This window comes from Dunckerocampus dactyliophorus, chromosome 15, assembly GCF_027744805.1.
Source record: "Dunckerocampus dactyliophorus isolate RoL2022-P2 chromosome 15, RoL_Ddac_1.1, whole genome shotgun sequence".
NCBI classification, from domain to species: Eukaryota; Metazoa; Chordata; class Actinopteri; order Syngnathiformes; family Syngnathidae; genus Dunckerocampus; species Dunckerocampus dactyliophorus.
In genome coordinates this window covers 16,547,117-16,669,012 of record NC_072833.1, presented here as the reverse complement: position 1 = coordinate 16,669,012, position 121,896 = coordinate 16,547,117, and the positions used below count along the sequence as shown (strand labels likewise).

Genomic DNA, 121,896 nt, shown 5'->3' with positions numbered 1-121,896 from the left:
TCAAAAGTTTAAGACCGTTGCTCAAAAAATAGCAAAAAATTCTCCAAACCAGAACAAAAAATGTTCTCAGTAGGACTCAGTAATGAGTAGCTCCACCGTTCTTGTTAATCACTTCAAAAATTGTTCTGGGCATGCTTGATGCGAGTGTTTCCAGGAGGCTAGTGGGAACATTGCTCCAAGTGGTGAAGATGGCTTCACGAAGGGCATCAACTGTCTGGAACTGATGGCCATTTTTATAAACTTCCCTTGCCATCCATCCCCAAATGTTCTGCCGTTTGACGACCCTGCACCACCTGAAGCTCCAGTGTTCCACTGAATGAAAAAGCACCCCAGATCATGATGGACCCCCCTCCACTGTGCCGGGTAGAAAACATCTCAGGTGGGATCTCCTTGTCATGCCAGTAACGTTGGAAGCCATCTGGACCGTCAAGGTTACATTTTTTCTCATCAGAGAATAAAACTTTTTTCCACCTTTCAATGTCCCATGTTTGATGCTCCCTGGCAAAGTCTAAACGGGCAGTTTTGTGGCGTTGAAGGAGACGAGGTCTTTGAGTTTGTTTTTTTAAACCCTTTTCCTGCAGATGCCGTCTGATGCTTATTGCGCTGCAGTCGGCACCAGTAAGGGCCTTAATGTGGGTGGAAGACCGCCCTGTGTCTTGATCGACAGCCAATCGGATCCCTCGGCTCAGCCCAGGTTGGATTTTTTGTCCACCTCAGACAAAACAAGCAGTGGAACGATCTCATCCAATGAACGATCTGAATCTTGCAGGAAACACTTAGTGTATCATTTCATTTTCTATTTTTTTCTTTTTTTAACCATTTATTTTGTTAATTATGTATACTTTTATCTCCTTATTTCCTTTCTGCCTGTTCTGGCACTAATTCATCCTGGAAATGTACTTGAAAGTGATGCCACATTTGCTGTACGTTTACTTTGATCTAAATAAAAAACGTCAAAAATCCCAACAGAAGAAAACAACCACCGGCATCATTTGGGCAAACTCGCCGTAACATTCGGCCATGAAGTCCGACCATCAAAATAAAAGCATGCCTCAGTACTACATCCCATTATTAATTATATTATTAGTTATTTTATGTTTAATTACTTTTTTAAATGATAGATTAGAAAACTTTTTAAAAAAGTAATCCATCAGCTGCTTTTATATTTGACTTTGCCCCCCCCAAAAACAAACATTTTTTTAAACATTTATTGGCCTATATAATATGGATATAGTATTTGGATTTTTTTTAATTAATCTAATTCAATTTTAGATTTAAACAAATGAGAAAATGCATTGGGCTCTATTTTGTGTGTAGCCAACTATATTTAATGACTTTGTATATCTTGATCAACATTTGATTGGTTTTAGTGTGTTTTTATATAAACACTAATGTGAAGACTATCAAGCCCTTTTTACGTACGTGGGCCTCGGTGGAAATAGTTTGGACACCCCTGGAATAAGTCCTGGTGTGTCCCATGAGATTTTTCTCATATCATATAAACACTGGCGGATTCACTGTCATTACGTTGAAAAGCTGCACAAACACACCGAATTGCATGTCTGCTGCCCCCTAGTGGTTAAACATGTGTTGAATTCAATATAAAAAAAATGCAAACACATCAAGTTCACCATTTAATGTCTATAGTCACATGCATACTTGCTTACAGCAGTTTCTTTTTTGAAATTGTCTAACAATGTACATGAATGACCCCAAAAAGACAAGTGTTTACAGGATCCCTTTTCGAAATCGGCCTGTACAGTCACGTCAAGACACCAGCGCAAGGCGGTCACCATAAAAACACAGCGTCCAATAGTTCAGCGCCAAAAGTCCGTCAAGGAGGGAAGTGTCCGGTTCTTACAGCTTCCACATTCGTTGACTATAAGCCCAGGAGCATTCAATCTTTCCAATTTAGGAATGCTCTAAATAAAATTTGACCCATTTCCACATCCTATTGAACTCAAACAGTAGCAGCCAGAAATGCATATCTCTCCGTCCTTATTTACAACGAGACATTTACAGGAGAAAATAAGCCTTGCTGGTGAATTTTTGAATTACTGGACAAACATAAGCTCCTGTTTTGAAAGATATGTATTAGGGCTGCATGATCCTGGGAGAAAAACAGCTTACAATTGAGATCACATTTTTCTCTGGGATGATTTCTGTCCAGAAATACACTCCTCACAAAAAGGGACATTCAGGTAAAATTTCAGAATGAACCTAAAATGCACTCCAGTGTAACCTTTACAACTTAAGTTGACCTTTTCTGAACTTTTTGAATCCACACATCCAGTTGTTCAATGTTTCACTACTTTTTGCACAACTTCCTGTTCTCTGACAAGGAGCTCCATCCATCAATCTTCTGTGGCGCTTATCCTCACTAGGGTGCCTGAGGACTGTTTAAATACCAATTCTAATTGCAGCAGGAAATGTGTTTGTCCATTCACGGATCACACTTGTGAATTTTTGTGAGTAGTGTACAGTGGACCAGCATTGGTGACCAAACACAGTCGTACATTTTTTATCAAAATACTTGTTCACTCATGGGAAGTACTGCCTTGATGTGCTTTTAATCTCTATAATTAGGATGTTTTTGGTCAAAAACCCATCTGATTTACCCTAAACTGGTGGTTATTTACAAATATGTGGTAATGAATTACATGTCAGCCTCATGAGTTTAACATTTACAGTTATTCACACATGACAAACCAACAAGAGATTATACACATGGATACTAATACGCTCCAAGGTATGCTGTGGAAGTGTGCGCGTGGGCTTCCCAGCATGCCTTGCGGGTTGTAAATACTAGTACTCTTTTGCATTTATTTGTGTGAATGCGTTCATTTCTATGCCAGCAGAGTCCATTGCTTCTTTCCACGTGTGACTTGGCATTTGGGTCGATGTTTGTTGGCTTTGTTCGTGTTGTAACGGTGCAGATGTCAAACTCAAGCAAATTGATGTTGTATACAGAAGGGCCTAGACATAACAGCATAAGCCAAGTTTAATAAGAGTGTCAAAAATAGACACTTTTATGGGCACCTCACTTACTCAGGTTTTTTTTGCCATTCGTGGATGATCTCGGAAATTAACCCGCACAAAAAGCAGGGATCTAATGTATCAGTAAAACTTCTTTCTGCACGAGTTATGGAAATGTCAAGCTGTACAATATGTTGGGTTCAGTGGCCACCATGAATTTCAATATACTTTCTTTTTAAAGATACAGCTCCATGTTCAGGGCCATGTGCTTACATTTTAAAGCCCTCCTTGGCTCCAAATTACACTTTTTTTCACCCTAAAAATATAACACCACCACCAGCTAGCATATGCTACCAATAGTGGTTTCAGAAAACATGTCGATATTCTTCACAAGTACGAGTTAAACTGAATGACATTTGTTGTTCGGCTGAAAAGGGGGAGTGGCATGAATGGCTGTCACACACTCACGGCTCGTGCACAGGCACATGCACGTAGTGTGTGCGCACATGCACATACAAGCGGTCTCAAAGAGGGCGGGATATAGTAAATTCCAGCTAGTGCCCCCATTGCAATACCGAACCATGACAGACAGCACCTAGAAAAAAAACAATGTTCTTTCTCCCCTTCTTCATGCGAGGACAGGGGACGGGGGAAAAGACTGAAAATAATACACCATGGCACGCTCACCGAGATTGAAATTGTGTGTGTAGCCCCGATATGTGTAAACTAACTGACCATGTAGTCGTTTTCCAAGTTTTGTTGGAAGATTCAACAATGATTCACCACAATTGCTGTTAAAATGACATTTTTTTGCAAACCTTTTGGCATACGACTCAATTAAAAATGCATTTTATGTAACAGCCTTAAATAAATACGGTAAATCAAAACCAACGGCTCACTGCAACGCTTTTTTTTTTTTTAAATGAAAGACGACCACATTATAAAAAGTGTTCTTACCCTGTGGACAGCCAAGCCGAAGCAGACGAGATAATGCTGTTTATTCACTGTTGTAGGTTGCTTACGCAGATGTATTTATAGCAGTCCAGACACAAAGCCTCCGCAGTGCTGATCCAGGGTCAGGGTCGTGTGACCTTTGACCCTGGCTCATGGTGGCATATGTTGTAATTTTATAGACGAGCAGTACCACAGCACACAGTCACTGGCTTTGAAGAGAGTAAATGTCACCTGAATATCGGCCTACGCTTGCTCGCAAGGAAGCCGATGATGATTGATTAATACGTTGGGATAATAAGGAACGCTTTAAATTAATGGGAGTGCCCTTTGATCACATTAACAGCTGGTATATTGAAACATGCATCCATACATTTTCTATTCCTCTTACCCTCATTACGGTCGTGGGTGAGCTGGAGTCTATCCCAGCTGAATTTTAGGGGCGAGAGGTGAGGTACACTATGGAATGGTCTCCAAACGATCACATACAGACAACCATTCACTCTAGCATTCACACATATGGAAAATTTAGGGCAGGGATGTCCAAAGTGCGGCCCGCGGGGTCATTTGCGGCCTGTGGCCGTTTTATTGGCCCACGGCACATTCTAAAAAAAAAAAAAAAAATCTGACAGTAAAACTTTAACAAAATAAAAAAAAACAGCAAAAATGGAAAAATCAGCAGTAATTTTACAAGAATAAAGTCAAAATACGAGAAAAAAAGTTGTAATCTAATAACAAAAAGGCGTAATTTCCCGAGAATAACGTCATAATATTGTGAGGGAAAATAATGTCATTTCAGTAGCATAAAGTTGAAATATTAAAAAAATTATTGTTTGTAAGTCGTAATAGGAAAAACAAACAAAATAACAAATGAAATGAAATGTCTCCAGACCGTGAGGCCACCACCGTGCAGCCCCATATTATAATAAATAATATAATAATCACCAAACATACTGTACAATTATTCATGTCAAGTGATTTTTTTCATGACTGATGCAGAGAGCAACACTCCCACGTGTGTTGTTTCTCAGAGGAGGGAAGAAGGAAGGAAGGAGGGAAGGAGAGAAGGAAGGCTAAGTGTATTTTTCTAAAGGCCAAGTAGTGCTAAAGATGAGCGAAAGATGGATGAGAAGTTGAGAGCGTACGTGAGCAGCATCAAAATGGACAGGAATATTGACAAAGTGCAGCAAATCATTAAAATGTGTAAATATTAATGAGTGAGTTTTTGGCTAGCCAAACGTTGAGGCAGTAAAGCCTGCTTCTAGTTCATAGTGCACCTATATACTGTGCTTTATGGTAAAACATACAATAACCAAAAAGATGCAAAAGAATCCGCAACCAGCTTAGCAATAAATGTAATCATAAGACTGCCTTAATTGTCGGATTTGTCTTTCTATATTAATGATAAAGCAACTATCCATTTGGAGTTCCAATCTTCACGGGTGTATCCCGCCTTTTGTTCGAAGTCAGCTGCAATAGGGTCCAGCTCAGCCGTAAAGCGCACGAGGAAGAGCGATATAGAAATTGGATGGATTAAGTGTACATTTGGTGCGGTGCTGAAACGCGACACCCCACACCGGCTAAGCTAAACCTCCATCCCGACCTCTTTTTCAACATTCATATCTTACCAAAATTGTTAATACAAATAAAGAGGTTTAACTTAGCTCAATTTAAGACAGCCAGCAGCCGGTTAGTCGTGGGTAAGCTAATGGATCCAAATCGACACCAAAGGCAGTATCAGTATCGGTTCGATACTAGCATGTCGGGTTCAATATTTATTAGTTCCACAAGTATTAGTTTCCACAAATAACTGATTTTTTTGTTGTGTTGTTAAAATAGATTGCATAGTTACATTGTTCAAAAACTCCATGGAAACGGGGCAAAAAAAAAAATTGAATGACAGCCAATAGTAGTTTTTGATTTGTTTACCTATTTTGTACTATTGCCGTTATTTTGCTCGCACAATTGTGTGTAATAAAAGGGAATAATTGTATTATCAATCAATCATTCAGTGATCTTGAAATGACACTTGGCAGTATCACCTACCCCAACTGGTTAGCTTCCTCTGCTACTACGCAAGTTAGCATTAATGTGGCCAAGGGGCGAAACTCCCACAAGTGTAGTTTAATCCACGGAAGGTCCACTTGTTGAGCACTCAGAGGAGCTACTGTTCCTTCTCTTGTCTTTGTCTTTTATAAACCTAACATTTGGCAAGTACAAATACATTAGAATAGCACAATAATTAGCAACTGTTGTTGCTGTGCCATATGTTTAGTCAACACAACACCTCCTCACTCAACAGGGGCTCTGTGCAGCAAGAGACCTGGACTATTGCTATCAATCATGGTGTAAGGGGGAGGAATTGGTGCATTTGTTTTGTTCAAATTGTGTGTCATGTGCCAAACTCCGTTGGTTGTTTAGACACATCTCAAGAGGAGGCGTTGAAATGACTAAGTTGTTGCAAAATGTTCAGATGTGTGACAAGTGTCACTTGCGCCGAAATGAATTTGAAAATGCGCCCCCTCCAAAGCCATCACCGGTCCTAATTATTCCCAAAACCTCTTTAGTCGGACCACTCATTCTCATCGAGCTCGGAGTCATCGTCAGACTCGCTGTACTCCACGGCGATGCGGCGCGACAAGATGGTGGCCACGTCGTTGCCGACGGGCTCCCGCTTGGCCTCCTGCTCCCTCTGCTCCTGCACCTTCCTCAGCTGGATGCCTGTGGAGAAGCAGACAGAGCGTCTGATATCTAGGAAGAGGTTTATCGTCACGCTCTGCTTTTCAAACCTACCCCTACGTATGGCAGCCAGTAGGTCGGAGCGTGCGTCGCTCATGGGGATCATCCCCAGCATGGTGGCCTTCCTTGTAGGGGGCGCGGCCTCCACCCCTGCCTGCCCGACGACGGCGTGTGTAGGGGAGGCGTGAGCCTGGTGACCCACGGGGCCCCCAGGTGGGGGAGGTGGCGGGGCGGCCGGCGGCACCCCAGAAGGTGGGTGGGCGGGTGAGGGGACGTAGTTGACGGGAGGAGGAGGAGGCGAGGGGGAGTAAGGACGGGATAGGGCGGAGGAGGTGGGTGGCACGGCGGAGGGTGGGCCCGGGGTGTGATCGAAGGCCGTCTGGGCCGAGGGGATGCTTGGTGGAGGAGGGGGAGGTGCAGGAGGGATATAGTACTCTGGAATGGTGGTAGGCTGGCCACTGCAGAAACACATTTTAATAAGATACTTGACATTGTATTGCTGTATCTGTGATGCACAGAGAGTTGTAGTATCGTATTTCTGACATTTCAAACATTTAGTCAGAGCTGCTGCAGTATGAACATCTCTGTGATTATTCCACATTACAATTTCTATCAAGTGTTCTACATACCCATGGCCGGCCCGGTAATCCTTAATTGACTGCTGCCTCGGCCCGTTGACAGTCAGATCCCCCGCGGCCTGGTTAGCGTGACCTGATGGGGTCCTTCCCAAGGAGGCTACATGGCGCCCACCAGCGGCAGCCCCTCCCGCTCCCTGAGGCTGGTTGGCCGGCCTGAGGCCGCGATCCAGCGACTGGGTCTGAGTGGCTGCGCCCAGGTGATCCCTGGTGTGGTGGTCGATGGGGTGGCCCATGTTGGCGGTCTGGGTAGCGGGGTGGTTGGGACTGGTGAGGTAAGAGTAGGACGCCTATTAGTTAACATTTACTTGGCTTTTAGATTCTAAACAGCTCTTTTTACAGACCAGAGTTAGCTAGTTTTTTCATACCTGACAGTTTCGACTGCTAAATTGCAGTCTTCCTCAGAGTGAGCAAGTCAGTAGTCAAAACTGTCAGGTACAAAAAACTAGCTAACTCTGGTCTGTAAAAAGAGCTGTTTAGCATGTATGAATGTTAAACCAAATGAACCTCACTGGAGTAAGGACTTATGGATATTGGATTTCACAGCGCCAACATTTTTATACCGCTCTTCGACTCCTGAGCTCTCCAGAGTACCATAGTCTATACACCACCCAGCGAGGCAGAAGTGCTCTCACGTTGACAATGTAAACATAGATTAGGAAGGCATGGAAGAATACAAGCTAAGCTCAAGCTAACACCGCACACTCTCCTTACTGAGAATTTTCTTCGCTAATGTGCGGTCTTTACTGAATAAAATGGACGGGTTACGTTTTCCCATAATGCATTCCAATGTGTTGACAAGCTCGTTTTGAGTGCACTGATAGCTGGTGATTTGCTCCTGCCAAAGAAAGAGCTACCGTTTCCTCACTGACTTGCGAGTGGCACAGTATTGAAATGATTAGTAGAAGTTCTGAAGTAAAGGAGATGCCATAAGAACATAGCCACATACTAGCCGCACCGCTGTATAAGCCACAGGGTTCAAAATTTAAGAAAAAAGTAGCATCTTATACACAGGAAAGTAATCTCCATTCAAATTGACTCTACATTATGATTTATTAAGTTATGATAATCATGTGAAGATGTTGAAGACGAACTTATATAACGTTATCTACTTAGACATTTGCTAGATACAGGTAGCTGCATAGCCAGGTGACTCCAACACTGAGGTAATTTATCACTCAGACAACTCGCACTATGGGATGCACAGCTCGACAGAACACCGACAATCCCTGGTAGAAGTTACGTAATGCTTGAAGTTACTAGCAGAAATCTTTCCCTTCAAGCGCCAAAACTGCGACAAGCAACATTGCTGAATTGAACAAGCCTCAGAGACAAATATGATGCCTCATGTAGTTTCTATTTTACACAAAGAGATGGCGGACATATGTAACTTCAATCTGAGCGTCATTTGTGGGCTTGTTTCTATGCAAAGTTCAGGAGTGAATTTGAACTTGTGTGCTGGTGGCAGCGAGTCCGCTCGCCATGACAGTCCAAAAGCGGCACATTTTGGAGCAGATGCTTTGCTTCATCATGTTCGGGGTGGCAGGAGGGGAAGCCTCAGTGGAAACTGCTCAAAGCTTGCTCTTCTACAGCTCAGAAGACGAATGTGAGATTCTCAGCTCAGCCTCATTTCAGTTTCTATTTTGTCTAAAAATGTTTCTCAAGGAGAAATAGGTGAGACATGCGGTGCGTCAAAACACCGCAAATGAGGATGGGGGGTAGCAGGAATGTTATAAAACTGCCGAAATAGCAGCAATCGCGATAGAATCTGCGGCAGAAAATACACTAATAGTAGAGGAGGCAGCAGTGGTGTTCAAGATTGGATTAAGTCGGCTAAGTCCCCACTGAAGGCTCTGTGTGGTGATAAAACAACAAAACATCCAAACTTTGCACACATTTGTGTGCAAATACAGCATATTGTGTTAGATTTGTTGAAATCCTGAGCTTTCGGTGGTTACGTTTACAAATAACACTTACAATAAACATGGATTATAAATTCCTAAACTCACATGATCCAATGTTGTTGAAAAAATAAGCCTCAAACCATTGCAACTTTTGCAGCATCTTTTTGAAAAACCTGCCGCGAAATCAAGGCATTTTATGCCAAAACATTCACCAAAAAAGCCTGTGATCCTGAGGGACCTCTGGCACTAATTTAAAATTGGTGAAAAATAGTGGACCTTGCAGGAATCAATGGAGAGGGCAGCATATTAGCAACTTACCTGCTGTCAGGTGACAAGGAGCCCTCAGGAGACATGCCGTGGTAAGGTGAGGGAGTGAGCCTGGCATCGGGTCTGAACTCCTTGTCGTAGGCCAGCACGTTCCACTCCTGACGCCGGTTACGAGCCTTACGCACCTTCAAGAAGCAAGATAGAGATGATGTGCGGTTTTCATGATAACGCCTCGACATTAGCTTTCACGCTGAGTCACTAACCTTCTTGACCTCTCGGCCCGGGTCCTCCACCTGCTTCTGCTGCTCCTAGTGGACAATGAGAGAATGACAACAGTAAAGTCCATTATTAGTGATCCTTTTTGTGGTGTGGGAGGATAACAGGACCATCTCACCAGGTCCTGAGACACATAGAGCCAACTACACACACACAACTATCTACACACTTTTCAACTCTGAATAACACACACAGGCTAGCAAGCAACACAAAACACAAGCATGACGCGTGTGTGCACGTTCTACTCGTGACAGTGTGTATGTGTATGTGGGGTGAGGGATTAGGGGGAGAGTTCAGGGGTCGGGGTTGTCTTACAGAGATGGACAGGGGGCTCCTGGGTGGGGCCTGTCTGGAGTGGGGTCTGTCGGGATGGGCCGGACAGCCCTATGGACACATGGGAGAGAGACAAGCTGGTGTGTTAGACCAAGAAGAGGTGGGAAGAAGGAAGGAAAGATGGAAGGAAAGAAGGAAGGGTAAATGTATTTTTTGAAAGGCCAAGTGGTACTAAAGATGAGCGAAAGATTAATGAGGAGTTGAGAGAGAAAGGGCATGTGAGCAGCATCAAAATGAACAGAAATATTGACAAAGCGCAGCAAACAGCAGAAGTTGGTCAAGACTCTTTTTTTTAACCTATGAATTATCATTAAAATGTGTCAATAGTAATCAGTGACAGGTTTTGACAAGTATCGCCATCAAAAGGTTGAGGCAGTCAAGTCCAGTTCTATTTCATAGTGCACCATTATACTGTGCTTTATGGTAAAACATATAATAAAGAAAAAGATGCAAAAGAAGCACTACATGAATTCCTATCATGTGATCAATCCAAACTGCATACATTGCATCATCATACATTACATTATGTATAGTTTAAATTAAGTGTTGCACTTTGCTGCCATGGATGGTTGTTTCCTTCCTTATGGTTTTGTGGTGTGTTCAAGTCCATCAAGCTACCTTGTTGATGCCTGACCGACCACTGCTGTAATCAAACGGCACATGAGCGCAGTCCAATAAACAGGCAGGAAATTAAAACAGCAACCAAAATACAGCTTCAGTATTTTCATAACAAATATCCAGTTGTTTCGCAAACACACACCCACACTCCAAATGTGACCAGCAGGAATCTGGACGCACCTTCTGGCGCCTCTTCTCCTTACGCTTGTCCTCCGTCGCCTGCAACATTTTCTCCTTCCACAGGTTGAAGAAGTAGGACGGGTCCGTGTAGAACTTGAGGGCGTCCTTCTTGTCATCCCTGGAGAGAGAGATGGATGGATGGATGGATGAATGGAGGCACGCTCGAAAGAGTCTTATTTATAAGAATTCAAGTAGTGACCTATAGGGGCTGAGTATGTTGAGCGGAGGAGGTTTGTCGCAGCGATGGTACATCTCCACCACAGGGTTGGGCACCGACGTCCTGGACACCACCTGCTGGTCCTGGATAGTACTGCTCTTGAAGGCCTTCCTCATGTTAATGTCCTGCAGGGAGACTGCAGGAGACACCAATCACATACAAAAACGTAGCATTAAGGAGTCAGAAAGGAAAACTGTCTCGTGATAATAAATAAATTAATCACACGATAAAATCAAATTAACTCGATAATTTTGCCGGCCCCCCATATATTGCCATGTGCATGGATGTCTGTTTTCCTCCTGTCATGCCTCCAATCAGGCAGGAGGAAGGGTTCACTCTGTGTATTGGTTCAGCACCTACACGCTTCATAGAATAATGGACTGACACCTCTTGTCATACAGTTGTATTATCTTGTCATACTTTATCTGTGTGCGTGGTTGGAGGGGGGGGGGGGGGGGGCGCTAGCGTACACACAGTAAAAGAGTGGAGCCTTGTGAGGAACAATGCAAGGTAACGTAATAGAAATTAGGAGGGGAAAAAATAATATCCAAATGCCACAACCCCCGTATGGGACTATTAATGAGCAAGGTGAGACCATCAACATGGATGGGCCAGGATGCCGAATTTATTCGAAAGCGGTAGCAACATAAATGGCAACAAAACGAACTTGCCCACCTTTCCCCATTTGGGAAAAAAACTACACATCGAGATGCAGAGCCTCCCTTCTATCAACACTGTCTGAGTCAACACTCACTGAGACGCTTGGTCGGTAAAGTATACAAACGTTTTAAAAGTAGATACAAAGTAGATACAAACGGAACACTGCAAAACTGTGTGCGTTTGCAGAAAGTGTTTGCAAAATAAATGCTACCCTTTAAAACAGTTGAAACGTCAGCATTTCAAGAAATGCTGCAAACGTTTGACAGGCAGAACCAATTGCCTGTGAGATACATGTCACAAACACCAATTCCGCAACTTTACAGTGTGAAAGATGACATATTAAAGAAAATATTATTATGATATATTATTATGTATAGTATCATCACAGTGGTTTATATGGTCTCAAAAAAAATTCAAATAATATCATTAAGCGTTAATTTGTGGGACAATAAACATTTCCAAACGCACCTGCATTGTTTTGTGACTCACTTAAATAAAAAAGTTTTTTTCGCAGTCATATATTTTCCTTGTACCCCGCCTCTCTCCCAAAGTCAGCTGGGATAGGCTCCAGCATACCCGCGACCCTAGTGAGGATAAGCGGCATAGAAGATGGATGGGTGGATGGATATTTTCCTTGTACGATTCTAAAAATTAACATTAAAATCTCAATTGGTCTCGTTCTTGTGGACCTTATATCTCATGCATCGTCTCCTTGTGAGAGACGGGTGTCTTGTGACACCACAACTGATAAATGATCAAACTTACAGCTCCCACATAGCTGACAAGTGAGGAAGACAACATGTTTCCACGTTTGATGCTCATAACACTTTTGCATAATAGGGACCTCTAAAGTCATGCTTCCTGCCCAGCATAAGCTGTACAGGTGTATGGAATCTGATGCTGAAAGCCACTCTGGGAATCTGCAAGTGTATGGGTGTGTGTGTGTGTGTGTGTGTGTGTGTGTGTGAGGGCGGATATGTGTGTCAAATCCTTTGACTATAAAGGAGATTTCACACTTGTGCAACACTGTCCAGGCACGACCAGATGGCCACACTCACACACACACGACAATAAGGTTAAACCCTGCCCGTGTAACATATGCTCCCACCACTGTGGTGTGTGTGCATGTGTGTCTGTGTGTGTGATGTTGTGGAGACATTAATCTGTTCATTAGCAGGCAAAACCAATCTGGATGTTTAAATTTAGCAATGAAGGGAAGTCATGTGGTGTGCTCTTTGATCATGTCTTCCTTAGCCTCCCTGCCGGCAGCCACACGAACACTCCTCTACGTAAAGTGATGCAGCTTTCATTCAGACACATCTTCAAAAAGACCCCTGTTAGATGCACACACACGCACACCCCACACACACGCACACACACCTTCCTCCACGGTGGAGTCAAGCTGTGTGACCTTGACCGCCAGCTGGTCCACACGCTCCTGCAGACTGCTCATCCTCAGGTAGAAGCTGTTGGCTTCGTTGAACAGCTCTCCAAAAATATCCTCAGCATGGCGGCCTGCACAAATAAACACACAAACACACACATTTGGAAGGGGTCCATCCTGTCTTACATAAGTGTCTCGCTGCATGGTGAACACCAAAAATCTTGCTTTCCTGAGTCCACAAGAGGGAGCTTGTCACTAAATGCTTAGAAACATTACGTTCACTATAACATTGTGTGTATTGAAGGAGTTTTACCTCTACCAAAGTTTATGGGATTGGATCCAGATTAGGCAGCAATGTAAGTGTAACCGGAAGAAGTCTTCAATTCCATGTTGGTACTCACTCAGGCCGCCCAGCTGTTTGATGATGGCTGCCAGTGTGCTGTTGGTGACGCACTCCAGCTCGCTGGTTACGCCATCTGGCAGCGCCCCGCGACACAGGTGCCGGGGCTCAATGTTCCTCTTCACCAGCGGCATGATGCTCCTGGAGTCACATGACCACACACATACACCAATGTGTGTGAAGCAAACACGTGAGATGAAACCACTGGGCTTCTCTCAATGTGGGAGCCAGTTGTTGTTTTCGGGCATCCATTCAGTCACACGTGCGCCTTTATGAGGTGCAATTATGAAACAACTTCGCGTGTTTGTGAATGTGTGTGCGAAACATTGCTCTAGCTGTGTTAAATCTAGAAATAATCCAACACATCAGCCGTGATATCAAAGAAAAAATATCACTTAGCGTTTAATTTCTCACATATTTCTTCTACCTGCATTCATTTATAATAAGTCAGACCAGTGATACGTGTGACATGATGAAAACACACACAGACACACACACATTGTTACTGATAACAATGGCATATAGTCGTTGCACACACACATCTTCAGGTCACATGCAGGACAAAGTGAACCTACACAGTTTGCAATTAGCATTTACAGTAAATGAATAGTTTTTGTATCAAATGTGCTCCACACGAGTACATGTCCAAGTACAGAGTCATGGTACACACATACATATCTTAACATACATACATGCATGGCATACACACACATCTCCTAGTACAGATTTATGGTACACATACACACGTCAATTAGGCATTTAAGGCACATATACTGAACATGTCCAAGTGTACATCGATGGCACACACACGTCCATATACAAATCCATAGTACAAACACATACGTGTCCAAGTATACGTTCATGGTACACACATACATGTCCACGTATTAATCCATAGGATACACACACATACTGTACATATCCTAGTAAAGATTCATGGTACACACACACACACTCATGCACATATGCACAAACACACATATAACTTAACATACAGTCATAGTACATGTTACACACATACTACACATTCACACGTCATCTATAGCCCTTTCCACCGCATGGAACCTTTGTATTGTCATCATCTTTCACTCTGTTGTAAAGTTTTGAAATTGCCATTAGTGACATGTATTTTCTTGCAGGCAATTTGTACTGTCTGTCAAACTTTTGCAGCATTTCTCGAAATGCTGGCTTTTAAACTTTATTAGAGGGTGGTATTTCTTTACGATGTGCCGTTTGTTTTGTCAGCCAAATGTCTCACTGAGTGTTGACTATCGGGACAAAGGCTCGTTGCATCTCGCGGTGCAGTTTTTATCCCCTCATACGCGCTGCCGGACCAAGCTCTTCAGCTGCTTTACAACTACAGAAATCCCCCACAACAACCAAGGCAGTAATTTTGTGGCCAGGATCTTTGCTACCCTGTGTGAACGACTTGACATGTAAAAGACACGCACAACGCAGCAGAAGCTCGCCATCCTAAACACAAACCACCAGCACAACTGAGAAGGCACATTCCGCTGGGGCTGATGGCCTACGGTTCAGGATTGCTGGAGGCCAAGGTCAAGCTCAGTTAGAGAAAGCTGGTATGAGGCAGAAGAGGAACTATTATTCATGGCGGAAGAGGCCGGACTTGGGTGTACACGATATAACAGAAGAAGGGACTAAATTAAGTTTAATAAAGCACTCAAAAGCGATTGAAAGAGCATCGGGGGCTGTGTCTCTCCTTGACCACAAGCGCGGCATTACAGTATTTACAGAGGAATATATTCAGTGGGACTTTGAGGCGTCGACTCAAAACAAATGAGTCTGTAGCTCTGCTTCTTCAAACTCCTTCCAGACATATTCAATTGTTACACTGTAAATATGTGATGTACGCTAATGTAACGTATGCATTTTCAAAATTAACCAAAATATTACCATTACTAGGGATCCAGACTGCGACTAAATGGTCACATTTGCCACTAAAATTTTAGGTATTGCGAGTAAACTTATCTACTTGCGCATGTGCGACCAATTAAATTGTTTGTTTTTTAAAAAAGGTTAACATATCTACACTATGCAGATGTAAACTAGTTCCCTCTTTTGCATGTGTGTACTACAGGAGTGGAGTACTCGTTCTGCACACATGCCAGTCTCCACGCCGGAGTGTAAACTGGAATTAATAGTGACCAAGTGGGTCATGATTGTGTAAAAATTGCTAAATGTTCGCTGTATGCACATTGCTAGTAGCTGTTCAAGCTAATTTGTGTCCATGTTCAGTGGTTGTTGCCTTTAGCTGTTCAATTTAATGCGTCCATGTTCAGTGGTAACTTGAGCTACAATCTAAATTGTTGACAACTATGTCTAATATTAGTGGCTATTTAAGACATAAAGTTCAGTACATATGAATTGAGTAAGCCGAACAGTTGTACTTTGTGATGTAAAAAAGTAGCCATCACACTGCGGCAACCCGTATTGTTTCTGTGTAAACTGCTAGCCATTAAGGTCAAGATGCTTGTCTTAAATTGAATAGAGGGCAACAGTTGTGTCTGGCAGTTAATTGTTTTGCGTAATCACTTCAACTGAGACGTAGTTGATAGCACAATGTGGCTCGCTAATGCATATTTGCTGGTGAGACACTGAGACATGTTGCCAGGTTTAGCAAAAGAAACATGCAACTAGCTCTCTGAAAACAAGGCCAAAACAACACGGAACTTGGGAATTTGCAAGCATCTTTACAAAACAACAAGGCCAAAGTTGCTTCTAAAAAGCAAATCTGGCAACGCTGGTGCTTTGTTTATACAGTATATGATGTAACGGGTCAACTGGAAAAGCCAAACATTTACCAGCACTGAAAGAATAAGCACCATCTAGCGTTTTGGGAGGCACAAAGCATGTGACCAATAATCGCAGTGGAGATCACTGTGAGGCGTGAAAAATGGCGCATGGAAAGGTACTGACTGCACTGCAAATTCTGCTGTCGCCAATATACACTATGCGGGGAAAACAAAACTTGCTGATAATCCTGGCACGACACAATTAAACTTTGAGCAAACACAGTGCCAGTCTGAAACATAAAATTTGCCATGCCCTGTGTAAATATACATACTACTACTACTACTACGAAATATACTACTACTATGTCTACCGTAGGCCAAGTTCTACAGCCAGTAAGCTGTTTATTATGTTTTGTCAAGAATAAAGTAATTGTGGAAATGTAAAATGTGAATTGAAAACATGACAGTTTCGGCAATTACCATAAATTCCGGCGTATAACCTGCACTGCTGTATAAGTCACACCCAATAAATTTAGAGAAAAAAAACAGATTTATACATACATAAGCTGCACCGGTATATAAGTGTCCACGTCATAAAATGGCATATTGTGGTGCGCACAAGTCCATGAGGACCAGTCAGCCAATCAAGAGCTGTGAAAAAACTCACAACGAGCTTGTCAAACCATTGAAAATTGCAGAAGGTCATCACTCACGGTTTCATCATGCAAACAACATTAAACTCATCACACAGCAACTTAACACTCAAACTCAAATGTACCTCAGAAATATACAAACATGTGCCAGTATGAGTTAAAAAAAACCAAACACATTTTTAAGTTTTCCCATAATGCAGCACATTTCAGAAAACAATACTGCCTCTGTCCACTAGAGGGAGCCATAAGACCAAGCCCAAAGCCCAGAGGGAGGCTGACATCATTGCAGCGCCCCAATGAATGCATTGCTCAGACATAATGCCTTATGGGAAACATATTTTTTTTAAATTGTAAACTCATATTGGTACATGTTTGTATATTGTCAGGTGCACCTTTTGGGGGAAACAGCAAAAGTGGCCGCTATAGGCAGGTGGCTGTTATGGACAGGTTGGCGGCCATTTTGAATTTGTGCACGCACATGTTAACATGTCTGTGATTAGAAGCTTGTTGTTTGCAGATACATATAATTATACTGTTGCATGTTGACCAGTAGAGGGCAATGTGGGACTGTGGATAAAAGTTGTAAAGAACTACTAGGTTAATAAACCGCTGTTAATAAAGCAATTAAAGTGTGGATCTTGTGAATGATTGTGACTGAGCTAGGACTCAGTAATTAAAGTCTACACACGACAGCTTCATGGCTTTTTCGTGCATGAAGCTTCTGCTTGAGTCTGCATTTTGGCCGCTATACGTGGTCAGATATTGACCAAGGGATACAAAATGGGTGCCCGCTGGCCGCGTTAGACAGGTGACCGCTATACACAGGGTCTATAACACGTACATTTTCTGCGGGGGAATTTGTCAGTGGCCGTTATAGGCAGGTGGCCGTTCTATACAGGTGGTCGCTAAGACAGGTTTGACTGTATACTACTTTTCAAAAGTAAACAATCTTTTGTGAAGGTTGAAAATAACCCTGTAAGAAATTCATAGTAAAAAAAAAGTGACAAAAAGTTCATATCATTAAACAATTCATTGAGAAGGTCAGACATTTCATCCAAAAAGAATTCTGGTTAGCGCCCTCATTTAAACCATGCAAACTTTAATGACCCTGCCTTTTAAAAATATCGAAATCGAGAATCGTTAGGAAGCGGAATTGAAACGAGGAATCACAATCGGAACCGGAATCGTTCAAATTCAAACAATGCCTAATCATGATAAGCACACAAATACTTGTCCAGGCATAAATTCATGGCATACAGACCTACATGTTCAAGTATGTTGATACCATCATGGTAGACGCACAACTTATCCATGTCCAAGTATACACATGCAGTATGTCCAAGTACACATTCATTTCCATGTACACCTAAGGTCTTTGCTACACTACACACAATATACATGCACTATATCCTAGGTCCTCAATATGCAGCCTGCAGGCCACATCTGGCCCATCAAAGCATTTTATTCAGCCCACCAAAGATCACCCGAATTATGTAAACCATTCAGTCTAACATGAGAGCTGCTTGTTTATGCAGTACTTCTTCTGCCCTGCAGGGGGCAAAAGCAAGGCGTACGCATTATGACTCACATTTAAACAAATACACTATCAATTCTAAAGAGAACACACACACCCCTTTAAGCAGGAAAACATATGTAAAGTTATTATTATTATTTTTGTTTTGTTTTCATGTCCAGATACAGGTAAGTGTCAAATGCAATTACTGATCGCGGGGGTTTTGGGAATGTTGGGCTTTTATGTGGGGCTTAGGGATGGAGCAGGACGCGCTGTGGCCGCCGCGGGTGGGCTTAGCCTTCTCTGGGTTCTGGATGGGCAAGTCTGGCTGTTCTCTGTCAGGAGGCTGAGATTCCAACAGCCTGCTGGTGGCACTCTGGGCTTGCGGCTGCTTCATTCTGGGGCCTTTGTGAATCATGCATATTGAATACAGGGAGTGAACAAATACCTTACTTATTGCTGTGATATGGAAAGGAGATATAATTATATCAGCTCTGCTTCTTCCTTGTCCCTTTTCAGGCATGCTGAATTGTGAAACTGTAAATATAAGATGTAATTGAATGTAACCTTTTATGCATGTTTGAAATAAACCAACTAAACTCAAATAAACCAAAAGTAGACTGGACTTTTAACAGCGACTAGACTGAAAAATATGTATTTACCGAAAATAAATTGGACTTAACAGCGACTACACTAAAAAATATGTATTTACTGAAAATGCAGTGGAAAAGCTGATGTATTTTCTTTGAAATAAACGTTGTTTCAAAGGAATAAAACCTGCGGAGGCACTTTCAGAAGAAATAACAAAACTTCGATGTAGTCCATCCCCTCGGTTTGGATACACGCACAGAGAAATCAAAAACTTTGAAAGACAACTACGAGCGAAGCCAGACCATTCACCAATGCAGAGATGAATTTGAAAAACTAAAGCAATTTATCTGATGCACTTTTATTGTTATTTGAAATCCTACTGTGTTGCAGCTTATTTATGTTTGCACTTTTAATTTACTTTAAATACTGCTGTGATGCTACTTATTTTTATTTGAGACACGTTTGTTTTCGTTCTTCCCTATATCATGGAGATATGTCAACAAAATGAGTGGGATTGAAGCACAGAAGGAAGGAATGCACGGACAAGGAAGGAGCATGGCAGGGTTGTCATGGCAACACACTGACAGGTCCCCAGGAGAAGTGAAACTGTGAAAATAGAACGACGCAGACGGCTAAGAGGAGGATGGCCAGACAAATGGATGGATGGATAGATAGGAGGAGAAATGGGCAGATGGCTTGACGAACATGTGGATGAATGGATGGATGGCTGATGAATGCATGAATAAATTCAGGGATGCACGGATTGCTGGACGGACGGATGGATGGATGATGGTAGTGAACTTTAAACTGGAACTCATCATCGTAATCATGATGATCAGAGTGTTGTGCAGACAAGCCACATAGCAGACGTGGACGGGCTGGCTAATGCTAATGCTCTTAATGTGCCGTCTGCTCTGCCCTTACCCTCCTTTTCGTCCTCTCTTGCTATAGCAATCCGTGAAAATTAGCTCTACACGTTGCTAATGGGAGCAACAAGCCCTGCAGATTCTTGATGACATAATTAGATAATAAACTGTCGATTTTCTTCTTTAAAGTGGCACTCTGGAACAATAGCTCACATCATCAAATCAAGCAAGATTTGTGTTTGTCCAAACTTTGAACAGTGGCATTAGCGTCCATGCTGGGGCTGACACAACATTGGACCCATCTAGGTTGGTTGTGTCACAGTCTTTTATATTTTGGTTTTTATTTTGTTTTGTCCCCCTTGTGCTCCTTGTGTCTTACCCTGACCTTTGTGTCTCCGCCACTCATCTCTCTCCTTACTCTCGTGTCGAGTCCAGATGTGTCATGTTGTATAATTAGTATTTAGTTACTTGTTTTGCTGTCTAGTATTTGTCTCGCTGCTGTGCATCTTGTGGTGGCAAATCTGCTCCATGCTAGCTGTAGTGTCCTAGCTCCTTGCATGACCTTTGTGTTTTGGACATTGCAAACTTTAATTGTGCATTTTGGATCCTGGGTTTCCCCAGTGCTTTTAGATTGCACTTTTTTTTGTATTACATTCTACTGTTGTCTCTCCCCGCTTCTCTTCATTTGGGTCCATCTCGCCTTGCCACCATACCTCAACAAGGTCCAATCATATGATGGACGACTAGAGGAGGCCAGCCCCTGCTAGTCTGGAATTGCTAGTGTAGCACCAATATAATATTCAAACCTATTACTTGCAGAATTTCTTTTTTTTTTTTTTTACAACAACAAATGATTGCTTATGGTTGCTTTAAAGCAGTGGTTCTCAATTATTTTTTGTCATGTCCCCCACTGGGGGACAGAAATGTTTTCGCGCCCCTCAACTTGTAATATCTATTTATTTGTACTGAACAGACTGAACAAGAAACGGAAACCAGTGAAATGCAACAAAATGGAGAGCCGTGCAGCATACAAGCGTATTCAACAATCAAATTGCATACTGAGTGTGATAAATTCATGCATATTCATATGAGTCCTCTCTGCCTCTCCCGCCCCTCCGACAGTTCACCGCGACCCCCCAGGGGTGCCTGCCCCGCTATTTGAGAAGCTCTGCTTTAAAGTCACATAAATCGAGCTTGTGCTTTTTTTTTTATTATTATTAAATATATAATTCTGCCATGGCATCAAAACGGAGCAAGATCATTCCAAAACCCAACCCCCACAGCATTATCACCTCCTTCTGGCCTTCTTTGTCATCTCTACCTCCCCCCTTCGTGATTCTCTTTCATGCTGCTGAAAATGATCCCAATTACAATTAGCAGGCACCCCCAAACACATCAAAAAACACTAATAACTAATTATGCAGTTCACTTCAGCATATGTCTTACCACTGTGCTAATTCCACTGACCCACTCCACACAAAGTAAAAGTGAATTAATACACGGGAAACAACCACCTAGCTAACTATTCAAACGTAACTTTATTTTTTTCAGTGTCTCTGCTGATGTTCAGTAAACAGGATGAATGCAGTTTGTGTGTGTCCCCTCCCCTCGGCCCACTGCAACCCTGTCCCTCACAATTAAATGTGTTGGCCTCAGCGGGACTGCAACAAGTCATCCGTGACCGCGCTCGGGGGGCCAAACTGGGTCTACTGGTGTGGCCGGAGGGTGGAGGCATGAGGGACTGGGATGCCTTGTGTCCCAGTTTGCCATGTCCCCTGTCTGAAGTGGGTTGGCAGAGAATGAGGCAAGACAAGCGGGCAGGAGCTAGAATGTTATCTGGAAAAAGGCTAGTGGCTGGAGCAAACAGCAGGATAATAAATGGCTACAAAATGATGAGTATCATTTCAAGTGCTTGTAGGACACATTTGTCTACATTCAGTGCTCTCCAAAAGTACTGGAACATTGGGGTCAATTGCTTTACTTTTGCTGTAAACTGGGTTTGACATCAAACATTGAATATGAGACCAGGGAGCAACATTTCAGCTTGTATGCCAGGTATTTATGTCTGGATCAGATCTACAACTTAGACAATAGCCACTTTTGTCTGAACCCACTAATTTTTCATGGGAGCAAAAGTATTGGAACATGTGACTGACGGGTGTGTTTTGATGCCCATGTGTGTCCTAACCCATTACTTATTCAATCAATGAATAGTACGAGTGTCACAAGGGTTTAGAGAAGAGGACAGCCAGAAAGGATGTGTGAACTATGGCATTGCTACTGTGAATGATAATACTCGTAATATGGACGTGGCAGTGCACAAGTCAGGATTGGAACCACACATTAAGTGCTTTACGTAAACCTTACTGTACAGTCCTACCTGCACTTGGCATTCCCAGCGTCACTCACTCCTGACATGTGACCGTTTTTTTCATCAGAGTTGCCGCCGTGTTAATGTCCAAGCAGAAGCTGTAGTAATGCTACATTTGATCAAAATTACTTAAGATTTGCCCGATTAAAACACGATCGCTGCATAAGACTTATATCAAAACATGTGATAGTAAAGGCTAATACGGACCACCTTCCTGGTATGACACTGTAATTATGGAAACTGTAGTTCTTTGAGCGTAAACACAAAGCTAATTACTGCAATCTGCAATCTATTTTACATGTTACATCAACCTAAATCAGGAGTAGCAGCTACAACTGCTGTCATCATTTTAAATGTTATACATTTTTGTTTCTGTTACAATTTGTGGAAAGAAGTTCAACAGTTCAATGTGTCTTACTTTGGTCATGCATGCAAAGTTGTAAACTATTTAAAAAAGTACTTACATTGTTGTGTGATTCGGTTAAATAAAAAAAGTCTGTTTTACCAATTCTACATTTTATCATTGTAGTTCTCTTAAAAGTAATGGTAAATGTTAAAATATCGTGTCGCCTTGTTCTTGTGAACCCAATATCGTGTATTGTCTCGTGAGTTTAGTGTATCTTGACACCCCTAATAAATAGCACTGAATGGCTACGTTCAGTTTCAGATTGGGTCGGATAGGTTTTGCCTGTGCAGACTCCAAAAACAACAATTGTAAATGTGAGAGAAGATGAAAATGAATCAGAACCACTGCATAAACATTGGTCATTGCCAGTACAACCACTTAGAACAGGGTTCGGAAACCCCTGGCTCCGGTGCCACAAAGTGCTGTGCAGCCTCCTTGTTGCGGATCCCTTCGCTGAGCGCGGTTGATTTTTTTTTTTTACTCCGAAGTAGGGGAAATGTGAAAATGTGAAAATCGCCACGTTGGCAACATTGGGCTGCACATGAAATTGGAAGGAAGGGGAAGCCATTCACAGATGGAGAATACATGAACAAATCTTTCATATAGAAATATCAGGCCATCTATTCTCCAAATTAAAAAATAAACAGGAAATTCTTCAGAAAATGAAAGAATGCCTCGCTCTGCAAAGACAGTATAGGACAGGACCAATATAATGGTCAACACTGATATGCAGATATGTGAACTCTAATGAGCTTTTTTATGTTCAAGTTGGCTATATTTTGTTTTAATTTTACATATACAGTCCTGATCAAAATCTTAAGACCAGTTGAAAAATTGCTAGAATTTGCATTTTGCACATTTGGATCTTAATGAGGTTTTAAGTAGAGCTACAATATGCAAAAACAAGAAGAGGGAGTGAGACAAAAAGCACTTTGAAAAAGTAATTTATTGAAAACAACAATTAAACTGAAATAGGCTGTTTAAGACCACAGGCTATAAAAGCCAAAATCTGCTCAAAATGTTCATTTTCTGTCAGGCATTCACACTGAAGCTTTCTCTTTCTCTTTTTGAACGTGGTCGAGCTGCATAAGCAAGGCCTCTCGCAGCGTGCCATTGCTGCTGAGGTTGGGTGCAATTAAATCAGTCATTCTACATTTTTTGAAAGATCCTGAGCATTATGGAACAAAAAAGTGAAGCGGTAGACACAAACAAAAAATGAATTCAAAGACCTCGTCTCCTTCAACGCCACAAAACTGCCCGTTTAGACTTTGCCGTTTAGACTTTGCCATCAAACATGGGACATTGAAAGGTGGAAAAAAGTTTTATTCTCTGATGAGAAAAAATTTTACCTTCCAACGTTACTGGCATGACAAGGAGATCCCACCTGAGATGTTTTCTTCACAGTGGAGGGGGTCCATCATGATCTGGGGTGCTTTTTCATTCAGTGGAACACTGGAGCTTCAGGTGGTGCAGGGTCGTCAAACGGCGGAGGCTTATGTGCAGATGTTGCAGCGGGCATCCCTCATGACTGAGGGCCCTCGTCTGTGTGGTAACAGCTGGGTTTTTCAACAGGACAACGCTGCAGTTCACAATGCTCGCTTGACCAAGGACTTCTTCAGGGAGAATAACATCACTCTTTTGCACCATCCTGCATGTTCCCCTCATTTAAATCCCATACAGAACATTTGGGGATGGATGGCAAGGGAAGTTTATAAAAATGTCCATCAGTTCCAGACAGTTGATGCCCTTCGTGAAGCCATCTTCACCACTTGGAGCAATGTTCCCACTAGCCTCCTGGAAACACTCACATCAAGCATGCCCAGAACAATTTTTTAAGTGATTAACAAGAACGGTGGAGCTACTCTTTGCTGAGTCCTACTGAGAACATTTTTTGTTCTGGTTTTGTTATTTTCTGAGCAATGGTCTTTTGATCAGCTAATAAACAGCCTATTTCAGTTTGTTGTTTTCAATAAATGAATTTCTCCAAGTGCTTTTTGTCTCACTCCCCCTTCTTGCTTTTGCATATTGTAGCTCTACTTAAAACCTCATTAAGATCCAAATGTGCAAAATACAAATTCGAGCAATTTTTCAACTGGTCTTAAGATTTTGATCAGGAGTGTATATGGGAAGCATTCAAAAAGGCTTGTACAGTTAAGTGTTTAACTTATTTCAGAGTAGGCCTACACATGCACACCACACTTCTAGTTTGTTGAATTTTTGTTGTTGTAACAGGTAACATCTAAAAAAAGATTAAAATTTTTACAAGTTTATAAGCTGTGTAATGTTTTCCGGCCTCCAGACAATTTTTTTTTACTGGCAGAGGAGGCAAAATGACTCTTTTGATGGTAAAGGTTGCCGACCCCAGACTTAGAATGTCCTGAGGAAGAAAGAAACCATTCGAACAGGTAGACCAAGGAAAATATCAGCAGGTGATGACAGAAACATTGTGAGAGCTGTAAAGAAAGACCCTAAAACAACGGCTACTGACATCAGCAACAACCTGCAGAGGACAGGAGTGAAGTTATCACTATCAACTGATCATAGAAGACTTCATGAACAAAAGTACAATGGCTAGCCCAGAAGATGCAAACCACTCATTAACAAGAACAATAGGAAGGTCAGACTGGAATTTGCCAAAAAAGTACAGAGATGAGCCTCAAAAATAATGATGAAAAACCGACCAAATGGTTTTAGTCAATAGCAAAGATAAAGGAATTGGGCTCACTCTTCCAATACTTCTGGATGGCACTGTAAACGCTTTAAGCACACAGCGTGAGATGTAGAAGAATTTACAGCATCACACAGCACATTGGAACCCCAAATAGCTCAAAAGAAATTCACTCAGACTGAATAGATGGCTGGCAGGGAAGGACAAAATGTCAAAAATTACATTTTTTAAATGGAGCAGCTGTGCTTCAAAGGTTATCTTTACCTCAGTGATGAAAATATACAGATCCTCCAAGCTGGTCACTTTGTGTTAAGCACAGCTGTGTTTCAGTACACACACTTCCACAGCATTTAGTGGGCATATGTGTGTTCCAATGAGAAGTACCACAAAATGCAGAGCGCCGTCATTGCCTGGATATCGCACTCAACATGCAAATGGCGAGTGTGCAAATCTTTGCCAAATTGGCCACGCAGCAGAAGAGGAGGGACTAACTCAAATGGTCGGAATTCACAATCAAAAAGCAGAGAATACGAAGAAGAGGAAGCTTACGAATTTTGTGATGAGGGGGGTCACTACCTACAATCGCAGTGCTAACACAAAACGACAGCACAACATGTAACAGGTAAGCATCACACAGATGCCGTCCTAGACATTTACAGTATGTTCCACTGTATTTGAGACTTTCCAAAGTACTGCCTGCAAACTTTAGTTATGACCACCAGTGGGGAATATTGCTGTGTTCATTACTCAATCTCCAAATAAAAAATAAAATAAACATTAGGTCCATATAAAGCACTGAAGTTAATACATTCTAAAACAGATTAGTGGGTGAACAATCCAACGCTTGGTGAATCCAACGCTTGGTGAATTCTGTAAAGGACTCAAAGAATCTACGATTAGTTGACTATGGCCAAAATCTAACATATCGGATTTGATATGAAAATCCTTAGTTGAAGACAGCCCTAGATAATAATAATAATATATATTACATTGCCATTTACCCAGATTGGGATTTAAGCTACAGTCCCCTGTGCCAAGTGCCAACGTCATTACCCACTACACAAATCAGTCGTTTAAAAAAAAAACAACTCTTACATTATACATAAGTGCCAAATAGTGTATGTAAGTTCCTTACTGGCTGAAGTGCAAGCATAGTTCCAGCTTGTAGCTTTGTTTTACTTACTTGTCTTTGTGTATTTATTTTGGGCTGTCCAGGGAAGCCCCTTTTCAATTTATTGAAAAAGTCTAAAAAAAAGTTATATAAAAGGACAAATCTTTGTGTTTATATTAGCTATTAGTATCGACATTTTAGTTTTTTCTAGTTACGTTATGCCTTTTTGCTGTATTTTCCACTTAGGTTTTTGTTTACTGCATTTTTGCAATGGGCCACCGGCCTATGGAAGGCGAGCCACGGTCCAAAAATGGCCCCTGGGCCACAGAGCTGTAGCCAGGGAGTGCTCCAAGCGCTGCTTTCCTGGCTTTGTCACTGGAAAGGGGTTGCATGCTTGTAGAGGGTTTTACAGCTTTGACACCTTCATTGCACGGCACTGCTGCTGCACACTCAGAGGTGGATCTCCACTCCCGCTCGCTAGCGTGGCGGCTACTTCACCTTTATTGACCGCTTGTATTTAATTACTGAATAAATGCATGACGCAAGAAACACTTCCTGTCTTTCACTTCAATTACGCACCCCTGCTCGCTAAATATAGCGACAAAGTCGCTTAATTGTCAACACGGATCTTCTCTACACATGAGGTGTGTTATGAAGCGGCGCTACGGTGACCACAATACCATTATTAATGAAGCAAGACAACCACTCAACCCTTTACTTCCAAATACATTGTCATTGATATGCCTGACTTTCATTTCTGCAGGCAACTTCGAGCATTAGTGACTAACTTCCACTGGTGATTGCCAGTGCTTGTGAAGTTGGCGCCAGCTAAATGTAACAAGCATGAACAAAAAAGGTTTAAGTCACGTTAACGTGCAAATCACCCATCTCCACCCATTGCTAATAGTGCGTGTGTGACAGGGCCAGCACTCCTGATTCTGAAGGTCCTGGGCATATTACATAGATATGGCAACACATACAAATCGGATTAGACTAAAAAAAATCTAACATAGACATACACTCCTGGAAGCAGTGCAGCCAAGACACATGCTACTAAATGAAGGTAAGACACTGTTAGGAATAACTTAATAAAATTTCATGGAACAAATACTAGAATTTAAGATTTAAATGTAGGTCAGAGCTTTTTGAATTGGACCGTCCTCATCTGTTATCACAGGAGCATAAGAGTTTTCAGGAGGAAACAAGCGTTGACCCCTGCCGTCTTTCCTACACACACACACACATAGTTACCATGGCAACCGCAGACTAGAACATTCAAGGACTAGAGAGAAAGCACACACTGAATGGTGCACACACTTCCACGTACATGGTATATACACACGCCGAAGCATATATTCATGGTATATATATATATATATATATATATATATATATATATACACACACCCACACATACATGTCCAAGTACATATTCATGGTATACACACATGCATGTCCTCACATATATTCATGGTAGATACAGATTCCTTGTATACACACACACACACACATACTGTACATATCAAGGTATACAATCTAGGTAGACACTGACATGTCCAAGTAGACATCCAAGGTACACACACACACACGTCCAAGTATACATTCATGACATAAACACATCCATGTCCATGTATACATTGTACATTGTACACACTCACTCACACACACACACACACACGTACAGTCTTGCTGGGCCCAGCTAGACTGTACAGTCATGGTACACGCACACACGTTCACGGATAAAAACATTATACACACATGAACGTACGCGTAAATGTCTAAGTATATACAGTATTCAGGGTACAGACAAGCATATTAATGTATACATGATATTATTGGCAAACACACGCACACGTCCACGTCCACATGTCCAGGTATACACTGAATCATTATGTGCACTATTAGGGATCAAATGTGTGCGCGTGCTGCGGTGTTGACACGCGCGGTGGATCCCTGCCACGCACGCGCATTTGCTTTCCTTCGCAGCAAGCTCCTTTACCTGTCAATCACTGTGAGGAGTGCACGCTCGTGGGGACATTCGACGACGATCACGATCAGAGCCAAGTGTTTGCTAGGATGAATGAGGTGTGTGTGTATGTGTGCGTGTTGGGCGCGCAGTCACGTGCAGCTCGTTAAAGCGCTTTACCTGGCTTGTTGTGCTTCTTCACTCGTTCAGAAGCTTCCAGATGTCCTTTCTCCTTCTTCGCGGCTCATTTCACATGCTCCATATTTTGGAGGTTAGGTGGAAGGATGGATGGATGCGGAGGAGGAAGAGGAGGAGCCTTCTAAGAGAACAAATCGGTCTCCTTGCGTGGATTGAGTGGATGTGTGTCGTTTCCACGGCAGCCTCCGTCGACCTCACAAGCATCAAGTGCAACTTCAACAACACATTTCCGGTGTAAATTTCAGAACAAAGCACCAGTAGGGCAACAGTGTCGATTCGTTATGATACACAAACATCGTCCTCAGTGACATTGTTCTACAAACTATTACGACATTAGATACTGAACTATATACATGAAAGAAAATCGTCTTATTGTCTCATGACGTAGGTTTACGTAGCTTTATTTTGAAGGCGAATGTTCTCGAGGGCACCCATGTCTGCTCGGACTCACCTCTCGCTTCACGCAGGCTATGGAACCGCAGGCAAGTGTTGCCAAGGAGCATGCGCATGGCGAAGAGTTCCGGGACTTGCCGAGGTTAGCCGGGACCACCGCCCACCCGGCAAAACAGCGAGCAAGCCCTCCACTGAGCGTCGCTGTTTCTTTAAAAATACAGTACCTGTCCATGGTGCTGATTTCATTGTAATGACAGCTGTTGATCTTCTGAGACAAATGGTAACGGTAATGGGTTAATTTATTTCGAACATGCATACAGGTTACACTGGAACACTTCACGTTACAATTCACAATTCCACGTGTCCGATCATTTGTTGTCGGGTTTAATGTTATTGTTTTATTGTTCCTCTGTGTAATAAAATAATATTGGGGAAAATATATATTTTTTCTTTAGTGGTTGCTGTTGTCAAGATCTTTATCATTCTTCAATCCAATCTTTTGTGGTCTGGGTAGCAAAAGGTTTCCACTTTCAGGTCGTCCTGTCCTGCAATATTTCGTGTTGTATTTTGAATGTCATTGAAAAAGCCTCACAAAAAGAACACATTGGAATCATATTTTTAATAAATAAATTGCAGCATCCCACTTCAAAGAAACAGAAAGACATACATTGCTTGGGTGATTATCGTATAAACGCAAGAAGATATGTTCATTCACAATAAAAATGTTATATATATTAAAAAAAAAAGTAAAATGAGTCCAATTCTGACTTCTTCCTGGATGTTTATTGGCAGAGTTGAATGGAGTTTAAAAGATATATTGCTGTGCTTTTTGTTATTTTTTTGTTGCAGGGGGAGGGGCCTCAGGTAAAACATTGTGAGCAGCACCTTGAAAGAAAGATGGGGCAATGCAGCTTTTATCTTGTTGCCTGGCAACCAAAAGTCTGTTGTAACTTCCCGCTTAAGGACGCCGCATCCTTTTCATATGTTACAGTGTACACGTTCTCTCTGACTTGGATTGGGAGCGTTGGGCATACGAGATGATAAAACTAAAGATGTTTATCATGAGAGAGGCTTTTACTTTTTCCTCAAACTCTGCCAGTAAACCAGATGCCTCTAGATGAGGGGTCTTCAAAGTGTGACACAGTGAGCCTCCCCTCAAGAGAAAATAACCCAGCAAAAAATGATTTTCTGGATCATATTTTGTGGCGCTTTCTGCTCACCCCATATTGCCATACAGTAACTCAAGGGTGTCCAAAGTGCAGCCCGCTACTTGTTTTTTCATGGCCCTTGGCATATTGCAAAACTGAAATAAATAAATTTTTAATCAGATATATCATTAGTATGGCTGTCAAATTAATATTTGTAATCAAATTAATCAAACAAATCGAATTAATCATGATTAATTTCCATTTGCAATTGTGTGTGAAATATGCTTTTTACTGTATTTTATGAACATACAGCAGTGCCCTGCCTCTTGCCCGGAGTCAGCTGGGATAGGCTCCAGCATACCACTGCGTCCCTAGTGAGGGTAAGGATGTATTTTCTGGCATTTCTGAGCACACTGAAATGCAGCAAATTGTACTTCCGCAGTAAGAGTTACGCTAATGAGTGTTTTCCTTTGTCTTTCTGTTTTTTTCGACCACACATACGCGCATAATAAAGATGTTAATGTGATTTTCAGGGTGTCCTTGAATGCACCTCTCTGACAATGAGGAAGTGTCGTTCCGTGGAGGACTAGCGGCGTGTTTGTGAGCTAGTGATACCTCCAGTATATGGTGTTGGAATTATACAGTCACTGATGTGTTCAGGTCAAAATAAACATACTTGTGCCTAAAGGGGCAGCCTCCTGGCCAGGGCTGCGTCAAGAAGGGCATTCAGCGTAAAAGCGAAGTCAAAAATATTCATGCGATTAACTTGCTGTGGTGACCCCTGACAGGGAGAAAGTGAAGTACAAAATGTCCCCCTCCACGCATCCTTCCATTTGTATGCACTTGCAGCCCTCAATGGAAAAAGGTTTGGACACCCCTGACATAACTGAAGGTATCTTGGTGGCTTTGATAAAGATGGCTTTCTTTATCTTTGTCGAGGTGCTGCACCTCCCTATGAGGAGGCCTGCCTCACACTTTGAAAGAACTCCTAAGTTCTCTACAATCCAGTCATTACCTCCCACAAACAGTGACATTGTGATTGGGCCCTCCTCCTCCACGCCGCTGCTTTAAGGCTCACACAAAGTCGAGCGTCTTCAATCCTTGTCGCTGTTCGTGAAGAAGGTGCACAGAATCAGAATCTGACTCCTGCTCATCATTCTAATGGTCATCTCTGACTGTTGCTCTTTGACATTGGCCTGAAAAAGAAGGTGCTGGTAACTTCCACTTTGTAAGAAACATGAATGAGGCGACTCTGCAGTGCTGCTGGCGACATCAACATGTCTAGAAGATTTCTACATTGACCTTTGGGCTGCCTTTTAAAAAGCTGGTGGTGGCTTCAGTATGACACGCCGCCATTGTGTGACTTCTCTCAATTTCACTTTGCAAACATGAGGAAGACCTACAGTATATATACCTCTGATTAATCTAATCTAAAGATCTATTTATTCCTTTATTTCCATTTTTCTTTTTTATAAAAGGACGGTTCAGGTGCTGGGTTGTTGATGCCGTCTCCGTGTGGCCACCAGAGGGCGCTGTAAGACCAGAGGTTCCCATAAATTCCTCACTGCCGCCTGTATTATTATTTTTTTTTAATTCTAAAGGAAAATCCAATTTCTTTGCTGGTTTGCACTGTTGCACAAAAGTCAATCTGATTCGCGTAAAGTCTGGTGCCCTTTGACCCCTGCATGGACTGCGCCCTGACCCCCACATGCGTTGTGTGCAGCCAATCCTTTCACAATAAGAGCCTCCCTGCACATTCTTTCGGGTACAAGCTCAAAGAGTCCAAACATAGTGGCATCACACGCTGCTTGTGAGCACCCTGGAGGCGGGGCTGTAGCTGATGAGTGACAGCTCTTGCTCTACCTCCGTCTCCGCCTCTGTCTCTGACAGAGCGCTGATGTTGTGGTACTCTGAGAGGCTCTGCGACGTGCCCCCCATTTGGGTGCCGTCATCCGTTGTGTCCTCCGGGTCGATGGCCAGCCGCCCATTGTCCCCCCGCCCGCCATTGCGGCAGTTACTGTTGCGGTCCACGCCCTCCTTCCTGTGGCTGTCCGCCAGCAGGGGCGTGACGGCGTGCGAGGGGCACGACGATGTCGCTGCTCCCCCCGGTGGGTTCTTGCAGCCCTGTGCGGCAGCATTGGTGCCCATATTGTAGCGGCAGCGGATGTAGCTGGAGAAGGCTCTCCTGTAGGTCTTGTTGAAGAGTGTGTAGACCAGTGGGTTGACCCCCGACGAGATGTAGCCCACCCACACAAAGACGTTGAGCAGTTCATGCAACAGGGATTCATTGCAGGAGCCGCCGCACAGCACGAAGGCGACGTTGGTGATGAAGAAGGGGCACCACATGATGAGGAAGAGGAAGAAGACGATTCCTAGCACCTGGGAAGGATGGAGAGGAAAAAGATGGATTGGACTAGAGGAGAATGCGTGATGCCCTTGATCCTCTTGGATGTGACATTTGTGACATTTAACTTAGCAAACATCTTGAGAAGCCTTTGAGATGAATGTGGATTCAAGAAACTAAAGTAATAGAGCAGCAAGTGCTTGCGACAAGCATGTTAGCGGGTGACTGTAGCAGCTCCAAAGTAAAGTCACGTACCGTACATCTAGAGCGCTAATGATAGATTCGGTCTGGGGACCGGCGGTTATCGGTTATGCCCACCTTGGAGGCCCGCCTCTCGTTCTTGATAGCTTGCATCATTCCCCGTCGCCCATGGCAACCTGAGGCGTCGCTCCGCCCAGGCCCAGCTGCCGGCGAGCTCAGCTGCGACGCGGCCTCCGAGCTAGGAATGAAGCTGACGCTCTCCGATGTGGAGACGCTGAGTAACATGCTAGGGTCCACCCCCTTCAGGCAGCTCAGGGTGTTGCGGCGGCTCTGTGTGGGCGGCGGCTTCAGCTCTGCTTTGGAGAGAGGTTCTAATTTAGAGCGGAGACTTTCAAGGTCAAGTTCTTCCAGGTGAGTTACCTTGTGGTTCCGGGGGGGCGTGCGTGTGGATCTGCGGGAGGTGGACGGCGGGTGGCTGCAAGGTGGCACTAATGGCGGGCGGCCGCAAAGGCTGCTGGGAGGACGTCTTGGCCTCGCACAGGAAGACGGTGGCCTGCCTCTGCAGCACCTGGATGGTGAGGCCGTATGTCACCACCATGATGACCAGCGGGATGAAGAAGGCCACGAAGGAGCCGATCAGAATGAAACGCTCCTCGTTCAGCACGCAGCTGCCATTGACGAAGACTTTGTTCTCGTTGTGGAGGCCAATCACCGGGATGGGCATGGAAACACCTGCATTCAGTACATATTTTTACACGATCAGCTTTCATCCTCCAATGGGCTCCTGGTACATTGGGGCTTTTTCGTAAATAATTTGTACTTTTTGCTTATTAAAATTTTTTGATTTGCTTTGATCAGTTTTAAGGCTAATAGTATGAAACCTGGGCAGGATTTTGTTATTATTTGAAATATCTTTAGATGAAAGGGTGAAAGAGTGAAAATTTACTGAATAAACTCATTTGCGCCAAAAATAATAATGCATCAAAATCTGTGTTGTTGTTTGAAAACAAATATGAAAACAAATATGAAAAAAAGCAATAAAAACATGTTGTTTTTTTTTACTGTGGCTAGGTCTAAAGTGGTTGAAAAGATTCGATTCAGTGAATGTGGGAAAACACGTAATATATTACAGTACATTCTATTATAGTTTGATGAGAGGGACCGTTTTGGGACATAAGAGTACCAAGTGTAGTGTATTTTAAAGGGGGATCAAGGGTTAAACATGGCATCCTTTGTTCTCATGCAGCAGGAAGTCATTGATCATCATCCACTCACAAGACCACCCTGAACTGACATGAAAAACAGTGCACAGGAAGTGGCACAAAAAACAAATCCACAAAGCAATCCACCCTGGATGTGCCATTTCACAATCAGACGTTTAGCTAATGCTAAGCTCTTTAAACGACCCCCATGTTTCGGCAGCTCTCCCACCCACAGGTGCTCATCGTCTCAATCCGACCGTGCTTGCACCATCACTCATCACCGCTCTCCTTGTGCATCACGCAAAGCCTCAGCAGAATTCCAGTGCGGTTGAAATATCCTCCAGGTCTAATGTGCGTGTTTTTACCCCCCCAAGGAAACCTTATGTTGGATGTTTTGTGGCTAATCCGTGTGTATTGATCTCCGTTAAGTCTCTCAGGAATGGTCCAGCATGGAGGAACCTTTGGTAAGAGATGTCTTCCAACCATTCAGTCACACCATGGTGTAACTCTTCTTCTCCTGAACTACAAATATGCCAAAATATGCACCCCTACTGTGTCGCCTATGCTTTTATTTTAAAAAAAATCACATCGTGGCGCTGTTATTAAAGCCCATGAATTTGATGGACATGACATTTCTCATAAAGCTCAACAAAACCCCCACTGTAACTTCAGAGTCTTTATACACATTTACCTTGAAAATGGATACACCCCTTTACTAGGTTTGGGTATCGTTTACATATTATCCAATATCGGTGCCAAATCAGTGCTTTTGAAACCATGCCGGTGCTTAAACAGAGTCCGAACCGGAACTTAAAAAAATGGAAAACATACAGGGTGTCCCAAAAAAAGTATACACACTTTAAATAATTGTAAACAAGGTCTTTATTATAATTTGTTTATTCTCTATTCTCAAACTAACATCCGTTCTGGTCCAGACACTACTGACAACGCAAAGCAATGGAATTGCACACGTCACTAAACAATTTCCTTGGTATTTGCGTGCATTCACGTTCAGTGGCTGCACTCAATTCAGAGACGTTGCAGCGCTCATAGAGTAGACTTTGTCTTTTAGGTATCCCCATAAAAAAGGTCTAGTGGTGTGAGATCTGGTGAACGCGGAGCGTATTCTACAAAACCCCTCCTTCCAATCCACTTGGCAAGATCTCATCAAGGAAGGATGTAACATCGCGATGGTAGTGTGGGCGTGCCCCATCTTGCTGAAAATAAAAGTCCGCATCTTCAAAGTCTTCTAGAATACTTGGCATGACAGACTGTTGCAGCCGATGTAGACATTTTGTCCAAAAAGATTTTGTGACATGAAAGTTGGACAAAATAACAATTAAAATACTTTAACAATATAAATAAAATGACAAAAAATGTCATAATTATCACAGCAAAACCAGCAGGAAGACATAACTCGCAAGATTTTACACCACGGTAAATACATACAGGTACATTCTCTAAACGATGCACAACTGTGGCGATATTAGACTACCGTTCCAACATTAAGTTAATCCTACATGCAAGAGTAATGTATTCATTAAGCAAAATGGAGCTAGTGTAACGACATGCTTGTGATGTAATGTTAATGTTCAGAATTTGACTGTTCGTGAATGCACTTTGCCGTGACCGTGTCTGGTGGATAATGAGGTAGTGTCGTGACAGACATGTTACTTGCACAATATCGCTTTCAAGCAGGTGTTGCAGGTGCCTGAGTCTGCATTAATCTAGATAGTTTCTTTGTTTTTCGGCCCCGGTTACTACCGTTTACGTACACCAGTACGATTACGACACCAAGTTTCGGTAGGGATCCCTAACCTTCAGGGGAAGGACAAGCACATGTGTGTAAAATTTGAGCAAGACTTGTTGAAAAACATGGCCGCCATCAATCAAAATGTCTTACTTAACATCTAATTGGCCAGTTGTTCACCAATGATTATAAAATATTGAGGATAACATTGCAAGCATTTTGAACACAACAAATAACAAACACAAACAATGGTTTAAAGACAATTAACTATGATGAAATGTTATTTTTAAAAAACGCAGTATTTCAATGTTCATGCTGGTTGTAGCCGTTTAATTGTATTTTTAGTTGGGAGGGACAAATTCACAGCAAATTAAGCAAATTGCTCCCAACCTTCCATTGTCTTCTAGACAGTTCTAAAGGTGTTCTCGCCACAAAAAAACCTCCTGGGTTTTAAAGGGTGGCAGTCCAAAGAAGTTGCAAAGCAGATGGAGGGGAGAAGTTTTAAAAGTCATCCCCCTCTAAACTTTCTTCATAGGGCGGTGCTTCGTTTTCTATGTTGCACACACACACACACACACACACACACACACACACACACACACACACACATGCAGAAGAAGACCTTATCCTTGAAATTCATTCTTCTTCCCTCCCCCTTTAATGAGACAATGAGGTGCTCCTGTTCACTCTCTTAATAGCAGCTTCCATCGGTATTTTGTCAGAGGTTTGTCGTTTTTTCAGCACCGGGCGGCCATTAAAAGTGCAGTTAGGGCTGTTCGTGTGCTTCTAGAAACATGTGAGGTCTTGTTAGTGTGGAATTGATGCCTCAGAGTGGAAAAAGTCACCTGAGGGGGCTTGGTGCAATTTAAGGTGCACTTTTACTTTTTTAATCAGGCTAATTTTAGTGATAAGGGTTAGGAAACAGTTATTTCAGGCCTGTCCAATGTGCTGCCTGAATAGGCTGCAAAGGACATAAGAAACAAGAGGTAAAAGTACTGCAAAAAATAGGGCAAAAAAGGGCAATTAGAATTCATAATTACGGAGAACGAGCCCATAAAGCACACACGAACCCTCAATTAATAAAATAAAAAATGCTGAAATTCACTGATTTTCCAACATGCAGAGAAAAATGAAATGGTAAGTGGTCTTTCACTTGTATAGGGAAAAATGTAATTAAAAATGTCTGAAAGCTTCATATCAATAAAAGTGCACTTCAAATTGATTTGATCAGCAGGGTAATTTTCGTGATAAGGTTTAAAAACATTTATTGAATGATGAACAGGCTGCAGAAGAAATGAGAAGTGAAAGCACACATTCTGTGGCGCTTTTGACAAACACGAAGTGCTGACCTATGGATATGGTCCAGACAGCGGCGATCTTCATCATGGCTTTGGTCCTGGAGTTGAAGCGGCTGTGCTCGATTGGGTTGCGGATAGCCACGTAGCGGTCCAGGGAGATGGCGCACAGGTGCATGATGGAGGCAGTGGAAAAGAGTACGTCCAGGTAGATCCAGATGGGACACAAGGCGCTGGGCAGGGGCCAGGCATAGTCTGGGGAGGAAGAAGGATGACTACTTTAATAGTAGCAGTAACAGCAAAGGTCCTATTTGGACTACAACTATGTGTGGTGTTGCGTCACATTCATTGGAGACGACGGGCTGAAGGCGGTAGAGGTAGAGACATGGCAGCAAGCAAGTCGTGACAGGGATGGCAGAGCACAGCGCAGCGGGTGGGAATAAAGGCTTAACGAGAGCCCAAAGTGCTTCCCATCAGCATGCTGCGGCATCTAATGAACCTTCATGTTCAACATCAAACAACAGTGAAGAAGTGGTGCTCGCTTGCCGCCATGTTTGTTTGTAATGGCTTTTAGAACACCTTTGGTAGGAACTAGAACAAAGATGACAAGCGAAGCACCCCCACTCCAAAACCTTCCCCATCGTCCCGTTAGAGTAGACACTGGTGTAGCTGCAAACCAACTCCACATTTTCTTCCATTTTCGCATATGATCGAAGGCTAAAACGTCACAATGGACGCTCTGCCAGTGCCGCCATTGTTCCCTGCCCGAACCGAGTTAATCATAAATGTTTTCCCCCAGGAGACGCCAGCCTGTCAGAGCGACTGCCAGATGCAGAAATTGAATGACAAATCATTTAGTGAGGGCCTCGACTTGACATTTATTCCACAAATTTGTTGTCCTGTCAGGATAAAAGCCTCGTCGCATTAGACGAGAAGCCTCGGCAAAAGACCAGATAGAAAAAAAAGAAGTTATTTTCTATGCATTTTCACGGGGTCAGTGGAAATGGACTTTGCTTGTCCCCTGTGTACAGGATCATAGTATGCAGCATCTCCATGATCCTTCATACGGCATTGCTGTTTTGCACCTTTTCATGGAAATAACTTTCTTACAATGGCCTTACAGTTTGGAGAAAAAGAGCCCTCTGCTGCTTTGGTATGTGCTTGACTGCACCTAATTAGTATACATAAACACCTTCCTCTCACCAAATGTAAGGACATGTAGGAGGGAGGGATTGGAGTTCGTAAACATGGATGTCAGAGGTAAAGTGTATCGGTGTGAGCTGAAAAGTGCTGTCTAGTCTCTGGAAGCAGTCATTGCAGGCCACATAAAAATGATGAAGCGGGCCAGATGAGGACTGTGTTTAGGGAGTGACGATGGGGATACAAGAAGGCAAAATTCAAAATTTTAAATATGGTTGCATCACTTCCTGCCATGCTAATGTGCCAAATCCAGTCTGTGTTGTGGGCGAAAAGAAGTATGTTCTGTCCTTTGGATTTAAACTTAAAAAGAAACTATCCATAACTTTCTATGAAGGTATTGAATACGTGCTTGCCTGCCCTATATTGTTACAATAAACTGGAATAAAATCACCTAGGGATTATCTTTTTGGATTGAATCTTAGAAAGTGAGACAGCAGTGCTGCACACAGCATATGTAGTGCAGAGTACACCAATGATCTCAGGTGAGAAACATTAATAGACCTGTGACACAAAGCCCTGATTTTTTACTGTCCCAGAGCACGTTACATTTTTAAGGACAGACCATATGATGTATACCACATGATCGCCAGAGTACAAATCAAGAGTCTGAATACTTTCTCAAGTTTAGAACACATAAATTGGAGGCTAACTAATTAGCTTGGTAGCTTGCTACATTCTATGAGCAGCGACCGTCTCTTATGTCCCTGCAGTAAACCTGTGGCCTGCCAATACAGGGAGGAAAGTATTGGAGAATTTCCTGCAAATGTGTTTTCATGTGGATTTCCGCTGGCAAACAATATGCAAAGGAGTTACTGTATTATTTTAGCAAGTTCACTACTTTGGAGGTCATGCATGTCGGAGACAGCTGGCGAGCAGTTGGTGTTCGATATCAGGAGGAGAAACCTGCATGAGTAAGACTGATGAACATTCCATGACTTTGGACAGACACGTTAGAACATAAACAGAACTAAACATAATATTACTTCAAAAGACAGTGTTGGGATACTCACCGTACAGGATGTTGATGAGGGAGATTGGCATGACCAGGATGCCGACCAGCATGTCAGCCACTGCCAAGGACCTCAGGAAGAAATTGGTGGCGTTTTGGAGCTTCTTCTCCAGTGACACAGCCAGGATGACCAGGATGTTGCCACCGACGGTCAGCGCTATGATGACCAGGATGAGCAGCGCCGGCCAATTCTTCTCCTTCATAGGCGAGCTGGTGATGTTTTCCTGAGTCAGGTTGTCCACACCCGCGCTCATGGCTGCTGACGCTGCAGCACCAACGCCCCCAAGTCCCGTCGCCATGGCCAGGCTCTGGTTGAGCTCCAGGGAGCTGTTCCCCGGCCAGGATGTCCATCCGGTGACCTCCAGGGAGGTGGTGGCGGTGGTGCTGCCAAATCCACCAAGAGGAGCCCTTGCCGGGCTGCCCATCCCGGAGGAGAGAGCCTTAACCTGTTGGAGGTTGTAGAAGGCAGGGCTCACTCGGCATTGAGGGAGACTTACTTGAGGATTTGGGAGGGGATTTTTCTACAAAGGACTCTTAAACAAAGAAACATTGGGCTTCAGAAAGGGAAGGGAAGGGAAGGGATGTCCAGGACACTTCCTGGTGTGTCCTAGTCACATCCACTTCTGGAATTAAAAGAGAGCTCCAGTCTCTCTCGTCTAGATCTTGAAACTGGATGAGTCATGTTGATGGAGATTGGATTTTGACCTTGTTGCGGTCTCGGGATTATCTGTGGAGGGAATTGATAAAAGAGTGTTAAAGAGTTTAATTAGGGTTGTTTTTTGTCTTCAACACCAATAATCATCCATTATTTTCTCAATCTTTTCTAATTTAAGCTTTGCTGCCTGCCACCTCATCTGTTTGCTGATTTTTTTCCTTTTTCCTCTCACCATCCATGCATCGATCCAGCCTCTCCACTTCCTTTTTCTCCTTTTGCAAATAAGCTGAGCTACTTAAGAGTCTGAAAACCTAAATGGCAATATAAATTGTCGAATGAGTCAGCAGTGTTGATGCTGCAAGAGTACCTACTGTCCTCGCTGTTTAACCTTACTGCGCAGATGGTTCAGTGATTTATTCCATTCCCTCCTCTGCATCTTTTCCGGGAGGACGACACTAAATCTGAACGCTCCATCAACTAGGAGCAACACCTCCAGTGCCATCTGGACCACACCGAGGTGATTTCATACCAAGTGAGGGACACAGTGACCATTATCCCCGCAGCACAACGCTGCAACTGAGCATTCCATCTAGAGAACACGCCCAACATCTGGTTTGAGGTATAAAATAAGACTGGATGATGCAAAGGAGAACCTTCCCTAGGTTCCCTAGGTCGGAATATCAAAGGCAACATTTCATAAATTTGACTCATGAAGCGAACCTCCATCCATCTTCTATGCTGCTTATCTTCACTAGGGTGACGGGTTTGCTGGAGCCTATCCCAGCTGACTCTGGGCGAGAGGCGGGGTACACCATGGACTGGGCGTCAGCCAATCTCTGGGAATATATAGACAACCACTCACACTCTCATTCATACCTATGGACAATTTTAGAATCGGCAATTAACCTAACATGCATGTTTTTGGAATGTGGGAGAAAACCGGAGAAAACCCACACATGGGGAGAACATGCAAACTCCACGATATTCAAACCTAGATCTTCCCAATCTCCTGACTGTGTGGCCAACATGCTAACCACTAGGCCACCGTGCAGCCCATGAAGAGAACCTGTGTTATTAAATTCCCTTATATGCCTAATTACCGTAATAAGCATCTTCCTTCCTGTCGCCTACATAAGGACATGGAGGGAAGGGATTAAACTTCTTAAACATGAACTTCTGAGCTAAAGTGCTCTTGGTATGGACTGTGTCTAGTGTCTGGAAGCAGTCATTGTAGGCCAAATCAAAGTGATGATGTGGACCACATTTGGCCAGAAGCCTTATGTTTGCCAGATGAGCAGGATGGGGATACCAGAAAGCAAAATTCAACCAATATTATGACAGCAGCTACTTAAAATATGGTTGTGTTGCTTCCTGCCATGCGAATGTGCCAAATCCCTTCTTTGCTGTGTGCGGTAAGAAGTTTGTTGTCTGGATGTAAAGTGTACTATCCAGAACTTTCTACAATGGAAAATGTAATGGAATGGCATTGTTGGTCACTCCCACACAAGTTCTTGTGTAAGACTGAATTTTCGGTGCTACCAAAATCACAACGAGAGCAAGATTCTGTAGCAAAATGGACGGTGAAAATTCATACCAATGGCGGGTCAGTATTCATTTTGTGTGTTTTGTCCAGTGTTTTCATTTGATATTTTTCTTTTTTTTGTTTTTCATTGTTTTCTTTGTTGGTAAATGATGCAAATGATTGTAATGCATTAGCATTACTATGAGGTCTGTCCGAGCCTTGACTGAAACAAGCTGGCCCATGGGCTCAAAAAGGTTGGGATTCATTTTTTGTCGAGCTCAAAAAACATCTCAAAAGCTTGAAAACATCTCATGTGGTGCTTTAAACCCACCCACGTAACCTTGTGAAGGAGGCTCTCTGTAGTGCGACTTGCAAAAGCTTGTGTTTGCACATATGTCTCTGACTGGAAGAATGTGTTCTCAAAGAGTGAGAGACTGTGAAAAGCAGCGAGACGCAATTTCGTGTATGCGTGGATGTTTCAGGTTGAAGCGAGAGTCTCGGTGTGGCAAGTCACAGATTAAAAAGCCAGCGCGGATGAATGCGGGGGCTCCAGCCGAGAGGGGGTGGGGGTTTCTTTTCGGGTCGATAGTCGATGATAACGTGAGGAAGTAGGAAACACACTCTAGATTTGTGTTTGGCCTGTTACAATTTACAATACTGCAAGATTTGCAAACTATTTGTGTTTCAACTATATATTGCTGTGTGTGAGACTGAGGTATCTGAAAATAGACATAAGCGGTTATGCTGAGTGCCACTGAGAAAGACGTCAATGAGATGTGACATGATGTGCCAGCGATGATACAGATGAGAAAGATGTGAAAAAGATAATGATGTGAGATGACATGAGAAAGCTAATATGAAACTGACCATGTGACAGGACATGAGAAACATGACATGAAAGTAGTCACATGCAATCACGTGAGACAGGTAATAATGTCAGACGGCATGACAAAGTTGATATGGCATGAGAAACAGGATATGAAAGTGACGACATGCGCCGGATAATGTCAAATGATATGTGAGGATGACAGGAGAGAATGATGATGAAGTGATGAAGCCATGGGAAAGATCATGAAATGTGAGACGACATGGAAACAGTTTGAAAATGATGACATGAGACAGGTGTGTCAAGTGATATACAAAAGATTATGTGAGATGACATGAGAAAAAGGTGATTGAAAGAAGACATGAGAGAAATATGACAAATAGATGATATCATAAGAAAAAGAAAGATGATGTGAAAGACATAAACGTTGATTTTTTTGGCCTTGTTCTTGATCATTGTCATCGGTTGTTTACATTAGAAAAGACATTGCCGTATGTTTGCTTCCAGAGTACCACGGGCCACTTTTTTGTTTGCTTAAATCATAGCTGCTCTGTGAGATAAAACAGGGAGGAGAAAATGGGATGGAGGGATTTTGCTCCTACTAAACTTCCAATTGAGCTGCTTTTGTGTGTGTGTGTGGTTTGGAGCTTATGGGTCAAGGGTTTATGTTTGGTATCAGTAAACAAGCTGTACTGTAACTGCGGGCCAATGACCAAATACTAGCTTACAGTGGTGTGAAAAAGTGTTTGCCCCCTTCCTGATTTCTTATTTTTTCTGTATGTTTGTCACTCTTAAATGTTTCAGATCATCAAACAAATGTAAGTATTAGTCAATGACAACACAACTAAACACAAAATGCAGTTTTTAAATGAAACTTTTGATTATTAAGAGAGAAAAAAATTCATACCCACATGGTCTTTGTGAAAAAGTGATTGCGGCGCCGCCCCCCCAACAAAGAAATAAAGCCATTTCTAAAACTTTGGGACTCCAGCGAACCACAGTAAGAGTCATGATTCACAAATGGCGAAAACATGGAACAGTGGTGAACCTTCCCAGGAGTGGCTGGCCAACCAAAATTACTCCAAGAGTGCAGCGATGACTCATCCAAGAGGTCACATTTCAGAAAAAGAACACCATACCAACAGTAAAACATGGTGGTGGTAGTGTGATGGTCTGGGGCTGTTTTGCTGCTTCAGGACCTGGAAGACTTGCTGTGAAAAATGGAACTAGAATTCTGCTGTCCACCAAAAAATCTTGAAGTAGAATATCTACATTTCTATATATATCTGTTCGTGTCCTCAAGCTAAAACAAACTTGGGTTCTGCAGCAGGACAATGATCCAAAACACACCAGCAAGTCCACCTCTGAATGGCTGAAGAAAAACAAAGTGAAGACTTTGGAGTGGCCTAGTCAAAGTCCTGACCTGAATCCTATTGAGATGCTGTGGCTTGACCTTAAAAAGGCGCTTCATGCTAGAAAACCCTCCAGTGTGGCTGAATGACAACAATTCTGCAAAAATGAGTGGGCCAAAATTCCTCCACAGCGGTCTAAGAGATTCATTGCAAGTTATTGCAAACGCTTGATTGCAGTTGTTGCTGCGAAGGGTGGCCCAACCAGTTTTTAGGTTTAGGGGGCAATCATTATTTCATGTAGGTCTGGATTTTTTTTCTCCCTTAATAATAAAACATTTCATTTAAAAACTGCATTTTGTGTTCAGTTGTGTTGTCATTGACTAATATTTAAATTAGTTTAATCATCTCAAACATGATTGTGACAAGAAATCAGGAAGGGGGCAAACATTTTTTCACACCACTGTATGTCCTGCTTCCTGTCTTTCCCGCAAAGAAGACAGCAATATGTGACACAATATGCCATTGTGGGTGCCCCAAACAAATAGACTAAACTGCCAATGGATCCCCACATCCTAATTAAAAACATTTCTCCTTTCATGTGATTTAAGTTTTACACCCTATTCTCATTGCACTCTGAGTCTTATTGCTTTGCGCTTCTTTTAATCATCTTAATTGTCTGTGTTTATTATAGTGTTGTCTTTTAATATGGTTTCACGCTCACTATATTACATTTTGCTGTGGGTCTTTCTTTTATTCATGTAAAGCACATTGAACTGCCTTTGTGTGTGAAATGAGCTATAAAAATGAACTGGTTGGCTTATTAATGATATTGTTATTGTTGTTGTTATGGTATTATTGTCATGAATGTTACTACTATTTCCCAACACTAACCCTGAGGGCTTGATTGGATCACTTCTCACCTTGGGATCGATGCGTCCACCGTTAGCGAGTAGGCCCCCCGACGTCGCCTCGCTTTTTCTGCCGTGCTCCGTCATGTGTCACTCCACACCCCCAGAGTGGCAGCTCAGGATCATCCATTTGCCTGTGGGGACAGACGTTTTTTTTTTTTAATTTTCCATCAATTTGGGGAAGAAGTGAGGTACATATCAATCAAAAAGAGTCAGACCTATCTGTGCTCCGCAATGCTAGTTATTGCTAACTTGTTAGCTGATTTTAGGCCAACATTGTGAATGACACTCGTAGTAAACACTAACCACGTGATGATGAACTGTGTTGTTCTGTCAAAGGAGTCGTTTTCATCAGCACTAAGCCACCCGGCCACCTAATGGACTGCACAGATGGAGTGCCATTACACAGCCACCACTGGCAGGATTTTATATGTGTATGTGTGTGATAACAGCTTCAAGCTTTTAAATGTTGTGTTTCATGTATGACAATCTTTTGTGCCAGGACTCTCAATCAAAAGCAGCTATTTACACCCCTACAAAGTCCATATGGGGAAGTGAGAGATGCTTCATATATTATTATTCTTATATTCAATAACGGGAAGGATTATGTAAGACAGATGACAGACAGATTTGACAATTTCAAAAGTGTGAGATGTTATGAGAAAAGTATGAGCTCATGTCATGAGATTTTCTGAGGGGACATGATAAATATGATGGGTCGCGTTAATACAAAACATACGCTGTAAGAAACATGATATAAAAGTGATGATGTGATGTGACATGAAAGATAACGTGCTTGTGATGTCAGATGACATGAGTGAAAGATGACGTGACATGGCGTGAGAAAAAGATGAGAAGGCGATGCCATGAAAAAATGGTGGGAAAGTGATTATTTAACGATTTAAAGTGATGTGAGATAAATATGGGACCATGCATGAGAGAGATGGTGTGAAAGTGATTGAGGTCACATGAGAAAGATGATGTGTTGTGTTATTGTGAAACAGGTGATGTACGCTCAACGAAAAAAGACAACAACTCTTACGTATTTGCTCCCGTCTTTCAGGAGCTCACCTCAAAGCCCAAAGATCTAAAACGTTTTCTATGTACACAAGAGGCCTATCTCTCTCAAATAGGGGCGTCACAAGATCTCGCGAGATTTCTCATTCCGAAAAAAAATGTCTCATGGGCACTATGCCTGGGATGATAACAAATACATCAATTAATCACACAATTAATGAAAAGGAAGGTGATAATTTTGCCGGTGTAACCCGACCTGCTTCACACTGCCCACACCGGGGCTCGAACACAGGACCTTCGCAATGGGAGACGAAAGCGCTGACCACACGGCCAAAAGCCCGGACTGTCGACCGCGTCTTCAGCGCAACTCTCAAGGCAGAGGGAGTGAGGTTTTACCAACGTACACTCGCACAGCCTCACAGGCTGGCATCCGTTACACCGGCCTTATTACATTGCCATGTGCCCGCGTGTCTGTCTTCGTCATCTCTCGAGGGTTCATAGGTTGCATTGGTTTCTGCACGTTCGTGTGTTTGGTCCATAGAACGGCATGAACGGGCTTTTATCAGTCATAGTCACTTCGTCTTCGTCTCAGTGGGTGGAGGCGGGGCCGCTACCATACACACAGGGTGCAGAAGAGGGTAACATAGTAGAAATTAAATTAAGTAGCAATATATTATATTTTTTCATTGTACTTTTCTTAAAAGTAACATTACAATCTTGTCTCCTCTTGTCAATCGTGTGTATTGTCTCATCTCGTGACACCCCTAGACTCAATAAAAGGCCACAGACTAGCACGCCTGCTAGTGATGTGAGATGAAAAACATCATCTGAAAGTGATTTTGAGAGGTGACAAGTAAAAGTTATGACACGAGAAACATGTTGACTTGCGATGGCATAAGAAAGGTGTGCGGGAACTGATGATGTGAAGTGACACGGGAGAAAGCTGATGTGATGAACTGATGACTTGAGATGACATGAGACAGAATGATGTGAGATTATACGTGAGAGATGATGTGAAATGACCTGTGTTGGGAGTAACGGCGGTAAAAACAACATCACTAACGCCATTAGTGTTTTCCAGTAAAGGTGACTCTAATTACTATTTAAACACTAGAATATCGTAACTGTTAGCAACAGTGAAATGATGAGGCCCGTGATTATGCACTGATGTCTACGAGCTGTTATCTACTCAGCGAGTGCACAGGACAGGAGCCGCAAATAAAAGTTTGTTTTTTTTCTGATTGTCTTTCTTTGGTGGGGGCATAGGGGTGACAGACATAAGTAATGATGATTGGCTGAAGGTAGAGCTGGGTGGTATGGACCAAAACTCATATCCCGATATATTTATGTTGAATATCGATATACGATATATATCCCGATGTTTTTTCCACACAGTGAGTTTAGACAAAGTCAAATATGCGTGTGAAGTTGTTTCATTAAAATTTAAAAAAATCTTAGAAAAATAGCCGCTAAAATAAAATAGGCCATTCTCTTTTTGAAATAAATATAGAAAAAGTAAAATATAATCATCAATCTTCTTTGTGACAAACATTTAGCGATACACAAATCCTCAACTAATACCAAAAGCACAAAAGAACAAAATATGAAATAAAGTACCCTGTTTAAGAGGACATTTTTAAATGTCAGCAGCAACTCAAAAATACTTCACTTTGAGCAGTATTACTTTTTTAGAAAGCAGAACATCGTCGGAGAGCCAAAAAAGTGAGAAAAAACACCTTAATTTTGTTCAGAACTACAAATAAACTTCTTAATTTATTCATTCAAAATTGGCCATCCCTTCATCAAAATCTAATAATTTTAATATTTTATCTTGGCTAGTGCCTCTCAAAGTCAATCTGATCTAGATCTGTCACCTCCAGCCTCCACCTTTTAGCTTTACAGCTGAGTGTAAAACTTGTCATGCACACGTTTCTAGTGGTAGCAGGAATAGGACCAGCCTCATCATGCATTTGAAGCAGCATCACACAAAACAGCATGAGGAGTTTCGCAAGGCCATGACTACCTCAAACATCTGCTGCAAGCATGAGCAACTCCCTAAAGTCCTTTTCTATAACAGAAAAAGTGCCAGCCCCGTCGCTGGTGAAGGTTTCAACGCTTCAATGAGCACCTCGAGCTTCACTTTTTATGCCTGTTGTGGATAAAACTATACAGCAGATGCAGTGTAAGTAAATGGGTCAGTTTTTGTCAGTTTTTCTCATTCCTACTGTTAGTGACTATTGTTCTCTGAGTAATATCACTTGATGAAGCCTTTTGTTAAATTCCATGCTACAAAACAAGTAATAAAGGTATGTATGGTTCGTATCGGCCGATATTCAGGGCTGCAATATAGACATAGAATCAGAAGTGAAAAGGTTGTATCGGGATAATCCTATATTTTATGTCCCAGAGCAAAGCATTGTCCACACCAGTTGTGAGTAACATCTCTCAATGCCACTACAAAGCTAAATCTGAAGTCTTTTACATATTTTAAGGTTTCAAAATTAATTCATTCCGTTACTAATTCTACTAAATAATTACAAAATAATTACTAATAGGAATTATGTTGCACAGCTGGCCTGAGAACGCCGTGGTGTCGTTCCGGTGGAGCTGGAGGAGGTGGCCGGGGACCGGGAAATATGGGCTTCCCTACTGCTGCCCCCAAGACCTGGATCCAGATAAGCGGAGGAAAATGGATGGATTGATGGATGTTACTAATTCAATTTGGGAAAGTAGCTGGAAACTGTCACTGATTACTTTTTTTTTTTTTTTTTTTTCCCCTGTCCTGTCCAGCCTTTAAAGCAGATAGAATTGTATACCTAAATGCCGTCAAGTGCTCAACAGATTTACTCTGCCAGAGAGAAGTGTGATATACACTTCCCCTGTCATACAAAATTTATTCGACCTTGATGCTTGTTATAAAGCAAATTTGGAGCGCCCGGACCGGAGCAGGAGGGGACAGAGAAGAAGAGAAAAGGAAACGGGGGGGGGGGGGGGGGCGAGAGGGGACAAAAACAAAAAAAAGAGAGACAAGAGACAAGGACAACAGCAGCAACAACAACAATTGTGACAGAACAACAGAAACATACCGAACGACATCAGCAAATAAATGTCCGTGACAACTATAAAGACGAACAAGGATAAAGGACAAATCAATATCAACAACCACAATGACAAAGCTGTCAATGACAATCAGACATAATAGCAGTCATGAAATGATGACCTATGACAGTGATCACAATGACAATACTGCATTGAAACAGTCACACACAATAGCAGTCATGAAATGATGAATTATGATAGTGATCACCATGATAATACCGCATTGAAACAGTCACACATAACTGTAGTAATGAAATGATTATCCATGATAGTGAATAGAATCAAAGTTACTGTAATGCACATCATTGTAAAAAAAAAAAAAATACATATACACACATATATACATACATACACATACATAAATACATATATACATATATATATATATATATATATATATATATATATATATATATATATATATATACACATATATACCGCACATACACACATATATATATATAGTCATACTGCTGAAATCACCGTCGCTGTAATAAAACCAACAACATAATAACACCCTGGATAACTCAGTGAGTAATGTGGGGAAGTACGTATGTACTGTGAGTGTGCATATGTACAGGTATCTCTGTATGTAAGGAAGACTTCATATATATATAAAGGTGCAGGAATGTGTGGGCGTGTGATTGTCACTGAGAGTGCATGAAAGGAAAGGGGCCGCCTTCCACCTCCCAGAGAGCCCCGCCCCAAATAGCAAGGCCGGGCCCCGGCCGCCAGAAGGCCACCAGGCCCATAGGGGCAGGCAGCACAAAGATCAGTGCCCCAAGAGCCAGCCCAGAGAGCCAGCCCAGAGAGCCCCCCACTGATTACTTTTTTAATGTAACTTGTCCAACACTGGAAATGACAGGAGAAGTGAGATGGGTGAAGTGACAAAGACCTTGCGAGCGATGATCTGAGTTAAATAAAGTGAGGTTGCATGAAGAACATGCATTGAAGTAGATATGAGAGAAATTCCATGATACAATAAGAAAGAGAAGATGGTGTAACTTTATGTACTAGGATGTGTACCACTGTCAACCGAATGGAAGCATTTAGTTTTGTCACAGCATGTTTAGCTTCTTCCACAAACAGAAAAATGCCTGCTGGGTTGCTTTCCTAAGCAGCTTCTCTGTGAGCACATATGACGACACACTCCAGTGTGCTTTTTGTGTGCACGCTTCGCTTTTGTGCGGCTGTCAAAAATTCCATTAAAGACCAACTGATGTGTCAACAACAAGACAACAATGGTCATCCCATGTGCCATGAAATAAAAGGCAATCTGATGATTAAAAAAAAAAAAAAAAAAAAAACAGGTAGAAATAGCTGTTTCACCTTGATTCATGGTTCGCTTGACCACTCTTTCTTTTAGCTACAGCATCTGCTCAGTGGCAAGTTCTGCTCATGATGCTTTCTAGTCCCAAAAAAACTGAAAATAATGTAGATGCGACACAGGATTGTAACAATGAGAACAGCCTCTCTGTTGTTGCCATGGTTACCTAGCATCACCTACTTTGGACCAACTAGTACACATACCAGGTTGTGTTAGCAGTCAGTAGCATTTAGCTTGTACATTTATTGGCTTTTTTTTAAGCATCTGCACACTCCACACTACTAGGAGGAGCCCTCTAGCAAAAACACCCATTTATTCCTTGAGCGGACGGTATACTTTCTATTGATTAGAAATGGTGCATGTGTACATAAATGTTAAACTACAGCACATGCCAGAGCTGTACTGGAGATTGCATATTGACATTTGCAAAGACAAAGCAAGCATCTAACATATCCAAAATGGCTGCATTGCTATTTGCAGCCTGCCCAGAATTCAAACACACAACTGCTGGAGTATGCAGAGACCACCAGATGGAGCCCAGTGGAGGTTTGCGGTGCGATGATGTGGCCAGCATATGTGTAAAAGCATTACATGCTTGCCGCAGCAGACATGATGGGCAAACCTATTTGCAGGGCTGGAAACGTTAAAATTGTGTGCGTATAAAATTGGCGGAGTACATGACTCAGCTTGTGGATTGAATGTAAATGACACCATGCTAATCATGTATTATAAAAATGGGTTTAGATGTATCTGCCAAGGCACAGCAAACCCGGAAGGCATTCTGTTTCATAAAGCTACTAGACTTATTAGAAGATAATGTATGGCAAATTGCATTCACATGTCAAGGCGGTAGATTTAAATGCATGCTTCATTCACAAAAAAAAAACTTTGGCTTTTTTCTACCTTAATGATATACTTTAAAACCATCTTTTCAACCTGTGATGAATAAGAATTATTCAGCGTGGAGGCGATGGGTCCCAAAACAAGACGTCTATGAATGCAGTGGGCGCTCGAAGATGTCACAGCCACTCGAGGATGACGCACAACCTTCACATTATACAACCTTCTGCGCGGCAACACATCCTTGGCTCTTGACAACGACGTGTGTGTGTTTATGTGTGTGTGCTTTTGTGTCTTCATTATCAAAAAGGTCTCCTTAAATGTAAGTATTTATGGTGATGCGACACAAACACCTGCTGTGGGCTTTTTGTCTCGGTGGTGATGTGGAGCATCATGCCGCGAGCTATTAAGATGGATTATAGCTGCGTTTACGTGCTGTTCATGGCAATGGTAATGACTGCCTCTTGTCACTCTTGCCTCCGTTCTCTTTGTTTTTGTCCTTCTGTCTACACAACACAGACACGGAGGTGGGATAACTTTTAACACACAACACGGACAAGGCCACTAATGTGATGAAGACATCAAAGCACAAATTCACTGCAATGTGCCAACGAAACAATGGTAACTTCATGACAGCGCTTCCATCTGCTTGGGTGCTTTGAGACGGAGTGTGCAGAGCACCAAGGGGGAGGCGGAGGAAAGTGAAAATACAATAAAAAAAAGTGTTGTCAAGGTGGTCTTTGCCCTTGAGTGGGTAGCATCCCACTCCTCCATCCTCCTCCTGCTGTCCATCCATCCACCCAGCCATCCATCTCCTAAGTCACCTTTCTTTTCTTTTTCCTGCTTTGTATATTCATATCATGTTCCTCCTTCTGCCTCCAACTTTAAAGACTCCCTGAAAGCATCGAGCCACCCTGGGCTGTGGGTCACAAACCCAAAACACCCAACAAATATTGGCACTTATGAGCTGGTCCAAAGTGCTGGAGGCCCATTGGTGGTCAGGTCACACACACCTCAGCGATATTAGCAACTTTATACTGGAGATTTATGAACGTGCAGCGAACAGGTCAAAATTTGAGCTTAAAGGTTCCACTCATATATGAATGTATCATGTATTCAACTATTTAAAATAAACCTCAAAGGTGTCACAGTAGTGTATTGAAAGTGTGTTGTCCAAAGTCTAGCCTTGATGCTGGAATTTAGACAGCTTAAGAGTGCTTTTAGTAAGCCCTACCGAGACAATTTTCAGTCTGAAATGTTGTACGATTACCATCGTTACGACATCTTGAGTATGGGATTGTTTACTTTTCCAAGCTAAAACAGCATTTTCATTGCACTCATGTGATAAATACTTCTACAGTATTTACTTATCAGTGCTTGGAAGAGATGGGCCATTTTTAAGGGGCTTTGCACTATTTATTTATTGTGTATTATTAATTGGACTGAAGGTTAAGACTTGTGTTTTTTTCATTGTTGTATTTTATATCGATCGATAGATGGATGGATGTTTATTGTCATTGCACACAGTATACAACGAAACTTAGTTTGGTGGCTCCACTTCCATTTCTAGCAACATTAAGACAAGTTAAACCTTAAATGTTCCAAATCCAAATTTAACGGGTATAAAAATATACATACAGGTATATAATATACAATGTAAAATATTGATCCCATCAAAGAAAAGATGTTCATTATTCAAGTCTTTTTTTGGTCTGTGTCTAAGCAATATATAATATACAGCAAGCTTGGTGATATGATGTGCTCTATAACACATTTGAAAATACTGTAAGAATGCCACTTTCCTATAATTGGTATGTTTATTTTATAATGTAAGATTAATATTTACATCATCAAACAATCAAATCATATATCGTATAGTCTCAAATTGTTCTGTTTTTCAAAATATCATATTAGAATCGTATCGCTACTCGTGTATCTAGATTCGAATGGAATCGTCTATCACAAAGAGATTTACATCCTTACCTGCAGTGTGAATGTAGCCAAAAAGAACTTTTGCCGACATGTGTGAGCACCTTTCCCCAAGTCTCACATGGCAAAATACGCCTTTCGATGACGTATAGGAAGGATATATGCGACCCAAGCAATCAGACTGCCGTAACATCAGATACACATTGGATTTATGTCTACATACAAAAGAGGCCTGGGTCGCATTTGAAAAAAATCAGATACAGGTCATATATGAGCACAAAAATGAAAAAAGAATTGACCTGGAGTGTGAACGTAGCCCCAGTGATCTCCTCCTCAACAGGCCCTCCAGACTCGGGCCAGTCATCTTCTGCTGGAGGTCTTGGACCATGAAGTCCCATGCAGACCTCTCTGACTGCTCCCCAGTGACTTCAAGACTGGCTAATCAGGCATGAAATAAAAATAAAACACTGAAGGGCCATGGTGTTATGCTTTTCTTTTAGAAGAAACAAAATCATCTATTCCAAGGTTTTGCATCTGATGTATATGTCATTTTTGAAAAGAGCACAAACGGTGTTTATCTAAAAGGACAAGGTCAAGTTGTTTTGTTAGCTTAAATGTGATGGCATCTGCTCCGGTCCTTGCTTTGTGTGCCGGCCGCTTCACTCTAATTGGCGGCAAACAACAAGACACCACCACTCGAATGCTGATAGCATATAGCGCCATTGTCACATTCTTTCCCGCCATTCCATTCATCCCAAATGCTTTCTCTCTCGCTCATTCAGACGCAGACATGAACACACATATCAGAAGCGGCAGCGGTGGGTGGGTAATGCACCATGAAATGAAATATGGAGCAAGATTTCAACAGAGGCTTACCAATCAGCAGGCGTGCTGTCACTCCAAGCTAAAGATGTTTGCTGTTTGGCTGTGCATCACACTGAGAGCTATTCCTCATATTTAGACCACCTTATTAAGGCACAGTCACAATAATAAACCTCTGTAAAGGTAGTATTTGAATGCAACTCATGTATTGGATGGTGCAGGTGTATAACATTATAGAAATATAGTAATGTCCATCATTACAATCATTCATACATGACTAAAGCTCACTTTTTTTAACTCCTGAACACCTGCACACAAAACTGGAAAAAAAAAAAGGTTTTCTGACAAATACACCACATGGTGATACTGTTATTAAACCCCATAAGTCTAATTGATTTGAAATTCCTCACACAAAAATACCCACTGTAACATTTGAGTGTTTGAGTGTTGAATCACCATGAAAGTTGGTAACCACCTTTAGGTGACTGAAAAGCACGTCAATAAAATTTGAGCAAGATTGGTTGAAAATCATGGCCACCATCAAGCAAAATGTCTTCTAACTTAACTGTCCGTAAGTTGTAATGATGATAAAACTATGAGGGTCCAGTGGTTAGCATGTTGACCACAGAGTCAGGAGATCGGGAAGATCTGGGTTCGAATCTCCGTTGGGCTTCTCTGTGTGGAGTTTGCATGTTCTCCCCGTGCGTGTGTGGGTTTTCTCCGGGTATTCCGGTTTCCTCCCACATTCCAAAAACATGCATGTTAGGTTAATTGGCGACTCTAGATTGTGAATTCTGAATGTGAGTGTGAATGGTTGTTTGTCTATATGTGCCCTGCGATTGGCTGGCGACCAGTCCGGGGTGTACCCCGCCTCTCGCCTGAAGTAAGCTGGGATAGGCTCCAGCATACCCGTGACCCTAGAGAGGATAAGCAGCATAGAAGATGGATGGATGGATATATGGTATATACAGTATATACTGTACAGTATATATATGGATATATACATTCCAGTCATTCCTCGTGTATCGTGGTTGATTGGTTCCAGGCCTGATCGCAATAAGTGAATTTCCACAAATAAGGATTCCTTCTTTATAAATTTTATATTTTCGTAGTTAGAGAACAGAAAAACTTCTAAATACGGTTTCTACCATTATTAGAGCCTTGTAGACATGAAATAACACCCCTGCAGTACCTTTATACTTGTATTAACCAATATAGTAGACATAATAATAGAAAATAAGCCATCTTAGAAACAAATAAGATAGACTCACACATTAGCATGGGCAGCGTACTTCCTGAGGTGGCTATTGTCTCATCAATGTTACACTACTGACACCTAGGGGCCAGTGTAAAATACTGCCGCTGTTTGTGGTTACGGTTTGGTTACAGAGAGACTCACGATGCACTTCAATTGCTTTATTATGAAGCAGAGAACACGTATGTAGTGAACATTCACACAGGAGCTGCTGTCTACACTAGGCTAACTGTCAACTCTGGCTAACTGACATCACACACGTCACGTCCCAGGCTCGCTTCTTAAAGGTGCACACAAGTCACAGATACTGCATTACACTTCATACCACGTCTTTTGAATGCCTTATATTTGTATTTTTGTTCATTTAGCTATTTGTATGCTTGAAAATGCTTAATTTAGGCCATGCATAGATACAATTTGCTTAAATGTGCATATACAGTATATATTTTTTCTAATAATAGACTACATTCAAACACGAAACAGCGGCCATTTATGAATTAGTAATTTAAAAAAAAACACATTAGAGTGAGGCTACGATGCTCGAACCGCGATGTAGCAACTGTACAGCTAGCATGTCTTACAAAGCATTTTGACAACAACACATGGGGGACGCCATAAATGCCATTGACATTGGCTAGCTAACTAAGACGAGCAGCGTTTGCCTGGCTGGCTTCCAGCCTTAATTTAAGTCGGGTCAGAGTTGAAAGTCAGTGGACAAAATGTTCAAATAATGACATCGCTATTTAAAGCGTTTTTGGCTTGGGTTCAGACGTCGTGAAGGTTGTACAGGTCGTGTGACAGCCCGCGAAGGTCAACAACATATTCCAAGCACAGGAAGACAATTTTGCAAACACGCAAAGTTTGGAAATATATCCTGGAGCTGCATCTTTTCCTGTATCCACATGAAAATTTAATATGGTCTTATTTCAAGTTTTGTAGTGATAAGTTGTGTTGTTTCAACCAAATATGCTTACATTTACAAGATGATGAGATGCAGCCCAATAATTTCCAAAAAAGGTTTGAGACAAATGGATGATTATTTGCAGTGAGATGATCTTTTAGTCGCTGACATTTTCCTCTTAGCTTGCTTACTCATCGTCAGCGAGCTCTGCAGTACCCACGAGGCTTTATTTGATTTGGGGGAAAATAACATTTATAGAGCAGTTTGTTCCGAGAAGCGATGCACCAATGTAATATGTTCCTACAGAGAGAGGGATGACGTCCGCCTCAGCAAATGAGAATGATTTGTGCTCATCTAATGCAAACGGCCGTCAAACTGGTATTCATCTTTTCCAGCTTTCAGCCTGTATTTGCATAAAATAGCACCAAGAGCCAAGAATACGTCAGCGGAGGAGGCAAGAACCTGCACCAGGATGCTGGAGGTGACCCTGCCAAAATGTTTGCCTCACACACATGAGTCATCCAGGCACCGTAGAGTAATAAAGACGTTTATTAGCCAGTCGTTTTCACGGGCGTCCATTGGTGCTGATGACAGTCACATACATCTCTCGCCTCCAGCTTTGCTTATTGCCATTCAGAACGATGGGAGAATGGCTGTCACATGGCAAATGGCGTACATTTCTGGCAAAGTGATGGCAAACCATCACAGGCTTGCTCCTAATTCGTCAAATAGGGATGCAAGCATCCTGTGTCACTTTTTATCATGGCTTTGAAAAAAAGAGCAGGCTTTGCTGCACATCTTAAAACAAAGCCCGGATCTCTGCCAACTAGCCGTCAGAGCCACATCCAGCCACATCCAGACATGGAAGCTTGATGGAACAGGCATGATGTGGCTGTTGCAATGTGACTGTAATGTTAGCACCGTAGCTCACATAGCTAAACTGTTAGCTGTGTTGTAACATGTGTCCCACTTCTTAATGTTGTTCTATGTTATACCAGAGTACCAGAGGTGTGGACTCCAGTCTCATGACCTGGACTAAGTCACGATTTGTTGACTTTGGACTCGTCTTGACAATATGATTAAAGAATTGCAACTCGACTTGGAATTGGACTCGGACTGGAGTCAGTCTTTAGTCTGACACCGACTAAATGTATCCCCAATCAAAGTTGTTTTTTTTTTCAAATTTTCCCACCAAATCTGCCGCATTGAATTTCATCTATTAACGTCCAATCAGGTTTAAGAACAAACTAAAATGTGGTTTAAACACATTATACAGGATATTTATAACTCAACAAACTCACTCAGCAGAAAAAAAGTATAAGACATATAAAAATAAGCTAACAAACTTCTGGTCAGTGGATGAACGGGATGAAATTATAGACAGGAACTGTTACGATTGTGTCTGTCGCACTGCTGCCGCCTGTATGTTTTTTGTTGCAGTGCACCCTGTACCGTGGAGGCGGAGAGTTGCACACCTGCAATCGATTACCAGGACCTTCTTAAATGCAGCAGCAGCAGCTACTCGTTGCCAGATTGTACTACCTGTTTCGGCGTAGTCCGGCTGCTGTATTTCACTTCCCTGCTTTCTGGCTACCTTGCCTTGTATCGTGTGCTGTGCTCTATCAGTTAAGTACCTGTTAGTGTTGTTACTATCACCAGCCTGGGTTAGCCCGCTGTGTTCTTTCGTTCCTTCTGTGCCGGTATCTCCCTGTCAGCCTTTTTGCTGACGGCGTTTTCTGTTCACTACCCTTTTCGTAGAGTTCCTGATTTATGTTGTACTTTTCCCTCCGGGAACACCCTTTGTTAGTTAAATATCCTTTTGTTACACTTTTTGTCCGTGCCTCTCTGCATTGGGATCCGCACCTTGCCAGGAGCGGCCGCCAAACCTGACAGGAACACTAATTCAATGTTCCTCACTGATGTGACAAAAAAGGAAATCATTGACATTGTCAATGAATGTAAAACAAAAATATCAACTGATTGTAAGGGAATCAATATGGAAACGATAAAAATGAACCACGATCTGACTGGCAATTTCAGACCGGTAAATTTCCGAACAAAATTAAAACAGCTAAAGTAGTTCCAATTTTCAAAAATGGAGACAAACATCAATTGACAAGTTATCGTCCAGTTTTGTTATTACCACAATTTTCCAAAATCTTTGAACTTTTCAACAACAGCTTGGACAAATATAAAAGTAATATACAGCCATTACGGATAGAGAGCTAACATTTCGACTTCCATGACACTGATTGAAATTGCAGAGGAAATGACCACCGCTATGGACCACAGAAAGTCCGCAGCTGCAGTATCTCTGGATTTGACAAAAGCTTTTAATATAATTAACCACAACATCCTAATTACAAAATTAGAAAGGTATGGAATAAGAGGTTTAGTGTTGAATTGGGTTCAAAGCTACAGTATCTAGCCAACAGGAAGCAATATGTGAAGCTAGGAGAATATACTTCAGCACGCTTAAATATGTTGTGCGGTGTACCCCACGGGTCAATACTGGGACCAAAACTGTCCAACTTATATATAAATGACATTTGTAAAGTCCCGAAAGACCAAAAGCTAGTATTATTTGCAGACAATACTACTGCCTTCTGTTCTTGAGAGCTAACAAAAAAAGTTACAGATGAAATGACTATAATAAAAACATGGTTTGATAAAAACAGACTATCCCTGAAGTAAAACTAAGATAATGCTATTTGGCAATAGCAGAGAGGATGCATATACGCAAATACAAATTGATAGCGTGGATATCGACAGGGTGAGCGAAAACAAATTTCTGGGTGTCATTATAGATGAAAAGATGAGCTGGAAATCTCAAAAATATACAACATAGTGGCGACAAATACTTCGATAATGAATAAATATTGATCAAAAATCACTCCATACGCTTTATTGCTCCCTGGTTTCAGCATATCTAACTTATTGTGTGGAGATATGGGGAAATAACTATAAAGTACACTTTACTTGCTAAAGATACTGCAAAAAAGATCAGTTTGGATAATCCATAATGCAGAACATACAAATCCTCTATTTCTAAAATCACAATTATTGCATAAAGCAAACTGTATTTTGCTTTAATAATATATATAACTCGAAATTCCAGCATCAAGGTTAGGTTTTAGACAACACATTTCGGCTGGGCGATATGACCTCAAATCAATATCGCAATAAATTGGGCAGTTTTGGCTCGATAACGATAAATGCACGATAAATCCCCGACCACTGTATATCTTTGCCATCTGAAAATAATTGCAGGAAATGCAAATTAACTGCTTTTCGTTGATTTATTGACCTGGCACACATTACTTTCAATGAAATATAATGCACGTAATGGGGCGCACCTATTCCGCCTAAAAAGCCTTCTGGAAAAACCTCCGAAAAGCGCCAACAGTGCTCCATTTACATAATGTGCTTTGGTTGGTTACAACAGTTTTCATACTGACTTTGCATTTCGTGTTCTTTTGCTCAACATCATCTTTGTGGAACCCAAAATAAATCCCCCTGGGTCTGCGGCCCACAAATATGAATGTATGGTGCATCCCCTGGCATACTACATCCTATACACACATGTACTTGTACTAAGCTACACATAGCATGACTGGCATCACGTCTCATGCAATTACATTACTAATGGCCACTTATCACACTGCACGGTGTTGATATCAACCCAACCTACCACAACCATGTCAGGTAACATATTCCAATGATAATAATACCATTTATAAATATGGTGACTGCCTCATTTTTCTAACAGTTCTATTCAATTCCAGACATCCATTGTCATGTTATTTGCCTGTATGTGTGTGCCATGTTGGCTCTAGAAACTGGATAGAAAATCATCATCAAAATGATCATTTACACAATGAAAAGAGAATTTCACATGTTCTTGTAGCCATGTGACCATCTATTAGTGACATCAAATAAAGCACGGGATCCTTAAAAGGTGCTACCAACAGCAAAGTCATCATGCTTTCCTCTGGAGACGCTTTTAAAATGTTTTAATTATCTTGTTCTTTATCTGTGAATTGTCAATTTTGCATAATTGGTCATGATGTACATCTTTTTATAAAGGCTTTAAAAATTTCAAGTCAAGTATTTGTGTAACATTCGGAGCAGCGTCACCAGGAATACAGACAGAAATTTGTTTGATTTTTAACACATGATTGGGAAAGCACTATGTCAGTGAGTGCAGCTTGTACGACTGAGATGTCGTCACGCGTCAACGCAAGTTGCCGACGTGAGCCAAAGAAAAGTAGGAGACTTGTAGATTTGCATACAGACGCGCCAAAATGTTACTCTATTTGTAGGCGCATAAGCGAGTGAAATGCGGGCACTGTACAGCTTCTTCATTTGAACCATCAGCCGTTCCCTCACGTCTGTTTCCCATCTTGTTCAGGCTGGATGGGTGGAGTCACGTGACTCCACACGCTGTACCTCGTCTTAAAGGGGAAGGAACATAGCATACCAGCACACACAGCCAAAACAGACAAAAATGACTTTTCTTTTCTTTTTTATTAAAACACCGAATTTAACGACATGGGCAAAATAACATCGGTTATCATAGTAAATTTCGGTAACGGTACATTTTCGGTTTATCACCCAGGCCTATTGTGTATTCAATCTTCATTCATTCATTCATTCATTCTCTATGCCACTTGTCCTCACTAGCGTTGGGGGTGTATGCTGGAACCTATCCCGGCTGACTTTTGATAGAGGCAAGGTACAACCTGGACTGGTTGCCAGTCAATCTGAAACTTATTCTAAATTGTTGAAAAATACTATAATATAGGACCTTTGATGCCTATTTGGATTATTTTTTGGGATGTATTTTGCAAGATCATGAGATTGCGCGCCTAATGTTTCAGCCAGTGAGTGTACAACTTCCAAGGGACGGCAGTCAAGATTACTAATAAAAGTTTGGAAAATGACATTTACAGTAAAAGTCGGCATTAAAATCAATGAAACATTAGTCTTCAATGGAAACCCCCATGTTGTAGTTGTGGTGGTCGTAAGTGTTCAGGGCAGCTGAAGAAGAAGAGGAAAGTCAATAAAAATAGACAGTACAAGCCTTGAGGCGCTAGAAGGACGTGGCCCTGCGCGAGAACGGGTCAAGGCGAGTGTAATTGTCTGTGATTGTCTGCAAAGCTGCAGCATGGGCCTGCTGCCACTGTGAGCTAGAGACGTCATTTAGGGACCACACTGTATAGCAAGGAGGTATGATCTCATGGTAGACAGCTGCTGGAGCTCAACGACATCTGGAGCACTCAGCAGCAATAGGACGGCATCAAGCATACAGGATGTGTCATATAGGATGTATAAGAGCCAGTGCCAGAGTTAGGATTAAAAGGCGGATTACATGGAGTCATGTCAGGGTCAGCCGATAGTGTCACCTGTCACTAGGAGGATTTATGACGCTACACTATGAGATAGGACGTATGTTCCAGGGTTTGACTGGTGTCTGAATTAAAGCTCATTGATGGAGGTCTCGACTCAGGTGTCTGCCATTCTAGTCTGTTAGCACACTCATACAAGTGTACGTGACACCGAATGTTTTATTCTACCCTGTCCAATCACAGGTCGCCGCAAAGAGTGGGAAGATGATGAGAGGCGGAGTCGGAGTTGAGAGGAAAGATCTGTGAGAGCTCTGTGACCTTGCTGATGAAAGTTTCTCTAAAAAAGCAGAAAACAACTGAAAAATGTTACTTACATAACAGTGAGCACCTTTATGACTCACACTTGTCAGCGTTGGCATTCAAGGCTATCTCACACAAGTCTGATGGAAATGTGCTTTATTGTGTCACATGACCTTGCCCTGGGCTTTCTTTTCACTTTTCCGCTATTAAACACGACTCGAGCTTAAAACATGTCAACACCGACATTTTCTTTGCGCACCTGACTCCTCAATTATTATGACTATTAAATCGATCAACAGGTGACAGAAGAAGGGGCGACCCCGCCCACTGTCAGCGAGGTTGAAGGGGTGACGTCGAGCAGAGTCGTGCAGCTCCACAGTACCGCCGGCAGCCATGCCATGACGCTACCACCACCATGCTTGACTGTGTAGGCAAGACACAATTATCTTACTACTCACTTGTGTTGCTATTGGACAATTATCACTGCGGGATGACTCCTTTTCAGTTGATACCAGTGCATCTATACTTCTATAAAAGCTGCACAGGGATAAGCGGCATAGAAAATGGATGGATGGATGAATTTCTTCCATTTTTACTTTACTTTACTTTTAGAGAGATGATTGGCATGACGACATGGTGGGGGGGTCGCCTGCTTTCTTTCATGCTAAATAAGCAGCAGCTCTGAGAGAGGGTAGAGGCGTGTGTGTGCCTTGGAGGTCCTTCACTGACCCACACACTTTGTTATCAGATAGATCAGTGGTCTGCATCTTCAGCTTCCTTGTCACGGCTCCCTTCGTGATTTTTTTTAACACCGAAGGAAGGAAAACGTGCATTTTCAAAAATATTGTGAACTATCCAACTTACCAAAAGTCCGTGAGTGCATCTGGACTGTGTTCTGACTGCTGATTGGATGAACAAGGGAAGGGGAGGTAGACTAGTGTTTGCAGTGAGTCTCACAGGAGAGAAAATGGTGAGGGATTTTTGAGTTCAGTCTAAAGCAGGAGGTGGTGACTCTGGGAGAGGTGGATCGTGTGCCACAGGAGCTGACTGTGCGCTCATTGCTTGTGACTGCTGTGCGGCGGGGCGGACCTCTCGGCAGCAACCGCAGAGCAACATGTGCTTTCACTTTTACGTCTCCAAATACCAGAAAAATCTCCCAACGACGTCACTAAAATTTGTCGCTTATTTTGAGAAAATAAGTCACCAAGAGGGTTTGGAAAGTTGCCAGATTTACTGAGAAAGTCGCCAAGTTGGCAACACTGGGCTGGGCACATGAGATCGTAAGGGGGAAAGCTGTTCACAGATGGAGAATTACATGAAAGAATCGTTCATAAAATTATCAGAGCACCTATTCTATGACTTGAAAAAGAATTATTCTAATAGTAAGAATTATCTTATTAATAATTATTCAGAAAATGAAAGAACGCCTCTCTGCAAAGACAGTCAAGGACTGGACCAATAGAATGGTCATTGATGATAATTCAGTCCAGGCGTAAACAGTATTGTGCAAACAACACTGATATGAAGATATTTGAACTCTGATGGGCTTTTTTACGTCAAAGTTGGCTATATTTTTACACAAATGTGGGAACAACTCAAAAGGCTTCCAGAGTTCAGTGTTTAAATTATTTCAGAGTAGGCCTACACATGCACGCTGCACTTCTGTTGAATTTTTTTTGTTGTAACAGGTAAAATTGTAAAAAGATTAACATTTTTATAAGTTTATAAGCTGTGCAATCGTTTAGTTTTTACTGGAAGAGGAGGCAAAATGGCTCTTTTGATGATAAAGGTTGCCGGCCCCTGAGATAGACTAATGCGTGGCTAACACACGCATACACGCATGCACACGCATGCACATTCATAAACCACACCATCGTCCCCTCGAGCCAACAGCCAAAGAAGTAATTAAACTCAGTGCCGTAACGACAGCCGCAAAATAAATTAAGTCTGGATTTAGGATGAAAGATATGAATGTACCTGAGTGTATGCTAATGTGTGTGTGTGCGTGTGAGCATGTTCAAGATGGAGGTCACATACCGTGGTTGCGCCAAGTCTTGCGGAAAAAAGTCAATGGAACATATATAGCAAGCGCGTACGGCGGGTGTTTGACCTTCATGCTTTGGTGGCAGCGAGAAGAAGGATGAAGGGAGAGGCCGAGATAGGAGGAGGACCTGGAGCATGAGGAGGAGAGGAAAGCTCTGCCAGACCTGAGGCCAGTGGAGGCTAATTAACTTGAGAGACATGACCTTTCTCTCCTCTTCCCCTCAGAGAGAACATACATATGTGTGTGTGTGTGTGAGTGCGTGTGTGTGTTTTGAATCAATATGAGAGTCATCACAGCCAAATGGACCCCCTACATCATGTCTCATCATCACAAGAGACAAGAGCCAGTGAGCAAGAAGTAGCAAGAGCTGTAGGGGCTGGAGGACCATGGTGGAAATGTTCCCATACATGAGTACAAGTGTGAAGGACCGTTTCTGCCAAGAAGTGCACACATTTTGTCCCAAGGAAACCAAAATCATCACTTTTTGACACCGCCAGGGAAAAGGATTTACCTTTCCAAACCCCAAGTCTTCTCTAAAGATGCTAGACTGATGACTCAATGCGCTCCAGTAATGAAGAAGTCACCGCAATCTGACTACAATGCAAAGTGCAAACCGTAAAGACTATAATAGGATGTGTTTATGTGAGCAAACATCAGCAGCAGCAGGAGGAGGATAATTAGGAAACATGGTGGCCACTAGGATGGGAAGCGGGACTCTTGCTCAGGGGACTGGCGCTGCTACATAACATTTACATACTTCCAGAAAGTGTGTGAAAATATGACATAGGGCTAATTACTGGAGTCCCGAATACATTTTTTCCAGAACAAAAAAAAAACCCATCCCAATTTGTATGTATTTGTTTGCATAAGTCTCTCTTCTACTCTTGAGCTGATGCACACAAAAAGGTGAACATTTTTTACAACATGCACCCTTACTGTGTTGCCTGTGATGTTAGTTTTCTGGCGGTGTGATTATTAAACCTGTTAGAAAAATGCTATTACAATTACATTGCACTTGTCCTTCCATGTGTGCTATCAATGACCTCTTTTCTTTTGTTATACTAATAAGTTTCATATGTCCATGTGGTTCTCTGGGGGTCCTGCACATGATGCGTTATCTTACTAACAGTTAGTTGGACAGCGTGTGTGTGTGTGCGTGTGTGTGACTGACTTGGACTGGAAGCGGAACTAGCACTAACCAGCAGTAGCCCAACCTTATCTCCCTCCCACGTACAGTAATGGAAAAAAAAATATTAAACCACCCTTGTTTCTTCAGTTTCTTGTTCATTTTAATGCCTGACACAACTAAAGGTGCCTTTGTTTGTACAAATATAACAGTGACAACAAAAATAGCCCATAAGAGTTAATTTTTTTGCAGTACAATGCAATAACAATACATGTAAGAACTTAAGTGATTTTGGTTATTATCAACAAAACCATGGAAGCTGCTAGATATCAGTTCTTAAATCAAACTGTTATGAGCTATATTTGTTATCATAAATACATTTGTCAAACAAATGTACCTTTAGTTGTATTGGCATTTAAATGGATCAATAAACTGAAGAAACAAGGGTGGTCTTATAATTTTTTTCCATGACTGTAAGCTAACACCCTTAGACTTTAGAGCAGACACTTTACTGACCTGCAAACTTGCAGCCTGTATTTGATCTGTCTGAAGTTTTTGAAAAATGTAATTACATGCCTTCTTATTCTCAATGCCTTCTTATTCTTATTCTCTACAACAATGGTTCTCAATTATTTCTGTCTTGCCCCCCCGATTTGAAATACTGTTGAGAAACTGATAATATCTATTTATTTATCTGTACTGTACAGACTGAACTCGAAACTGAAACCAGTGAAGCATACAAGCCTATTCCAGAGTCCAACTGCATGCTGAGTTTGACAAATTCATACATGTTTGGCATGTCTGCACTAATATTGAAAGTCCTCCCTGCCTCTCACGCCCCCTCTGACAGTTCACCACTCCTCCCCCAGGGGGGCTTGCCCCACTATTTGGCAAGCACTGTCCTAGGGTGACCAGATTTTGATTAGACCAGCATAATTTCCATGCTGGTCTATGCTGGTGGACCATGCTGGTCTATGCTGGTGCACCATGCTGGTCTGTGCTGGTGGACCATGCTGTTATGCTGGTCACCAGCACGAAAAAACAGCATATGCTTGTCTATGCTGGTCATGCTGGTAGCTGGTCTATGCCGGTTTTCCAGCAGGCATTAATGTGCCTGCGTGTGTGTTGCGTGGGGCATGGCTTGCAGCAAGGGAGCAGAAAAATGGGAGATTCGATGGTTAGCGCTCCCATGCACCTAACAAGGCAGAGAGCAATGTTAATGCGCTCTCCAAAACACCCACTGGAATTTTAGGGTGTTTATCTGAATCACCAGAAACACCACACCTTTTGGGGACTGACTGTAAAGTTTGAGCAAGAATGGTTGAAAAACATGGTCGCCATCAAGCGAAACACCTTAGCAGGGCCATGAGAGGGACTACTCGTACATAAGTCATTGACCATTCGTCGAATGATTACAAAACTTTGAGGATATCTGTATTACATATATACTTCCATGTAATCAAAACCATTTTGACCATAAAACCACAGGGGGTACTGCAAATGCCATTGACAGTCATGCGACAAAATTCACCAAAGGGCTAATTATTGGATCCCCCCCAGGTACAAAAAAGGTTTGAAAGTTATGTCCTCAAGACAAACATTAAGGCTAAGGGGCCACTAAATGTACAATAAAGTGCTTTGATCTGAGTGTGCGTTCTGATAGACCCACCTTTGCTGAGCGCTGTTTGGGTCATTATGTGGACCAAGCCTTCATGCACGAGGTCAGTCTTGAAGAATACTGCCTGCATTGAAGTAGAAAAATAAGCACAAAGACAAAGGTCAGATACTCTATATAAATTGCTCCAAATTACATTTTAAACCCAAAAAATCAAAGAAGCACCAATACTGGTTTAAAATAACAGATTGTACAAAAAGGTTCCAGAATATTTCACAATTACAAATTAAACTGCTTAAAAATTGTCGTAAATTTTCATACTGCACAAATAAAATAACATGGCTGTCACTTACGGCTGTCTGGTATTCAAGTACATGTCCGTTGCACGTACACACACACAAATAATAAATGATCAACAATTTGCAGTCATGTTGTTACGATACAGCTTTACAGTCAATGATAGCTGATGTTAGTAGCTAAACTTTGCCAAATTGCTCTCATTAGCTGACAATAAACATGATTAGTATGCGCCCATGTGTTACGTCGGGGTACTCATAACACAAAGAGTCGGGATTAAATGCTAGCAGTATGCTCGAATGTTGACGCCATCTACGCAGCTGGTGGAACCTGCCGCAAAGAGTCCCTTTTAATAAATCTATTTTCTCCAGAGAAACCAATACATGTTTTTTTCCTGTAATAGAAGCATCGTCCAGTCCTCCTGCACACTTGAAACTATAGCAAAGAGCCGACAAGGTTAAAAGTACAGCATTAATAATTGTGGCTCCTTTGTGAGGTTTCTGCAAACATTGTGTCAAACTCCTGTAGATTTATTTTATATCCATTTATGACTTTTCTTTCAGAAGGCCGAGATGTTGTTATGCTGGATAAAAGCGATATTGTAAAAATATTAGAAAAGAGTGCTCCATGTGAAAGTGCCTTGACATAACTTGTCGCGATGGAACTGAATAGGCGACAACAAAGTCTGTTCATGCTCTAATTAGCTCCCCGGTTGTCGGAAATGTTGGAAGGAATGTTCCTTATGGGTGCCTCACTCCAATGAAGGCGCTCCAGACAGAAAGAGCAACAATAAACAGCAACCCCTCCATCATTAAGAAAGTCCTAATTTGCAGTAATTAAGACCTAACAGTGCAGAGGGCTCAAACATCTCCACGTGTAAACGACCTGATGGCTTCCTTTCCGTTTTGGTTTATTTTGGAATACATGGTGATGCGCCTGGGTGACAGTCGGAAGTACTTCCTTGCAAGATTCCATAACGTTGTTTAATTATACAAAGCAGGGGTTCAGCTTGAGGTCACGTCACGTTCATGATGCAATATGGATGAAGATATAAAATAATAAGGATCTGCGTGTGGCTATACAACTAAACACCCCTGTCTACATCTCCGAGGAATCTCAACAGAGACCCAAAATGATGGTCCAACTCCAGTAGATCTCTGCCTATTGACTGTTTGGCATTTATTCCCCTGCATATTTGCAGATTTCTTCTCTCTGCTTTAAATTGGAAAGAATTCGTTTTCATGGTAACTAATGGCCGCACGGTGGCCAAGTGGTAGCATGTTGGCCACAGAGTCAGGAGATTGGGAAGACTTGGGCATTTCTGTGTAGAGTTTGCATGTTCTCCCTGTGCGTGTGTGGGTTTTCTCCGGGTTTCCCCCCCACATTCCAAAAATATGCATGTTAGGTTAATTGGCGACCCTAAATTGTCCATAGGTGTGAATGTGAGTGTGAATGGTTATTTGTCTATATGTGCCCTGTGATTGGCTGGCGACCAGTCCAGGGTGAGCCTCGCCTCTCGCCGAAGTCAGCTGGGATAGGCTGCAGCATACCCCCGCGACCCTAATGAGGATAAGCGGCATAGACTGCTGAAGCTAAGTCAATTTACTCCTTCTTTTCAAGCAGGGAGATGCTTCAAGTGTTTTTTAATGTGTAAAACTAAAATGAAAATGCATTCAATAACTGAACAAAGGTAGAGGGGGGTTGTGGAAGAGGAATGACAGGTGACGGTAAATAGCATTGAGTTGGCCGACATCGCAGACCTCAACAAAGAAATTGCTTGCAGTGATCGGTGTAATCAAGAAATTCTTCCAGTATCAACTATTATTATAATAACAAAATTACATTACAAAATTGAAAGTGGCCACTAAGGGTGCCAGATTCAGACCAAAAGTAACAATAATTGACCTGTACACCACTAAAAACGACACTACTTTAACTCTTACAACATGTCTGTACAAGATAACACCTTAAGAGGCATAAGACAGTCAAACGTGATTGTTTTAACTACAGCCAAGCGTGCTGGGAAATGCATAACCCTCACATTCCACAGCTGCAATCTCTTCCAGGCTACACATCTTCTTTTTGTTGGTATACGATACTGTAGCTTTTGCCGGGACGTTGAGAGGATGACGAGAAGGTGGTCGATCAACAATCACTTTATTGAAACAAACACCCATAGTCATATATCTGCTGTCGTCTCCCCCTCCCTGTCCACTTCGGCCAGCGACACCCCTGGACAAGAGAATGAAAACAGAGAGGCTTGGCGACCAAAGACAATGTGATGAGGGGACAGACCGGTGGATGCAGAATGAAGGGTATTGTGGACCAACTTCATCCACAAAAGCTGGCCAAGACCATGATGAGGGCACCACAGGGTGTCTCAAGTACTTAGTGGAGCCTCTCTGTCTGTCTATTGGACTGGGGGTGGAACACGGATAAGAGACTGACCATGGACCCCAGCAAACCACAGAAACATATTGGGTACCACAATTGGAAACCACATCCTCTGGGAAACCACTTCACTGAGCAGTACCTCGGCCGTTTCTGCGGACATGGGAATTTCAACAAAGGGAACAAAGCCAGTCATTTTAGACAATTCATCAACAACTGTGAGGACTACCGTCTTCCTCTCCGAAGGTGGCTGTTCTGAAACAAAGTCCAAGGAGATGTGAGACGAGGGCTGGTGGAAAATAGACAAGGGTCTGATCTCCCCCACGGGTTTTTTTCTCATCCAACGGTGACATTTTTAAAAGGTAAACACATTGGCTTTCCCAATTGCATTTTTGATAATTGCGTATTTTGTAGTCCAGTCACTCTTAAAGGGATAGTTCGGATTTTTTTACATGAAGCCACAGCGACTGAAGACCGCTGCGATGCGCCCTATCTGTGGAACACATACACAACAATGGACACAGTGCACAGTGATATGAGGGGAGAGAAAGTAACGCTGAGTGATTGTGAGGTCTGATTTTTTCGATTTTTTTTGTGATGCAAATATATTTTGAATGCATATTGTTTTGAGAAGCCAAACTCTTTACTTAAGTGGGCCCACCAATTAACCAGAACTAGGTTCCTCATCACCGAAATCTGACCAGAGCTCGGCTCACGGGATGAAGTGCGGGGAAAGTCCCCGTTGATGCACTACACAGCTGATGGGGATGTCATACAACTTCATGTCAAAAAATCACAGCTATCCCTTTAAAAGTCAGATTCTCAGTATATATTTGTATTTGTTTAGAGTTGATAGCACCATGTTTGTTTAAATGAGAGCCATCTTCTTCTACTCAATCTACTGGTGCTTCATTGTGATGAGTACGCCTCGTTGTTGCCCCCTGCAGAGCAGTGAAGTACCGCATAAACGAGCACCTAGTTTGACTATATGGTTTCACTATTTGGGTGCTGTTTGGTGGGTGAAAATGAAACGTTTTGGTGGGCTGGATGTGTACAACTCATAAATGTATTTAAGAAGGTGAAGCTGTCCACGTTAAACCATTAGACATCTGCCTGCTGCTCCAGAGAAAGTTCTCTTCAATTATTGAAAACTTCACATTTCCATCACTTCACCTGCTCAAATGGCAGCAAAGACATAACTAAGAACATCATCATCCATTTGTGCTGATGGATCACGACACACTGACATGATCAATAGGGCTTGGAGAGAACACTGTTGGCGCTAATGGAAATGGATGCTGACACAAATGTGGACTTAAAGCTTCTGGCATGCAGGAGCCGCAAGCGTAGACTCACCCTGGAGGCACGCCCAACTCCAAAGTAAAAAGGTAAAAGATGTAAAAAGGAGGAGACGGTTGCCATGGTGAATGTGTCAGCTCCATTTATCACCATAGAAACATGGCCGCTTCTTTGGCAACCACACAGAAGAAAATAAGGCACAATAACCAAACTAAATACTCCAATTAACGCCTCTTTTTAATTAACCACGGTACGTGCGTCGTCTACAAAAGCAAAAACCTGCCTGGGTGTCTTTTTAGCACCCAGTCAAAAAACACGGGCAACCATAGGCTTATGTAGTTTTTTCATTAACTCCACAAGATGGCAGTATCATGAGTGGTCAGCATCCAGCCGCTTTATCTACAGTACCTCTGTATGCACTAGAAAATGTTGCTACTCAGCTGTGGACGTGAAATGCATGCATGTTACACTTGCCTTACTGCTGTCTATAGTGAACACATCAGTTTGCTCCTTACCACTATTACAACACTGGTTGTGTTGCTGCTGTGTTGTGCAAAATACTTAATAAATGACCATATGGTCAGAGAGAGCTATGGTTTCTTTCCACTTTCTCGTGCACTCCAAATGATTCAAAGTTAAAATTGCTTTTATATATAAATAGTTTTCAGACATAGGAAAGAACAGCCTGTCTACAATTATTGCCTTTGTGGTTTAGGTAAAAACGGATATAGTCTTGCATTAACAGAATGATATATATACTGTAGTGTATGTAATCACTTCACACTACATTCATTTGTCATTTTTGATGAAAATATAATCAAAAATGCCAAGCATCTGGAAAATGGTGGACACACACACACACACCCACATTCCATGTCTGATTATTATTCCTCACTCTGCTCTTATGTCCTCACTGTTGCTGCATCCATTACACCTCCCTATGCATCCCCCCAACCCCTCATTGTCTTTATCTCCTGCGGTCTTCTTCCAATTCCATTATTTTTCCATTAAAATTCAGGATGACCTGTGTAATTGCCTCTGACAACGGCCCTACTCGTGAAAAGAAATGGTAAAAAAAGCATAAATACAAATGCTGCATTATTGCATGATTGTGCATGTCAAGCTGCCTGGCCTTGACCACAGCCCATAATATTGCCTGTCACATTTGAGTGTTACACGCCCTCGAAGGAGCGTGTGTGTGTTAGCCTTGACTGCCACCACCCTGCACTAGTAAACATGTACGGCTCTGAGGCTGCTGCGACCTGAATGAGCCCAGCAGAAGCACGATAAAAGCAAAGGTGCAGAAAGGATATGAAAAAAAAGACACATTCAATTGCAGTGGTACCTCGGTTTTTGTTAATAATCCATTCTAAAGGGTCTGTCTAAAAGTGAATCGCACGGAAAAAGCAACAATTTTTTCCCAAAGGAAACCACGTAAATCCAATTTTGATTGGATGAATGACTTACTCTGGTCTTACTGGTCTTACTCCGTTGAAGCTGTTGTTCAATGAAGTGTCTAGCTGCTGAAACCAATGGATAGAGTTACTCTCTTCCTGCCTGTTTGGAGGCGAGTGACGAGGAAAACAGTATACAGACGCCGGCAAAATTACCCCTTTTTTTTCATTTGGGATTTATTTACTTATTATCGTGAGACTGTTTTTTTTTCTGAATGAGAAATCACCAACAGCATCAACGGACTCATACACACACACACACACGCGCGCACACACACACACAGACATAGCATAACTTTTGCACATAACTTTCACATTGCACTCATCTGCACTCATCTGCAAATTGTACTTTTAAATTGTTCTTAACATTTTTAAATTGTATTTTAAATTGTAGTCTTTTATCCTCATCCCACTGTTATTTATTTGTTATTTCTATTTGTTATTTAATTTATTTATGATTATGTGGGGCAGAGAGGCCCCATTACATGGCAATTTTGTTGTAACTATTGTGCAATGTGCAATAAAGGCTATTCTATTCTATTCTATTCTATTCTATTCTATCTTGTCATGTTGTGATCCCATGTGACACCCCTAGTATTCACTACAGAAATTATGTTTATGTGACAACCCTACTTTTAATATATAACAATTATAGTTTTACATGCAGAAAACAATGTGAAATGTACAGTATATAAATCATGAAAGAAAGGGATAACTTAACATTTAACATGGCTTTTACCTTGATTGAAGACTCTTGTTGGCGACGACCGGAGACGGAGGCGGGGAAGAGAGAGCCTTTGTTCTACGAGTTATTTCTTGAATTCAATAATGTTTCTCACCTTCGTTATTAAAGTGCTGGCACGTGCTAATTTTTGGCCCAGTGGTGGGTTATTTTGCAGCTGGGAATAGGAACCGGTACTCAACGATGCCAATGTTCGGTACTTTTGTGTATTAACAGTATGTGGTAAGAAATATTAATTTACTTTTTTAATGAAATTGTTTTCAATTTAACCTATTTACCTCTTGATATATCAACTTAAACAAATATATCCAAACAACAGCCAACAGTTTGTATTGTAACGTCACAGTTGTTTCACAAATTTCTTCAACATGAAAACACTTATCCACAATTAAAACCCAGCCCTACATACTCCTATTCCCTGTCCATTCTAGAAAAATTGTGTGACGGGGGTCCTTGGAGGGAAAATAAGCCTAAAACAAATGAGCAAAAGAGGTCGGAGTAAAAATAAATAATGGTATAATGTTTTATAAATTGAAGTAAAACATACTGCAAATGAAAGTGAAGCAAACATCTTTGCTGTGAATTACATTAATTGTTCCTCTTGGTTCTGCCACACCCCACATTCATGCCCTTATTTTGTATTACTTCCTGTTTTACTCTGTTCTGCCTTTGCTTTTCGGCTTTTACGCACCTGCCGCTAATTTGTGTTGCCATTATTTAGTTCATCTGGTAGCGTCTCCCTGTTTTTTGTTTCTTACTTGCTGTGCTCGTCTATGTTACGTGCCAACTGCCAGTTTCCTTCTTTTGCTTTGCAACCTTCTTATAATTAAAGATTTTTACCTGTACTGGGTTCCCGTCTCTGAATCCTGGGGTCATCACCACACCATGACAGGTTCCTTGTGTACTTCTTTAAAAAAAAAAAAAAAAAAAAAAACTATGAACGCTAGGAGTGGATTGTGGAAGACAAAGCTATTAGATGAGACGCTGTCCTTGCAGAAACCGTTGGTCTAATGGCTAGTATAACTTTCCACAGCTCTTTCGTGTTGTCGGCAATGTTAAAATGTGTGCTTAAATGACATCTGCTTTTGTTGTTGTGGTTGTGGTGGCCAACAGAGGCATATAAAAAAAAAATCGCCATTGTGGTAGACTGCCTTCTCAATCTAAAGTCTATATTTACTGTCTGCTACGTATTGAATGTTTTTAATTGCTGGATTACAAATGACTTCTATAATATTGTATGTGAACATTCCAGTCTTACTTTACTAAATAAAGCATTACTAAAGATGTTGGTCATGAATGTTCTTTCTCACATCCTTTTATTACGATCTACCGACCTGTTGCTGTCGTATACTTATCACTGGCTAACAAAATACACACATATGATTTTTTTGTCAACTTGAATTCATTTGTGAATACATAAATTACATTTTGCTGTTAAAATACAGCTGTTTGATATGTTTCTACACATCAGGATGTGTCCAGGCGTCAGGTCACGTATTAAAAGCGTCTTCTTCCAGTACATTCTGAAATTTATTAAACAGGTAGGTTTTATTGTATCCGTATTCTTAAAAAATGACTTATTTCAGCTTCTGTAGCTTTAAATTGTTTCCTTGCTGGTGTAAACACTGACCTCCTCCCGCTGGCTTGTTTTGTGGATTGAATGTTGTTCGGAGCGCCGCGATGACACGCCATGGAGACTGGCATTTAGGTAACGAAACATGGTATCTTTTGATGTTAAGTGAGTAGTACCGATAAAATTCAGTCGGTGCCTATAAAAGCACCAAATTCGGTATCCATCCATCCCTAGGTGTAACTGTGTTCGGTAGCAAAGAACTACAGAATCAACCTGATGATGTCATAGGCAGGCAACAGAGCTGAGGGACAATGACTTCTGAGTGGGAGTTGAGAGCAGGCACAGACACATTTTGTAATAAAAACATGCTACAAACACAGTTGGACTCACGCAGTGTATTAATGACACCACAAGACTGAGTCACCAACGAGTGGGATGTTTTGTTTGGGCACTCCAGTCTGCGGAATGATAGACGGGCAAACGGACTAGTGTGTGTTACAATTCTCATTTGAGTTTGCCAAATGAATGTGCCTTACAGGCAGTGGTGGTTCTAGCTATGGGGCACATGGGCAACTGCCCAAGGCGGCATTCTCTAGGGGGCACCGCAAGGATAAGGGAGTAAAAAGCAATCCTATTTATTTGTTCTCAGCGCTCATTCGCTCATCAAGTCAGGATATGTGTCAAATGTGCACCCTAGGCAGTATAGGCGAGATACTGGCTCCCCCCATGCTACTCAAAAGTAATAGTGGATCAACCCAACCTAAGTCGTGAAGGGGCAGAGTTCACCTGTGGGCCTTAGGGTAAATTACAAGGTAAAAATGTAAATTACAACAAAAATTTTGCCTTCACTGCCAGTGGAGGAAAAGATGGTGGGGGATGACAATTAACTAGGGTTGGGCATCGTGAGAATTTGAACGATCCTGTTTCTGATTCCGATTTCTCGTTTCGATTCCGGTTCCTAACGATTCTTCATTCCGATGCTTTTTAGAAGCAGGGTCATAAAAGTTTGCATGGTTTAAATGAGGGTGCTAGCAAGAGTTATTTTTGGATGGAATGTCTGAACTTCTCCATGAATTGTTTAACGATATGAAGTTTTTATCATCTTTACTATGAAAGTCTCCCAGGGCTATTTTCAACCAGTATATAAATATCAAACCATTAAACTTGAATATACTGTACATTTCATCAAGTTTTTTTTTTTATGGGAGTACACTTTCACAAAAGACGTTTACGTTTGAAAAGTAGTATACTTTGTTTGCTGTCTCAATGTTGGTGTAAACTATTGTTTATTAAACAGGATATTTTGAAGGCCGGAAGTGTGTTGTGTGAGTTGAGAAGGTCGCTTGACTGTTGCTAACAGTCCCGTCTTTTATTTACACCAAACTTCCACATCAGAAGTTTAGCCAAACTTTTTAGCCGCTTATTCGTCACCGGTGCACGCCAACTTCTTCTTCATCGGTGTTTGCAGCTATTTCTTCAGGTCGGCAAAGTGGGCATCGAATCTATGAATCGAAATAAAAAAGTTTGCGTGCTCTCGGGATAATTTGAATGCTAGTCCCAGTTCCCATCGATGCTTGATACTCGATGCCCAACCATTAATTAATCTAATGGTTTAATCATTAATTTATGCCTACAAAACATGGAAAAGAGAAAGTCGACGCCATCGGGTGCACAATTTAGAAAAAGGAGGAGAAACGGGCCAAAGATAAAGCTATGGAGCTAAGCTTAGGCTGTGCATCCAATCCAAATGTAAATACCTGGAAATAAAAGCTGAAAAGTTGCTTTGGTCTCATATTTGTCTTTTATTATAAAGCTCAAATGTTTTCAAAAATAAAGGAATTGACCTCACTGTTCCAATACTTCTGGAGGGAACTGTGTATCTCTATGTAATGTATTTTGGGTTAATATTTTTGGGGGTGTGGAACGGATTGATTGGATTTACATCATTACTTACGAAAAAAATGTTTTTGGTTTCCGTACGCTTCGATTTTCATCTGACCTTTACGAACAGATTCATGACGAACACCGAGGTTTCACTGCATAGTATACATATATACAGAAACAGACATTTAAACAGACATTTTAGATGTAAAATTACAGCGCCCTTTCCAGGTATTACCTTCTTCAAGGTCCTGGTTATACAGTACAGTAGTGTCACCTATCGCTTTGCCTGAGAAATAACCGTGTATGCATATAGTTGTCATGTGACCGTGACTTCTAAGTCACGTTGGCTTTCCCGTTTTTCAAATTTAAGACAGAGAACATCTTTAATTTATGTCCCCGTCTCCACTTTTCCTTCCTCTATGCTCACTGCACCTCATTCCTTGATCCCATAATCCTGTTATTAGTCACGGCTGACCCTGCTAAATATAATATATCCAACCTTCTCCTGTTTCTCATGTTTTAATTCATGACAATTCAACTATTTTGCTCAGTACAAGGCTTTGACATACATTTTTACCTCAGCAAATGACTAGTCCTTTATAGGACTAGTTTATAGGAATCTGCTGCAAAAATATCAGTCGCTCCTAAGTTTTGAACTCTGAACTCACAGGCGGTTGAACAGTATGATACGGTATTGCATTGCCTGGTCTGGTATGGTATGGTTTATTTGTTTCGGACGTGCTAAAAAAAATACATTAAAATAATCTTGTGATTACATTTGCACAATTCAACATATTCATATTCATTAGCGTATCACCTCTTTCTTTACCTTTCTGAAACTTTTATGCTGTGAATGTTTGTTTGTACTGTGTATACATTTTATATTTACATACGGCATACTGTACGCCTGCACGGAAAATGAGCTGCTTTAAATGTCATTGTACGTGTGTAGTGACAATAAAATGCATTCTATTCTATACGATTAAACATGTCCAAAAAAGGAATTTGAAAAATCAGTGCTTAGAATAGCCCTGTTTTATTTCCTGGCCACTACTTTCTGAGAGTCCTCCACTTTTTGTGTTATCACCAGCAAAGGATGCAGCCTGTGTTTTTAAAAATGCTGATTCATTCCATCTTCACAGTTTAGTGCGCTGAAAATATCCTAACTACAAGTCCTGACGATAGGAAGTGAAAACGTGCCAAAAACCTTCTCGGAGGAAAAAGAGCGATGGCAGCGCGCCAAGTTCTAAAACACTTGCTGGCATCACAGGAAAGGAGCTCCAATTTGTTCTCCTGAGCTAACATGCTGTATGTGATGACTAGATGGTAATGATGATGATGAGGTGTCAGATTTGTCTCTGGTCAATCTGGTAGACAAAATCGAACACTTCCGAGATATAGTAAAGTCATTGAGACACTAATGTTTGAAGCTATTTGAAGCTATTCAAACTCATGGATCGGCGCTTCAGGACAAGATAAAAGGTATGTAGTATATAAATTCACTTTAATATCTATCTGCAGATCAAGTGTCATTAAAATCTGATACGTGTGTAGCGTGAAAATGAATACAGTGTGCTGTGGCCTACATGAAAATTATGACACTTGATTTTCTTCCCTGGACTTTATAATGATCAAAAACATGTAAATGGCTTCTCTGTTGACTTTTACAAGAAATGTCACAGCCTAAGTTATGATATATTCTGTAGTATTGTTGTACTTGCCAAGGTCCGTGCGTCGATCACAGCTTTTGTCTTGACTCAATGTTAAAGGAATGGGAACCAAAGGCACTATTTCCCGGTATGAAATTTGCTCTAACTTCTTTAACACTTGGGGTAGAGAATTGAATGAGGTATCACATTAAAGTTCAAGTCATGTTTTATCAGACAGAATTAATCACAGACTTGATTTTACATATTTAAAAATGTTGTAACATTCCTAGCATATGTGCATTGCAGCACTTCTGTCAGTGTATTCTTTCTTGTTGCTGTGCCGTTCCTTCAATGGCTGCTCTGATCAGGATTATCAGCACCCAAAAAAAGCCCCTGCTGCCATCGGCCCCTATAGGTGAGTTTTAACACCTAATTGAAGATACTACATTTAGATACTACTTCATTTGCTGAGGACTTTGCATAATGTCCCTCACCTTTGAGTGCAAAGTCCAGGTTTGGATTGTACTATTTAAAGTAAATAATTAATCATGGCAAACTATACCACCCTCTGTTCATCCTGATTTGTATTGCATTTTTAACAAATTTTTTGTACTTCTGTACTCACACCTGATAATTTACTCTTAGTATTATATATATCATAATTTATACTTGATCCCCTTACAAAAAACAGCGGGAATGTAGGAAACTTCACTTGCACTGTCCACTATCCAGGTATTTATTTCACAGTCGCACTGGTTTGGCTAAAAAGTTACTGAATCGATTTAAAGTGACTGAATCGTTTCAGACTGTATCGTCCTTGAATCGCATCGCCAACCACGAGTCGTGGTACAAATTGAATTGTTATTAAAGTGAATCGTTACACCCCTATTTATTACTGCAAATGTTTAGTTCAAAGTGGCACAAAGGTTGGCTCTCTAGCTCTTTACTTTGCTTTGAGTTCAACAGCAGCCCATTTAGGCAGAAAATGGGCCTGATTTAATCGTGCCTTTTGCTGTTACACTAAATTGTGTCATGTGGAGCCTAGTTACAATCACATTGTTCATAGGCCTACACTCTCCTAAATCATAAATTCTCCACACGACACACAACTGATAATGCAAATCAATACAGTATAATTTTTCACTTGCTTACTGTGTTTTGTTAGGTACTTCTTGTCATCATGCTGTTTATGTCTTATTTTGTTCAACCTGCCTCCCATGTCGTTCAACTTCATTATTACTTCTGGGAGACTACCTTCTTCCTCGTCCTCTTCCTCTGCATTTGCTGCGACAGAAGCCCTTTTTCTGATCATTTTGTTGGTCAACAGCTTTGAAATTTGAACGTTAGCAACGGTTAGCTAACACAGTCATACAGAATCTGACGCTTTTTAATATATTTATTCTGACCTGAACACATCAACAGTAGTGCAATTCCAACACCTCAACTCAGGAACACGTCTCTAGTCCTCCTCCACTTCCTCATTGTCACTAGACCACCGCGAGGTGCATTCAGTGACACTCTGAAAATCCCAATAATGTCTTTATTACACATGTATTTGTGGCCTAAATAAACAGAAAGACAAATAAAAACAATAACTGGATATTCTTATCACTGACTAACATAACTCTTACTGTACAATTTGCTGCATTTAAGTATGCATCTACACTCAAAATATGTGAATTCAACTGAAATTACGTGGTGTCTTTGAACGCAACCCTTCTTGGCTTGTAATAATACAGTAAGCGTGTGATTCAAATGCTGTGCTACTATTTGCATTAGGCAAATACATTTTCAGACATGCGTGCAATTTTTTTTAGGTTGATTTAAACTTTCAGTTCAATTGGAGCTATTAATACATATTAAAATGCATAATAATGATTAATTAATTTGAAAACTGTGATTCATTTGATTAAAAATGGTAATCATTTGACAGCCCTGACAATATAATAATAAATACTCGTCTGAAGAAATTAACAAAATACAACAAATTGTTCTGTGGCAATTACACAAGAATATCAAGTAAGATGTTCAACATTTTTCTGATAGAAATGACAATTGTCCTTTTAGAAAGGACATGTGGGGGAAAAAAGGACATATGAGCTGAGCACTCAAAAATAAAGTCAAGCCCAATGGAACTGTGATAATTCAAATAATTCAGTTCTTATTATTATTCAGTTATTTTGGAGAAAAATAAGTGCATCTTCTTTTTTCTGGACTTATGGTGTCTCCACCGGTGGAGAACAGCCTCACAGGTGGGGTGGAGGACGCCTGCACACACTGATCGAAAACGTGACATTCATTCAAAGTTATCGTATGCGGTTTGTGCATATTGGCAGTGTTTATCCTTCGAGGAAACATATTTCCACGAATGCAATGCAACGCACGACTTTGATGACTTTAACTTTTAATCTCCAAATGGGGGGTTGGGCAGAGACTACAGAGTTAATGATCATCAAAGATGGCACGGCGAGGCAAGGCCCAGATGAAAGGACGGCACATGAAGACAAGAAGATGTGAGATTGTTGGATAGCAGCTGAGATGACACAACAAACAGCAATTATTGAGAATGTGATCACAGGCGCTTGAGATGTACGCCGCTGCAGATTACCCAGGAAGAAAATTACACTGTCAGAATTATTTGAAGTGAAATCATCAAAGACTTTGTTGTTGTCGTGTGTTTGTGTGTGTCCCTATGATTGCTCAGGCTAACTCATGATGCATTCATGCACAATGAGGTAAAAGAAAGAAACCAAATATGAGGTGTTCTTATTTTCATTCCTGCCTCAGATGGAAGAGCAGATGTTTCGTCCCGAAATGCCTCCTCAGACCGGGCACCTTTAGCCATGTTGCACCAGCAGCTGCCGCACACTTGCCTGGGTGTCTTTTGCAAGTGGCTGCAGGCAAAAGAGATTTAATATTTTTAAAAGTCTATAATAGGAGGAGGGGGTTCCCTGATGTCGTCCATTAGGACAACCAGACTAGCAGCAGCATCCATACTGAATCCACGTCAATGTGGTCTATCCCAATGAGTGGTACATTCCACACTAAAGACACTAATGAATGTTCAGTTTCTTATGTTCAGACAACTTTTTTAAAGTATGTTTAGTGGAAATTATAGCTTTCTGAGCTAAGAGTCTGCCGACAGGCAAGCCACCGTCTGTCTCAGCCCCTGCCCGTCAGCCCCTCCTCGATGCTCTCAGCTGAGTGTCCTGCCGGGCTTGAAAAGGTAAAATTTCCACTCAACATACCTTAAAAAAGTTGTCTGAACGTAAGAAACTAAATATTCATTTTATAGACAAAATGACAAAATGAACCTAATTGAGTCACAAAGGCCCTAATGACCCATCACCTGGGAACAGCTTATTGGCTCTGTTAAAAGTCAAGCACCAAAAAGACCTTTTTCTGTCTAGAGGAACAGAAAAAGCCCCTTGGTTCGACTCCCCGTGACACATGCCAATGGACTCCAGGGTGACCTCAAACAGCGCTTTATAACACGGCCAGGGCGGAGGGGGGCCTCTATTTAATTTCCCACCGGGCCGCCCACAGCGGAGAAAGTCACGGCTGACAAAGGTTGGACATCATCTGTCGCTAAGTGCCTTGGCGAGAGGCAATGTTATAAAGCAAAAAGTCCAATTTGAGAGAGAGCATTTTGGTGGAGTCAATAAATAGGAGACTTGTTAAAATGTGCAGAGATGTCGACATAAAACTGCAAACCTAAAGAAACTGAGTGCACTGTAAAAATAAATGGGAATATTCTTGGACAAATCATCAAAAAATTAAACAAACAAAGAGAATGTCCTTCTAAGATCTTGGATTTCAGCACAAAGCCTAGGCCAAGTTTGAAAACTGGCTTTCAAATCGATAGTTCTTGTAACGGAATATTTTTACGTGACTTAAAGGAATTGATCCTAATACTTCTGAACCGCAGTCTTGTCATTAGCGTTCATACATACAACTAACAATGTGTTCTAAATGCAAAGTGGCCTCCTTTGAAAAAAGGAAACATGTGACCCATTGTGTGCGTGAATGTGTGTTTTATTCGCATGTAGGACTTATACACCTATGAATGACATAATAAGCAGGAATGTTAAGGGCGGGGACGCTAAAAGTGTGCTAGTCTCCCCACGGTTCTTCACATGTCCGCTTTGGACAAGAGACACAGAAAGCCACTTCTGAGCTGCCAGACTCAATCAGTCACCTCACGCATCTTTCAGGTGGTTCCACAGAATCGGTCTTTAAATACTTGAAACTTTCCCTTCCAAAAATATGGACTGTAATCCCTCATTTATCCCAGTTAATTGGTTCCAGTCCAATAAGTGAAGTGAATTTCCACAACGCAGGATTCCTTATTCATAAATGGAACATTTTCGTAGTTACAGCATAGAAACCTGTTTACAACCTTCTAAATACAGTTTTTAACATTATTAGAGCCCTCTAGACATGAAATCCACCCAATAGTCACTTTTACACTCCTATTACACAATACAGTAGACATAACCACATCAATAAGCCATTTAAATAAGATTTGTGTGCTGCAGTAAATGGAACATGTGGAGGACAAAAAGCGACGTCGTGGGTTCACAGTTCAGTTTTAGCTAGAGTGGATTGTGACAGCAACTGTAGCCCATGTTATTATTAGGATTATTATTATTATTGTGCCTGTTCAAACCTGCAGTAAAAGCATGTTGTCCTGCAAACAAGTCTGATGCTCGTGTGCCTCACCGTGTCACGGGACGGCATGGTGGTAATGCTGGCGACGACCCCAGGATGCAGCGATGAGACCCAATGCAGGTGAAATATACGAGGGGTGCATGAAAAGTTTTAAGCATTGTGTATAAGAAGCGTTGATGCATGGTCAAACCTATGATTTTTTGAAAGTTCAACCTTTTGTAAGTATTTCTGCCAAATTTTAAGATTCTAACATACTTCTCATATTTTTTGCAGATTTTTGAATAAGCAAGGGTCAAGGATTCAATGAAAAATGGAGAAAACAGAAATTTGTGCAGTGGCTCAGTGTACTCAGTGGCTGCCATGGCAACAATTCACGATTGTGGATTTGAACTTGTTCCCCATCCACCTTATTCGTCAGACCTGGCCCCCTCTGACTTCTATCAGTTCCCCCAAATTGAAAAAGCCTTGGCTGGTCGCCATTTTGCCAGTGATGATGATGTCATAGCTGCAGTTGAGGGGTTTCTTGAATCCCAAACAAAAGAGTTCTTGTACAGCGGGATAAAAGCGCTTCAGCGCCATTGGAGCAAGTGTTCATCTCTTGAGGGGGACTATGTTGCAAAATAAATGATCAAAAATCCCTTATCCCTTTTAGTTTTTATGATGCTTAAAACTTTTCACACAACCCTCGTATATATTTAATAAAGGCTGCAGAGCAGCGACAGGGATCCAGCTAAGTACACCGACCAACGGCAAACACAACCAGCTGAAGTAAATAATAAGAAATTAGCAGCAGGTGCGTGTGAAAAGAGAAGAAATGGAAACCGATAGCAGAATGGAACAAAACAGGAAGCAGTACAAAATACAGTACGGTACAAAATGAAACCGGAAGTTAAAGGGATAGTTGGGATTTTTTGACATGAAGTTGTATGACATCCCCATCAGCAGTGTACTCCATCAACAGTGACTTACCCCGCACTTGGTCCCGTGAGCCCAGTTCTGGTCGGATTTCGGTGATGCGAAACATACTTCCGGTTAGTTATTGGGGTTACTTAAGTCAAGAGTTTGGCTTCTCAATGTTCGTGAGTTGGGGACCTAGTGTACTGTGACTTTGGATACCGAATCCAGTGGTACCTCATTTAACGTGCGTTCTGGTTAGAGCGTTTTTTGGTTAACATCCAAAATTTATTCAAAAATTTTGCCTTGGTTTTCCTTCTCCCGCTTGGTTAGCGTCCAATATGGAGCGCAGTTTGTTTACGCCGTTCTCTTGGATCACGCGGCCATTTTTAGGACAACAGCGTTTGTTTATATCAGACATGCTGCTGCCAGAGAGAGATACACAATGTAGCAAACAATGTAGCAACACACAAAAGAGAAAGGCAATGGACCTTACCAAGACCTCAGAGTTTTACGGCTTAAAAGAGAAGACTGTCATCATTTCAGAGGCATGTAAACAACACACGGCAGCGCTGTGTCCCACCTGCGTGTGCTACTGCTTGTTTTTTAAGGTATATTTTACTCCTGGAATCCATTCTGGATTTAGCATTCTCAGTTATGTATCTGCGAAGTGGGGCATTCTTACAATTCCTAAAATCTCTAGCTCTCCCTCCTCACACATAGGTGGACTCATGGTGGAATTTAACTTTAACATGATTCTTTTATGTATTTTAGCATTAGTCAAATTTGACAGTAGCGCTATGTTTTTTTTGGTGAACAAATTGCTGTATCCTTTTTTTTGTTGTCCAGGTAAAATGATGTTAAATGTTCATTTCTCCATTTCATATGCCATGCTTGTGGCATTGTTTTTTTAATGTAAAACTGTGCATGTTAAAAAGACCTCTTTGCATAGATTTTTTTTTGTGGCATGAGTGCACAAACAGTTACAAAAGGGGATTGCCCGCCAAGCATAATCTCTTCTCCTCCCCCTCCCTCTTTGCAAACTAGGTAAAAGTGATGTTAAATGTTGAGTTGTCCATTTGTCATTATTTTTGCAATATTTTTGCACATAAAACTATGATTATTAGTGTTAAAATTGGAATTAATTCAAATGAATTAACTGGATTTACATTATTTTGTATCGGAAAACTTGCCTTGGTTAGAGCCTGTTTTGGTTTGTCGGGCCTTCTGGAACGGATTAATGACGTTAACCAAGGCACCACTGTACTGCAATGTGAAAGTGAACCCTTTAAATACCTTAGCACTGTAGCCAGAAGCTTAACGGTCCCATATTACACTTTTTTCTAAATAAGTGGTCCCACAAGAGCATATTTCTACTATATCCACTTTATCCACTTGTTACATACACTGTAACTCTGCACTTGTCCGATGATTACGTGCAATATATTATACACAACAGGGGTGTCAAACTTAATCCCACAGGGGCCCAAAACTCAAAGCCTAATTTAGGTTACCCCCCAAGCTCCCAACTTTGTATCTTTATTTCTTTGTATCCTAAAATTTTCAACACATTTCTGCACATTGAAAGTTAAAAACCTTCTTGTCCTTTCAACCAACATAATTGGTGAATGAAGGACACTCATATGCATCATCAGTGCACACACACAGATGCTTGTTGGAAGTTGCCAACATGAGAGGACATGCCCCAATAATCCAGGCTGAAATAATAGTAGCTAGCATTGTCAGCACTGATGACTAGATAAGTAATCAGCCTACACACCTTTTATCCCGGTTCCCCGTGCGTGCAGTGCCAGGAATGGAACGGAGTGGCATTTTTCGTGTCCACAGATATACGACTATGGTTGTTTTGGTGTGGTTGTTCGTTTCACTGAAGTCATTGTCTCATGTGTGGTAGTCATAAACATGAGCTTGGGTCTCGGGACACATATTACTGTTACACCATCATTAAAAAGTCACTTCTGCAGAATAGGGGACCTTTACTTCCTGACAGTGGATGTGTCGGCTCCCATTCAGAGAGGAACAAGCGCACTACAGTCCTCGGCCTCCCTGGCATCTTTGCTATGCTTATTAACCAGCAGCGAATTAACCAGTTAAGCCGCCCTACCCCACGCTCACCCCTTACAGCATGCTAATTAGCATGCAGCTGATTGCGTAGGCAGCGATGCAGCTAACAACGGCAGACATGGCGGCGAACTAAAAGAGATCTGTGTTACAGTTGCAGTCGGCGAACGAGCTAATTTAGTATGTGAGCTAATTGGCGTTGAAGGGGAGGCATATGCTGTAAAGGTGGTACCTTAATGGGGGAGATAACTGGTAGATCTTCATTATGAAAAAAAAACTAGTTTTCCGTGATTGTCAGAAAAAAGTCAACTGCATGGGGTTCGGCAAGCAGACAAAATAACATCTTTATTCATAATGCATTGTGACGTTCGGGGACTGCACGTTCATTCAAGATGCGTGCTTGCCTTTGTTCGCTTTATGGGCTCGTCCTTGAAGGCCAGGTGTGCATGCGTGTGTCCCAGCCTCCACATTGCAGGCGCTGTGTGGTGTACACAGGCATACACACAGCATGCACAATGAGGAGGCCGCAACACACTGTTTCATTGGCAACTAAGTGTCCATTGAGTGTATAAAGTCAGTGAGCATGAGCTAATCTTTAAAGATAGAAATAGAGCATAAGGGAAATATCTGCACTACACACTGCTCATATTTAACAGCCAAGCAGCGATAAATTAAAAAAAAAAAAAAAACCTAAATGAACACTTAAGCCTTCCTCACCGCACTTCCTCAATAACGCCCATCGCGCCGTGACAGGTGGAGAGATAAATTCTCCCGGAATGTCCCGCGCTCAGCGACACTCTCAGACTAATTGGAGGGAAGGGAAGTGGAGCGTCATCACAGTCAAGGACAGGCCAGCCTTATTAGACAAATTTTCAATAGTTGCTCTTACACTGCACCTACAGATGGCGTGTGACACGCTAGCACGCAACGATTATTGTTTTTTTAAAAGGTGACAGCGGCTTTTCAAATTAGCATGTTGAAAAGTTTCACATCCTAGCCAACACTGGATAATGCTGCAAGTATTTGAGGAAAACAATAGGTTCCTATGATGAGGATGATGTATGAAGCCATCAGTGATGTGCAGTCAGGGCTCATGATGAAAAAAACAAACAAACAAAAAAACGAATAATAGCATATAATAAATAATATGTTTTGTCCATTGAACTGTACTATACATGTATTTTTCTGCAAGATTCAAATCGCATTTAACATTTTCTTAAGTAAAATTGCAGAATTTGTAGATTTCCTGATCAAATACAGGGCAGAAACCTGAGGTGAGGCTGCCATGAGCATCTCTCCTTGGCTTAGTGCGCAAGCCCTACCATCTGAGTGTGCTATTACGTTGGATCATGGTGAGTTGGATCATGGCGCCTGGCAGTTTTGTTTGTCAGCATGTCACCAATAATATAATATGGCAATAATATAATGTTGCAGAAACATTTCGTATACACCATGACTTTCTACAGCCTGTGTAATATCTTTAATGGAAGTGTGACATCGTTATTCTTGCTAATCAAACAATAGAATACATAGAAATGTATAGATATGGGATCATAGAAACGGGAGTACCGCTGCATCCTGAAGGGGTCAGGGGTGCGTGAGCTGTAAGGTGCTTTTCACTGCCGTTCTTCCATAGAGAAAAAGCCAGCGCGTTTTTTGTTTGTTTTTTTTGTCAGCAGCAGCACTAGTGAGCAGAAAGTCAAATACTTTCAAGATATTTTTATGCTCTACTGAATGAATGAATGAATTATGAATTTGACTGCTAAGATGGAGGATTACATATCCAAATTCACCAGGAGGTGATCAGACTTTTACAATGAAGGATCATAATTTGTCCTTGGACAGGGTACATGTACTTCATATACAGATAGAAGGTGGGAAGACAAATGATTTTCAGTTAATAAGAAACATAAATAAATTGGACTAAGAAGTATCTGAAAACAATTTGGAAACCTTTTTTTTGCCAAAGTGAATTCTTCTCATCTTTTTCTTTTTATCCTCTTAATGAGCAACCTGTACTCACATGTTTAAAAACAAACCTCCAAAGGAGTCAGTCCCTCACCAGCTATGAACCTGACCGCACGTCACTGGAAGTCATATTCAGCCTAAATGGTCTTTTACAATGACACATGCATTTGTTACAATGTTTGTATGCACATCCACAAACCTTTGGTGGAGGTGGATGATGAATGCAGCCCCACTAGTGGGTGTTTTTGTGTGTCCTTGCTAGTCTTTAATTATGCAGCGGCAACGTGCGCTCCTTGCTTATATACTGCATGTACATTTCACAAAATAACTAATTAATAAATGATTGATGTTTCGTGGTTGAATATGGACTATTATCAGTAAAAGACATTTTTTTCCAGCATAAAAATGACTAAATGAGCTAACTAAGTGAACTAAAATATAAATAATAGGCAGAAGAAGCCTTTTTAATATATAATGTAGTAAAAATTGAATGTAGTATTCTACACTTGCCACAAGATGTTGGTGTTCGGTGAGACAATGACCAAACGTGAGTGATCGCCAATGCATTCATTGCAGGTTTAAATTATCTCACAACAGACACAATAATAATAATAATAACATCATAATCATAATAATAACACGCGTACTGTTGGTGCCATAACCCACGACAAACTAAAACTCAACTATGCACCTCCAAAGTCACTTCCTGTCCGCCCGCCACTAAGGTCCGATAGGGAACACAATTCACACACGTTCAGTTGCCTCCACATATTGTAATTGCCTCTCAATGCTGATCATCTCTGGCTAGTACTATTGCAGCCTGCAGCCTATCGCGATCCCTATGTGCAATGTGGTGTCTTGCTCTGACGCAGGGGTGCCCATTACGTGGATCACGAGAGACAAAAATATAATGCCGAACGACTGGTGAGGTCCGATTTTTTTGAGGAGGCATTTTTGTGACGCAAATGTATTACTCTTTTGAACACATATTGTTTTGAGAAGCCAAACTCTACTTAAATGGCCCCAGCAACTAAGCGGAACTACGTTCCTCCGACCAGAACCGGTCTCACAGGACCAAGTGGGGGGTCGGGGGGGGAGTCACTGTTGATGTACTACACTGCTGATGGGGATGTCATACAACTTCATGTAAAAAAATCCAAACTATCCATGTAATAACCAACATAATAGATGCCATACATCATAACAACAATCAAACTTACAGCTCTAATGTCTGCATTTTGCTTTTTTTTAAAAGACATAAAGCATTGCCTGATTATTAGTGGGCAGGCTCATCTTGCTAGACGTGGGTCAGTGGGTGGTATAATGTCCATGAGGAAGGAGGGGTTTTTTTTTGTTATGATGTCATGAAACTTCAAAAGTGAGCATTCAAGGGACATGATAGATTTTTCTAGCATCAAACAGGCTTGAGGGAGACATATTACAGAACGTCATTAAAAGTCAGTTTTACATAATAAGGGACCTTTTATTTGATAAACGTTTGTTACACAAGCTGCCACAAAGGAAGTTTTGTTGACATGAGGTAGGCGCGACATCAACATCAGTCATGTGAAAAGTGCACGTCAATCATTACTTGCCATTGAACGGACGTGTTGAAGTAACATGCAGGCCTCCGGACGTGCCGCAATTTCAACAGCTCCACCCTCGCCGGCACCATTCATCGTAATTAGCGACTGGTCTGCATGGTGATACCATTTCCAAATCAATAAGGTCTCCTTCACCTGCTTGGTACGTCAATGCGAGTCCTGCAGTGCTGAATTATCATGCATCCAATTAGACCCTCAAGTTGCTCTCAAGTCACCGCAAGTGAACACACACACACACACACGCATGACTCTCCAGCTTATTTTGCACAAAAACTCAATTACGCCTCGGACACTTTTAAGAGACGGCGCCCTGCCGTGAAGCAGCATCTCAGACAAGCTTGCTGGCTTATTTAGAGGAAATGAAGATGCTATTTCACTAGCCATAGATGACAACTACGCACTGCAGCCCAGTGTGTGTCTGCATCACACATAGAAACACACACACAGAGCAATGTCAGGATTCAAAATTTACGACTAACTCTGACGCAAAACGCCTCCTCACATAAATACTATTGTGTGCTAGCAAAAGGAGATTTGCATGAGTAAATATACCTCAGGGAGACCTGCTGTTATTATGTGTGTACTGTATGTGTGTGTGCAGCCATGCATGTGTGCAGGTATGAGAGGCACAAGCACTGACCGTCAAAGTGAAGACATGAGCATCGGCATTTAACAGTCTCACTCTTCATTTAAAGAATTCGGGCCAACAGACAGTGAAAACAAACAAGTCTAGATTTTATTTTAAGCCCAAAGTAGGAACTCTCTCTCCATTGTGCAGACGAGGAGGAGTCTTCAGTGAACACCGTGGAGCGCCTCCATGTGTTCACAGAGGAGGGGGCTGCATGGTGACTTTACACTCTGGAAGTCCCGGAGGCTGACGCCACCGCCATGGTAACACATGACGGTGGAAGCTCAAACTTATTGAAGCTCATGTCCTTTATCATTTTGATAAGGTGACTATTTATCATCTGTGCTTGTGTTACTATGTAATAAATCAACGCATCAGCGCTCAAAAGTTCACGCTCATGCCTCACTCTCTTGTTCTAATTAGAGGGCGATGCAATCGTTTAATTCATCTAATTACTGCATGAAAAGCAGCCACCATACATTATCTCACAAAAGCAGCGAACATTTGATTACATCTTATCAAAGAGGAAACCACTATAGAAATGACACCTGGATATACATTAGTCAGTGCACATCTCGTATAGCAGTGGCGACGGGTGAACTCAGACATTATTGTCTAAATAGCTGGCAACACAAGTGAGTTGAAAGATAATTGTGTCACGCATGGCGGTGGTAACATCACGGTCTGGGGCTGCGCGAGTGCTGCGGGCATTTGGGCAGTGCCAGTTCATGAGGGGAAACATGAATTCCAACACGTGAGTACACCTCACAGTGAACATGGTCAGATTGTGTGTCCAAAGTGTCAAAGTGTGAGCACCTTTCGTTCAACTAAAGTACTTAATCCTTAATCCTCTTGCGCATAAAATTCATCAGCGGTGCACTGGTTGTTACTGGGATCCTCTTCCACTCCTAAATGGTGGAGTCAGTGGTTGGGCCAAATGTATAAAACTCTGTGGAAAGGTATGTGCTTGGGTGGCAGTGGCTCAGGCATCATCCAAAAGGGTTGGAAGGTTGGCGGTTCGATCCTCGCTCCCTCCACCCAGTCACTGTTGCTGTGTCCTTGGGCAAGACACTTCACCCACCTTGCCTCCAGTGCTGCCCACACTGGTGTATGAATGGGAATGAATGTTTGGTGGTGGTCGGAAAGGCCATAGCTGTGAAATGGCAGTCACGTTTCCATCAGTCTACCTTCAGGAAGCTGTGGCTAAAAACGTGGATTACCACCACCAGTGTGTAACTGAGGAGTGAGTGAATAATGGGTTGACTTCACAGTGAAGCGCTTTGGGTATCTTGAAAAAGCACTATATAAAATAGAGTCCTTTATTATTACTCACAAAACAGGAAACATGCATACGCAGTATTTCTGTCAGATGTATAAAACTCCACGCGCGTTTCCTCATACCCATCAATCATCCTGAAATTGTGCGCATGTGAATGAGCCTTCTGACCGTGCCCATAATTCACCATAGATGGCTTCCAACACACAGCCACAATTACCTTTTTTTGCATATAAAGGGACAGGATTTTGTTTCATTTTGAGTTGAGAGGGTAAAAGCAAGTAAAAAACAGAAGAAGCACAATTTCACAGATTGTCAAATGGAAGTAATGGTTGAACAAATGGAAAAAAAAAGAAAATGTATATTATTTGGAAGTTTGGGCACAAAAAACAAAGCAAATAGAATGGCATAAGGTAACATAGGCTGTGAATTCTGCGAGTTCTGAGAACCCTGGAAGAGATTTTTAAAAATGGCCCGACATTAAAAGAGAGGCTAAAAAGCTGCAATGACCTCTGGTAGACAGAGGCAGCTGAATCATTGCAACACCCAGCCATGGCCAAATAAATGCTTATGCTGGGAAGAAATGCATGAGGGGAAACCATTAAAGGGATAGTTGTGATTTTTTTTTACATTGAATTGTATGACATCCCCATCAGCAGTGTGGTCCAGCAACAGTGACTTATTCCCCACTTAGTCTAATAAGTCCAGTTCTGGTCAGATTTTGGTGATGAAGGATGTAGTTCCGCTTAATTGCTGGGGACATTTAAGTAAAGAGTTTGGCTTCTCAAAACAATATGCATTCATATGAGTAGAGTAGCTCTACACCCTTGCAAGGGTACTGGAGGGTACTTGGGAGTTTGCCCAACTAGTCTACATGTGCTTTGTGGACTTGGACAAGGCATTCAGCCGTGTCCCTCGCGGTGTCCTGTGGGGGGTGCTGCGGGAGTACGGGATTGGTGGCAGGCTACTACGTGCCATTCGGTCTTTGCACTACCAGAGCAGGAGCCTGGTTCGCATTGCCAGCAGTAAGTCGAGCATGTTTCCGGTGAACGTTGGTCTCCGCCAAGGCTGCCCTTTGTCACCGGTTCTGTTCATAATTTTGATGGACAGAATTTGTAGGCGCAGCCAAGGCGTCGAAGGAGTCCAGTTCAGTGGCCTTAGGATTTCATCTTTGCTATTTGCAAACAATGTGGTCATGATGGCCTCATCGGGCTGTGACCTTCAGTGTTTACTGGGGCGGTTTGCATCAAAGTGTGAAGCTTCTGGTACTCAGCACCTCCAAATCTGAGGCCATGGTTCTCAGTCGGAAAAGCGTGGGCTGCTCCCTCCGGTTTGGGAATGAGGTCCTGCCCCAGGTGGAGGAGTTCAAGTATCTCGGGGTCTTGAGGTCAACAGGCGGATCGGAGCATCGTCTACAGTAATGCGGTTGCTGTACCGGACCGTCGTGATGAAGAGAGAGCTGACCCGGAAGGCAAAGCTCTCAATTTACCGGTCGATCTATGTTCCCACCCTCACCTATGGTCATGAGCTTTGGGTCGTGACCGAAAGAACGAGATCGCGGATACAAGCGGCTGAAATGAGTTTCCTTCGTAGGGTGGCTGGACCCTAAGGGATAGGGTGAGGAGCTCAGGACGAGCTCAGAGTAGATCTGCTGCTCCTTCACATGGAGAGGAGCCAGTTGAGGTGGCTCGGGCATCTAGTCCGGATGCCTCCCGGACGCCTCCTTGGTGAGGTGTTCCGGGCATGCCCGGCCGGGTGAAGGCCCCGGGGCAGACCAAGAACACGCTGGAGGGATTATGTCTCACAGCTGGCCTAGAAACGCCTTGGTGTCCTCCCGGTGGAGCCAGAGGAGTCCCGACTGAAACTGCTGCCCCTGCGACCCGGACCCGGACCCGGATAAGTGGAGGAATATGGATGGATGGATGGATGGATGGATGGATGGAAAGAGTAATACATTTGCATCACAAAAATGCCTTTTCAAAAAAATCTGACCTCACAAAACGCTCGGCATTGTATTTGTCTCCCGCCGTATCCCTGTGCACTGTCGCCTGTGTATTCATGTGTGTATGATGAACACACTCGCGGTTTGGCCCCTTGTGCTCCTCCACCTTCCTTTCTTCCGCTTGAGAATGCTCAACAGATGCTCAATAAGGTTCAGGTCTGGAGGAGACATACTGTGGCCACTGCACAACCTTCACTTTCGGCTTCCTCAGCATGGCACTTGTCATCATTCGGACCGTTATGATGTTAGAAAACTCCCATTCAGCCCAATTGTTGCTTCACATTGTCACAGTACATGTTAGGATTTACCTTTCCGCTCAATCAACTCCCCAATACTGGCAACCGTCATGCAACCCCAGACCATGACACTACCACCACCATGTTTGACACGGTTCTTTTCTACTCACTTGTGTGGTCAGCTCAGATAATAATGATAATGACAATAAAGTACTTACAACTTTACAAGACTAATAAAAATGGTTGTTGAAAGGTGAGGGCTTTTGTGAGACACTACATGATAGACACCAAAACAACACTACTATGTTTTTCATTGATGAGTAAAGAATAAACTGCCACCTTCCGAAGCAGTAAAAATATATTTTTTCCTTTTTTTGTAATTGTTTTTGCCAGTATACAGCCCACTTTTCATTTAGTGACACATTTACCACCTAGCAAAACCCTCCCTTCCTCTTGTACACCATTGTTCCTTGTCTTATGCTCTATGTACTGTGTTCTATGACCTCCTCAATTTTGTAAATATGCACTTTATATGTTCACTGTTGTACAGTACACACTCAAAAAAAATTAAACAAATGAATTTTTTTTTAAAAGAACAATTTGTTGCTAGTCCTGCAAGAGGACATTAAATTACACACAAGGCATGAATGAGGATTCACCAACAGTGAGAAACTGTCTTTTTCCCAATAACTACACTGTATCAAGCTGCGCCACTTTTTGTACCCAACTGCGCTTACTACCCTACAAAGAGGTGCCAAACACTAATAAGCACAATTTATTAGACCTCTTCCTCCCTCATCCTTCATCATTTCATTCATTCTTTCCCTCCTCGTCGACCGCCATCATTCCTCACTCTCACGCTATTATTTACAATAAGCAGGCAGGAGGACTTCACATATATTGAAGCATGTGACGTATTAAATGCAAGGCAGACAGTTGATGGATGGCCTCCTCGCTCTACCTAATTATTCCCACTCATTATCTCGTAGGTCGATAGCTTTAAATACATCAAAGCAGCTTTCATTTTCCCTACACTCCTCCCAAGGTGAGCACTTCCACATATCCTATCCTCCCCATCGCGATCAGCCGGCGGACTTCTTCATTCATGGCCGATGTTTATTAATCGTCATGACAGATTGATGAGTTTGGCTTTAGTGGATTGCATCTCTCGGCACAGACGCACCGGCGTTGATTAAATGCCGCTCTCTATTTGTAACCGAGCGTGTCGGAGTGCATTGGAGGAGGGTGAGAATCAACAAATCAGTGAGAGGACGCGTCAAGGTTGCCATGCAGGCTAGGAGGAGATGACCTCCTCATTCAGCAGGATTGATGCCAGACAATACAGGCGTGTAAAACATTAGCAACATTCCATTTAATCACAAACTGCCTGTGAGCTAATGTTGTCATTACTACATTTCACATCAAATTAAAGGGTGAAAAGTCAACATGTTCTCTAAAGGTTTCATATTATAGTATTTTTCACCAATTTTAAAGAAGACTCGGAGGTCTCAGAATAGTGTATTGTCCAAAAAAAAACACAAAATGTTAGCGTAACACTAGCGTATCTATGTGAGTTACAGTGCTAACATTACAGTCACATTTTAGCAGCAACATCATGCTAGGTTAGCCTATTGCAAGGTTGTCAAACTAGTTTTCACTGAAGGCCACATCGCAGTTTTGGGCCACTTGTAACTGTCAATATATATGAATAGAAATGTATAATCGCGTCATGGTACTACAACATTTGCCCATACATTTAGTGATTATATATTTTTACTTACAAATTGATGGATAACTTGCTTTGAAATGAGAAGTCAAAGTGAAAAGCTGATATTCACTTTGGATTTGGAATATCTTGCTGCATGATTGGATAATATTAAAGTTCCAAAGAACTGCATGCAGAGCATTTTTTCTGTCAAAATGAAACAACAAATATATTTAGAAGGAAAAAGGTGAAGTGCATTATTGACACACATTATTTCCAGCCTTTTGCGTTCTACGTAAAATAATTTGGCGGGCCAGATTTGGCCCCTGGGCCTTGAGTTTGACACCTGTGGCCTATTCGTTGATGAAAAACAAAATGTTCAAACTTACAGCTCCCACGTCTGGAGCTGATTAACTGATCATCAGCAGAGCTTTATTTTAAGATCGTAGTGACACCTGATGTTCACACCCATGAGGAAGGTGGTTTTTACTTCTTGCCGTCCTGAAGAGCCACAACTTCAAAAGCAAGCATTTGAGTGCTGCTTCTCTCAAAAGCGAATCAGACAAGTGACAGATTTTTCTCTTTTTCTTTCATTAACACACATATTTCTTAAAACATCATTAAAAAGTCACTTCTGCATAATAAGGGACTTTTGAGCTAAATGTTATATCCACTTCTACACGGCTGCAGATTGCAAACACGCAGCAATATTGCAACATCCTTCAAACAAAACGACAGCACACAAAAGATACCTGAGGGTGCTCATTAAGGGAGGGTGGCGGTTCCCTTAGAATGAACTTTTAATTGGCGTCGGAGTCCGCTGTGAGCCTCGGAGACACAACGGGCCACCGTGATTGCACCAGACAGATAGTTGTGTGCGGGGGAGCATGAATAGAAAACCGAGAGAGAAAGCAAAGTGTGCAACCACTTCTTATCTGTTTCTCCACCTGAGATGCTGCTTTAAGCCCGCAAGCAGGCAAGAGTAGACAATCCCAGAGAGAGACGCAGCGGAGGAAGAGTCTTGTGTGTGTATGTCTTTTTACATCAATAAATCTTTATTGTAAGTCCCTAATGCCAATCGATTGCAGCAAACCGCCAAAGGCTGCTGTTAATCACCTGAGGCTGCTATAAGTTTGCTGTAGTCACAATAGGTCATAAACATTTTTTTTTTAAATCCTAGAACCTAAAACAACCACTTTGTTACGAACAAAGACTGTGCCAGTTTTCTGGGCATTTTTGCATTTTAGTCACTCTTCATCATTTCTTTTACCCTGTCCTGTCCAGCCAATAGGGCAATTGTTGATCTCGATGCCTTTACGTACAAAACAGATTTGCTCTGTAAGGGAGAAGTGTAAGATACTTCTCTTGTTGCATAGTTTGTATTTAACTTTATTTGATGTTTTCTTTTCATGCATATTTGAAGCAGAAGGGGCAATATGGGACAAAGTATTATCAGCTCATTTTGTTTATAAATATGGGACAATTCCGTTTTTCAAGGGACGGTTGGCAACCTTACTGACACAGGCGTCATGTTGGGTTTGCCGATGCACGCCGTAGTGTGAAAAAAGGGGGAGGGAGACATTACACCGCACACACAGTTCTCTGAGGCTGCAGGCTACAATCGTACAAACCACATCTGTTGTTTTTTTGTGATGGGCTTTGAAAGTCATTTATTGGCAGCCACCAATACTAATTGGTGGATGATCAATCAGAGCATCCCTAATTAAACTATTTGTTGGGAAGAATGATATTGTTAATAAAAGGATCAAAGTGTCCAAGGATAGACCCCTGTGGCACCTCGTTATTGCCTGTGGACTTCATTGAGCATGATTAGCAACAACAGACAGAGTTCGGACAATGAGGTATGAATGAAACCAGTTGAGTGAAATATTGTTAAATCCTAAAAACTGCACTTTATGAAGAGAAATGTTATGGTTAACAGTATTGAATGCTTTTGAGAGCAGCGCAGTTTGATGGCTGGATTGGTGATTGGATGGTTGGATCTAAACATCTGGATTAATTGACAATTTTTTGTAAGATCAGCAGAGAGAAAGTGATTTTGAAAAACTTCACCCAGTTGCTTTTTTGATGTGTGGAGGGAGATGTGATTGTAATGGATTCTTTAGAGATACGGTGGTTTTCCAGCATCTTTGGGAAGCCAACTCTGAAAAGAGCGGGAGGTCTACGACGCCCCCTTTTTACCACATACAATACTGTCTTTTCATCCCTTCCTAAAACATTAAATCATTTACACACAAACAAGGAACAACCACCTTCAGGTGGGTCCATGACCATAATTATATCTCAATGGAATACTGGCCAAGGTGATACCACCCAAACAACCATCATTGTCCGGCAGAGACCCCACTCCATTGTATCCTAACGACTATCATTTCACACCACAAAATATCAAAACTATTCCTGTCTGGACATGCCTCTTCCTTTTGAGGATAAATCCACTGGATCTTGCACCAACTTCTCATACTAGAGCTGCCCTATGTAGCCTGACTGGTGTGTGTACCACCTAGTCTTTGAACATGAACTCATGAAGCCTACTCAGATGAGAGGCGAAACCATCGACCTGAGAATATAATGACCTGCATGATTGAGAATATTCACAGGCATCTTTCTAGAATCTAGCAGTGTTGTCAGTGGTAGAGAGGCCTGAGAGACAGTAGTTTCATTGCTAATCATGATGGTGCAGATATTTATTTTTTTCCTAAAAAGTAATTCAGGAGTGCCCAACCTCAGTGCCCCACCCACGGTGCCCAACATGGGACCGCCCAGCCCAAGGACAGGTTGTGACAAGGTCACAACAGCTGTCCCGGCCTTCACCACCAACCCCCATCCCCACAAAGCAAACCCCCATCTCATTCATTTTAGGATTCTTGCTTCCTTCGGCGCTACTCTCTCGGTTTGTTTTGAATTACCACTTTTATATGTGCAAGTACTGAAATACTACGTATGCCTAATGGCATACAATTGTCTGCAGATTAGATAAATGCAAAGGCTAAAACCAATTTAGCGCAATCGTTGTCTAGTGTAAATCTTATGGTCTCGTGTGCAATTCATCTAACGTACAGCGAATCGTGAAGATACGAAAGACATTCGAATCCCTTTGACAGATGACAAGTGGTTGGAAGAACATGTTTTTTTTTAATTTCCTGACTGCGTCTAAAATTCAAAGAGTAATTTATCAAGCAAAAAACCTTCTTGTGGAGCAATTCTATAAACAATCCCTTTTGTCTCGAGGCAGTACACAAGAAATGTGTCTGCTATCATTAAGAACCTGCAAGGAGCGACCGTACGGCTATGTGCATGCAATCATGCCGTGTCCTGGCCCAGGCCTTCCAAACGTGTCAAAAGGGAAATGGGGGAAGTGTACCACGCTTGAGTGTGGATCAGTGCACTCACACTAGCCAAACGTACCGGACTTTAGGTGTGACGTGGGTCCAAGCACCTATGATCGGTGCTACACCGTTATGAATATCTGCAATGAATGAACTCACCTAAAATGGCTTATCATGGTTGGATGCGACCTAAGGCGTTTAGCACAATGGGAGGAAACACTTCACACTTTCATTGTGATAGTGCGTCATGGACAGAAAGCGTAAGGGACCAAACAAAGAAGGCAGAGTAAGCTGACAAATGCCTGAGTGGGTGAGTGCGGCGAGCTCCAGCGTCCGTGAGAGTGTCAAGCTGTCAAGCATCGGCGGAACAGACGAATCCCGATGGCCCTTCAAAAGAGGAAAAGCATCCCAGAGTCTCGGCAAGAAAGAGAGAGGAGACACACATTGAGTTCAGAGGCGAGGGGAATACAGAGCAGGAAATAGGAAAGCAGAAGGTGGAAGACAGGAGTGGGGGTGTGAGGAAGGTGGGGGGTTTCAGAGAGACAGCTATAAAAGAATGCAAGAGCTATTGCACCACTGTGATAGGAATAAAAAGAGAAACGGGAAGGCTGGGAAGGACAGGGATGAGGAATAAGAGTTGGATACAGAAGGAGCTTTCATGAAAACCACATCATTAGCTTTATGAAGACAATAATGCCATTGGTTTTTATACACACAGTCATAAAGGTATTCTGTCAATACTTTATGATCAAACTCTTTGTACGTCTTAACATTGGCGAACTTATTTTTACGCTTGTATGACAGTGACAAATGTTAAAGGTCTCCTATTATGCACAAGTGACGTTTTAATGGTACTCTTACAGTAATATGTGTCCCTGGAGTCTGTTTATGAGCACCAAATGTGAGAAAAATCTATCATCCCCCTCACTTGCTTGCTCCACTTTTCAGAGAAGAGGCACTCAAGTGCTCGCTTTTGAAGTTCCGTGAAGAAAAAACCTCATTTCTCATGGACATGTGATACCGCTGACGACCCTCCCCTAGCTAGATGAACCTGCCTCGTGTATATGCCCATCACTTTTTTTTAAAAATCAGTATTTTTGCTTGGATCACTGTCCACTGACATCTATTAAGTCGGGCAAGTGCACAGTTAGTGTATGTGTAAAAAGCAGATAAAGTGCCCAATAGTGCTTCTTGCCGCACTTTGTGGTGTTTTTAATACAATGCGTGAGTTTAGCTGTGTTCTTAATGTATTTTTACCACAAAACGTCCTGTTAGAGCATCCTTAGCTTACTAACAAAATGGCAACCAATACCCGGGAGTCAGCTAAGTCGCCCGTCTATGATGTCATCAGTGGTTGACGCTCAGAAATGTTAACACAAAGCACAAAGCAGTTTTTATAGTTTTACGATTATAATTTACATGCATAAAACAATTCTACATGCATATAAATGACAAATGAAAGGGATAAAGGAGCATTTAAGGTTACTTTTACCTTCACTGAAGACATGACTGTTCCCAAAGACACGATGTGGTAGCGAGACACCACACAGACACCATCGTTCCTGTATTGTTATGAGTTATTTCTTGAATTCAACAGTGTTCTCACTTTCAACTTTCTTTGACTCCATTTTGGGTTATTGCGGTAAGAAACACCATTGAATTCAAGATATAACTCACTCAAAACAGGAAAGTGGTGTTGAAGAGGAAGATGTCTCGCTTTCACAAATCTTGTCTTTGGGAACAGTCACGTCAAGAATTTCATGTCTTCATTGAAGGTAAAAGTCAACTTAAAAGTTCATTCATCCCTTTCATTCATCATTTATATGAATTTTGAATTGTTTTCTGCATGCAAAATAATAATGACGTGTTCTGTGTTAACATTTTGGGCTTTCTGGAACGGATTAATTTGATTTACATTATTTCTAACGGCAAAAATTGTTTCGGTTCGCGTCCATTTCGGTTAGAGTCAGACATTCTAGAACGATTTAATAATGCTAAACAAGGTTCCACTGTATTTCCTATGCTTTCATAAAACAAGTCAGACTTTTGGCCTTGCCCCCTGCTGGATTGTAGAAAGAACACACCTTGCCTTGACCTTTCCGACCTGAGAGGCTCTGTCTGAGTCTTTTATGCACTTGCTTAATGAAAGACAAACAGGCTGCGGGGGGCGATTCATTCTAATGTCCAAGAAGAGCTGCCTGTTGATTAATGCGCCTCCGAGGCTCCGAGGTTAGCGACGTTAGTCTGAGGCGTGCTAATCACATCCAAACAAAGCACACGGAGAGCCGAAGGGATGCACAAAGAAGCACATGCAGAGAAGGAGCTTTGAAGAAATTCTTGTACTTTTTTTTAATCATGTCATTTAATTGAATTTGTGCAACAGGCTGAGAATGCGTGCATGTTCACTAATCTATGTTAGAAGCTGCTGCAGCCCTCTGACAAATGACATCAGGGAATTGAAGGAAACCTCAGTGCTGCACTGACAGGCGAAATCTTTTCATGTGACGGTCCAGAGAAAGCCCCGCGGGAGACAAAACGATGTAAAGACGTTGCTTTTAGCCCATTAGCAACAACGCGTGTGTCTATGTGCGTGTATAACACCTACTGTCACTGCGGCCTTAAGTGACAAGCATGCAACAGCTTCTCCGGGTCAATGTACTCACTAGACACGTGTCACACGCTATCCTCAAGAGCAGAAATTAATGTGTGTGTGAATGTGGAAGTGAACGTAAGACACAGGCGCAGAATCTCAGCGGTGAAGTGGGGCCAGTTCAAGCTAGGATAGAGTTCCGAGCTACACCAGAAATACACTTTAATGGGTACACCTGATCCAGTAAAGCAACTAGCATTGTTGTGGTACTGTCTTGAGTTTTTTACATGGGGTTTTACATGGGCTGTGCTCAAAATGCTTCGGAAGACATGTCAACATACATTTAAAACAGATGCTCATGGTTTTAGATTTGACAAATGGTCCATGACTTATGGACAATTAGGATGGGTGTTTTGTAAAGCGGTGTGAGAAATTTCAAGTCAATTTGACTCTCCGTGTCAAACTTGAATAAAAGCGCCACCAGGTGGCATATTTAACAGAAAAATAATAGCACAGGCAACACAATAGGGGAGCATGTTTGACAAATGCTTACCCTTTCGTGTACTGCAGTTCAGGGGCCTGTACTACGAATGAAGTTTAACTTATCCAGGGTCTCGTCTTGATTAGTCAAGTAAGGATTTTCTTGTCTCGTCACAAACGCGTTCACGTAAAGCAGGCGGGGTTGTCAGCAGACGACCAATCACAAACATGAATAATGAACAATCTATGATGTTAAGTATGAAGAATATAAAGATGTTATATATACCTCCGCCAAGGAGGTTGTTTTTGCCGGCGTTAATCTGTTTGTTTGTTTGTGTTCAAAATAACGAATGAAAATAAATAATGACATTTTCAGGAATTATCGGAAATAGGATATGGAAGAACTGATTAACTTTTGGGGGTGATCGGGATCACCGTCTGGATTCAGGACTTTTTTAACACTAACAGGCTATAAACAAATGACGCTATAAACATGCAACAAACACCATTATACAGTATATAGCCAAGACATTGTGGAATCTGGAGTGTACCAACCCTAAACGCTATGAATATGAATATGAATTGCTAGATCCAGAAGAAAACCACTATTACGGAAAATGCAATTTTTGTGAATAACTACTGAACTAATATTGATATCATTATGAATCCAATTACTAATGGTATGTTTTCATGGTTAAGGAATCTAAATATGTAAATAAAATAAATGTAGGACTAATATTTATGGTGTAAATCACAATATGGTTACACTGTTGAGCTTGGCAGAGGTCTGCTTTTCTAGCTGCTAAATGCAAGAGAAGAAGGCTGACAGAAAATTACCGACTTTGTGAATGCATAAGTTTGCCGCGTCATTCGCGACATACATTAACATACTGTACATCCAAAGTTTACATTACTAGAGTACCTAAATTGAACGTTGTAATTGGCCGTTTTGGTTTTATTCTTTCAGTTGCAAACAGGGGGGTGTCAGGTGAATGTGGGCACAAATAAAAATGAAATACTGTATAAAAATAATACTCAATGCGGTACGTCGTGTCATAAGAGTACGATGTATGTACAGTATCTCCATGGTAGTGGTCACACTTAAAACACGTGTATGACATTGACCTAGCTAACAGAAATGAAAATATAATAAAGAAGAAAAGACCCACCAGCACTGAAATTTAGACGAGCTGAAGAGCAGTCATGACAGCAATAATGAGGAGCGACAACGGCAGGTATCTGAGATTCATTTCACTTTAACATACGACCCCAGAAGCTGTAAGCCATTCCTTCTATTCCTTCCAGTGACAATCTAGAACTTTTCTCTTGAAAATTATAAAGAAATAAAGGGTTTTGCAGCCCAACCTCAACAAATCCTTGCTTTTAAAGCCTGAATTACTCTTACTATCTGCTCTGAACCGGCGCGTTCGTTTTCAATGAACGATGACGTCATTTATTCAGAGACAACTGAGTGTTTAGTGAGCAGGGCTGCTATAGGCTGAGAGCTCTTGTTGGTCAGTGGGCTATACTGTTTTTGGCTCTTATCTTGTATCTGAAAACCCCAGCGTATAAGTTACCGAGGCGATCTAGCCTGCTAAAACTGACCAGCTTCATAGTATGGCATATCCTAACTTAATCCTCAAACTCATGCTTCATAGTATAGGCCCCAGCAGTAGACGAGGGACCTTACACAGAACAAATACATACTGTAACGGTAAGTCCAGTAGCTGTGGGAAAATATGAAATAGCCGCCTACAATTTCTTACATCGAAAGGAATATTTTAGAAAACTAAGTGTCGAATGGTTCTGCATCCCATCAAACATCAACCAACAAACATTTTATTTCAGTCTTACTCTGATCTGAGACCGGTTCACGTACCAACAATTGTCACCATGGCAAGTTACATCTTGAACCCGCCAGTCCCGCTTCATTAATGTGCATGAAGACGTTGGCGCTCAATTCATGATCTTTTAATGTGGATGGCCGATGACTACCCTAACATTTTTCATTCCACCGCATTATGGAGATGTAACGTACGCACACGTCCAGCCATCATTAGTGACCCTCTTAACCTGGCACATACAAAGCTTTGTCCTTCAGCTATTTATAGCTGCACCTCCTTCATAAGCTTGCCCTCTTGGCCCTTGATAACATTACATCATCAGATTCATTTATTCCCTGACTTTCACCTTTTACCCCAACGTGTAAGATGCATATCCACCCCACACCACCCCTCTTATCTGCTGTCATCCCTTTTTATCTGTCTTTCTTTCTATCTGCCACCACTTCTAATCCCGTAGGAGGGCATGTTGCGACTACCGAGGTGTGTATGACTGCGACATGGAAAAGGCACCACATTGGATGTGATTCACACTTTACGTCTCGCCTCTCTGGTGATGCGCCGCCGAGCACAAGTGAAACGTTGTGACGGGAGAGCATCACTTGTTGTTTGTTTTCAGAGATGGCATGTAAAGGATGTGCATTTTAACGCCACATGTGTGCGATAACTGACTTCACACGAACTAGCCACATTTGCAACAAGACGACAGTGCTGAATGCTTCAGTGCATGGTCGAAAAGTACTGTACACCAAAGGACATCTTCTGGACTTCCTCAAGAAATCTGAGTATAGTAGTTCCACCATTTTTGGCAAAAAAAGATAATATTTTTGGCCCATGTTGAGATCTCAAATGTCATCAGAAATACCACGATTCAATTAACCAACTAGTGTCTTGTAGTCATAAGGAATATGGTGTACAAAAGCACATGACCAATGGGGTCGCTAATCAGCCCCCTGTCAAGAGACATTGATGTGGCTGGAGCCAACCTCCTGATGATTTGACTCCACAAGATCCCACTTCTTCATGCAATCCACATTATCATTACAATGTTTAAAAATCACTTCTTTTACTGTGTACATAATGAATTTTGGCAATAATACCCTCTCTCTCCAATTATGGCATCCAATTAGCGCACTGTCTCCTTTGCGCTTTAGGTAAATACATTTTAGCATTTATAGAATATTTTGAATAACACATTATTCATACAGAATAATAATAACCAATAACTAAGGATGGTCCAATCAGGGTTTTATGCTGCCGATTCCGATACTGATCTTCCAGGACTGAAATCGTCTGACACCGATATCGATCACATGGATTAATTATAAATTTTCAATTTATTTATGATGAGTGCAAATGGCCAGGGGTGCTGTATAAAGGGGAACAGTCAGGACAATTCCAATGTCCCTTGACCGCCAGGGGCCCAAAAAATAGGTATTAAAAAATTTGTAATTAATTAATAAAGGGGTTGGGGGTAATGTAATGTGATGTGATTTTTTTCATGGACTCAGAATTCCTGGATGCACCCCAGTTACTGGCTATATGACATGGAAAAAGGAACCATAGAATCACCTTAATTTAGACAAAAACATATTTTACTTACTTTTTGAAGACAACATATATCACCCGTGAAACTTCCAGAGAATGAGAAGCCTTCTTTAAGGAGACTTTGGTGAACCCGGTGTCTTCCATTGCTGAGAAAGGCTGCTCTCGTCCGATGAATTCAATTATTTTTCGGGTTATTAGCTTAGCCGTCTGACTGTCACACACATACGGGTGAGTGTTAGCCACATGGCTGGGTTAGCCGTCGTCTGACTGATGATCATGCAAATTCTAGCAATTTTTCAACTGGTCTTAAGATTTTGAACAGGAGTGTGTATGTACCGTATTTTCACGACCATAAGGATATTAAATGGCGCAGTCTCAGTTGCAGGTGCTATTTCTGTATTTAACACATACACAAGGCACACCGTATTATTGGGCGCAGGTATGCAAGCTAAAACATACCGTGTCGCTCAGAAGTCAGCGAGGAAGCGACAGTGCTTTATTTCTTTGGACAGATTACGAGCAGAACTCTCATTTAGTTTATCAAACCCACTTGAAATCAGGAAGGTCATCACTAAACACAAAACTCTCAGTCATGGTGCACAACTAAAAACAATTTCGGGCTTCGCCACTGGAGGGGACTAACTGGAGCGGTTACAATCCACAATGAAAAAGGAGAGAAGAAGAAGAGGAGGAAGCAGATAAATATTGCGATCGGCATCTTTGTTAACTGCAATAACAGTAAGCGATTTGGGACAGCACTGTACAATTAAATTCACGCCCTCAGACAGTAAGCATGTAGTGTAGATAGCATTGATGTGTTCTGATGGAAGTATTCGGTTTGAGACGCAGCCACAGAATAGGGTACCTAACGGGACGAAGCTGGACAAATGTGTCTAGATGTCCTCCATGATGTCACTCTGTTTATGTAGCTGATGCAGAGCTGAACTGGACGTGACCGTTTTTGAGCTATTTTTATTTAGCATCTGTCGGATTTGGGTCACAACAGTGTGCCACAGCCGTCATCGAGGAGCGTGGAACAATTGGGATAATGACTTTAGTGGCCAGGCGGGACAGCGTGGCTTCATGACAGCAAGCTAGAGCGCTACAAGGCTGCAGATATGAGCTTGGTTTCCACAGAGATTGTGCCACATTTAACCTTTTATGAGTCCACTTCAGCTAAATGTTGCTGCTTTCCGGCCTCTTCTTCTTCGCATAAAGCACTCAATGTATCTGCAGTAAAAATGCTACAAATAGTACAACCATGAACCGGAGCGTTTCTTTTGTAGCACATGCATAGAATCATCTGTGTTTCTCTTTCTGAAGTGTACCGTGGAGGACTAAAGGCTGAAATATGAAATGGAAGCATCAAAGCAGAGAAAGGAAAAACAACAAACAAAGACCTCAATTTTTACTTACACAAGTAGCTAAGAGGAGACACATCTGTTTTGGCCATCGATAAAGAACAGCATCTTCTCTTTTGCTTGGAAAATATCCCAATTAAAAAATACAAGAATGCCTTCTCCATCCAAGGAGGGGAATACAAATCTAAGGCTAAAGAGGTCCAAAATGGAGGATCAGATGTGAGGGAAAGCTCCTCCAGGTGCCAATCTGGCTGCATGACAAAACGAGAAATCAATGAAATGAGACAGGAAGCTCCTTCTAGGGTAAACTCCTTGAATGGAGCAGGCATCACACTTGATGTTACTCTAGGCCTCTGGAATGGACATAACATCACCAGTGATGCTTATCTTACCTCTGGAACAGTGTGGAATCATTTGATCCCCATGTTGGAGAGTCAGTGGTTGAGGATCAGTGGCAAGACAAGACGTTCCTAAGGCTGAGAAACGCAACTAAACCAATAAGAGAACTTCATGCGCACACTCACAATGTTTATGTTTTGATCATCTTTAGCTGCACAATCTGCTTCCTATTAAGAGCAATATGAGTGAGTAAGCCCACTCCAGCATGGCGCAAAGATACGTACAAAAGGACCTGATGCTAAAAAAAAATTCAACTTGAGGTCTTTAAATGACATCACCATCCGTCCAAAGTTACATCTTTCAGTGATTTATTTCAGTCAACTGCAGGGACTACATGACGGCAGATAACATCTTTTCAGTTCCTAAATCTCCATCTGGAGCTAATAAATCCACCTCCAGCCTCACGTTTAACAGAATCATACAGCAGCAAAGACATTCAGCCAGCCGTCTGCGCTTTTGTTCCGCAACCTCATTTTCACTTGAGAAGTATAATGGGCTTTCCTTCCGAAGCACTCTTTGCGTCTCCCAAAAGGAATTCTCAGATGTGAGACTATCAATGTTTAAAGAACAGGGATGATCACAACCTATAAAAATTCTACTTTGTTCGCATTTGGCGGCACGGAACAATGGTGGATTTAATTAAAATTGGGTGGATGCATTCACGGCAGGAAGTGAATGAACGCACCTTCAAGCAGCACACATGGAATAACTTTGAATCAAGCTGAGTGCTTTCTAATGGCGTTGGCTATAGAGCCAGCCCTGGTAGCGAATACCAATTTTCTAGCAGACACACACAGACACAACCCCATTAATACAAAGACATCATCCGAGTGAAGATGCCTCTATGTTTTCATGTGATGGTGTGAGAGCCCCCCTGGAGTGATAGATGATGCTTCGCCTGCTGCCAGGCTGCCACCAATAGAGACTTAAGGCCCTCATCCACCTCCTTTTCTAACCTCCCACCGCCCCACCACTGACAGGTCACAGGTGGGCCTTGCTGTTTCACATGAACGCTTGCCTCTCTAATCTGCCAAGGTCTCAGCTTGGGGCGAGAGCGAGGCGGCTCGTCCAAATGCGATCCACTTAGGGGGGAGTGACCTGGTCATGCACTTTGGAGTCGAGAGGAGCGTGTCAGACATTCGCATATATTGTTTAAAATGTGATTCTCTCATTGAACATACATCCACCCCTATACGAGTTGTTTGTGTAAGCTAACTCTTTTACTCTTGAACCAGTGCACACAAAAGGGTGAAAATGTGTCAAAACATGCACCCCTTCTTTGTTGCCTGTGCTATTATTTTTCTGTTAAATATGCCACATCGTGGCGCTGTTATCCAACCCCAGTGTTTGACCCCATTCGCCAGATGGACTTGAAATTTCTCACACATTTCAATGCCCTCTACAAGACACCCAATGTAACTTTATGGCGTTTTGTCCAGCCACCACCACTATTGATACACAATACATACAAAATGTTGTAAAGTCACCCAAAAAATGACTACTCACCGCGCTTTGTTTGTAACGTCTTACTACATTATCTTAGCAATGAAGCTAAAGCTAAAGGCTAGCTGTTGAGAATTGAGCCTTTAACTCACAACCTTAAACAAAAATAAGGGCATGCGGGGGCGTATTTAGTCATTTGGGGGCCAAGGCAAACTCAGTCATTGGGGCCTTCCACATCCTTGTACTGCACTGACATAAATTTTATTCTCACCTCAACACAACTCTTTTCAAATCTGTTGCAGTTATCTACCAGCTTAAGTTGCTAGTTACATAGCCTTGTTTATATACCCCCCCCAGAAAATATTAAATATGAATCTTTATTAATCGACTAACAAGTGTGAATATGAGGAAATTCTCCTATTTCCTGAGCTTGATAAAGTCCTTAAGATCCTCCTTTGGTGTTATTATTACCTAACAAGTGAATCATCTCAACACATTTACTGTAATTGATAAGAACATAAAGCAATGTTTAATATAGTTTACCGCTTTAGTACCCACATGTTTGTGATGAAAAGCGTCTCTCAGCTTCACCCCGAGATCTACTGCATTCGCCGTTGCTGACACTGACAGGAGCACCACTGCTGTTGTCATGTGTCTGCATTTGTTGTGACTGTGAAAACGTTTGACACATTCGGTTTTGATAAATACTGTTCGTTTTCCTCTCACCTTTGCATCTTCTCCGCTGCACTGGGGTAACTCTGCTTCATTTTTCTCCAAACCGTGCCAACGAGTTTGTTTTCTACCGTCTTCCTGAATCAATCTGCACATGCGCAGAAACACGGAATAGTGCATGAGAAGGGACGGGGAGCGGTCGAAACGATCATGATAGATTAGGCATTTTGAGTTGTAGTTTTATGCACATGAATTAAGACTAAAACGGTAATATGTACTTTAAATAAAAGGAAAAAAAAATCAATAATCTGTTTTTATGAGATGTTATAGGGCCCCAAGAAATCTCGGGCCCCTAGACCAAAGATGTCAAACTCAAGGCCCGGGGGCTGGATTTGGCCCGCCATATCATTTTATGTGGCCCGCGAAAGCCTTGAAATAATGCATGTCAAAAGGACACTTCTTTTAATATTATTTAAAAAATATATTTGTATATATATTATTATTTTGTTAATAACATTAATTTTGTCTTTACTTTTTTAAGCTTTATTTGTCATTATTTTACTTTTATATGATTGTAAGATTAGATTTACATTATTGTATTTTTATATGTATGCTATATGTAAGCTTTTTTTACTTAATATAAATATCCTTAAATAACTACAAATTGGAATATATAAAAATATTTTTACAATAATATAAAAAATGTCATATTTAAAAAATATTTTTACAATAATTTAATTAACATTTACCGTTATGTTTACTATAAATAATTAAATTATATATTAAAAAACAAACTTTTGATTTTTTTATTTTTTTAAATAAAAAAGACAATCTTTCTTGCTAAATATATTTGTTGTAAATATTGAGAGAAAACCTTATTTTTTTGTTGTCATATCCAATTTAAAATAACTTTTTTATTAGTTATTAATTTATGTAATACTTAATTATGAACAAATTTCTAAAATAGAATTATAAAAAGTGGCCCTCTGAGGATCACCATAACTGCGATGTGGCCCACGGTGACAATGAGTTTGACGCCCCCTGCCCTAGACAATTGCCAGTGTTTACCTAATTTTAAGTCTACAAAAAAAAAACCCACAAACAAAAACGCTGGACTGAAACGATGTAAAGCGACAGACTTTGCAACACAGTCACATTCCAGCCTCGTACTGTCACTCTCATTCCTGACCGTTCGCTTTCTGTAATGCTAATGCTAATTCTTGTAAGGGTGTGTGAATTCTCAAAAGAAGGAACACATGCACCAAGGAAAATGTATAGAATCTGTGGCCTTTTCGTAGGTGTTGAACTATCAAATAACTTATTCCTAAAAAGGACTGAAGCTCGACCATATATGACTATGAGAAGGTGATAGATGTCACAGTCAGCCAAGTAGAGCCGCTACGGTGAACATGGATCACAAACACCAAGTAATGGGATGGAGGGGGCAACGTCCCCAATTGAGCACATTGGGATTAAACTCCAACCTCTCACAAGTGTCAAAAAAGGAGGGAATGAGTCGAAAACCACAAACCCAAACCTGATGCACCTCCAATATTTTTTTAAAAGCCAGACAGGTTTAATTGAGGGGAGGAGAAGGAGAGAGGAGATAGATGCCAGTGAGGAGCCTGAGACAAAGAGACGGTGTGCATCCAAATGAGACTTCTGGAACAATTTCAATTCTGTGACTGTCCAAAAAAACAAAAAACAAAAGGAGGCTTTTGGATCACACATCTTATTGACTTCCTGGAGAGCCAAACACAAACCAACAACCACTTCATTGGGGACACTTACGCCTCCTAATAAGGTGCAAAAACTCACACAAAGACATTGACGCTCATCAAAATGCTAAACAGTTTTGTTGTTATTGCACCCCCCCCCCCCCCCCCACACACACAGCAAAAATCTCTATCAGCATGACTTCATTCCCATAGCACATCATGTTACACTTCATTAGGAACACCTGCACATTTGAGAGAACTGTAGGTGTTCGTAATACTGCAATCAAGATATTAGGATGCACATATTTTACTTCTAAATGTTGTGACCAGTGAGGGATGACACCTAGCGGGGAGGGGTGTGTTTTTGGTTTATGGACCTGGGATGTAATGGCATGCACTAACTGCACACTGGAAATGGGGAAAAAAACGCACAGCCTTCTTCCTTGGATCGTTAAATTCCCAGTTTGGTGCAGAAATTTGCGCACTAAAGTCCCGCCCACGCATGAGGATGAGGCGCAGCATTAACACGGCCACGCCCTCCTCCTCCCTACATACCTCCAAGCCGATAGCGACCACCATTGGAACGCTGCACGTATTTAATTACAAAAATGTAAATGCATTCGCATGAGAATTTCGCTCATCAAGTGCACTCGAGGGAACTGTGGAGAGACATCACACTCGAGTGCGCTTATGTGTTCGTTTTGGCCAATTTTTTTTGCAAAAGATTTGCAAAGTTAATGCACACTTTTGTCTTGCAGCGATTGCCATGCATACGCGTCCATCGAAAGTTTCACCAAAAAAAAAAAACTACACGTCCACACCCACGCATTCAGCATCCAGTGCAGCCAGAATGTGATACCTTTCCTTTCCGACAATGCAACTCCAAAAGCCGGACTCGACCTCCAAGCGTCCGCCAGTCAAAGAGTCTTTCTCCTGCGTATTATTTCACACAAAACGTCATAAAAGATTGTCTCACCTGCTCACACGTCTAGTGTCTCCTCTTTACACTTTTTAATTGTCCCCCTTTTTAATTCAATTACATCCTCCTCGTTTCAGCGGCGGCTCCCGTAGGTCCTCAGTTTTTTGGGGGGAGAAATGGATCCTTCTTCTTCAACAACTTGAAGGCTCCAAAGGGATGACAAAAGCTAGACAATTTGCCAGTGGTTCTCTGTGGGTCGGACGAAGCTGCAGGTGCGCCAAACAAGCAGTCCTGCACCAAGACTGGTTAAAAAAACGAAACAGGAGGGGGGCGGTGACAAAAGACCCTCTCTCCTCTCTCCGCTATAAGGTCTGCTGTGTGTTTCTATTAAAATGGCATCACGATGTGCTGGAGAGTTGTAGCAGGGAAGAGGATGATGATGAGAGAGAGAGCGGTCCCACTGAAATGCAAATAGTGATTTGCTGGGGAGGAGGGAAAATAATGTAAAAAAAAAAATAAGTAAAAAGGAGGGGGACCACAACAAGGGGGGATATCAACTCATTCATGGCTGTTTATTCATACAGGTATGAGGAACTTGTTCGCCGCCCGCGTGGAGCGTGTAAGTGCTGAGAGGCTGCATAAATTATTTCAGCTCATTGGGAATCACAGCAAACATTGGAACGTGGATGTGGCATCACATTTTCTGCCAAAGGCACACCACAGAGTGATGCAAAATCGAAATATTAAGTGTGTACACTTTAGAGTAGTCCTTGTACAGCTTTTAGAGCAGAGGAGATTTACTTTCCACACAATTTCCACTGAAAATGAATAAACGCACATTATTGTTTAAATAGCTGGCAACACAAGTGAGAAGCAAGATAATTGTGTCTTGTTTACAGTCAAGCACATGGTGATGCATGAGTGCTGCCGGTACATAGCTGGGCTGTGGTTTGTTGAAGGGAAAAATGTATTCCAACGGTATTATGTACTATGACATTATATTGCAGAAACTGGGCTGCATGGCCATTTTACAACATGATGAGGAGCCCAAACTCACTTCAAATGCCTTGCTGAGGAAGCTGAAGGTGATGCGGTGTGTCTCACCTATAGCTCAACCCAACTGAGCACCTGTGGGGCATCCTCAAGTGGAGGGACATAAGATGGAGGCGTGCAAGGTGTCTAACATCCACCACAGATGCCGTCATGGAGGAATGGAAGAGGATTCCAAGAATAAACTGTGCAGCTCTGGTCAGTTCCATGCCCAAGATGATTAAGGCAGTGCTCGATGGCAATGGTGCATGCTAACACTAAATATTGACACCAATAACAACGTTTTTGGTTTTTTTTAATGGTTCTCTCCATTAACCACAGCTCCCCAGTGACTGACTTTCTATGGTATTGTCCCTTGACAAGATATAATTCATCCAATGTTGGAACGCTATCAATTGGATGCGCTGTTTGGCACATTTTCAGCCTTGACCAGCAACTTTATTCCCAATGCATGTAAAAAGTTCACAAGACACTTTATTACGTACCATAGAACAGTTTCCGACATTTTTCACTCTCTGATTGGATGTAATGTAATGTAATGTGTCACCTGTGAGTGACATAACACTTATTTGTGGTTTCTTTACACCGATTCCTGCAAGAGATGTTTGCACTACCCCTAGAAGACGATTTAATCACAATCCTGCTTGCTGAGAATTTAATGTTCAACAGAATATGAAGGTGTCTGACACCATTTATGTCAATAGAATTAGTGGAAGGAAATCCCGACACTATCAGCATGTCAGGCATCTCCCTTACACTCATTTTGAACCTCAGTGACAAGGACAGTGTTTTCCACTAATGTGTCAGACATCTGAAATGACGCAACCCTGTGTGCAGTGGCTCTTAATCAGGTGTATCTCGATCATTGCAGCAACCCTGTTAGACCCTCGTCTTTGCTCACTTTGATTTCCTCACGGACCCATGACCACCTCTGTGCAGTTTTGTTTAATTAAACCATATGCACGCACGTATTTTGGAGCTAGATGTTTCATAGAATTCACCAGCCACACATAGCAGTGGAATTTCATCCCATGTACTTAAAAGCAGCGATTACAAGAGCAGCAGGATTATTTTAGAAATAATGCTCACAGAGGTTCCCTTAATCCCTTAATGGGAGAAGGACACTAGGTTTGATTTAGGCAGTTCTGAACACAACATCCACACAGAGGTTTAAAATGCATTCCGTGCATGAAGTTGATGACTTGAATGTTTACGATTAATTAGCATTAGTCATATGAGAACCTGGGAGGCATTGTCATAAAGAGCTCAAGGTGGTAATGTTTGACGGTATAAAACATGAATTTAATAGTTCATATTCAGAGCCTGATGTCACAACAGCTTTATCATATCATTCAGAACTCAAACATCCTCATCAATCTGCCTCATCATCCACTTTATCATATGTTTCTGCATCATGTCTCCATCCATCTCATTATCCACCTTCTCATATGCTTCAACAGCATCACTTCATCATCATTGTCATTGTACACTCATGATTCATCTCATCCAACTCTCCATCAACCTCATCAAACACCTCTGCATCATCTCTCCATCTCATATGCCTCATCATTCACATGCCATCGTCCTGCTCTGCATGTAACTCACTATTCACTTTCCTTTCGTACACCTCATCCACCATCATCTCATCTCTCCATGTCTCATGATACACGGTGCCTCTCCATCATCTCTGCATCCCATCCATCTCATCCATCATTCATCTCATTGTCCGTCACTAATCATATATGCTTCCCCATCATGTCTCCATCATCCACCGTTTCATATGTCTCAACAGTCCTTATCCGGTCTCTTAAATTCAACTCTTATGAGCTACATTTGTTATCATCGTTATATTTGTCCAAACAAATGTACCTTTAGTTGTACCAGGCATTAAAATGGATCAATAAACTGAAGAAACAAGGGTGGTCTAATCATTTTTTCCATGACTGTATGACAATCCATTTCTATCTTATGAAAATGTGGTATGGTTTCTGCTCTTTAAGTGTAGTAGATGTTTGCAATCAGAAGGGAGCTACAGTGAGATGCTATGTTTACATCAAAGCAAAGGTCAGCAAAAGTGATGCAGAGAAATGGGAAAAGCAACACGTTCAATTTCAGTGCAATGCACTTTACTTGAGTCAATGCACTTCATTTAGTCAGTGCACTTCAGTCAAGTGAAATGCTTCTCAGCAATCACGTATTTGGAGCTTGACTTCACCCAGCCTTCCTCCCGCAGTGCAGAGTTCTCCTGTCGTCTTTGGGGTGCAGGAGCGGGAATATCTGATGCAACATCAGACCAACTGTGACACACGCGCTCACTTGGGGAAAGAGTGATTGATGTGGATTTTAAATGGTGTGAAGAATTTTTAGAGCTTTAGCACCAGAATGGTCTTCATTGACGATTCCACACATGCAGCATTCCAAGTGCGGAGCACACGGCACATTGCATGCGTGTTCTTCACGTGAGTTCAAAGAGAGTGATACAGCAGATGTGTGGTGGGGGTTTGTTAGTGATGGAGTCCATCCCCAACCGCCACCATGTAGCTATGGTCCATCCACCTTTGGGACCTGAGGGAATTAACCTAATTCATATTCATGAATGAGAGCCAGCAGTCTCTATCACAACACCAACATGGGGTGGTCATGTTGTTGGATGGTAAACAGTCTTGCAGCCAAATATTTTATCCATCTCCTAAGACTGAGCCTCTGGGTGCCATAAACAAATGCGGACATTTTCAGTGAAGACGTTCACACAGAGAAACAAAGCCTGAGGGCTCCCTACTGCACCCTTTGAAGACTATATCTGTGTTTAAACTGTTGGCCGGACTGTGCAGATGTACTATTCCAACAAATAAATATCATTTCAATAATGGCATCTATTTAAAAGTAAGACCATATAGTGTATGTTCCAATTAACATGAGTGATTAATTTACTGCAGAGTATTCTATAATCGCGGAGTGCGTGGTTTACAAAAGCCAATAACTGCCAGGATCTTTAATTAGAACCGGGTCAAAAAACATTGGCATTAATAGCTGTGGCTGTAGGCAACCTCTGGATGTAGTTTTGTTTTACTTTTGAAGTATGATGAGTGTTCAGCATCCAGCAGATTTATCCACCTCTGCATGTGCTTTGAAATGTTGGTACTCGGGTGCTGGTGTGAAAGTCATGCATACACTTGCCGCACTATTGTTTACAATGAACTCATCACTACTGTTAATGCTGGCTGGGCAGAGATATACTGCTTTCCCTTTCCACGTTCCCATTCACTGCAAATCATTACTAAAGATGAAAAATTAACTTGTAATACTGTACATAATCAGCCTCTCTCCAATTACTGCCTCCTTCCATAATTGCCCTGTCCTCTTTGTGGTTTAGGCAAATAAACACCCCAGCTATGATTAAAGCATTTCATCTGCAGTTGACAAAGCAGTAGACGGGGTCCATCTCTTGGACTGGACACTTTTTTCTTTGCATATACTTAATCTTCCTAGTACTGATCGGGTGTCATGCCTATTTTTAGAAAACAGAGACAGGCCACATTTGGAATCAGTGATCTACGAGAGGCGGCATGGCTGAGTGAAAGCATAATGAAACCGTGTGAGGAATTACAATTGGACCCTGTTCGCATGACTGATTCATTTGGACTGATTGTTGTCGCTGGACTCTGATAGACTAGTTTATATGTACAGCTTTTTGATAGCATCTTTTTGTTGCACACTCAAGAGGAATCTTTTCAGTTTTCTTTTCAAATTTCAACCCACGGGAGTTCAGTATATGATTTATTTGATGACATGTTCTTTGTGTTTACGTAGGAACAGACTTACCGTACATTCCTTGTTTCCACAGATTTCCCGGCACATGATGGAGTCTGCGGGACGGATCATTGGAAACCGCGGAATGTCGGCGGTACATTAGAGGAGGCGAGGTGCAACTTCTAAAATTAGAAAAGCAAAACAGACACACACCATTAAAACACACTCTCTTTACGTCAAGTTCTTGAAAAAAGACATTTGGATGTAGCACGTTAATGATGGAATTTCAAAACAGATTAACAAGGGATGCTATGATGTTGTGGGACTGTCTTGGTTGATGCGACTGTTAAACATTGCATGGAAGTCAGCAAAGGTACGATCGTGAGTCGAACCTCAGCTACGAGAGGTGCAATGTGGTTTTTGTCCTAAGTGTGTTCCACACTTAGGAGCAACAGGCGAATCGGTGCAGTGTCCAGAGTAATACGGTTGCTGTACCGCACCGTGAAGAGAGCGCAGACGCAGAAGGCAAATCTCTTGATTTGACGGTTGATCTACGTTCTTACCCTCATCGATGAGTAACGGATGCCAGATGGTGCGGCTGTGTGACAGTACATTGGTAAACCTCAAACCCTGATGCCTTAAGAGTTGCACCGGACATCAAGTTGACAGTGTGGGCTTTTGGCTCGATAACTAGCGCTATCAACTCTGATTGTGTGGACCCTGGTTTGAGCCCAGGTGGGTTACATTAGTGGCGGGACGCTGATGACAGTGAGGTTTAGGGGGCGAGTATAATAGATGCCAGCTGGTGAAACTGTGTGAAAGTATGCGAGTCAACCTCATTCCCTGGTGATTTAAGATTGATCGTCCCGGCCTCTATCCTAATGGCTAGTGCGCTAAGCTCTCAATCTGTGGACTCTGGTTCTACCCCGGGTGCAATGTGATCTGGGAGGAGTCAGTTAATGTGGCACGACCTCTCGTCAGGATGTCTCTTGGACGTCCCCCTGGTGAGGTGTTCCGGGAGGAGACCACTTAGATTTAGTACACCCTGAGGGAATATGTCTTGCAGCTGGCCTGGGAACACCTTGGTGTCCCCCCGGTGGAAGTGTTAGAGGTGGCTGGAGACCAAGAAGTCTCAATCTCAATAACACTAATCCACAGTCTCAGTCTCTCTCTCCCGACTGGGACTGCTGTGCCCATGACTAGGGTTGGGCATCGTTTCAATTTGAACGATTGCGGTTCTGATTTCTCATTTTGATTACGGTTCCTAATGTTTAATTTCTTACAGAGCTATTTTCAACTAGTATGTACAGTAAATATCAAATCATCCAACTTGAATATAAATGTTATGAAGTTTCTTTTTACACTTTTAATAAGGAGATTTCCTTTTGGAAAGTAGTACAGTATACTTTGTTTACTGCCTTGTTGGTGTGAGCTATTTTTTTTATGACACCCTTATTTTGTTAACACAAGTAAAGTGGAGTGCTCTTAGTTTGAACGCCAGAAGTGTGTTGTGTGAGTTGAGAAAGTCGCTTGACTGTTGCTAACTTGGACTGTGCAATTGATAAACTTGCCTAGCCGTAGCCCCCGTTCTTTATTTGCACCAAACATCCACATCAGCTAGCATACTGAAACCCTCGGTTACATTGGCATGAGGCAGACGTCATTTATTGTTTGACTTCCCTGATTCTGACTGCTTATAGGAAGTCCGATGTAATGCATCAAAGACGACGTACTGTGTTATTTCTACACCATGAATGTGTGAACATTAATCACGCTGCTTCTTCTTTGTTGTTGCTCGCCGATTTCTGCTTCATTGATGTTCGCAGCTATTTTTTCCGGTTAACAAAGTGGGCATCGAAACTAGGAATCAAAATTAAAACATTTGAACGATCCCGGAAGAATCGCAATGGTAGCTCCAGTTTCCATCGATGCTTGAGACTCAATGCCCAACCCACCCATGACCCACACCCGAACAAGCGCAAAAGTGGATAGAATATGAAGAGATAAATAAAAAAGACATTTGTATAGCCACAAATAGGAATTCCTTAAAAGTTGCCTGTGATTGAAACAATTGTGAACCTCTAAGGTGACTACAAGGTCAGCTGTAACAAAAAGTAGTCTTATGGAATTAAACAAACACCATTAGATATAGAAATAGAATAACATGATTTTATTACGTATTAAGTCTATTCATGCAAAAAAAATGCAAATGACACCATTCAGCTCTTTTGGTGCATTTTATTGGAGCGTCAACTCTGCAAGAAAGGAATGGACTAAATAAAACCTTTCCACTGAATGAATATTTTTCATGCACCAATATCTGGAATGTGAGAAATGATGCATTCAGTGTCAAAAGACATTCCCATATTCGGCAGTGCAGCCAAGCTTAGAATCATTTAAAGTGTTACTGAGTTGTGGTAAAACCAAGTAGACGTGTGAATGGCACCTTATGGGCGATGGTTGTTTGACAATGGGTGTGGTTCAAGCAAAAAGATTAGAAGGTCACACTTTCATTTGGATCACATTCAAAAATGACATAACACAAACGTTTTATTTTTTCATTTTTGTTTTGTAACTAAGTACCGTTGTTTAAATGTAAATGTATATCAATTTTGAAGCTAGTGTGCTTTCATTTATCTTATCTGTCATCATCTTGTTGTCAAAGTTGGCCGGTGTGCACAAGAAAAGACAAAAAAGCTTTCTCTCTGGCCCTGCTGAAAAACCTTCCTAGGCCAGTGAGGATAACGGGGAGACAAGAAAGCAAAATCCATCACAAATTATGACAGCAGCTACTTTCAATATGTTTTTTTTTTCACTTCCAGGCATGACAATGTCCCATGTCCCTTGTGTGTGTGTAGGGTTGTGAATGATAAACCAATGCGACTGGATATCCGATTTGACAAGCGAGAGAAATGGCTGCGTCGGTAGCAGCCTCTTGGAGTGATAAGAATTAACCATAGATCCTTAGATTAATTTATTGTAGAGACATGCGCTGGGTATTGCGAGACAAGCAATTGGTTGACAGTACGTCTCTTAAACAACACGAGAGACCTGGGCTACTGGCAAAATTATTGCCGCCCATGCTGCGTAGCGTACCATCACTGAAAGCGAGAATGGATGTAGCAAGTACCAGCATGCTACCGCAAAAGATTTACAATGCATCATCAAAACAAAAATCTAAAGTTTGGAACGTCTTTGGATTGTACAAGGGCGGAAACTCCGACAAAAGCCACACCATTTGTAAACTATGCAGAGCAACGCTGAAGTTCACTGGTAACAACACCAATGAGACCAGCAGACCAACAGAGACGAGTATGATGCCCTTTTTTCTAGTGCTTTTTTGTTTTTGCTAAAAAGTTATCGTTGCTTGGACACATTTTTTACATTTGATTGCACAATTTATTTATTTATTATTATGTATTGAACTCAAGGCTAAAACTTCAGGTTTTTTTATTTGATATATTTTATATTGATCTCATCAAACAAAAAGATTAATTTAGCAAGTTGTTTTTTGGTCCGTGCCTAAAAATAAATACATTTGACATGTTATTTTGTTGTTTGGCTTTTGACTACATTCTGTGTTGTCGCTCTGCTGCCGCCTGTCTGCCTCTCCTGGCAGTGCACTGCAATCCTGCAGAAAGGCGGAGCTACCTGCACACACCTGCGTCTCATTCATCCTCTGGCCTTCTTAAGCATGGCAGCCAGAGTGACTCTTTGCCAGATTGTATCTTCCTGCTTCTCACGCCCACAACTCTGCCCGCTCGGCACTGTCTCATCAAGGACAGCTGGTCGGCAATCATGAGACCTCCCTACGGGAGATAATGGAGGCTCTCGCCATACTATCAGCTAGTGTTAGTGATCTGGGTCAGAGACTTGAGCGTTCTTGCGGCCATCTGCTTCCGGCCGAACCCACTCCTTCTTGGCAGCGTTGTTACCATGAGCACTTCCCCGGTGGTGACGTCCACCGTAGTTACCGCGAGCCTAACATACCGCATCCCCCTCGCTTTTCTGGTGAGTGGGACTCCTGTGAACAGTTTTTACACCAGTGCTCGCTAGTGTTCGACCAACAGCCTGCCACATACTTCTCCAATGCAGCCAAGATAGCTTTTATTATGAGCCTACTGATGGACAAGCCGGGGGCATGGGCTATGGTGGTAAGCAAAGCCAAGCCAGCCACCTGCACCTCACTGCCAATTTTGTCTTTGATTCGTAAGGTTTTTGACCACCCCATTCGGGGCCGAGAAGCAGGCAGTCGTCTACTTGACATAAGACAGAAGGGCCGTTCAGTGGCAGCCTTTTCAACAGACTTCCGTCTTTTGGCAGAGGAGAGCGGCTACAATGAGGTAGTGTTTCGTGGCACATTCCATAAGGCTCTCAACGTGCATATTAAAGACAAGCTAGCTGTCCGCGATGACACCATCTCATTAGACACCACGCACTCATCGACCTCGCAATAAGACTGGACAACCGGAACATGCTGAGAACGAGAGATACCGCAGTATCGATCCAGCTCCCGAGATCGACACCTACGTCGCCTGGAGAGGACTTGGACACACACCAAACTATTCCAGTGGTCGATTCCGCAGAGACGCCCATGCAGCTGGGTGGAAGATGGCTCTCTTCCACAGAGAGGATCCACCATCACCAACTTGACCTCTGCCTCTACTGCGGCGGCGCAGATTACCACATCTCCAAGTGCCCCACAAAACCTACTCGACACAAGGGATCACCGGCTCAGAGCGACGTGGGATCCAGCTCGGTATCACACGGGAATCAACCCCCCGCAAGGGATCGTTCCCCTCTGTCTGCCTGTGAGTATCTGGCCAAGAAGGCGATGACAGGAGAGAGTGGGAACTCCACATAGACTACAGGTGGCAGGTACTATTTCGGGTGGAGGCAATAGTGTTTCTCTTACTGCCCTTATTGACTCTGGGGTGGACGACTGTTTCTTGGACTCGTACAAAAACATGGGCTGCCTAGCATTGAGCCACAGGCTCCCAAGTAGCTTCACACCCTTGACAAGCGTCTCTTGTCGATGGTTATGCACCAGACGGAGAAACTGTCATTACATCTTTCCGGTAACCATCATGGAACCATTCAATTTTGTATAGTGCCGTCACAATCCACTCCGGTAGTACGTGGTCTCCCATGGCTTAAACTTCATAATCCGTTGGTGGACTGTGATCGGGCCCAGATTGTCAATTGGAGTACTTTCTGTCACGCAAATTGCCTGCGTTCTACAGTACCCAACATCCGTTCATGTCCACCAAGAAGATTGATCTCAATGGGGTGCCTACTGAGTATCATGATTTATGCCTGGTTTTCAGCAAGGACAGAGCTCAGAGCCTTCCTCCACACCGCCCGTATGATTAAACTACTACTACACCCGGTTATATAAGGTTTCAGGCCCTGAACAACAGGCCCTCAAGGAGTACATAACTTCTTAGTTAGCCGCAGGTCTTATTCGCCCATCCTCTTCTCCCCTCAGTGCCGGATTCTTCTTTGCGGAGAAGGACGAATCCCTTCGGCCTTTTATCAATTACCGTGGTCTGAATGAAATCACCGTAAGAAATCGCTATCCATTACCCTTTATAGATTCTGCCTTTTCGTCTTTACACTCTTCACTTCACTCTTCACTAGGTTGGACCTTCGTAACACATATCGTCTGGTGCGTATCAGGGAGGGGGATGAGTGGAAAATGGCATTTAACACACCACAGGGTCACTTTGAATACCTTGTCATGCCTTTTGGGTTAACTAATGCTCCTGCGGTGTTTCAAGCCGTTATCAACGATGTACTCAGGAACATGATAAATGTTTTTGTTTTGTGTATCTTGACGACATTCTGATCTTTTCTAGAGATCTCCAAGAGCACGTCCATCACGAAAACAGACTCTTTATCAAAACTGAGAAGTGCAAATTCCACGCGGCTTTCATATCATTTCTGGGGTACATTGTGGAGAAGGGCCAGCTGCGAGCCGATCCCATTATGATTAAGGTGGTGGTTGAGTGGCCTTCTCCGACATCAAAGAAGCACTTACAGAGGTTCCTAGGGTTTGCGTGGGGAACAGGGAATTGCCATTGTTATGGCGCTGCGGGAGTGGAGACATTGGCTGGAGGGCACGGCCCTCCAATTATGACAAGAACCTCGCTTACATCAGGATGGCACAGAGACTGCTGGTGTTCTTCAGCCACTGCCCATCCCCTCCCGCCCTTGGTCTCACATCGCTTTGGATTTCATCACGGGACTGCCACCTTCCAATGGCAACACTGTTATTCTTAATATTGTGGACCAGTTTACCAAAATAGCACATTTCATAGCAGTGCCCAAGCTGTTGTCTTCACTCGAGATGGCGC

General features: G+C 42.0%; 2 protein-coding genes across 9 annotated transcripts; both read right to left on the bottom strand.

Annotated features, from left to right (window-relative positions):
- Positions 1-1,621: 1,621 nt before the first annotated feature.
- Positions 1,622-28,833, bottom strand: zgc:109889 (uncharacterized protein LOC553542 homolog). Of its 4 annotated transcripts, XM_054752998.1 has the most exons (11): positions 28,619-28,833; positions 13,542-13,681; positions 13,137-13,271; positions 11,079-11,232; positions 10,880-10,997; positions 10,064-10,132; positions 9,736-9,780; positions 9,524-9,657; positions 7,296-7,568; positions 6,721-7,124; positions 1,622-6,648 (listed from the first exon to the last, which is right to left on the bottom strand). In XM_054752998.1, the coding sequence occupies exons 2-11, from the start codon at positions 13,672-13,674 to the stop codon at positions 6,491-6,493; spliced, it is 1,623 nt and encodes a 540-aa protein (XP_054608973.1). In that variant the 5' UTR covers positions 13,675-13,681; positions 28,619-28,833; the 3' UTR covers positions 1,622-6,490. The 4 variants fall into 4 exon arrangements, with proteins under 4 accessions (XP_054608973.1, XP_054608974.1, XP_054608975.1 ...); XM_054752999.1 differs by lacking the exon at positions 10,064-10,132; XM_054753000.1 differs by lacking the exon at positions 10,064-10,132 and having other exon boundaries at positions 9,736-9,774.
- Positions 28,834-29,358: 525 nt separating this feature from the next.
- htr2cl1 (5-hydroxytryptamine (serotonin) receptor 2C, G protein-coupled-like 1) lies at positions 29,359-111,167 on the bottom strand. 5 transcript variants are annotated; one of them, XM_054753096.1, is made up of 9 exons: positions 110,798-111,167; positions 73,088-73,154; positions 66,119-66,191; positions 44,454-44,575; positions 39,180-39,905; positions 37,024-37,224; positions 33,143-33,454; positions 32,840-33,078; positions 29,359-32,556 (listed from the first exon to the last, which is right to left on the bottom strand). In XM_054753096.1, exons 5-9 carry the CDS (start codon positions 39,601-39,603, stop codon positions 31,975-31,977), a joined length of 1,758 nt encoding a protein of 585 aa, XP_054609071.1. In that variant the 5' UTR covers positions 39,604-39,905; positions 44,454-44,575; positions 66,119-66,191; positions 73,088-73,154; positions 110,798-111,167; the 3' UTR covers positions 29,359-31,974. The 5 variants fall into 5 exon arrangements, with proteins under 5 accessions (XP_054609071.1, XP_054609069.1, XP_054609074.1 ...); XM_054753094.1 differs by lacking the exon at positions 73,088-73,154; XM_054753099.1 differs by lacking the exon at positions 73,088-73,154 and having other exon boundaries at positions 32,840-33,075.
- Positions 111,168-121,896: the final 10,729 nt, after the last annotated feature.

What these genes read in the sequence shown, in the direction of transcription:
- zgc:109889 (XM_054752998.1), bottom strand. Translation starts at nt 13,674, where the DNA reads ATGCCGCTGGTGAAGAGGAACATTGAGCCCCGGCACCTGTGTCGCGGG. An exon ending in AACATACTCAGCCCCTATAG is followed by an intron (nt 10,998 to 11,078) that starts GTCACTACTTGA and finishes CTCTCTCTCCAG; the next exon opens with GGATGACAAGAAGGACGCCC. An exon ending in CGGGCCGAGAGGTCAAGAAG is followed by an intron (nt 9,658 to 9,735) that starts GTTAGTGACTCA and finishes TGCTTCTTGAAG; the next exon opens with GTGCGTAAGGCTCGTAACCG.
- htr2cl1 (XM_054753096.1), bottom strand. Translation starts at nt 39,603, where the DNA reads ATGGGCAGCCCGGCAAGGGCTCCTCTTGGTGGATTTGGCAGCACCACC. An exon ending in CCTCATCAACATCCTGTACG is followed by an intron (nt 37,225 to 39,179) that starts GTGAGTATCCCA and finishes CTTCCTCCCCAG; the next exon opens with ACTATGCCTGGCCCCTGCCC. An exon ending in CGCCCCCCCGGAACCACAAG is followed by an intron (nt 33,079 to 33,142) that starts GTAACTCACCTG and finishes CTCTCTCCAAAG; the next exon opens with CAGAGCTGAAGCCGCCGCCC.